Raw genomic sequence first — 144,179 nt, 5'->3', positions numbered from 1 at the left:
CCTCTTGTCATTGTCTAAATTTATATAGGCATAACCCGATAAATGTCAGGGCTCTGCTTGTTATCTCTCCCTGAGGTAACCATGAGATTTGTGGTCATGGTGGGCTGACGACTCACAGATAATGCCATTTTTCGAGTCCATAAAAACAAACGTGTTTGCCCACTCTTTTGTGGGAATGTTGTCATGTTAAAGGGAGGCAGGAGCAAGCTGTGTGTATGTCTCGTGGCATATTGGACATCACTTGCGCTCGTTAATGTTTGATGGTTGAGTGTAATGCAATCTGGAAAGGTAATGGTCTTTGTTGAGGTTCTAATTTTGTCCTAGATACTCATTTATTTGGCCCACATAGATTTGCAATTCGTTTCGATGTGTTTCAGGCCCGCTTTCAATTACTTCTCAGTAGGCAGCTAGTTTCTACTGCAACAAGCACTTATTAATAAAGAATGTGTCAACACAATGTGGTTATGTAAGGATCATCTTGGATTACACATAACAGATATTCACATGTTTCATTCATTTCTCTAACATCTGAAGGGGGCGTGTTGCATCACCAAATGAAAAACCCTGCAAGTGCAACTGTTGCTCCATGTCTAAACGATTTCGATTCATTCTCTCCTTCTCTCTCATACGTATCTCTTCCCAACTGAACTTTCGGCTCCAGCTCCAGCCTACTAAATAGCATTTCCTGCTGCCCTAGGATGTATCCTAAATGGCACTTTATTCTCTTCATGGTGTACTACTTTTGACCAGAGCCTTGTGTGTCAAAAGTAGTGCACTATATAGAAAACAGGGTGTAATTTGGGACACGTCCCTAGTCCGTAGTATACAATATTGTTTATTTAACAGTTACCATACTGTTATAATGAGGTCCATTAATCTCTATGCCTTCCCCTTGCCTTGCGTTGGCCTTGTCGCACTGCCAGTCATTAACGCTTATCACCAGATTTGCACACTCAGTTGACTCTCTGCCCATCATTTAACTGAACTTATTTTCTTGAATTTTGTTTATGTGAAACATTTAAAAGGATAATAATAGCGTTGGTCATGCTGACACATTTGAAAAATGTCTTCAATCCCCCTGTGCCCCATTTTTACACTGGACTAGCTTTTATTTTTGTTTCTATTGATTTTAATTCATCGTTTTTTCCCCCACAACTATTCTATGTGGCTCAGTGTTTGTTAATGTATAGCTGTAGTGATGAAAACCCAGTGAATGTAATACTCCCACTGTTTTAGGCTTCATGGCCTGATATGGTGCTGATTTAAACCAACAAGAAGGTGCATTATGACCTGGCCAAAACTCAATTTCTAGCTACTGTACCTCCTACACCCTTCCACCTCCATCTGATGCTAGGACTGAAACTACCTCATTAATAAGCACAGGGGATCAAGAGAAGTTTCTAAAGCTCAGGAGAGAAAGGGGAAAATGGTCTGTCTGCAATATCCCAATCCATTCAGCTAAAGCCCCTGCTCCCCTCTCCCCTCCTACCCCTCTCCGTACCCCTCTAACACTGCTTCAATCTCTGATTTGGTGGGCCTATCCGCCTAGCTAAAAGTCTGTACTGATTTCACTCTCTGCCTCTCTTCCCAGGGTGTTTCTGGCCGAGCAGTTTGAGTCCCTTCAGTCTCAGTTGGATACTATGATGCCTGCAGCCAAGAAGCCGTTCCTCCAGCAGTTCTACTCACAGGTCAGTCAGTCCACAACTCTATGGATGTATCCCAAATGGCACCCTATTCCCTAAAAGTGCACAGGGGCGTTGCTCATCAAGGTATGAAATTATTGTTATTTTCAAATGCAATCTCTTTTTGCAGTTAATTGTGAACCATTTTTAGTGTACAAATTGTTAGAATTATTACCCGCCCCCCCCCCCGACCATTTGTGCCAACAAATCAAATCAAATCAAATGTATTTATATAGCCCTTCGTACATCAGCTGATATCTCAAAGTGCTGTACAGAAACCCAGCCTAAAACCCCAAACAGCAAGCAATGCAGGTGTAAGAAGCACAGTGGCTAGGAAAAACTCCCTAGAAAGGCCAAAACCTAGGAAGAAACCTAGAGAGGAACCAGGCTATGTGGGGTGGCCAGTCCTCTTCTGGCTGTGCCGGGTGGAGATTATAACAGAACATGGCCAAGATGTTCAAATGTTCATAAATGACCAGCATGGTCGAATAATAATAAGGCAGAACAGTTGAAACTGGAGCAGCAGCACAGTCAGGTGGACTGGGGACAGCTAGGAGTCATCCTGTCAGGTAGTCCTGGGGCATGGTCCTAGGGCTCAGGTCAGTTGAAACTGGACCAGCAGCATGGCCAGGTGGACTGGGGACAGCAAGGAGTCATCATGTCAGGTAGTCCTGGGGCTTGGTCCTAGGGCTCAGGTCCTCCGAGAGAGAGAAAGAAGGAGAGAATTAGAGAACGCACACTTAGATTCACACAGGACACCGAATAGGACAGGAGAGGTACTCCAGATATAACACACTGACCCCAGCCCCCCGACACAAACTACTGCAGCATAAATACTGGAGGCTGAGACAGGAGGGGTCAGGAGACACTGTGGCCCCATCCGAGGACACCCCCGGACAGGGCCAAACAGGAAGGATATAACCCCACCCACTTTGCCAAAGCACAGCCCCCACACCACTAGAGGGATATCTTCAACCACCAACTTACCATCCTGAGACAAGGCTGAGTATAGCCCACAAAGATCTCCGCCACGGCACAACCCAAGGGGGGGGGCGCCAACCCAGACAGGATGACCACAACAGTGAATCAACCCACTCAGGTGACGCACCCCCTCCAGGGACGGCATGAGAGAGCCCCAGTAAGTCAGTGACTCAGCCCCTGTAATAGGGTTAGAGGCAGAGAATCCCAGTGGAAAGAGGGGAACCGGCCAGGCAGAGACAGCAAGGGCGGTTCGTTGCTCCAGAGCCTTTCCGTTCACCTTCCCACTCCTGGGCCAGACTACACTCAATCATATGACCCACTGAAGAGATGAGTCTTCAGTAAAGACTTAAAGGTTGAGACCGAGTTTGCGTCTCTGACATGGGTAGGCAGACCGTTCCATAAAAATGGAGCTCTATAGGAGAAAGCCCTGCCTCCAGCTGTTTGCTTAGACATTCTAGGGACAATTAGGAGGCCTGCGTCTTGTGACTGTAGCGTACGTGTAGGTATGTACGGCAGGACCAAATCAGAGAGATAGGTAGGAGCAAGCCCATGTAATGCTTTGTAGGTTAGCAGTAAAACCTTGAAATCAGCCCTTGCTTTGACAGGAAGCCAGTGTAGAGAGGCTAGCACTGGAGTAATATGATCAAATGTTTTGGTTCTAGTCAGGATTCTAGCAGCCGTATTTAGCACTAACTGAAGTTTATTTAGTGCTTTATCCGGGTAGCTGTAAAATAGAGCATTGCAGTAGTCTAACCTAGAAGTGACAAAAGCATGGATGAATTTTTCTGCATCATTTTTGGACAGAAAGTTTCTGATTTTTGCAATGTTACGTAGATAGAAAAAAGCTGTCCTCGAAATGGTCTTGATATGTTCTTCAAAAGAGAGATCAGGGTCCAGAGTAACGCCGAGGTCCTTCACAGTTTTATTTGAGACGACTGTACAACCATTAAGATTAATTGTCAGATTCAACAGAAGATCTCTTTGTTTCTTGGGACCTAGAACAAGCATCTCTGTTTTGTCCGAGTTTAATAGTAGAAAGTTTGCAGCCATCCACTTCCTTATGTCTGAAACACGTGCTTCTAGCGAGGGCAATTTTGGGGCTTCACCATGTTTCATTGAAATGTACAGCTGTGTGTCATCCGCATAGCAGTGAAAGTTTACATTATGTTTTCGAATAACATCCCCAAGAGGTAAAATATATAGTGAAAACAATAGTGGTCCTAAAACGGAACCTTGAGGAACACCGAATTTTACAGTTGATTTGTCAGAGGACAAACCATTCACAGAGACAAACTGATATCTTTCCGACAGATAAGATCTAAACCAGGCCAGAACATGTCCGTGTAGACCAATCTCTCCAAAAGAATGTGGTGATCGATGGTATCAAAAGCAGCACTAAGGTCTAGGAGCACGAGGACAGATGCAGAGCCTCGGTCTGATGCCATTAAAATGTCATTTACCACCTTCACAAGTGCCGTCTCAGTGCTATGATGGGGTCTAAAACCAGACTGAAGCATTTCGTATACATTGTTTGTCTTCAGGAAGGCAGTGAGTTGCTGCGCAACAAAAATAGACCCGTGGCTGAATCTAGTTGCCTACCCCTGTTATAGGGATTAGGATGCCAAATTACAAATGCACCCTATACTACCGTTCAAAAGTTTGTGGTCACTTAGAAATGTCCTTGTTTTTGAAAGAAATGCAACTTTTTTGTCCATTAAAATAACATCAAATTGATCAGAAATACAGTGTAGACATTGTTGTAATGTTGTAAATGACTATTGTATATGGAAACGGTTGATTTTGTATGGAATATAGGTGTACAGAGGCCCATTATCAGCAACCATCACTCCTGTGTTCCAATGGCACGTTGTGTTAGCTAATCCAAGTTGATCATTTTAAAAGTCTAATTGATCATTAGAAAACACTTTTGCAATGATGTGAGCACAGCTGAAAACAGTTGTTCTGATTAAAGAAGCTATAAAACTGGCCTGATTAAAGGCTCAAAATGGCCAGAAACAAAGACCTTTCTTCTGAAAGTCGTCGGTCTATTCTTGTTCTGAGAAATGAAGGCTATTCCATGCGAGAAATTGCCAAGAAACTGTAGATCTCGTACAACGCTGTGTACTACTCCCATTTTGAGCCTGTAATCGAACCCACAAATGCTGATGCTCCAGATACTCAACTAGTCTAAAGAAGGACAGTTTTATTGCTTCTTTAATCAGAACAACTGTTTTCAGCTGTCATGTTATTAACTAGTTGTCGCGATCTCCTCTGACACACATGACCTTATCAGTGAGAGTGGAAATGACTGTTGACCACAAACTCTTCTCTATCAGCTAGATGTTTTTCAACGTGTGTGTACCATTAGTACCAGTCTTGAGGGTGCGTCAGAGTTTCACATTTTCAAAAAGGGACTCAAAATCAATATCTACCCCAAACGATTTTACACTTTCTAAAGTTCAATGCCTGGAGAAAATAACATTTGAACATTCTCAAATCTTTCTACTGAACGTTTTTCACTTTTTCTGTCCTTACTTACTTTGTACACTGAGTAAAATGTAATGAGTGAGTATTGAATTGACACTGTCCTTGTTTATGGATGCGTCCTAAATGGAACACTATTCCATATACAGTATACTTCACTACTTCTGACCAGGCCCTGATCAAAAGTAGTGCACTATGAAGGGAGTAGGGTGCCATTTTTGACACAACCACTGTCCTTGTTTATACCATTCTCCTTGTCATTCGCTTATACCAGTGAGCTACGTAAACCCATATGCTGGGTCGTGGCGGCCAAGGCTTTAGACTACGAACAGATGCTGCTGCTGATGGCTGCAGTTAAGTCTGACATTAGGGAGATAATGTCGCAGCACAATGTGTACGTGGACGTCCTGTTAAAGGTAATGTGACATGTGTGTTTTAGTATGTGTGAACGTAATGACTAAAATATGGTCGTGTAGGTGTATATTCCTGTAATGGATTACTTCATAAGGTCATGTCCGTTTGTCATGTCATTGCTGTAATAATATAGTGATGGATCAGGGTTCATGGCTGATTTTCCTGTATATATTTTCTGTAATAACCCTAAGAAGCTGTAAACTCCACATATAGAACGCATGCTGGCCTCTGAAACATAGTGGCGGTGTCACACAATCATGTCCAATGAGTTTATGCAGAGCTGACTTGGCTTAACCTGAAAAAGAGGTTTGTCTCTATAACGAAGTAGATAAATATAATAATTCCTTTAAAATGTATTTATTTCTATACAGTACCAGTCAAAAGTTTGGACACACCTACTCATTCAAAACGTTTTTCTTTATTTTAACTATTTTCTACATTGTTAAATAACACATGTGAAATCATGTAGTAACCAAAAAAAGAAACGTCCCTTTTTCAGGACCCTGTCTTTCAAAGATAATTCGTAAAAATCCAAACAACTTCACAGATCTTCATTGTAAAGGGTTTAAACACTGTTTCCCATGCTTATCCAATGAACCAAAACAATAAATGAACATGCATCTGTGGAACGGTCGTTAACCTCTCTGGGTAATGTGGGACGGTAGCATCCCACCTCGCCAAAAGCCAGTGAAAGTGCAGGGGGCCAAATTCAAAACAACAAAAATCTCATAATTAAAATTCCTCAAGCATACAAGTATTTTACACCATTTTAAAGATACAATTCTCGTCCAGCCACAGCGTCTGATTTCAAAAATGCTTTACAGCAAAAGCACCACAAACGATTATGTTAGGTCACCACCAACTCAGAAAAACACAGCCATTTTTCCAGCCAAAGAGAGGACTCACAAAAAGCACAAATAGAGATCAAATTAATCACTAACCTTTGATGATCTTCATCAGATGACACTCATAGGACTTCATGTTACACAATACATGTATGTTTTGTTCGATAAAGTGCATATTTATATTTTAAAAAATCTCATTTTACATTGGCGCATTACGTTCAGTAATTCTAAAACATGCGGGGATTGTGCAGAGAACCACATCAATTCACAGAAATACTCATAAATGTTGATGACAATACAAGTGTTATACATGGAATTAGAGATATACTTCTCCTTAATGCAACCGCTGTGTCAGATTTAAAAAAACTTTACGGAAAAAGTAAACCATGCAAAAATCTGAGTACAGCGTTCAGACAACAAAGCCGCCAAAAAGATATCCGCCATAATGTGTAGTCAACATTAGGTTGAAATAGCATTATAAATATTCACTTACCTTTAATGATCTTCATCAGAATGCACTCCCAGGAATCCCAGTTCCACAATAAATGTTTGATTTGTTCGATAAAGTTCATAATTTATGTCCAAATAGCTTCTTTTGTTAGCGCGTTTGGTAAACAAATCCAAACACACGTTCAGGTCCAGTCGAACGTCGGACGAAAAGTTCAAAAAGTTATATTACAGCCCTTAGAAACTTGTCAAACTAAGTATAGAATCTATCTTTAGGATGTTTTTATCATAAATGTTCAATAATGTTCCAACCGGAGAATTCCTATGTCTGTAGAAAAGCAATGGAACGAGAGCTAACTCTCTCGTGACCGCGCCTCAGAGCCTGTGGCACTCTGCCAGACACCTGGCTCAATCCCCTCTCATCCACCCCCACTTCACAGTAGAAGCTCAAAACAACGTTCTAAAGACTGTTGACATCTAGTGGAAGCCGCAGGAAGTGTAATATGACCCCATTTACACTGTATATTGGAATGGCAAAGAGTTGAAAAACTACAAACTTCAGATTTTCCACTTCCTGGTTGGATTTTTCTCAGGTTTTTGCCTGCCATATGAGTTCTGTTATACTCACAGACATCATTCAAACAGTTTTAGAAACTTCAGAGTGTTTTCTATCCAATACTACTACTAATATGCATATATTAGTATCTGGGACAGAGTAGCAGGCAGTTTACTCTGGGCACCTTATTCATCCAAGCTACTCAATACTGCCTCCCTGTCACCAAGAAGTTAAGACACTAACAGCTTACAGATGGTAGGCAATTAAAGTCACAGTTATGAAAACTTAGGACACTAAAGAGGCCTTTCTACTGACTCTGAAAAACACCAAAAGAAAGATCCCCAGGGTCCCTGCTCATCTGCGTGAACATGCCTTAGGCATGCTACAAGGAGGAATGAGGATTGCAGATGTGGCCAGGGCATTAAATTGCAATGTCCGTACTGTGAGACGCCTAAGACAGTGCTACGGGGAGACAGGATGGACAGCTGATCGTCCTCGCAGTGGCAGACCACGTGTAACAACACCTGCAGAGGATCGGTACATCCGAACATCACACCAGCGGGACAATCCCTCCATCAGTGCTCAGACTGTCCGCAATAGGCTGAGAGAGGCTGGACTGAGGGCTTGTAGACCTGTTGTATGGCAGGTCCTCACCAGACATCACCAGCAACAACGTTGCCTATGGGCACGTTAGGACTGGTAAAAAGTGCTCTTCACTGACGAGTCGCGGTTTTGTCTCACCAGGGGTAAGGGTCGGATTCGCGTTTATCATCGAAGGAGTGAGCATTACACTGAGGCCTGTACTCTGGAGTGGGATAGATTTGTATGTGGAGGGTCCGTCATGGTCTGGGGTGTCACAGTATCATCGGACTGAGGTGGTTGTCATTGCAGGCAATCTCAATGCTGTGCATTACAGGGAAGACATCCTCCTCCCTCATGTGGTACCCTTCCTGCAGGCTCATCCTGACATGACCCTCCAGCATGACAATGCCACCAGCCATACTGCTCGTTCTGTGCGTGATTTCCTGCAAGACAGGAATGTCAGTGTTCTACCATGGCCAGCGAGGAGCCCGGATCTCAATCCCATTGTGCACGTCTGGGACCTGCTGGATCAGAGGGTGAGGGCTAGGGCCATTCCCCCCAGAAATGTTCAGGAACTTGCAGGTCCTTTGGTGGAAGAGTGGGATAACATCTCACAGCAAGAACTGGCAAATCTGGTGCAGTCCATGAGGAGGAGATTTACTGTAGAACTTAATGCAGCTGGTGGCAACACCAAATACTGACTATTACTTTTGATTTTGATTTAATTTCTTTAAAGTAGCCACCCTTTTCCAACAGTCTTGAAGGAAAGTGCTGAGCACTTTTTAGCTGCTTTTCCTTCACTCTGCGGTCAAACTCATTTCAAACCATCTCAATTGGGTTGAGGTCGGGTGATTGTGGAGGCCAGGTCATTTGATGCAGCACTCCATCACTCTCCTTCTTGGTCAACTAGCCCTTACACAGCCTGGAGGTGTGTCGGATCATTGTCCTGTTGTAGGTTCTAATTCTCAGAGTATAAAACTCAATGGACACTATGAAAGCTTAACCAAGTTTATTCTCCCAGAGGGTCAATACAGCTGCATTAGACAAAGACATTGTTCACACAAGCACTGATATTTAACCGTTCCTCAAGGCTGAGTCTCCTACACATCTGTATAAAACATCATTCTTTACTGCTAGGCAGGACACTAAGTGATATTGGCCATAAACTTTTGTTTCACCCTTAACGTGACCTGACCTGATCTCAACCCCCGTCCATAACTAATCCATGGCTCTTTCCCCTTATCAATGCCCTCAACATGTGATCGCTCCCCTACACTCAACACACGGCTATCATGGTGCCTGGTACCAGACTGTGTCTCTTCTCCTCCCAGAGTATCCCTCCCATAGGATCCCTGATAGCTAATAATAACATATTCTGACATAATGTAAATGTTATACATGACCCTCTCTCCCTCAGTGACATGAATAAGTATATTTCATATTCTCAGAACCCAACAGCACAAACCAGATGGGATGGTGTATCGCTGCAGAATGCTGTGGTAGCCATGCTGGTTAAGTGTGCCTTGAATTCTAAATAAATTACAAAGTCACCAGCAAAGCACCATCACACCTCAGCCTCTATGCTTCATGGTGGGAACCACACATGCAGAGATCATCCATTTACCTAATCTGCGTCTCACAAAGACATGGCTGTTGGAACTAAAAATCTCAAATTTGGATTTACCAAACCAAAGGACATATTTCCACTGGTCTAATTGCTCGTGTTTCTTTCTTTGCGGCAATTTGACCATAAAGGCCTGATTCACACAGTCTCCTCTGAACAGTTGATGTTGAGATGTGTCTGTTACTTGAACTCTGTGAAGCATTTATTTGGGCTGCAATTTCTGAGGCTGGTAACTCTAATGAACTTATCCTCTGCAGCAGAGATACCTCTGGGTCTTCCTTTCCTGTGGTGGTCCTCATGAGATACAGTTTCATCACAAAGCTTTATCTTGTGACTGCACTTGAAGGAACTTTCAAATTACTTGAAATTTTCCGAATTGACTGACCTGTCTTGAAGTAATGCTTATTTGAGCTGTTCTTGCCATAATATGAACTTAGCCCTATTTGGTAAAACACCATCTTCTGTATACCATCCCTAACTTGTCACAACACAACTGATTGGCTCAAATGCATTAAGGAAAGAAATTACACAAATTAACTTTTAACAAGGCACACCTGTTAATGCGTTAATGCATTCCAGGTGACTACCTCATGAAGCTGATTAAGAAAATGCCAAGAGTGTGCAAAGCTGTCATCAAGGCAAAGGGTGTCAATTTTGAAGAATTTCAAATATATATTTTGATTTGTTAAACCCTTTTTTGGTTACTACATGATTCCATATGTGTTACTTCATAGTTTTGATGTCTTCACTATTATTCTACAATGTAGAAAGTAGTACAAATAAGGAAAACCCTTGAATGAGTCGGTGTTCAAAACCTTTTGACTGGTACTGTATATATTTTAATAGAATTGATTGTGTGGTGGAGCTGCGGACCCCTGACCATATCAGATCACACAATATACTGTATTGACATGACTTCTTAGCAAAGCATACTGTAACGACCCTAGCCTTTGTAAGCCCATTACCAAAGGAAATAGTAGTCATTCTCCTGGGGTGACCCATGTTCTCACCCCCCTAGGATGGTACTCTCTTCCACTGTTCCCTACTACAATAGCATTAAATGTTATATATAAACCTAAGTAAAGATCTGCCCAAGGCACTAGCAATTACCATAAATATTCTACAGGATTATGCAAGGCGTCCTTTAGTATAGTAGCTCTCACTCTGTTGAAGATTGATGAGTTTACCATAGTAGTTAATGGGCGGAATTTACACGGAGCTTCCCCTGTTCTCAAAGCACTTTACATTGTCTACAGACAACTCAATCACAGATCTAATCTCATCTACACTGCATGGCCAAAAGTATGTGGACACTTGCTCGTTGAACATCCCATTAATATGAGGTTGGTCCCCCCTTTGCTGCTGTAACAGCCTCAACTCTTCTGGGAAGGCTTTCCACTAGATGTAGGAACAATGCTGCAGGGACTTGCTTCCATTCAGAAACGAGCGTTAGTGAGGTTGGACACTGATGTTTGGCGATTAGGCCTGGCTCGCAGTCGGCGTTCCAATTCATCCAAAAGCTGTTTGATGGGGTTGAGGTCAGTGCTCTGTGCAGGCCTGTCATTTTCTTCCACAGCAATCACAATGGACCTTGCTTTGTGCACGGGGGCGTTGTCACGTTGAAACAGGAAAGGGTCTTCCCTAAACTGTTGCCACAAAGTTGGAAGCACAGAATCATCCAGTATGTCATTGTATGCTGTAGAGTTAGGATTTCCCTTTACTGGAACTAAGGGGCCTAGCACAAACCATGAAAAACAGCCCCAGACCATTATTCCTCCTCCACCAAACTTTAAAGTTGGCACTATGCATTCGGGCAGGTTGCATTCTCCTGGCATCCACCAAACCCAGATTTTTTGGACTGCCAAATAGTAAAGCGTGATTTATCACTCCAGAGAAAGTGTTTCCACTGCTCCAGAGTTCAATGAGCTTTACATTATTCCAGCCGACGCTTGGCATTGCACATGGTGATCTTAGGCTTGTGTGCGGCAACTTGGCCATGGAAACCCATTTCATGAAGCTCCCAACGAACAGTTATTGTGCTGACGTTGCTTCCAGAGACAGTTTGGAACTCGATAGTGAGTGTTGCAACCGAGGACAGACGCGCTTCAGCACTCGGCGGTCCCGTTCTGTGAGCTTGTGTGGCCTACCATTTCGCGGCGGAGTCGTTGTTGTGCCTAGACTTTTCCACGTCACAATAACAGCTCTAGCAGGTCAGAGATTTGACGAACTGACTTGTTGGAAAAGTGGCATCCTATGACTGTGCCACGTTGAAAATCACTGAGCTCTTCAGTACGGGCCATTCTATTGCCAGTGTTTGTCTATAGAGATTGCATGGCGGTGAGCTCGATTTTATGAACGGATCAGCAGCAGGTATGACTAAAATAGCCAAATCCTCTAATTTGAATGGGGTGTCCACATACTTTTGTGTATTTTAGTTAAACTAGACCACGTGACTATTTTGTGTTATCTTGAAAAGGGATTGGTACTACTATTTCAATGCATTTGTTTATCTGTTTATAGCAAGTTTATAGCGGTTGCCCAGTTGGACAGCTTTGTATTTGTACCACAGTAGTTCAGGTTAAGTGCTGTTCTTATTGGATCCCACAGTGCAGCACATTTACAGTACCTCAAGGGAAACCAGCTAGGCACCACACATCCCCATCTCTCTCCTATTCTATGAACATTCAATTGCACTGCAGGAAGAAAAACATCACAAATACTTTTTGTAGTTGCAATGGCATTTTTTTTCAGCGAGGCTTCCTGGTTAGGAACTAAAGATGACACCTCTCTTTTGAGACTGTCTATTGGAAATGTATTTGAAATGCAGTGAGATCTTTCAAATATAGATTATTTTTTAAATCAAATTTTCCAGTAATTCCGGAAGCACAAGGTCATCGATAACTTTTAATCTCTTTCAACATGTCGAGATCTTTGTTTAAAGTTTTCTGTTCTCATTCCCGTAACCACTCCGAGAGGTCTTCCGATATCAATTATTTGCCAGTTAGGATTTGAATAATTCATATAACGGAAGAAGTTTGGGGAGTTTAATGCAGATTCAGGAAGCTAAGTTTGAGGTTTGTTAAGGAAAGGTGAGTCTCTTAGGTCCCCTCCTGTAACTATCTCCAGGCTTAAAGTTCTCTTCCCAAATGAGTATCAAATCGTTATTCATTCCTTCCACTTATCCCATCATGCATTTTGCATGGGGACGTGTGGCTCGGCGTAGCGTGATGAGCATGAAGCCGGAGCATACGGAGAGAGGGGGCCCTAGTGTTGAGGAACAGATGGGGGTTTTGCAGTGGTATCGTGACCGTGGGCCTTATTTGCGAGGTGGAAGCTAAGAGAATCCCCCAAATATGCATAAGCATTTCTGTCTGAGCAGCCATAGCTTTAAATCCCGAACCACATCGAGCAAACCACTACACAGCCTCCAATTCTAATGAAAAACTCAGGCTCACCTTTCTGGATCTGTGGATCGGCTGGCTGGAAGACGGCTCTCTGCGAGCATTATTAAGCCGCTCTAAGCCAAACTAATTATGTTTAAGCCAAATAGTCAGAGGAAAAGTGTCTGCCTCACTGACTTGATTTAAACGCATTTGCCATATTGATGATCACAGCGGACCTAAGAGTTTAATTTACACGACAAGATGAGAGCAACGGTCAGGCTGAGATGTATGCTGCTCATCCAATCTTTTTCTGAGGTAGACCAGGTATGGTAGTGGTGTGCGGGTCAGCTGTTTGTTCACCTGCCCGCAATTGCTAATAACCCATCCCCCTACTATATTTAATAACGTGAAAATCGGAGGCCTGCACCCAACCCTCACCCACTAATATAGAATATGTGCTCTAGGCTATAATCACAAAGGGAAAAAGCATTTTTGGAGACAGGGTGCAGGATTTCTTTTTACGGATTTAAATGTTTCTGCTTATAATTTTCGACATTTTAGTAGGCTATTTGTTAGTCAACTTGTCTATAATTAGATACATGCAGCTTCTCGTCTGTCATTATACGTATGTTGCCGCCAAATGTCCTAGAAGACTAAGTAAACCCTTGCTCACCAGAATATCATAAATCGATAGAATAATTACTTCTCTGTGGCTCTGTGAAAGAGCCAAGACATTTAGGGACGTAGGCAGAAACTCAACTCTCCAAAAGACAGAACTTTCAAAATTTCCGAAAGACATCAGTTTGACCGGTTGTAAGGAAATAGAAAGCTGTGAAAACGAACCAACATGTTTCTGATAAGGTTTCAGTTCAGCTTGGATGCATGTTTTATATGGCACTATCAGCTTTTATGATGCTGATAAAGATAGCACCTATACAGACAGTATCTAGCTGCACATTCACATTCTCTCAAGATCTGAAATTAATAAATAATATTTCTACACCAAAGAATGAGCCTACATTTGGGAGGTTATAGACCTACAGTCAGTGTCCAGATTTCAGTTTCCATTTAATCCATCTAAACAGTAGGCTACGGTTCCCTTGACGTGCGATAGGCCTATTTGAAGTCCCTTCTTGTGACTGTCGAATTTGTATAGCGCCTCACAATCATCACACATAACATTGCAGGCACTGCTTTCATTATCTTTTACCACTTCAACAAATCTTTCCCAAACATGACTTTTCTGTCCCTCCCTTCTCTTTATTTTCAACTCTCTATTTCACAGCTTTTCTCTTTTTGAATTAAATTCAGACCTTTTTGCCTCCGTGTATCATGTTATCTTTTTCTGCCCGTTACCAAAAGCATTTGGAGGTTGCGTGTAGGTTATTCGGCTTGCGTACAGTTGGTCCCTAAAGCTTAGGCTAATGCACTAATGCCAGATGGCCTAAAATAATAATATAAAAACCTCAACGTAGCCTATAGATATAAATTACACAATAATTACACTTTTATGGATTTTTTAAAGGTATTGTTTTCTTTTTTTATTCAGCCCGCCCGTCACCCACCCACCCACCCTTCATCCACACAATATTTAATGACCCTAAACCCACCCGCCCCGTGGATATAAGCGCAGGGAACTGCGGGTTATGAGTCAACCCATGCATCACTACAGTATGGTTTATGATTGACAAGTTATTGATACAGGGTTGTATTTTAGAGGAGATTATGTATGTTGTATTCATGAGTTTGTGTTGAATATTAGCATCCAATATTGGCTATATTTGCATTCAGATTGGAAATTGTGTCAGGGGTACTGACGTTGTCTCATGTACAACCAGGCTATTCAAAATGTGAGCGTTTGATGGCACACATTTGTTGTTTGAAAATACATTGAATGCAGTCCTTGGGTACTTTCATGCATCAAAATAATGTGTGAGAAAATCCATTTTTAGGTTTATGACTGTGTGATGATTTTCAGATGCATTTTATTTCTCCTCGTGAATTCTGCCAGTCAGATGCAATAACTTTGTGACGGTTTTCTTCCGCTGAAGGATAGGAGGACCAAGATGCAGCGTGGTTAGTGTTCAACATCTTTAATATCGACGATAAACGAGAACACTACAAAATACAAAACAACATAAGTGAAAACCGAAACAGTCCTATCTGGTGCAATGACACAAAGACCCACAGAATATGGCTGCCTAAATATGGTTCCCAATCAGAGACAACGATAGACAGCTGCCTCTAATTGAGAACCAATCTAGGCAACCATAGACCTACAAACTACCTAGAAAGGAAACCTAGAAGGCCCCATAAACATACAAAAAACCCTAGACCAGGCAAACACATAAATCCCCCATGTCACACCCTGACCTAACCAAAATAATTTAAAAAACAAAGATAACTAAGGCCAGGGCGTGACAAACTTGTACAACCTTTATAGTGAAAAATGTGTCACCTTCAATTCCCTTTCCGCTGTTCTGCAGTTTGCCAACATGAACCACTCCACCCTTCACCATAATTACCTCCTTTCAAATCTAATTGAAAATTGCAGACTGTGTAACAAGCGTACAAGCTTCTGGTAGTGAGTGAGGAAAACATTTCACCTTTTTCTGACACCCCAGTCTGTACTATTGTGGCGTTTGTATCAGCAACAAACAAGGTGTAAGAACACGGTGAAACATGTAGCTTTTGGCATATGGAGAGCGTCAGAGCGATGGGTCTTTGTGTCTAAAAAGCAACATACATTTTTGGGGGTGAAATTGAAGAAAAATGAAAAAGGCCTGACCAGCTGCATCAACACGTCCATGACTGATGTGTCTCTGCTGCTCATGTTGGAATGGAGCGCGGCCAGCAGCCATCTTGTATGGCAAGGGTTGCTAGGACATCTGTGGTGCAGGGGGAGTATGTGAGGGCTGAAAGTTTGGATGGATGTCTGCTCAACTGTGTTAATGAGAACTCATGTCGACTAACATTATTCACCAGCTCAGCTGTAGAACTGGGTGTTAGCTCATCAACACACAAAATACAAAGTACAATCAACAATACTAATGAAAGTATCTCTGCTTTAAAATATAGCCAACTAGTCGTGAAACGCAGCATGATGTCTTTGTAAAATATTTATCAGTTGACAAAAAAAAAACTAACAAAATGTTCTGGTTTTTCTATTCCTCAGGAGTTTGAGGAGTTTAACAAGAGGCTGGGTGATGTGTCCAGACACGTCCGGGTCCCTCTGCCTGTGTCTAACGTCCTGTGGGAACACTGCATCCGTCTGGCCAACAGGACTCTGGTGGAGGGGTAAGTTGTTTACTTGCATATGAAAATACAGTGACTGATTTCTACATAAAATCAGGAATGTTTCATCAGATATCACCAGAGAAGCCAGTAGGCTTCAGAAGAAGGAGGAACAACTCCTGCATCCTTACTTTGATTTACAAAACACTTTAATTGATTTCTAGATAAAACACTTTTTCAGCAGATACAGTATACTGCAGCCTTCATCAAGGGGCTGAGTGGTGCCTGATGAGTCATGTTCATTCCATTTAATAAAACCTTTCCAAAAATAGTAAATAATGTCTCTCTGTACCCACTTACAGTTTATGTGATAGTATATTTCAAAGGTACGAATCAGCGATTTAAAAAAATATGTATATGCTTTAAAAAATATATATATATAATAAATATGTGTATGCTTGCTGCTGACTAGTTGTAATGCCAGCAAATATATTATGATAAGCACAGCAGGAAAAATAATATCTGTGAACACAAACCTACTGCTCATTCAATTCTGGTTTATAGTGAGTTTATTACCACATGCTAATATGTACCTGTGGAATAGCGGGATTTACTGCCAGTGGAGAGGTGTGGACATTTTAGCTGCCTCGTTCATCTCTAATTTTGACGTCTTTTTGGTCGAGGGGCCCTTTCCTTGCTCCCTGGGTACGCTCGTAAATATCAGCTGGGACGCATGTCATAGGCTGAATACCTCAAGTGAGTTATTGAATAAGGCCGTATTGGAGCCCCTGTCGTCTCCCGCAGTAAAGGTACGACCACAAGGTGCTTCGAGCCCGAACATCGTTCAAGAAAAGTTTGATTCTCTGTTCTTTACTCCCCCCCCTATTTTTTTCTTCTCAAGGTTTGAACATCCTCTTGATGGAACATCTGCTTGTCATAAATAATTAAAAAACAAAATGTTAGAGTACCGCAAAGGAACGCGCTGATTGCCTAGATAAGCACTCAAGACATGAGTGCTCCCAGCTTTTCTTCAGCTTTCTCTGACATTCTCCTGAGACAACTCCTCTTCAGTCCTCTTATCCCCTCCATATGGTAGCAACTAGCTAACTTTCTCTGCCTCCTTCTCCCCAACCCCAACACCATCCCAGGACTGTTATACGTTCTGTTATAGAGACCCCACAGGGAACGTGTCTGACACGAGGCTGGCCTGAGTCTCCTCTAAACACTTGACACATCCGAAATGGCTCCTAAAACCACCTGCTCCATTCCCATCTCCATTGCTAGTGAGTCAAAGGTTTGGGGCCTAATGCATTTTCCCTTAAATCAGCACTTGTACCCTTTCTCTGCACAGTGCATTGTTCATGGTGGTGTGTGTGGGTGTATGCGTGCGTGCACTCTTGTCTGAGTGTGCGTGTGTGAAAGCATTTGTGAAATATAAGTACTGGCAGGCAGAGTTTTATACGGCCAGGTGAGACATCCTCTTTATGCCTGAGAGACATGGCATTAATAGGGGGAGGGGGGGTAAAAAGCTTTCATAATGCCCCTGACCATCTTGTGATGAAGTGGGAAAAAGATGAGGCACAAGCACAACATCTATAAGAGTGTTAAATCGTGAAACCAGCAGGGAAGTGGGTACAGTGTTTTTTTTTAGTTCTAAGGACAGGAATAGGGTTAGTTAGGGTTTTAGTTCTAAGGACAGGACTAGGAAGTCGCTCTGGATAAGAGCGTCTGCTAAATGACTTAAATGTTAAATGAGGGACAGGACTAGGGTTAGTTAGGGTTTTAGTTCTAAGGACAGGACTAGGGTTAGTTAGGGTTTTAGTTCTAAGGACAGGACTAGGAAGGACAGGACTAGGGTTAGTTAGGGTTTTAGTTCTAAGGACAGGACTAGGGTTAGTTAGGGTTTTAGTTCTAAGGACAGGACTAGGAAGGACAGGACTAGGGTTAGTTAGGGTTTTAGTTCTAAGGACAGGACTAGGAAGGACAGGACTAGGGTTAGTTAGGGTTTTAGTTCTAAGGACAGGACTAGGAAGGACAGGACTAGGGTTAGTTAGGGTTTTAGTTCTAAGGACAGGACTAGGGTTAGTTAGGGTTTTAGTTCTAAGGACAGGACTAGGGTTAGTTAGGGTTTTAGTTCTAAGGACAGAACTAGGGTTAGTTGGGGTTTTAGTTCTAAGGACAGAACTAGGGTTAGTTAGTGTTTTAGTTCTAAGGACAGGACTAGGGTTAGTTAGGGTTTTAGTTCTAAGGACGGGACTAGGGTTAGTTAGGGTTTTAGTTCTAAGGACAGAACTAGGGTTAGTTAGGGTTTTAGTTCTAAGGACGGGACTAGGGTTAGTTAGGGTTTTAGTTCTAAGGACAGAACTAGGGTTAGTTAGGGTTTTAGTTCTAAGGACAGAACTAGGGTTAGATGGGATTTTAGTTCTAAGGACGGGACTAGGGTTAGTTAGGGTTTGTTCTAAGGACAGGACTAGGGTTAGTTAGGGTTTTAGTTCTAAGGACGGGACTAGGGCTCCGGAGTGGCGCAGCGGTCTAAGGCACTGCATCTCAGTGCTAGAGGCGTCACTACAGACACCATGGTTTGAATCACAACCGGTCGTGATTTGGAGACCCATAGGGCGGCGCACAGTTGACCCAGCATCGCCCGGATTTGGCTGGGTAGGCCGTCAATGTAAATAAGAATTTGTTCTCAACTGACTTGCCTAGTTAAATAAAAGTTAAATAAAAATAATATATAAAAAATATCACAATACAGTAGGTAGGAAAATACACCCAAAAGTGTACAACTAACATGTAATAAACTGTACAGGGTCCTCTTCATTCTCTGCTCGACACATCACCATGGACATGATCTGTGTATCAGTATTAGACCTGTGAAGCTCCTTCACAAGAGTCTGCCTCTCTCAGCTCCCCATCCCAGACTGGGATTAGTCTAGTCTCTGGTGTTCCCTCCCCTCCGTATCCCCAAGGTCCTGGTCTGACTGCCACCCAAATGACTATATAGTCATTCCCTATATAGTGCACTAGTTTGGGCCCTGTGGGCACTGGTCAAAAATAGTGCACTATGAAGGGAATAGGGTGCCATTATAGACAGAGCCTGAGTGTCACGGTACTGTGCCTCCTATCACCTCCATCCCTCCACTATGGTAGAGTAGCCAGGCGTGGTCTGTTTGTCTGTTACAGTATCTTCGCCTCCCACTCCCAACTGGACTCCTCAGAGAGGAGCTAGAGCCGCTTGACAGTCTGACTCACCACTCACCGTCTCACCCCGGGGGACTCTGGAAACCTCAGAGAGAGGAGAAAGGGAGGGAGATATAGATGTAGGGAGGTAAGGAGAGAGAGAAAGAGAGAGGGCAGGAGAAGGATGGAGAGAGAGAAAGCGAGAGAGGAGAGAGATGTAGACTCTGGCCGTATCTATTTTCCCCTGAAAGCAATAACAGCTCTGTCAGGACCAGAAGAAACATGGATGTCAGCAGCCACTGATCTGGTGGACTTGATTCCATTCCATTACACACATACACAAACACAGACATACACAAACACACACACTCACAGACACACACATACACAAACACAGACATACACAAACACACACACTCACAGACACACACATACACAAACACAGACATACACAAACACACACACTCACAGACACACACATACACAAACACACACAGGGGAACAGTCAGATGTGACGGGCACTCCGACTGAGGACCCTCAAATCCAGATCTCCACACGGTGTGAAGAGACAGTTTGTGAAGTTATCAAGTGAACAATGAATATTAAGTATTTACTTGTTGGCCTTTTTACAAAACAAACCCTTGAACTGTCCGAGACAAAAGATGCCTTGAAGAAAACTGTCTGAGCAGAATTAAGAGTTATTCGATTTTTTAACTCTGTCGATTTCAGATTTTCTCCTTTGACATTTTTGTTTTTCATTCTTGTGCCTTGGGCATCAAGATTTCAAATGTCATGTTTTTAGAACGTTGCTCATAAACAACTTTGGATTCTGAAACGTCTCTCAACAAAAACTATTCTGTAACTTATTCTGTATCTTATTCTGTACTGTCTGACAGAAATAATACAAAAGTCAACAAAGTCAACTTGTGTCTCCTGTTCCGTCATGTAGCTATGGTAACGTAAAGAAGTGCAGTACTGAAGGGCGGGCTCTGATGAAGCTGGAGAAGCTGACTGACATGAGGCCCATCCCTGACTGAGAATGACATGGAGCAGTTCATCAAGAACCAGAGGGTGAGGAACGCTCACGGCAGCTTTGGAGTTATCAGAATAATTATTCACTCAGTCTGCTCAATGTGCTTCGATTAATTCTACTTAGGAGGACGGGACTCACCCCGTGCAATAGTTAATCAGTTACTATAGCCAGCTGTGACGAAAGACTAAAGACTATCTGAGACTAAAGGCTATCTGAGATTGTCTGAGACTAAAGACTATCTGAGATTGTCTGAGACTAAAGGCTATCTGAGACTAAAGATTATCTGAGATTGTCTGAGACTAAGGGCTATCTGAGACTAAAGGCTATCTGAGACTAAAGGCTATCTGAGACTAAAGGCTATCTGAGAATAAAGGCTATCTGAGAATAAAGGCTATCTGAGACTAAAGGCTATCTGAGACTAAAGGCTATCTGAGACTAAAGGCTATCTGAGAATAAAGGCTATCTGAGACTAAAGGCTATCTGAGACTAAAGGCTATCTGAGACTAAAGACTATCTGAGACTAAAGACTACCTGAGATTGTCTGAGACTAAGGGCTATCTGAGACTAAAGGCTATCTGAGACTAAAGGCTATCTGAGGCTAAAGGCTATCTGAGACTAAAGGCTATCTGAGATTGTCTGAGACTAAATGCTATCTGAGACTAAATGTTATCTGAGACTAAAGGCTATCTGAGACTAAAGACGGAGACTAATGGCTATCTGAGACTAAATGTTATCTGAGACTAAAGGCTATCTGAGACTAAAGACGGAGACTAATGGCTATCTGAGACTAAAGGCTATCTGAGACTAAAGGCTATCTGAGACTAAATGTTATCTGAGACTAAAGGCTATCTGAGACTAAAGACGGAGACTAATGGCTATCTGAGACTAAATGTTATCTGAGACTAAAGGCTATCTGAGACTAAAGACGGAGACTAATGGCTATCTGAGACTAAAGGCTATCTGAGACTAAAGGCTATCTGAGACTAAAGACTATCTGAGACTAAAGACTCTCTGAGAATGTCCGAGACTAAAGGCTATCTGAGACTAAAGACTATCTGAGATTGTCTGAGACTAAAGGCTATCTGAGACTAAAGACTATCTGAGACTAAAGGCTATCTGAGACTAAAGGCGATCTGAGACTAAAGACTATCTGAGACTAAAGACTATCTGAGAATAAAGGCTATCTGAGAATAAAGGCTATCTGAGACTAAAGGCTATCTGAGACTAAAGACTAGCTGAGACTAAAGACTATCTCAGATTGTCTGAGACTAAGGGCTATCTGAGACTAAAGGCTATCTGAGACTAAAGGCTATCTGAGTCTAAAGGCTATCTGAGGCTAAAGACTATTTGAGACTAAAGGCTATCTGAGACTAAAGGCTATCTGAGACTAAAGACTATTTCAGACTTAAGGCTATCTGAGATTGTCTGAGACTAAATGCTATCTGAGACTAAAGACTATCTGAGATTGTCTGAGACTAAAGGCTATCTGAGGCTAAAGGCTATCTGAGACTAAAGACGGAGACTAAAGGCTATCTGAGACTAAATACTATCTGAGACTAAAGACTCTCTGCGAATGTCTGAGACTAAAGGCTATCTGAGACTAAAGACTATCTGAGGCTAAAGACTATCTGAGATTGTCTGAGACTAAAGGCTATCTGAGACTAAAGACGATCTGAGACTAAAGACGATCTGAGACTAAAGACTATCTGAGACTAAAGGCTATCTGAGAATAAAGGTTATCTGAGACTAAAGACTATCTGAGACTAAAGACTATCTGAGACTAAAGACTATCTGAGATTGTCTGAGACTAAAGGCTATCTGAGAATAAAGGTTATCTGAGAATAAAGGCTATCTGAGACTAAAGGCTATCTGAGACTAAAGACTATCTGAGACTAAAGACTATCTGAGACTAAAGACTATCTGAGATTGTCTGAGACTAAGGGCTATCTGAGACTAAAGGCTATCTGAGATGGTCTGAGACCAAAGACTATCTGAGATTGAAGGCTCTCTGTCCATAATATGTGTACGTCTGTCTGTCTGTCCCACAAGGAGTACTCCATGAAGCAGCTGGCCAACCTGGTGCACGTGTGGGCTCTCACATAAACAAGAAGGCCCGGCATAAACTCCTGGCAGCCATCGACGACATCGACAGACCAAAGCGATAGAGACAGACAGACATGGTTATTGTATTTAAGGTAGCTTCTAAACATGAGGCTCAATTTTAGAATGCCGAGTGTTAAAATCCTCACAAACCCACCAGGAACAGAAAAGAAGCAATGAAACAAGAACTTCTGCTTATAAATACACTCATACAAGCATGTTTCAGTTATCTGACTAACTCAGTACATATAGGCTACAATTCTACATGCCCCTCGTGGACATCCAATATCCACAAACATGCTGCTTACAGTTTCACTGTGTTTTGTAAGTTACCACAGAGATGCTCCGTTCTCCTGTTCATCGTGAATAGACTGTACATGTTTATGAGGAAGGACCTTGGGTTTTTAAGATAAACTACTTGAAATGCTGAATAAATCATGGATACTCCATGACGTTTTATTTTTCTCCTACTGTTTGTCTATAGCATAATGTGCTTCTGTAAACAGCTCAGGAGCAACGTTGACCCGGGGGAAAAATTGAATCGTTGAACATTTTCTTTTTGACTATAATGTGACAGATATGTCTGAGTTGAGAAAACAGACACTTTTCTATTGAAATCCAGATTAAGTGTATTTCTCCAGGTATAACATGCACTCACAAACACAGTTTCTGAAAAAGCATGGTATGTTAATTGAAGTACTTCCCTTTCAGGTTACGCCTATGGAGACATCTGGTCTAGTGCCCTTTAAATGTCCATAAATAATGATGATGATGATGACAGCACTGTTTTTTGTGTTGTTCCAGTGGTGTGGGATGAAGTCACCCCAGACACTGAGCTTCGGTCAGTTTTGTGTTTCCCCCACTAAATCAAATCAAATCAAATCAAATTTATTTATATAGCCCTTCGTACATCAGCTGATATCTCAAAGTGCTGTACAGAAACCCAGCCTAAAACCCCAAACAGCAAGCAATGCAGGTGTAGAAGCACGGTGGCTAGGAAAAACACCCTAGAAAGGCCAAAACCTAGGAAGAAACCTAGAGAGGAACCAGGCTATGTGGGGTGGCCAGTCCTCTTCTGGCTGTGCCGGGTGGAGATTATAACAGAACATGGCCAAGATGTTCAAATGTTCATAAATGACCAGCATGGTCGAATAATAATAAGGCAGAACAGTTTAAACTGGAGCAGCAGCACAGTCAGGTGCACTGGGGACAGCAAGGAGTCATCATGTCAGGTAGTCCTGGGGCACGGTCCTAGGGCTCAGGTCTGGAGCAGCAGCATGGCCAGGTGGACTGGGGACAGCAAGGAGTCATCATGTCAGGTAGTCCTGGGGCATGGTCCTAGGGCTCAGGTCCTCCGAGAGAGAGAAAGAAAGAGAGAAGGAGAGAATTAGAGAACGCACACTTAGATTCACACAGGACACCGAATAGGACAGGAGAAGTACTCCAGATATAACAAACTGACCCCAGCCCCCCGACACATAAACTACTGCAGCATAAATACTGAAGGCTGAGACAGGAGGGGTCAGAAAGGGTCAGGAGACACTGTGGCCCCATCCGAGGACACTAATGGTTAAGGTTAGGATTGGGGGAGCGAAAGCTGATCCTAGATCTGTACCTAAGGGTATCTTCACCCCTGAGCTTGTTCCAGTCCAGGACTATTACTGTACCTGGGCTGTTTGTTATGTCCAAAAATGATTTATCCTGATACACCAAGTTAAAATGATATGTTGTCATCTTGTCTCTAATAAAATGTTCTGTTTTACACTGAGTGCACAAAACATTATGAACACCTGCTCTTTCCATGACATGGACTGACCAGGTGAAAGCTATGATCACTTGTTAAATACACTTCAATCAGTGTAGATGAAGGGGAGGAGACAGGTTAAATAAAACAATTCAGACATGGATTGTGTATGTGTGCCATTCAGAGGGGGAATGGGCAAGACTTTGCTGGGTTTTTCATGCTCAACAGTTTCCTGTGTGTATCAAGAATGGTCCACCACCCAAAAGACTTCCAGCCAACTTGACACAACTGTAGGAAGCATTGGAGTTCAAATGGGCCAGCATCCCTGTGGAACGCTTCAACACCTTGTAGAGTCCATAACCATTCAATATGTTCAAAGTCAACATTATACACAGTGTACAAATCATTAAAGGCACCTTCCTAATGTTGAGTTTGCCTTTTTTAAGGGCCAAAGGGGGTCTGCAACTCTGCAACTCAATATTAGGAAGGTGTCTTTAATGTTTTGTACACTGGGCATAATGTTGATTTTGAACATATTGAATGGTTATAGATGATATACTAGGTCTAACGTGCATCTGCTGAACTGGTTTAGTTCCTAGTCATAACATAAGAAGGAGTTTAATTGTCCAAACACACAACCTCCACCATTGTCTCTGCATCTCTCCTTGTGATAAGATGAGGAAAAATAGCAGCTTTTGACACCGAAACAACGTAACTGATTCAATAGTTTGTTGTTGCATTACGGTTCCAAGATGATAATGTAAATGTGTAAAACATACGTTTTATTTCTGTTGTGTCAGTTTGGATTCCAGACTTTTTATACACGATAAGTACTGGAAGTGTGCTATCTGTTTACTGGCGTAGTGTTTAATTCCAGTCTTGTGCATGTTGTCTGACTTCTCCTTATTCTGCAGACAGACAGACTTTATTCAAACTCAAGGCAAAATGTAATCTCAACCTTTATTCCTTTACCTCGGTCAAGAATACCTCCAATCACCCATCTGTCATATGGCTGTCAACTAATACAATTATATTTTCTAAAACTATAGAATATTTCATTCCAACCACACTCCTCAGCACCAGTGCTTTGCTGGCAGTTTATAATAGTTTTTATTTTCAATCACAATCCTTCTTTTCCCTCTGATTCCTGTTTCTGGTGGAATATGGGAAATGTAAGAAGTAATGAATTCACCTGTAGCGGGGGGTATAATCAATGACCAGTCAGAGAGAGAACAGAGCTGAGCTTCACACGCCTGGCTTTAAAAGGGGAAAGCTAGTAGCTGGCTGGTGGTCTGACTGACCTTGCTCCACTAGACACACTGCCCCTGGTCTGGTCCAAACATTGACAGTGTGGGTGTTAAACCTGGACTAACACTACCCCTGGGGTCCTATCACTACACTAGGAAATGAGAGAGGGAGAACTTTTGGGAAACGAAAAGAGGGCGTATCTCAAGCGGCAAGGGGAATCCTTGAGAAGATTGAAAAGAGTAGGGTAAAGGGACGTGAAGGTGAAATTCTGTTAGATGTCTTATCTAAAACCATTTCAATGGCTTTGCCTGACAATACATTCATCTCTTTAACAGTGTATCTATGGTGCTTTACTGGGCTGCACAGGGAGACATCTTAGCTCAATGAGTGAGTCTCTCCTCCAGCTGTCCTAGGCCCTTAACCTCCCTGTAAAAGATGTACAGTGTAAGGTTGGAGTGGAGGAGGCGGTACGGAGGACTATTGATTTGGGAGGAGTCGTAAGTGGTGGGTTACTTTTCAATGACTTTGTGGAATACGTGCTCATGCACTCTTGCACATTGTTGTGTGTGACTGTACCTCATGTGTTTGTGTGTGTGTGTGTGTGTGTGTGTGTGTGTGTGTGTGTGTGTGTGTGTGTGTGTGTGTGTGTGTGTGTGTGTGTGTGTGTGTGTGTGTGTGTGTGTGTGTGTGTTTGTGTGTGTGTGTGTGTGTGTGTGTGTGTGTGTGTACCTCACTGTGAGCGACAGGTCACATTTAGTTGCCTGTGTCATTGCAGTGTCCACTGGCATTAAGTCCTGCTTTAGTGTCTAAGACAGGACATGCAGACTCATAGATAGGCTACTGTGTACTGGCGTGCATCAGGACTCATAGATAGGCTACTGTGTACTGCTGTGCCTCAGGTAAACTATTTCTATTGTGTTGTGTAAACACTCTCTCTTTTTCCTCTCTGTCTCTAATGCACACACACCGCTTACAACCTGTACAAACACAGATACCAAGAGACACCCAAGCATAACGTAGAACACCTCAGAAACACAAATAGCTGTGTGCTTAGTATCGTTGTCCTGTTGGAAGGTGAACCTTCACCCCAGTCTGAGTTCCTGAGCGCTCTGGAACACGTTTTCATCAAGGATCTCTCTGTACTTTGCTCCATTCATCTTTCTCTCAATCCTGACTTGTCTCCCCGTCCCTGCCACTGAAAAACATCCCCACAACATGATGCTGCCACCATGCTTCACCGAGGGGTTGGTACCAGGTTTCCTCCAGACATGACACTTAGCATTCAGGCCAAAGTATTCAATCTTGGTTTCATCAGCCCAGATAATCTTGTTTGTCATGGTCTGAGAGACTTTAGGTGCGTTTTGGCAAACTCCAAGTGAGATTTCATATGCCTTTTACTGAGGAGTGGCTTCTGTCTGGCCAGTCTACTATAAAGGCCTGATTGGTGGACTGTTGCAGAGATGGTTGTCCTTATGGAAGTTTCTCCCATCTCCACAGGTTCTTGGTCACCTCCCTGACCAAGGCTCTTCTCCCCCGATTGCTCAGTTTGGCCGGGCGGCCAGCTCTAGGAAGAGTCTTGGTGGTTCCAAACTCTACTGTGTTCTTGGGGACCTTCAATGCTGCAGAAATGTGTTGGTAATTCCTTCAACCTCATGGCTTGGTTTTTGCTCTGATATGCACTGTCAACTGTGGGACCTTATATAGACAGCTGTGTGCCTTTCCAAATCAATTGAATTTACCACAGGTGGACTGCAATCAAGTTGTAGAAACATCTCAAGCGTGATCAATGGGAACAGGATGCATCAGAGCACCCAGCGTGCTGGGGCTCTAAGGAGGGTGAAAATACCCAGGAGGCTGGGGCTCTGATGAGGGTGAAAAGACACAGTGGCTTTCTCTACTGGGGTGTACTGGCTCAAAGAGCTACAACGGCAATTCAATTTTTGGCAAAATCCCACGCAAGCTTGGGGGCTCCATGCCTTTGTAGGCCTAACTCCCAAGCCTCTCATCCATTCTATTCATTCCTATGTGGCCGACACAATGCTGTATCCTGGCACTGAATGTATTCTTCCACTAACACAAGGTCAGAGGAAATCTGTACTTAAGTCATTTGTAGCATGATGACAGTGTCTGCTATCAGTGACCTGTCAGGCCCCTGTCTGTCTGGATGTGTGGTACTGTTTTGACAGCAGGACTATGACTGGAAATGGTGATGCAATAGAGGAGGAGGAGAAGCATCCCTGGTCAATCAGAAATGATATAATGGCTCAGTGGTCATAGATCATAGGTAATCCCTCAAATTATATGTGAATCCCTCATATGACCTGGGGATAATGGATACTCTTAGCTCCTAGTTCTCTAGCTTGTATAACAGGCTGGACAGAGAGTAGAGAGGGGTGAGAGCTGTATATCCTATGGTGAACCCGGCCAGCTCAATGACACCATCAGTCACTCACAGTCAGGAGAGGAGTTAGTCAACTTGTCAAGCATCTAAAATATGGACAGACAAGGTGGAGACTAAGGGTTGAGGGGGGCCTTCAGAGGGAGTCTGACAGACATGGTAAAGTTAATTCCTTTATTTTACCAGGGAAGACATATTGAGACTTAGGTCTATTTTTTGTTGTGTTTTTTGGTTGTTTAATTTTACCCCCTTTTTCTCCCCAATTTCATGGTATCCAATTATTAGTAGTTACTATCTTGTCTCATCGCTACAACTCCCGTACGGGCTCTGGAGAGACGAAGGTCGAAAGCCATGCGTCCTCCCAAACACAACCCAACCAAGCAGCACTGCTTCTTAACACAGCGCGCATCCAACCCGGAAGCACCAATGTGTCAGAGGAAACACTGTGCACCTGGCGACCTTGGTTAGCGTGCACTGCGCCCTGGCCCGCCATAGGAGTCGCTAGTGCGCGATGAGACAGAAACTATAGTTATGGCAAGTCGGTTAGGACATCTACTTTGTGCATGACACAGGTAAATGTTCCAACAATTGTTTACAGACAGATGATTTCACTTGTAATTCCAGTGGGTCAGACGTATAATTCACTGTATCACAATTCCAGAGGGTCAGATGTTTAAATACACTAAGTTGACTGTGCCTTTAAACAGCTTGGAAAATTCCAGAAAATTATGTCATGGCTTTAAAAGCGTCTGATGGCTAATTGACATCATTAGAGTAAATTGGAGGTTTATCTGTGGATGTATTTCAAGGCCTATCTTGAAACTCAGTGCCTCTCTGCTTGACATCATGGGAAAATCAAAAGATATCAGCCAAGACCTCAGGAAAAACAATTGTAGACCTCCACAAGTCTGGTTCATCCTTGGGAGCAATTTCCAAACGCCTGAAGCTACCACGTTCATCTGTACAAACAATAGTACACAAGTATAAACACCATGGGACCACGCAGCCATCATACCGCTAAGGAAGGAGACGCGTTCTGTCTCCTAGAGATGAACGTGCTTTGGTGCGAAAAGTGCAAATCAATCCCAGAACAACAGCAAAGGACCTTGTGATGATGCTGGAGGAAACAGGTACAAAAGTATCTACAGTGGGGAGAACAAGTATTTGATACACTGACGATTCTGCAGGTTTTCCTACTTACAAAGCATGTACAGGTCTGTAATTGTTATCATAGGTACACTTCAACTGTGAGAGACAGAATCTAAAACAAAAATCCAGAAAAACACATTGTATGATTTTTAAGTAATTAATTTGCTTAATATTGCATGACATAAGAATTTGAACTGTTGCCGCAATTATTAGAAAATGGAACAAGTTTAAGATGATGGTCAATCACCCTCGGTCTGGGGCTCCATGCAAGATCTCACCTCGTGGGGCATCAATGATCATGAGGAAGGTGAGGGATCAGCCCAGAACTACACGGCAGGAACTGGTCAATGACCTGAAGAGAGCTGGGACCACAGTCTCAAAGAAAACCATTAGTAACACACTACGCCGTCATGGATTAAAATGCTGCAGCGCACGCAAGGTCCCCCTGCTCAAGCCAGCACATGTCCAGGCCCATCTGAAGTTTGCCAATGACCATCTGGATGATCCAGAGGAGGAATGGGAGAAGGTCATGTGGTCTGATGAGACAAAAATATAGCTTTTTGGTCTAAACTCCACTCGCCGTGTTTGGAGAAAGAAGAAAGATGAGTACAACCCCTTGGCCAACAACCTCCTTCCCTCAGTAAGAACATTGAAGATGGGTCGTGGCTGGGTCTTCCAGCATGACAACGACCCTAAACACACAGCCAGGGCAACTAAGAAGTGGCTCCGTAAGAAGCATCGCAAAATCGGCAGTGTATCAAATACTTGTTCTCCCCACTGTATATCCACAGTAAAACTAGTGAATGAGGGAATGTTTTACTTCGATTAAATGTCAGGAATTGTGAAAAAATGAGTTTAAATGTATTTGGCTAAGGTGTATGTAAACTTCCGGCTTCAACTGTATATACTCACACATTACAATTCAAAAACACAGTCATGGGAAGCAAAATATCACAAATCACCCAGAAAATGAATACCTCAAACAATAATCTAAACTACCAGAACATCAAGATTACATGTATTTTTTAATGCAATACGGTACATTAAAACTAAAAGCAGATTTACCTAGCTCAATGGAGACCCTAGGAACCTCAATAGTTAACCAATCATGTGAACGGGTTAGGGAAGTCAGTCACACACACACACACACACACACACACACACACACCAAGGTAAACCATTACCCTTGAGAAAGTGCATTGGTATCCTTAGGCTTTGGGAATGTGGAAATGTTTATAATCAGACCAATGTATTTCCCTTTGGTCATTGGAGAGGGACGTATTGAATGTGTATTTTATGAAAGCAAAGTTATTGATCTATCACAAATCAGACTCTTTCAAGGAAAGGAGAATCTATGGTCGATGCTTTCTCAAACCCATGACAGGAGATGGGGTCCATTAGTGCACCATTTTCAGAGTTCTGTGAGATTTATGGAAATCAAAACTTACAACTTCAGGAAGTCGATGAGGAAATGATATCCAATGAGCTCGGACTCCAAAATTAAAATTACATTTGTTCAATTGTTTAAAGGGGGGTAAGCTACAGTACATTACATTAAATCTGTATAATTATTTATATCAGAACCAACCAGGTGATAACCGACAGCCCAGTGCAGTGTTATTGTGATTACTACAGTTCAGGAGAAATGACAGACTGTTCCATTTGCAAACGAGGACATTTTATTGTTCTGCGTAGATTCATTCTGCAGTTTATAAATAGTAGACTGTCCTGCACTTCGTTAAACTTCCAGACTCGTTTTTCCCTATTACGATTATATATTTATTACATTTATTATTGTGAATAACCCTTGTCCCCTTGACATAATCAGCAATACAATTATTTTACTTTTATGGATAAGCTTGTATTATAGCCCAATTGTTGTCTCGTCTCTATAGTAACAAATCAAATCAAATGTATTTATATAGCCCTTCGTACATCAGCTGATATCTCAAAGTGCTGTACAGAAACCCAGACTAAAACCCCAAACAGCAAGCAATGCAGGTGTAGAAGCACGGTGGCTAGGAAAAACTCCCTAGAAAGGCCAAAACCTAGGAAGAAACCTAGAGAGGAACCAGGCTATGAGGGGTGGCCAGTCTGGAGTGTGTTATTGAATATGACGTTCTGCAGCATCAATTTTCATGGCACTGCTAACTGAATGTCATTACCACAGGTGCTGCTAATTTGGAGCTTCATTAGCTCGGCTACGGTGCCACAAATGGATTCGTTTTGTGTATACCTGTACGGTTTTGGTTTCATATTTGGCAGTAACTTCCGAAAATAAATTTGATGTAATTTTTCCGATGTGTCTGAGACAGCATGAACATTTGAGATTAGGGAACACTTTTTATTTCTAGAAAGTTCATATAATATTCCTCTGTCCCCATTGGTTATCATCCTGTTATCAAATCAAATTGTATTAGTCACATGCGGTGAATACAACAGGTGTGGGCCGTACCGTGAAATGCTTACTTACAAGCCCCTAACCAACAATGCAGTTCAAGAAATTAGAGTTAATCAAATATTTACTAAATAAACTAAAGTTTAAAAAAAATTATCATTAATTATTCAAAACACAAATCAATAAAAAATAAATAAATACTTTTTTAAAAGTATTATTGTTAACCTTATTTAACTAGGCAAGTCAGTTAAGAACAAATTCTTATTTACAATGACGGCCTACCCCGGCCAGACCCGGACTATTCTGGGCCAATTGTGCGCAGCCCTATTGGACTCCCAATATAGTCCACGATCAGCTCCTTTGTCTTGCTCACATTTAGAAAGGTTGTTGTCCTTGCACCACACTGCCAGGTCTCTGACCTCCCTATATGCTGTCTCATCATTGTCGGTAATCAGGTATACCACTGTTGTGTCGTCAGCAAACTTAACGATGGTGTTGGAGTCATGTCCACGCAGTCGTGGGTGAACAGGGAGTACAGGAGGGAACTAAGCACGCACCACTGAGGGGCCCCAGTGCTGAGGATGAGCATGGCAGATGTGTTGTTGTCTACCCTTACCACCTGGGGGCGGCCCGTCAGGAAGTCCAGGATGCAGTTGCAGAGGTCCCAGGGTCCTTAGATTAGTGATGAGCATTGTGGGCACTATGATGTTTTTCGTGTGTTTTTTTCCACCTTTATTTAACCAGGTAGTCTAGTTGAGAACAAGTTCACATTTACAACTGAGACCTGGCCAAGATAAAGTAAAGCAGTTCGATACATACAACAACACAGCGTTACACACGGAATAAGCAAATAATACAGTAGAAGAAAAGTATATATACAGTGTGTGCAAATGAGGTAAGAAAAGAGAGGTAAGACAATAAAATAGGCCATAGTGGCGAGGTAATTACAGTATAACAATTAAACACTGGAGTGAAAGATGTGCAGAAGATGATTGTGCAAGTAGAGATACTGGTGTGCAAAGGAGCAAAATAAATAAATAAATACAGTATTGGGATGAGGTAGTTGGATGGGCTATTTACAGATGGGCTATGTACAGCTGCAATGATCTGTGAGCTGCTCCGACAGCTGGTGCTTGAAGTTAGTGAGAGAGATAAGAATAGTTCGCTTCAGCGATTTTTGCAGTTTGTAGTTCGTTCCAGTCATTGGCAGCAGAGAACTGGAAGGAAAGGCGGCCAAAGCAGGAATTGGCTTTGGAGGTGACCAGTGAAATATACCTGCTGGAGCGTGTGCTACGCGTGGGTGTTGCTATGGTCACCAGTGAGCTGAGAACTGTATGTTTGGCAGCATGAGTGAAGGATGCTTTGTTGCGAAATAGGAAGCAGATTCAATATTTCATTTTGGATTGGAGATGCTTAATGTGAGTCTGGAAGGAGAGTTTACAGTCTAACCAGACACCTAGATATTTGGAGTTGTCCACATAATCTAGGTCAGAACAGTCCAGAGTAGTGATGCTGGACAGGTGAGCAGGTGCGGGCAGGGATCGGTTGAAGAGCATGCATTTAGTTTTACTTGCATTTAAGAGCAGTTGGAGGCCATGGAAGGAGAGTTGTATGGCATTGAAGCTCGTCTGGAGGTTAGTTAGCACAGTGTCCAAAGAAGGGCCAGAAGTATACAGAATGGTGTCGTCTGCGTAGAGGTGGATCAGAGAATCACCAGCAGCAAGAGCGCCATCATTGATGTATACAGAAAAGAGAGTCAGCCCAAGATTTGAACCATGTGGCACCCCCATAGAGACTGCCAGAGGTCCGGACAACAGGCCCTCTGATTTGACACACTGAACTTTATCAGAGAAGTAGTTGGTAAAACAGGCGAGGCAATCATTTGAGAAACCAAGGCTGTTGAGTCTGCCGATAAAATTGTGGTGATTGACAGAGCAGAAAGCCTTGGCCAGGTCGATGAACACGGCTGCACAGTATTGTCTCTTATCATATCGTCTGAGATCCCCAAAGATTGGAAAGCTGCCACGGTCATCCCCCATGGACTTTACAGTGTCCCAAAACTTTTTTGAGTTAGTGCTACAGAATGCACATTTCTGTTTTAAAAGGCTAGTCTTAGCTTTCCTAACTGCTTGTGTATACTGGTTCCTAACTTCCCTGAAAGGTTGCATATCACAGGGGTATTTGATGTTAATGCAGTACGCCACATGATGTTTTTGTGCTGGTCAAGGGCAGTCAGGTCTGGAGTGAACCAAGGGCTATATCTGTTCCTCGTTCTACATTTTTTGAACGGGGCATGCTTATTTAAGATGGGGAGGAAAGCACTTTTAAAGAATAACCAGGCATCCTTTACTGACGGGATGAGGTCAATATCCTTCCAAGCTACACGGGCCAGGTCGATTAGAAAGGCCAGCTCGCTGAAGTGTTTTAGGGAGCGTTTGACAGTGATGAGGGATGGTCGTTTGAGCGCAGACCCATTACGGACGCAGGCAATGAGGCGGTGATCGCTTAGATCTTGGTTGAAGACAGCAGAAGTCTATTCAGAGGGCAAGTTGGCTAGGATGATATCTATGAGGGTTCCCAAGGTTAACGGATTTGGGGTTGTACCTGGTAGGTTCATTAATAATTTGTGTGAGATTGAGGGCATCAATCTTAGATTGTAGGATGGCCGGGGTGTTTAAGCATGTCCCAGCTTAGGTCACCTAGCAGCACGAGCTCTGAAGATAGATGGGGGGCAATAAATTCACATATGGTGTCCAGGGCACAGCTGGGGGCAGAGGGTGGTCTATAGCAAGCGGCAACGGTGAGAGACTTGTTTCTGGAAAGGTTCATTTTTAGAAGTAGAAGCTCGAATTGTCTAGGCACAGACCTGGATAGCATGACAGAACTCTGCAGGCTATCTCTGCAGTAGATTGCCACTCTGCCCCTTTGGCAGTTCTATCTTGTCGGAAAATGTTATAAATAGGGATGGACATTTCAGGGTTTTTGGTGGTCTTCCTAAGCCAGGATTCAGACACGGCTAAGACATCCGGGTTGGCAGAGTGTGCTAAGGCAGTGAATAAAACAAACTTGGGGAGTGTTAACATGCATGAAACCAAGGCTTTTACGGTTACAAAAGTCAACAAATAAGTGCGCCTGGGGAATGGGAGTGGAGCTAGGCACTGCTGGGCTTGGATTGACCTCTACATCACCAGAGGAACAGAGGAGGAGTAGGATAAGGGTACGGCTAAAGGCTATAAGAACTGGTCGTCTAGTACGTTAGGAACAGAGAGCGCTGAACGCTGAATTGTAGACAATGAACAGCATTCTCACATAGGTGTTCCTTTTCTCCAGGTGGGAAAGGTCTGTGTGCAGTGGGATTACTTGTATCGTCTAAGGTAGCCTCATGAAACCAGACTGACGTCATGATAGCCCACATTCCCAAGTGTATGGAAAACGTGAATGCAGCGGTCAGACTGGTTTCACAAGGATGTATAATAGTGTCTCTGAGGTGGAATAGGTGTCAATGCTGAGAGGCAGGGTCTGTACATATGTAAGATCTTAATTTGACCTACATTGTCACAACAAAGTAGTCCTGCAGCAAAAGGATTTGAACGTTTAGTCCATAGGGTTGTTTGATCTGTGGTCCAGCTATTAGCTGGACAAAAGTAGGCTACGTGAAAAGTGCAATACTGTTAATATACTCTAACCATGTGTTAGTGTGAGGTTTTAGTGAATTTATGTCAATCACAAAGCTAATCTGCATTTATAAAAAATTATCAGCAAAAAAAGACTGATCAAATAAAGATCCTATATCTGTAGTCTACAGTGGAGTAATGGTAACAGACAATCCATCACTGTAACCTGTCTCTTCAGACGGATGGAACCATGGGGGGGACATGTTAAAGGTCACCCACTCTTGTCAAATAGAGACCTTGACGGGGAGTACACACACACACACACACACACACACACACACACACACACACACACACACACACACACACACACACACACACACACACACCACTACAGAGTGGGCAGACTAGCGGGCACCTAGTCACGGGCTTCGTAAAGGTTATAGTTTTTTTATCACTCCGGTGCTATTTTCACAAGTACAGAATGTGGTACATTTTCACAACTCTTAAAACAAAACTCAAACTGGTAACTCAGCTAGTCTTTCATGCAAAATCTTTCATTGTTCATTTATTTGGATTGTAAATATTTCTTTCCACACAACCATTGATTCACCATATAAATGTATTGTGAAATGTAATGACAATGTTTGTTTAATCACCAAAACACAGCATAATGATATATTTTCAATTTTGTCATTTTAACTACCAGTTTATCCAATTGCAAACAATGCAAGATATGCGTCACAAATTGTCCATAGAAGTGCTGAAGTGCTGAAAGTAACAATTTCACAACAACTACCTTATACACACAAGTGTAAATGAATAAATAAGAATATGTACATATAAATATATGGATGAGCGATGCCAAACGGCATAGGTAAGATGCAGTAGACGGTATAGAGTACAGTATATACAGTTGAAGTCAGAAATGTACATACACTTAGGTTGGAGTCATTAAAACTCGTTTTTCAACCACTTCACAAATTTCATGTTAACATATAGTTTTAGAAGTCGGTTAGGACTTCTACTTTGTGCATGACAAGTACATTTTCCAACAATTGTTTACAGAAAGATTATTTCACTTATAATTCACTGTATCACAATTCCAGAGGGTCAGATGTTTAAATACACTAAATTGACTGTGCCTTTAAACAGCTTGGAAAATTCCAGAAAATGATATAATGGCTTTAGAAGCTTCTGATAGGCTAATTAGGCTGATAGACATCATTAGTCAAATGGAGGTTTATCTGTGGATGTATTTCTAGGTCAACCTTCAAACTCAGTGTCTCTTTGCTTGACATCATGGGAAAATCAAAAGATATCAGCCAAGACCTGAGGAAAGAAAATGTAGACCTCTACAAGTCTGGTTCATCCTTGGGAGCAATTTCCAAATGCCTGAAGGTACCACGTTCATCTGTACAAACAATAGTATGCAGGTATAAACACCATGGGACCATGCAGCTGTCATACCTCTCAGGAACGAGATGCATTCTGTCTCCTAGAGATGAACATACTTTGGTGCGAAAAGTGCAAGTCAATCCCAGAACAACAACAAAGGACCTTGTGAAGATGCTGGAGGAAACAGGTACAAAAGTATTTATATCCACAGTTAAACGAGTCCTATATCGACATAACCTGAAAGGCCGCTCAGCAAGGAAGAAGCTACTGCTCCAAAACCACCACAGAAAAGCCAGACTACGGTTTGCAACTGCACATGGGGACAAAGATTGTACTTTTTAGAGAAATGTCCTCTGTTCTGATGAAACAAAAATATAAATGTTTGCACATAATTACCATCTTTATGTTTGGAGGAAAAGGGGAGGCTTGTAAGCCGAAGAACACCATCCCAACCGTGAAGCACGGGGGTGGCAGCATCATGTTGTGGGGGTGCTTTGCTGCAGGAGGGACTGGTGCACTTCACAAAATAGATGGCATCATGAGGGAGGAATATTATGTAGATATATTGAAGCAACATCTCAAGACATCAGTCTGGAAGTTGAAGCTTGGTCACAAATGGGTCTTGAAATGGACAATGACCCTAAACATACTTCCAAAATTGTGGCAAAATGTCTTAAGGACAATAAAGTCAAGGTATCGGAGTGGCCATCACAAAGCCCTTACCTCAATCCTATAGAAGGTTTGTGGGCAGAACTGAAAAAGCTTGTGGGAGCAAGGAGGCCAACCCACCTGACTTAGTTACACCAGCTCTGTCAGGAGGAATGGGCCAAAATTCACCCAACTTATTGTGAGAAGCTTGAGGAAGGCTACCCGAAACGTTTGACCCAAGTTAAACAATTTAAAGGCAATGCTACCAAATACTAATTGAGTGTATGTAAACTTCTGACCCACTGGGTATGTGATGAAAGAAATAAAAGCTAAAATAAATCATTCTCTCTACTATTATTCTGACATTTCACATTCTTAAAGTAAAGTGGTGATCCCAACTGACCTAAAACATCACATTTTTACTAGGATTAAATGTCAAATTTATTTTTCTACGGTGTATGTAAACTTAACACATCAACTGGGCATATGGGATGAGTAATGGAGGGTATGTAAACATTATATAAAGTAGCATTGTTTAAAGTGAACTTCTTATGGCTGCAATCCCGTTAACGGGAGCGATATGACAATAGCCAGTCAAAGGGTAGGGTGCCAATATCAAAACATCAAAAATCATAATCTCATAATTAGAATTCCTCAAACATACATGTATCTCATACCATTTTAAAGCTATTCTCATTGTTAATCCCAGCACAGTGTCTGATTTCAAATATGCTTTACAGCAAAAGCACCACAAACGATTATGTTAGATCAACACATAGCCACAGAAAAACACAGCCATTTTTTTCCAGCCAAAGAGAGGAGTTTCAAAAAGCACAAATAGAGATCAAATGAATCACTAACCTTTGATCCTCATCGGATGACACTAATAGGACTTCATGTTATACAATACATGTATGCTTTGTTTGATAAAGTTCATATTTATCAAAATATGAGTTTACATTGGCGCGTTACATTCACTAGTGATTTTGCATAGCCACATCATTCAACAGAAATACTCATCATAAATGTAGATGATAATACAAGTTATACACATGGAATTATAGATATACCTCTCCTTAATGCAACCACTGTGTCTGATTTCAAAAAAACTTTACGGAAAAAGAAACCCATGCAATAATCTGAGACGGCACTCAGAAGTAAAAGAAATCACAATAGCACAATAACCATGGCGTCAACATAAACAAGAAATTACATGATATGTATTTTCCCTTACCTTTGATAATCTACATCAGAAAGCACTCCAGGAATCCCAGGTCCACAATAAATGTTTGTTTTGTTCGATAATATCCGTTATTTATGTCCAAATACCTTCTTTTGTTAGCGCGTTTGGTATACAGTGGGGCAAAAAAGTATTTAGTCAGCCACCAATTGTGCAAGTTCTCCCACTTAAAAAGATCAGAGGCCTGTAATTTTCATCATAGGTACACTTCAACTATGACAGACAAAATGAGAAAAAAAAATCCAGAAAATCACATTGTAGGATTTTTATGAATTTATTAGCAAATTATGGTGGAAAATAAGTATTTGGTCACCTACAAACAAGCAAGATTTCTGGCTCTCACAGACCTGTAACTTCTGCTTTGATTTCAAGGATATTGCCTGCCATATGAGTTCTGTTATACTCACAGACATCATTCAAACAGTTTTAGAAACTTTTGAGTTTTCTATCCAATACAATAATAATATGCATATATTAGCAACTGAGACTGAGGAGCAGGCCGTTTACTTTGGTTAACTTATTCATCCAAGCTACTCAATACTGCCCCAAACCACAAGAAGTTAAAGTGACTAGTGATACATTTATTACATCCAATTTTTTATTATTAAAGTGTCTAGAGATTTGAGTCAGTGTGTTGGCAGCAGCCACTCAATGTTAGTGATGGCTGTTTAACAGTCTGATAGCCTTGAGATAGAAGATGTTTTTCAGTCTCTCTGTCCCTGCTTTGATGCACCTGTACGGGGCGGCAGGGTAGCCTAGTAGCCTAGTGGTTAGAGCGTTGGACTAGCAGCTGAAAGGTTGCAAGTTCAAATCCCCGAACTCTCAAGGTACAAATCTGTCGTTCTGCCCTCAACAGGCAGTTAACCCACTGTTCATAGGCCGTCATTGAAAATAAGAATTTGTTCTTAACTGACTTGCCTAGTTAAATAAAGGTAAAATTAAAAAATTTTAAAAATAAACTGACTAAGCCTTCTGGATGATAGTGGGGTGAACAGGCAGTGGCTCGAGTGGTTGTTGTCCTTGATGATCTTTTTGGTCTTTCTGTGACATCGGGTGGTGTAGGTGTGCTGGAGGGTAGGTAGTTTGCCCCTGGTGATGCATTGTGCATACCTCACTACCTTCTGGAGAGCCTTACGGTTGTGGACGGAGCAGTTGCCGTACCAGGCGGTGACACAGGCCGACAGGATGCTCTCGATTGTGCATCTGTAGAAGATTGTGAGTGTTTTTGGTGACAAGCCAAATTTCTTCAGCCTCCTAAGGGATGTGTACGCGGAGGATCTTAAAGCTTTCCACCTTCTCCACAACTGTCCCATCGATGTGGATAGGGGGGTGCTCCCTCTGATGTTTCCTGAAGTTCATCATCTTCTTTGTTTTGTTGACTGTGAGTGTGAGGTTATTTTCCTGACACCACACTCTGAGAGCCCTCACTTCCTCCCTGTAGGTCGTCTCTTTGTTGTTGGTGTTCAAGCCTACCACTGCAGTGTCGTCCGCAAACTTGATGATTGAGCTGGAGGCGTGCATGGCCACGCAGTCATGGGTGAACAGGGAGTACAGGAGAGGGCTGAGAACGCACCCTTGAGGGGCCCCAGTGTTGAGGATCAACCGGGTGGAGATGTTGTTTCCTACCCTCACCACCTGGGGGTGGCCCGTCAGAAAGTCCAGGACCCAGTTGCACAGGGCGGGGTCGAGACCCAGGGTCTCGAGCTTAATGATGAGTTTGGAGGGTACTATGGTGTTAAATGCTTAGTTATAATCAATGAACAGCCTTCTTACATAGGTATTCCTCCTGTCCAGATGGGTTAGGGCAGTGTGCAGTGTGATTGCAATTGCTTCGTCTGTGAACCTATTGGGGCGGTAAGCAAATTGGAGTGGGTCTAGTGTGTCAGGTGGAATGGAGGTGATATGCTCCTTGACTAGTCTCTCAAAGAACTTCATGATGACGGAAGTGAGTGCTACGGGCGATAGTTGTTTAACTCCGTTACCTTAGCTTTCTTGGGAACAGGAACAATGGTGGCCCTCTTGAAGCATGTTGGAAGAGCAGGGATTGATTGAATATGTCCATAAACACACCAGCCAGCTGGTCTGCGGATGCTCTGAGGCTAGGGATGCCGGCAGCCTTGCGAGGGATAACACATTTAAATGTTTTACTCACATTGGCTGTGGTGAAGGAGAGCCCGCATGTTTTGGAAGCGGGCCGTGTCAGTGGCACTGTGTTTTCCTTAAACCGGGCAAATAAGTTGTTTAGTTTGTCTGGGAGCAAGACGTCGGTGTCCACGATGGGGCTGGTTTTCTTTTTGTAATCCGTGATTGACTGTAGACCCTGCCACATATGTCTCGTATCTGAGCCATTCAATTGTGACTCTACTTTGTCTCTGTACTGACGCTTAGCTTGTTTGATTGCATATCCCAGTCCACGTGATCGAAGCAATCTTGAAGCGTGGAATCAGATTGGTCGGACCAGAGTTGAACAGACCTGAGCACGGGCGTTTCCTGCTTTAGTTAGAGTCTATAGGCTGAGAGCATCAAAGTGGTGTCGTGGTCAGATTTGCCGAAAGGAGGGCGAGGGAGGGCTTTGTATGCGTCACGGAAGTTAGATTATCAATGATTCAGATATGGTTGCGCATTCGATATGCTGATCAAATTTAGGGAGCCTTGTTTTCAGGTTAGCTTTGTTAAAATCCCCAGCTACAGTAAATGCAGCCTCAGGATATGTGGTTTCCAGTTTACATAGTGTCCAATGATGTTCTTTCAGGGCCGTCGAGGTGTCTGCTTGGCGGGTATATACACGACTGTGACTATAATCGAAGAGAATTCTCTTGGTAGATAATGCTGTTGGCATTTGATTGTAAGGAATTCTAGGTCAGGTGAACAAAAGGACTTGAGTTTCTGTATGTTGTTATGATCACAACCACGACTCATTAATCGTTAAGGCATACAGCCCCGCCCTTCTTCTTACCAGAGAGATGTTTGTTTCTTTTGGAACGATGCGTGAAGAAACCAGGTGGCTGTACCTACTCTGATAATGTATCCCGAGTGAGCCATGCTTCCGTGAAACAGAGAATGTTACAAACTCTGATGTCTCTCTGGAAGGCAACCCTTGCCTGAATTTCGTCTACCTTGTTGTCAAGAGACTGGACATTGGCGAGTAGTATACTCGGGAGAGGTGAGTGACGTGCCCGTCTACGGAGCCTGCCCTAAGACCGCTCCGTCTGCCCCTTCTGTGGCGCCGTTGTTTTGGGTTGCCTACTGGGTTCCGATCCATTGTCCTGGGTGGTGGTCCGAACAGAGGATCCACTTCGGGAAAGTTGTATTCCTGGTCGTAATGTTGGTAAGTTGACGTTGCTCTTATATCCAATAGTTCTTCCCGGCTGTATGTAATAAGATTTAAGATTTCCTGGGTAACAGTGTAAGAAATTATACATAAAAAATAAAATACCACATAGTTTCCTAAGAACGCGAAGCGAGGCGACCATCTCTGTCAGCGACATCATTGTCCCACACAATGAAATAGGGGACCCCTTCACCTTGACAGGCCTTCTGAATTTCATTGAGAAACACAATAAGGTGTGCAGCATTGTAGGATCCAAGTAATGGCCTACGTCTTACCACACTATCTTCAGAGATAGCTGCGTACATGGAGCTGTTTCCCCCACGTTGTCCAGGCACTTTGACACCCCTGTTGGCCGATGAGGTTCCTCCCACGGCGCCGAGTTTTGACCAGGTTGAAGCCCCCTTCATAAACAAAGATATACTTGTGATGGTTCACAGCAGCATCCAGCACCATCACCTTCTAAAAATGTATTTTGGTTAGTTATTTTTACAGTATAGTCCCAGCATGATATTGTGAAGTAGCATGTGCATTAATAGTAACAGTAATACAGTATATAGTTCTGTACCTAAACATACTTGGCCCACAGTTGTTTCACTCGGTCGTTGTTTCTCTCAAAAGGCACCAGGTAAATGTGTTTCATAGACACCTCGTGTCTCAGGTGATTGTTGGTAGGTTGATGGATGCCACTTTGGTAAAGGTGTCATCGTTCTCAATGGCCTGCATATTGAGGACAGCCATATGTCATTCCTGGCCCTCACCATTTCCACCGCTGTCCACTGCTGCTGGTCGGTCAGCACACGGCCACCACCATGGGGTCTTCTGTCAATTCTGAGAGTAGAACAGAGTCTACTGTCCATAGATCATACTGGAAGAATACTGGAACATGATTTGTGAATGGACATGCATTACAATATGTTATTTACTGTAAATGTAATGGTAAAGCAGAGTGCATATCCTGCAAACTTACCAGTTTTCTTGGTGAAATGTTCTCATGATCTAATAGATAGTTGATGTTTTCAGATTGGGGTGAATTAACCTAACTAATCAGCCTCTGCCATGGTAAGGCCTCTGTTTACCACATGGTCAACGACGATGGCCCTGGCTTCATTAAACACAACAGATCCCTGCCGTCTGCCTCCCTATCTCTGATGTCCACCTCTTTGACGGGGCCTATGCCAAACTCTTTGACCTCTTTGATGGGACCCATGCTTACCTCTTTGATAGGGCCCTTGCCCACCTCTTTAACCTCTTTGATGGGGCCCATACCTTCTTCTTTGATGGGACCCATGCACACCTCTTTGATGGGGCTCATGCACACCTCTTTGATGGGGCCCATGCACACCTATTTGATGGGGCCCATGCCCACCTTTTTGATGGGGCCCATGCCCACCTTTTTGATCTCTGATGGGGCCCATTCCCACCTCTTTGACCTCTCTGATGGGGCCCATGCCCACCTCTTTGACCTCTTTGACGGGGCCCATGCTCACCTCTTTGACCTCTTTGATGGGGCCCATGCCCACCTCTTTGATGGGGCCCATACCCACCTCTTTGTGGGGCCCATGCCCACCTCTTTGATGCGGCCCATGACCACCTCTTTCACGGGGCCCATGCCCACCTCTTTGATGGGGCCCATGCCCACCTCTTTCATGGGGCCCTTCTCCACCTCTTTGATGGGGCCCATGACCATCTCCTCTTGTCCATGAGATCTTTGATTTCTTCCCCTGTCCATCCTGCTCCATGTTGAAAGAAATTACAGGTGTTCATACTCCCCCTTTTATATGGTGACCAATTGTAGTTACCACTATGTAGAGTCAATTAGCAATAACCAGTAGTCATTATGTATGGTTATCAAGTATCATACATGTCATTTAGATGTTTATACTTTACAAACACACATTCTATTTCTGAAGTTCTCAAAATCCATATATAGTAGACAAACCAGTTTAAAATATATAGGTTAACCAAATGGTTAAGTGATTAACAATTAAGCACAGTTGGATTAAGTGATGGTCAAATCTATTTAAACAATATATGGAAAGTATTGTGAAAGGCAATTACTTTATATGAACGTTATTTCTAGATGAAACACTGATTAGGTTTGGTGAAAAAGTGTGTGATTTTGTGTGTTTTACTTAGTCAATTGAAAATGTGTTTTAAAGTAATTTAAAAAAAATAACAGCCTTTTTGATGATCTGTTATCTGTTCACATACTTGTGAAAATACTACCAAAGCGATAAACAGTAAGAGGGAGAGATGATGACGGAAAAAGGCACAAACCGTTTCACAAGCACCATTGAATCTAAACACATAGTTGTCTAAATGGGTAACATTTTTCTACAGTTTTACTGAATAGGGTATCGATGATATGGTGGATCTATTCTAAGGGATACTATTACCAAGAAACGTGCTAGTCGATTGGTACTCCTGATGGAACCTGTGTGGACCACTCAGAACTGTGGATCTTGACATGTACGTACATAAAAGACACAGTCTGCATTCATTTTTTTTCTTTGCCCTCATCATTTTGTTAATAACATTGCTCAAGTTTACAAAGGAATCAATTGTCTTCCTTGTGAAGTGGATATTGAAGTTATTTTCAGTAAATGACAGGTTATCGTTGGAAATTAAATTGGTCAAATGTAAAAACGTGAAGGCCTTTAGAAGAGGAGCTCCCAGCCTTAATGAGAGAGCTGTGAACACAGAGTCCACCCCAAATGGCACATTACTCACTATATAGTGCACTACTTTTGACCAGAGTCCAATGTGCCCTGGTCAAAGTAATGCACTACATAGGGAATAGAGTGCCATTCGGGATGCAACCACAGGCCAATTTCCTCCCTTCTCAGACCAAGACATTTGTCTAGTTCTCAAGTCAATTTGTTGTCAGTGCTTCAGATCTTGAGGATTAGAACGAAGGAAATTGAAAAACCGGTCAACTATTATTTTATTTTTCTGTTTCATCTGTTTGTTTGTGTCTTTGTCACATTGACCCTGGAAATACATTATATTCTGTTTTTCCCCTATTTGATTCTGTTCTTTAATAGTTGTATAATAGTCTGTATGCTGATTCCCTACTGAGCTACTGTTGTTTGCAGGCACTTAGTTTGTTATTTGTTCTAAATGATAAATAACAGAAAAACAGTGTACAAGTCAAATGAATATTCATGCTACGATAAACAAAACAAAAAACACCCAAATAGATGGTTTTAGATAGATAATTCCATGGTCTCCGGCCTTGCTGCGTTGCCTGTCACAAAGCTACTTAGTAGAGGGATGTATTTTGGCTACTGGGACAACAAAAGTTGTCCCTCTCTTTTGTATTGTATTGAATCCAATTCAAATAGTTTTGTACGTGTTGTCAGCAGGGGTGTTTTTAAATTTATTATTAACACAAATATGCCCTGTCCTGTAGAAGCAATACCATTGATTCAGACTGTAGACCAATAAGATGTGCTCTCTTAATTTGATCATGCTATTGTCGCAGAGGATTTTCCTGCACCGCAGGAATTGCAAACTTGTAGTGTATTGGATTTTTAAACAGGCTTCTACATTTAGTCATTTCCACTTTAAAATGTCATACTTGATTTGCCCGAATTAACAATAAATAAATCCCGACAAAAATGTATATGAATTAAAATCCACATAATAATGAACTGTTGCTGTAGGATTATATTCCTGTTGTGAGAAACGGTTCAAATTAAAGATAGCAGATCTGTGTAATGTATAATTATAGTTAAAATGTAGAATGTATAGAACAGGACAGATAAGGTCAAATAGCCATGAAATATTGGACCATTATATATTCTGTCCTAAAACAAAAGCTGTCAATGTTTTTGTTCTGGTTGATATCTGCTGGTCGCTGTCGATACATTTAGAAACATCACTGTGTTGTTGAAACAATTTGCTTTGTTATTTTGTTAGCTAATGACGGCTGATGAATTCTCCCTTTGATCCATACAGCTACTCTAAGATATCTCTTTGTGTTTTGCAGTAAGCTAGTCTTTTGACTGATTGTAGTCTCGAGTAGAGGAGTCATATCCATTGAAACTGAAAATGGCTCCGTCACCTTTCTCCATTTGCAGGGTAAAAAACATTTTTAGACAGAATTGCTTCAAAATATATTGAATTTGGCTATCCGTACCCTTTTAAGGAATGGCTGTGTCCTGTGTCCTATATACTGTATAAAAGCCAATGTACAGCCTGTTTTCTCTTTAGTCCATTATATGACTAATATAGCTGCAGTCTGCCCTTTTACAGTAACAGACAAATCCAACATGGCAGTTAGATTAGGTTTGCATCGAACAGACAAAAAAGCATTTTGGGGCTTCAGCCGACCTGCCTTACATGTTACCCTTTGAATGGCACACATAACATCCCAGGAATAGAGAGGTATATATCCTATATATATATATATGTGTGTGTGTGTGTGTGTGTGTGTGTGTGTGTGTGTGTGTGTGTGTGTGTGTGTGTGTGTGCGTGCGTGCGTGCGTGCGTGCGTGCGTGCGTGTGCGTGCGTGCGTGCGTGCGTGCGTGCGTGCGTGTGCACAATGCCACATCTGGTAGATGTCACATCCTATCAGAATGCAGTTGGTTTGTTCAAAGAAAAAGAAAGCCAGACAAATACTAAAATTGAATACAATGAAACTTCTTAGCCTGTTGAGTGTAGGGGGCATTATTTTGATGTTTGGATGAAAAACATACCCAAATGAAACTGCCTGTTTCTCGGGCCCAGAATCTATAATATGCATATAATTTTCAGATTCGGATAGAAAACACTCTAAAGTTTCCAACACTGTCAAAATATTGTCTGTGACTATAACAGAACTGATATTGCAGGCGAAAACCTGAGGAAATTCAACCCGGAAGTGCTGTTTTTCCTGAAAGGTTCGATTGCCTGCCTTTGCTCCATTTAAAGGGATATCAAACATATTCCTTTCCCTTTCCCAAGGTGTGAACAGTCTTTAGACATAGTTTCAGGCTTTTATTTTGAAAAATGAGCGAGAAAGATCACTTTGCGTCATTGTATGGCTGGGTGCCAGCAGCGTTTTGCATGCTCAACAGCTTGGAGCATACATTTTCTCTCTCTCTCCTATTGAAGAAGATACAGTCCCAGTTGAAATATTATCGATTATATATTGTAAAAACAACCTGAGGATTGATTATAAAAAACGTTTGACATGTTTCTACGAACTTTACGGATACTATTTGGAATTTTCGTCTGCGTGGTCGTGACCGCTCGAGCCTGTGGATTTCTGAACATAACGCACCAACCAAATGGAGGAATTTTGTATATAAAAATAATCTTCATGGAACAAAATGAACATTTATTGTGTAACTGGGAGCCTTGTGAGTCCAAACATCCGAAGATCATCAAAGGTAAGCGATTCATTTTATTGCTTTTCTGACCTTCGTGACCAATCTATTTGGCTGCTAGCTGTTTGTAAGGTTTTGTCTACTGAGAGAGATTGCATAAACACTTGGTATGCTTTCACCGAAAAGCTTTTTTGCAATCTGACACGCCAGGTGGATTAACAACAAGCTAAGCTGTGTTTTGCTATATTGCACTTGTGATTTCATGAAAATTAAATATTTTTAGTAATTTAATTTGAATTTGGCGCTCTGCAATTCAGTGGATGTTGACGAAAATGATCCCGGTAACGGGATGGGTGCTTCAAGAAGCTAGTACTTACAGCACAGTTGATGTTGACGAAAATGATCCCGGTAACGGGAAGGGTGCTTCAAGAAGCTAGTACTTACAGCACAGTTGATGTTGATTTTAAAAAATGATCCCGGTAACGGGATGGGTGCTTCAAGAAGCTAGTACTTACAGCACAGTTGATGTTGACGAAAATGATCCCGGTAACGGGATGGGTGCTTCAAGAAGCTAGTACTTACAGCACAGTTGATGTTGACGAAAATGATCCCGGTAACGGGATGGGTGCTTCAAGAAGCTAGTACTTACAGCACAGTTGATGTTGACGAAAATGATCCCGGTAACGGGATGGGTGCTTCAAGAAGCTAGTACTTACAGCACAGTTGATGTTGACGAAAATGATCCCGGTAACGGGATGGGTGCTTCAAGAAGCTAGTACTTACAGCACAGTTGATGTTGACGAAAATGATCCCGGTAACGGGATGGGTGCTTCAAGAAGCTAGTACTTACAGCACAGTTGATGTTGACGAAAATGATCCCGGTAACGGGATGGGTGCTTCAAGAAGCTAGTACTTACAGCACAGTTGCCTGGCACTAACTCTATTCCATCTGTGGATTAAAAGACGACAGCAACACAGTTGCAGTGGGCAAGACTATTTGGTTGTAGAGTCCATCATGGACTACTTACTACACAATCTACGGTCTGTCATGGACCACTGAGTGTTGTTTAATGACTTGATCCAATATTGACTTCATTTCTCTGACATTTGTATTCTATCCCATCCATTTCCATCAGTGTGTTGTCTCGTAGCTCAATGCTTATTTCCCGCTTCCCCCTTTTCCCCCTTTCCCCACGGAAAGCCACGGCCTTAAGGTTCACTGAAGTGACTCAACCTAGTCAGAGTGAAGTCAACAGAAAATTAATGTTTAACTGGACCTGAGCAAATCTGAAACCGTGAAAGTGTTTCTTAGAATGGCATTTACACAGGGTTCTGCTTTGAAGCTCTGACACTGTGTGTGTGTGTGTGTGTGTGTGTGTGTGTGTGTGTGTGTGTGTGTGTGTGTGTGTGTGTGTGTGTGTGTGTGTGTGTGTGTGTGTGTGTGTGTGTGTGTGTGTGTTTAATTAACCTTGTGTGGACCAGAATTCCGCAGTAAATCTTTTGGGACCAACTGAAGACATGTTGTTAGTCCCCACAAGGTCAAATGTTATTTCTATTGGGTTTGGGGTGAAGGTTAGAATTAGTGTTACGTTTAGAATTAAGTAAAGGGTTAGGAGCTAGGTTTATGGTTAGAGTTAAGGTTTAAGTTTTGGGGTTAGGGTTAAGGTTAGAGTTAGGATAAGGGTTAACTGTGTGTCCAAGACTATGTGTCTGTGCATATGCATGTTTGTGTGTGTGTGTGTCTATACCACTGCTCTCTAATGCACTGTTTTAAAAGCCCTACAGAGTGCAGGAAATCTCACATTCAGCACTCCTGCCGTCTAGATTAAAAGACTTGAGTGAAAAGCACAACTGAGGGATCCCTGCCAGCAAGGCACAGAAAGAGAAACACATAAATCCTACATCTCTCTCTATGTGTGCAGTTCTCTGGCCCTGGACAGTAGAGGGATATATCTAGTTCTGGCCCTGGACTGTAGAGGGATATATCTAGTTCTGGTCCTGGACAGCAGAGGGATATATCTAGTTCTGGCCCTGGACTGTAGAGGGATATATCTAGTTCTGGTCCTGGACAGTAGAGGGATATATCTAGTTCTGGTCCTGGACTGTAGAGGGATATATCTAGTTCTGGCCCTGGACTGTAGAGGGATATATCTAGTTCTGGTCCTGGACTGTAGAGGGATATATCTAGTTCTGGCCCTGGACTGTAGAGGGATATATCTAGTTCTGGCCCTGGACTGTAGAGTGATATATCTAGTTCTGGTCCTGGACTGTAGAGGAATATATCTAGTTCTGGTCCTGGACTGTAGAGGAATATATCTAGTTCTGGCCCTGGACTGTAGAGGGATATATCTAGTTCTGGTCCTGGACTGTACAGGAATATATCTAGTTCTGGCCCTGGACTGTAGAGGGATATATCTAGTTCTGGTCCTGGACTGTAGAGGGATATATCTAGTTCTGGCCCTGGACTGTAGAGGGATATATCTAGTTCTGGTCCTGGACTGTAGAGGGATATGTCTTGTTCTGATCCTGTTTGTATGGACATCTCTAGAGGTTTCGAGTTTAAAGCTGAATTAAAGCTGAATTCTGCCCATATCAGTTAGGGTACCCGCCTGAATAAACAATGGTCTGTCATGTAACTTTGTGATTTCCAGACTTTTTGAGAAGAGCCACCTGGACTGTAGGTGTCGCTGTCAGTGATAGATGTGTGCTAATTGATGTGGGAAGGGGTGGACCCCTTTCCCCACTTATGCCCTGAAGTACAACTAGTCAGACTCAGAACCACTATATGACTATCAGACATGACTATCAGAATGGGAACCTGACTTGGAGGAACATATTTTCGTAAATGCTCTACTGCTGTCTGTCTGTCTGTCTCTCTCTCTTACCTGTCTCCCTGTCTGTCCCCCAGCCCAGCCGTTTGCATAGTCAAATGTATTTATGTGTCTCCTATCCATGATATTTAAGTGGTGAAATATCAATGGGAGTGTTGCCTTTCGCATCTGGCATGTGTTTGTGCTTGAATTATTCTAAATGTTAAACCAGACAACTCACCTTCAAGTCTGAGCCATTTTAACATGCATTCTCCATTAAATGGTATTGTGTTTCTCCTCCGTACTTTATCTGATCTGTGTATCTAGTATTAGGGAAATGCCGTCTGGCCCAAACACCAACCAGCATATATATACAACAACATGCTCTCACAATCTCAGTGCAGTATCAGATGTCCAGACCTTTGTAAACGTCAAATTTTGAAGGTTAAGTTTAGGTATTCATTCTGAATGGTTAAGTTAAGGGTTAAGGTTTGGGTTAGTTTTAAAACAAAAACAAAAACAAAAAAATTCCAGCACTGGGATTGAGCACGGGAGCCTTGGAGCCGGAGCTCACGGCTTATGCCCATTTTCACCCCCATCCACAATGCCCTAGCAAAACCCAAGCCTACTTGATGCAAATAACGCTCATAGTTGCCCCTAGTGGCCAATTTAGAAGTAATCTCTGGACGTGCTGCTTACTTTGAGGGACGTCTAATTTCATAGTGGATCTTGAGCAACCTGGCTGATATTCCAGGTGGAAACATATGGAAACATGCATTGTTGGTTTTCATCTAATAGGTGTGACTGAATAGACTGACTATTTGTTTTCTCCAAAGATTCATGGGATTGAATGATACCAATGTATCTGTCAGGGCATACAATCTCCTCATCTATTGTTCAATTGTTGTCCAATGTGTTGATTTATGTTTAATGCGAGTGCATGAGTGCATGAGTGCATGAGTGCAGTACATAAAAATGGCCAAAACATTTTATGAATCTATTTATTTCTGCTCGCTCTACACTCCAATTCTGTCGGTCATGTTGTGTTGTTGATGCGTTTCCTTCTACGAAGGCACTGATGATTGTTCTGTTATTACACGTGTATCTCTGCAGACTGACACATCAAACAACTGAAGGGCTTTCCGTTTATTTCAAGCTAGTGTCACTCTACTTAGTCATGTCCTGTAGGTCTAATGTTTGTGCAGTAAGGCTTCAGTTTATCTTCTACTCTTTGCTAAATTATTTATCTTTGAACAAATGATGAGCACTTTTTCTCACAGTAGCCTGGTCCCAGGTCTGTTTGTGCTGTGTTTCAATGACCATGGGAGTTGGCTGTACAGCACAACAAGATCTGGAACCAGGCTACACTCACTGATCCTGATCTTGTCATACTGAAATGGATTCATCCGTCTGACGCACAACCTAAGAAGTCGGACTTCGTTTTCCTTATTTATGCATATGTAATCTTCAGTTCACAGCAGGGTGTCACAGTCACAGCTACCTGACTCAAACTTCACAGTCTATATATTCCTTACACTAGAGTCCCTTCAGGTACACCACAACAGTCCTAAGAATGGATTTTGTTTTCCTATTTATGCAGATCTAATCTTCAGTTCACACGGGTGTCACTGCTGCATTAAAGGACTGAAGCTTCACATGAAGGAAGGGGAGAGTGTGTATAGTACTGCTAGTGGTGTCAGGCATACAGTAGCTTTCATCTACTACAGGAGGGAGAAATGCAAGTCGGGTTTACATTTCTCACCAACAAATCCTCAGATTTACCTCTCTGCCGCCCCCTCTCTCCTCCCTCCTTCCTCCTCCCACTCTCCTCCACTGCCTCACACTCCTGTCATCTCATTCATCATTGGGATTATAATTCGCTACACCTTCAGGGCCTTCGTGTCTTGGAGCAGATTGGCAGCAGATCACACCATCTGAGTGGGATACAATGGAGGAGAAATAAATGATTTCCAACCTGTCTCCTGAGTCCCGAGATACCTTTAAAAACATCTGTGTGTGGGTAAAAGTAAAATTTCCTCTTGAATTTCCATTCTTAGGTTGAAAAATGTTCTCTTTCATCAGTAGCCTATGCCAGGTAGCCTAGTGGTTAGAGCGTTGGGCCAGTAACTGAAAGATTGCTGGATCGAATCCCTGAGCTGACAAGGTAAAACTCTGTTGTTCTGCCCCTGAGCAAGGCAGTTAACCCACTGTTCCCCGGCCACTGACGACATGGATGTTGATTAAGGCAGCCCTCCGTACCTCTCTTGTTGGGTTAAATGTGGAAGACACATTTCAGTTGAATGCATTCAGTTGTACAACTGACTAGGTATCCCCCTTCCCCATTGTCTGTGCTGTACCAGCAGAAAACCCACCAAACTCCATCATCCATAATGAGTGATCCTTAGGATATCTGAGACATTTGGCCTGAAAAAGATGATTACCGAGCCTCCACTCAGGCCTGACAGGGATATAGTGATGTCTTAGATATTGGTGCCCGAGGCAGGCCTGAATGGCTTTCAACAACAACTCCAATCTCTGGGTGCTGAGCAGACCCAAACTGCCCTGGTCTGTAGCCCTCGGAGAAAACACTTCCTTTAGATAAGTAGGAGGCCTTGCCTGCAACCATTAGTCCACACACACACGCATACACACACACACACACACACACACACACACCTACCTACAGTAGCTCTAGCTAATTTCCATCAAAGTTGCTGACTAGCCTCCAGGAACCTTTCAACCTGGTGTTCATTGAAGCTAGCAGATGATGAATTTATACTTGCGGAATATCAAACGGAAACAAGTTATTGCTGCTCCCGCTGTGCCTGGGACACCTCGTAAAGCTGTTGTAGCACCGTGGAGGATGAGGAATGTGGAACTTGGATTGAAATGTCTCAATCTGTACCCTTCTAGAATCTAACCACTGATGTTCAAGGCTCCACGTTCCCCTCAGACCAAGCATTAGCCTTACCTAAACATGTGATCCTATTTCATCATAGTTTACACCCAAATGGCACCCTATTCCCTATATAGTGCACTACTTTACACCCAAATGGCACCCTATTCCCTATATAGTGCACTACATTACACCCAAATGGCACCCTATTCCCTATATAGTGCACTACTTTTGACCAGGACCCATAGTGCTCCCATAGGTCTCTGGTGAAAAGTAGTGAACTATGTAGGGAATAGGGTACTATTTGAAACCTATTTGAAATATGACAGCATTGAGTTAAGTAAAAACCCATCCGTCTCTGATTGAGATGTCTATCCTTGGTTAATAATGGCATGACACTCTGAATTAATGACAAAACAATTGGCTTTGTGAATCTCAGCCATGAGAGCACAGTCAATTCTTTATCCATCTACTGCTGCCTGTCAATCTATTTCACAGTTGTCCTTTGCTGTGAGCATGGGGCGGAATAGATAAACACCAAACCAGGAAGTCATATCTATTTATACAATATCCTGGAGAGCATTGCTACAGTACAAGGCAAAGGGTTTAGGCCCATATAGCTGTTTGCCATTGTAAACTTCAAACAGACTTGAACTTGAGGTTAACTTAACTCTTCCATTTGATTATCATTATATAATATTGTGTGGCCCCTTTAGCCTCACTCCTAACAATTCCAAGTTGATCCGAAATAGTCATCATGATGACATCAGCACGTGTGAATGCATGAATATCTCAACGGTTGGTTATGCAAACATTCTAAAAGACCTCTGCTATTCAGATCACAGGACTATGCAGACAGGGAAAAACTATGACAGGACTATGCAGTTGTCAGAGATAAACATTTACAGTACTCTGTGTGTGTGTGTGTGTGTGTGTGTGTGTGTGTGTGTGTGTGTGTGTGTGTGTGTGTGTGTGTGTGTGTGTGTGTGTGTGTGTGTGTGTGTGTGTGTGTGTGTACTTTAGCTTTGTATCCCCTTTATAACAGAATTACTCTAAACGAATTAACTAATTTGTTAAAAACAATAAACAACATCATGTTTAGTAGCATGTAGTAATCCCAGCTTGTTTAACTAAGTGTTAGGACAATGTAATTATCTGCAAAATGATGTTCCCTTTCCCAGTGGCTTCTTCTAGTAACACTGCAATTAGTGGCACTGTCAAAATTATTTCCTCCACACAAAAACACAGGGATTAAATTGTTCCTGTCATAACAAATTAGCATTAATGAGTCTAATCATCTCATCTCTGGTAGATTGGTGGTTCACTGAGGGCTGGTAAGAGATACTGTAGGAAGGGTCTTTCACAACACACACACACACACACACACACACACACACACACACACACACACACAAAAGGACCAGAAATTATGTGTTCTGAGAAGATACAGATGTAGGATCGTAATTTGAGCCAGTTTGCTACAACAGGAAAATAATCCTGCAGCAACAGGAAATGTAAATTATTATGTAGTTTGTAATTAATTGTAACGGTTTTCTTCTATCTCCTCCTCGGAAGAGGAGGTGTAGCAAGGATCGGACCAAAATGCAGCGTGGCTATTACGATCCATGTTTTAATAAACAAACGAAACACGAATCAAAACACAAACTCTACAAAAACAATAAACGTAATGAAAACCGAAACAGCCTAAACTGGTGCAAACGAACACAGAATCAGGACATTAAGACACTAAGGACAATCACCCACAATACAACCAAAGAATATGGCTGCCTAAATATGGTTCCCAATCAGAGACAACGATAAACACCTGCCTCTGATTGAGAACCACTCCAGACAGCCATAGACTTTCCTAGAACACCCTACTAAGCTACAATCCCACTAACATACACACCAAAACCCCCAGACAAAACACACCACAATAGAAAAACTCCATGCCACACCCTGGCCTGACCCAACACATGAAGAAAAACACAAAATACTTAGACCAGGGCGTGACATTAATGGACATTTTTTAGGTTGATACATTTTCAAAGTGGAAATTACAATCTTTAGAAGCCTTTTTAAGCCTTAAATAGACTCCTGCAACAACAGGATGATCAAATGATGTTCTGTTCTGCTTCTGTACTCACCAGAAAATTAGCTATTTATCTGGCAAAACTGGTAATGGCATAATGCGCCCACAAGTATTATTAGGGAGGTAAGAGGATGGCAGTTATCATGTGGAACATAAGTCTACAATCCACTGCTAGATACACATTCTGAGTTTACTCATGGTAGAGGATCAACAGAGTGGTTCATTTCAACCTATAGTCAACCATCTTATTAGTACTAGAACATTTACCATCTGTAAATATCTCATAGTTTTCTCTGTTCTCTAGTATAGATGAGACTCTAGAGAGACTCTGTGTTTAGACAGCCATGACTTGACTTCAGTTCAGAGCCGGCTCTACGGGGTGGCAAAGCCGGGCATGGACCCTCACGTTAGAATTTGTACACCCCCCCCCCCCCCACACACACATACAGTTTTGTTTCCCCATAAACATAACAAATGGCATATGCATTAAAATGCCCGGTTTTGCCAATGTAGCGTTGTCAGGCCTGCCAGTAGCACAGACCGGGACAGAGGCTGTTTTCTTATTTCTTAACTTTTATTTAACCAGGGAAAATCATATTGAGACCTTATGCAAATGTTCCCTGGGAACAATACAGAAAATTAAATTATACACAATTTAGAACACAAGATTAAATAAATAGCAAATATTCTATGCAGAATAAACAAACCACACCAAACAAACACATTTATTAATATAAAAATCCCTAGCCTTTCTCCTAAATTGACCCAGAGACAACAACATGGTGATATGAGGGAGGGGGGGATATAACAATGCCATATTTAGTAGTTCAAATCTCCAAATGCATTCTGATTAGGCACCTAGCCATGCAATGTCATATGGTACAGCCTTCATTACCTTGTTTAGGAAGCTCATTGAATCCCACCCAGGACGAGGTCAAATTGACCGTTTATTTCTCAGAGGGAAAACAGTTGTTCACTTTTTGGACAGTTAATAATAGACTAGATAGTACAGTCGTAGCCAAAGTTTTGAGAATGACACAAATATTCATTTCCACAAGGTTTGCTGTGTCTTTAGATAATTTTGTCAGATGTTACTATGGAACACTGAAGTATAATTACAAGCATTTCATAAGTGTCAAAGGCTTTTATAGACAATTACATGAAGTTGATGCAAAGAGTCAATATTTGCAGTGTTGGCCCTTCTTTTTCAAGACCTCTGCAATCCCCTCTGGCATGCTGTCAATTAACTTCTGGGCCACATCCTGACTGATGGCAGCCCATTCTCACATAATCAATGCTTGGAGTTTGTCAGAATTTGTGGGTTGTTATTTGTCCACCTGCCTATTGAGGATTGACCACAAGTTCTCAATGGGATTAAGGTCTGGGGAGTTTCCTGGCCATGGACCCAAAATATTGATGCTTTGTTCCTCGAGCCACTTAGTTATCACTTTTGCCTTATGGCAAGGTGCTCCATCATGCTGGAAAAGGCGTTGTTCATCACCAAACTGTTCCTGGATATGGGAGAAGTTGCTCTCGGAGGATGTGTTGGTACCATTCTTTATTCATGGCTGTGTTCTTAGGCAAAATTGTGATTGAATCCACTCCCTTAGCTGGGAAGCAACCCCACACATGAATAGTCTCAGGATGCATTACTGTTGGCATGACACAGGACTGATGGTAGCTCTCACCTTGCCTTCTCCGGACAAGCTTCTTTCCGGATGCCCCAAACAATCGGAAAGGGGATTCATCAGAGAAAACGACTTTACCCCAGTTCTCAGCAGTCCAATCCCTGTACCTTTTGCAGAATATCAGTCTATCCTTGATGATTTTCCTGGAGAGAGGTGGTTCTTTGCTGCTCTTCTTGACACCAGGCCATCCTCCAGAAGTCTTCACCTCACTGTGCATGCAGATGCACTCACACCTGCCTGCTGCCATTCCTGAGCAAGCTCTGTACTGGTGGTGCCCCGATCCCGCAGCTGAATCAACTTTAGGAACATAAGTCTACAATCCACTGCCAGATACACATTCTGAGTTTACTCATGGTAGAGCATCAACAGAGTGGTTTGTTTCAACCTATAGTCAACCATCTTATTACTACTTATTTAATTCTTACTTAGACCTAGGTCTCATTTGCAAATGTTCCCTGGGAACAATAGAGAAAATAAAATCATACACAATTTAGAACACAAAATGAAATAAATAGCAAATATTCTATACACAATAAGCAATCAAACCAAACAAGCACATTTGGACTGGGGTAAAACTTTAGGAGACGGTCCTGGAGCTTGCTGGACTTTCTTGGGCATCCTGAAACCTTCTTCACAACAATTGAACCGCTCTCCTTGAAGTTTTTGATGATCCGATAAATGGTTGATTTTTGGTGCAATTTTACTGGCAGCAATATCCTTGCCTGTGAAGCCATTTTTGTGCAAAGCAATGATGCCGGCACGTGTTTCCTTGCAGGTAACCATGGTTGACAAAGGAAGAACAATGATTCCAAGCACCACCCTCCTTTTGAAGCTTCCAGTCTGTTATTCGAACTCAATCAGCATGACAGAGTGATCTCCGGCCTTGTCCTCATCAACACTCACACCTGTGTTAACGAGAGAATCACTGTCAGGATGTCAGCTGGTCCTTTTGTGGCAAGGCTGAAATGCAGTGGAAATGTTTTTGAGGGATTCAGTTCATTTGCATGGCAAAGAGGGACTTTGCAATTAATTGCAATTCATCTGAATACTCTTCATAACATTCTGGAGTATATGCAAATTGCCATCATACAAACTGAGGCAGCAGATTTTGTGAAAATATATATTTGTGTCATTCTCAAAACTTTTGGCCACGACTGTAGCTACTAGCTTTGTTAAGTTTTGGTAGTGACGAGCTGAATAATTATAGCTGGCTAATAAGCATGGATATCCACCATGTTGAGTGCGATGCCGAGCTCATGTAGCAGCCTGCTGCCCCGACCACCGAGTTTGAGGAGCCTAGCAGAAAATGTAGTACCCACCCATCCCCCACACTGTGTGCTGACCAACAAGATAGAGAAGAGCCATGGCCTAGCACCAACAGCACGAGGGTAACATTACAACAAGCACCTGCACCTCCGTTACCTCAGCAACTAGGATCTGATGACCTGTTGGATATAAACAAACTGAACCAGTGGAAGCAGAGTTTATTGATTCTTGCAAAGTGAAATCGCAACAACAAACGGACACCCCACACCTTTGTCAGCAATGCTGACTGAGCTGTTGGCACTGAAACATGTATTTGGATGAACATTTGGGACATCTACAGCAATGTGTGACACTTCTTTCTCCACTCTGAAGAACACAGACACAGCATGTTACATCAACAAAAAGCCCAGCTTGTCCAGCTGGCATTTGAGAGGGAACTGACAAGTACATTTTGCCACGAAGGAGAATGGAATCAGAAACTTCTCATGAGGTTCAACACAGCATGGAGGAGGCTGCAACTCATCTAAATGGTAAGCTGGCATGGCCCTGGTCGCCATGCCAGAATGATTACTTCATTGGTTTTCCCTCATGTAAGCCTGGTTGTTTGGCAGATTTTTTATGTAATATATAGTTTAAGCCTTTGCTTTTTCTTCAATACATCTTTTAAATGAATTTAATTGCTTGCTTTTGCTGGTCTAATTGCTATTGATAGATATACAGTTTTGTTATTTGACGGGTATAAGGACGATGACCAACGTAGCATATTGTTTGTGCTCTGAGGTGGTGCTGAAATTGGCAGTGCATCTAAAGTTATCCTTTCATTGTGCTGATGGGAGTGTGGTGGCCGTGTGGTGCAAGGACAACAACCTCTCCCTCAACGTGATCAAGACAAAGGAGAGGATTGTGGACTACAGGAAAAGGAGGAGCGGGCAGGCCCTCATGCTCATCAACAGGGTTGCAGTGGAGCAGGTTGAGAGCTTCAAGTTCCTTGGTGTCCACTATCATGGTCCAAACTCACTAAGACAGATGTGAAGAGGGCACGACAAAGCCTATTCCCCTTCAGGAGACTGAAAAGATTTGGCATGGGTCCTCAACTGCTTGGCCTCTGACCGCAAGGCACTACAAAGTGTAGTGCGTATGGCACAGTACATCACTGGGGCCAAGCTTCCTGCCATCCAGGACTTCTATACCAGGCGGTGTCAGAGAAAGTGTCATAAAAATGGTCAAATACTCCACCCACCCCAGTCATGGACTGTTCTCTATGCCACCGCACGGCAAGCGGTACCGGAGCGCCAAGTCTAGGTCCAAAAGGCTTTTTAACAGCTTCTACCCCCAAGCCATAAGACTCCTGAACAGCTAATCAAAGGGCTACCCAGACCCCCCCTTTATGCTGCTGCTACTCTCTGTTTATTTTCATATCACCTCAATTACCTCAACTAACTTTAAAATGTACCTTTATTTAACACAGATTTTTTTTGTTTGTTGATTTTTTCAAATTTAACTAGGCAAGTCAGTTAAGAAGAAACTCTTATTTACAATGATGGCCTACCGGGGAACAGTGGGTTAACTGGTCTAGGAACAGTGGGTTAACTGGTCTAGGAACAGTGGGTTAACTGGTCTAGGAACAGTGGGTTAACTGCCTTGTTCAGGGGAACAGTGGGTTAACTGCCTTGTTCAGGGGCAGAATGACAGATTTTTACCTTGTCAGCTAGGGGATTCGATCCAGCAACCTTTCGGTAACTGGTCCAACACATTGACTCTGTACCGGTACCCCCTGTATATAGACTCGCTATTGTTATTTTACTGCTGACGATTAATTATTTGTTACTTCTATTTTCTATTTTCTACTTATCAATTTTTTACTTACCACTTTTTTTTCTTAACTTCTTAAAGCATTTTTGGTTAAGGGCTTGTAAGTAAGCGTTTTGCTGTAAGGTCTAAACCTGTTGTATTCGGAGCGTTTGACAATATTCATTTGAATTGATTTGATTTGGCAGTAGCCTTCTGTCCATGGTCCTGAATCGATGGTTACAGAGTGTTCTGTTTTAATGAGCACATCTTGAGCTACCAGTCTTCGTGGGGCCTCTCTTCAACACTGTGTGCTTTCTTTCAAAAGGACACTTGTTGTGTATATGGCTGTATTTCCAGTTGTGGAAAAAGTACCCAATTGTCATACTTGAGTAAAAGTAAAGATACCTTAATAGAAAATGACTCAAGTAAAAGTAAAAGTCACCCAGTAAAATACTACTTGAGTAAAATTATAAAAGTTTTTGGTTTTAAATATACTTAAGTATCAAAAGGAAATGTAAATGCTCAAATGTACAAGTACAAGTTAGAATAATTTCTAATTCCTTATATTAAGCAAAGCAGATGGCCACATTTTCTAGTTTGTATTTATTTACCGAGAGCCAAGATGGCCACATTTTCTAGTTTGTATTTATTTACCGATAGCCAAGATGGCCACATTTTCTAGTTTGTATTTATTTACCGATAGCCAAGATGGCCACATTTTCTAGTTTGTATTTATTTACCGATAGCCAAGATGGCCACATTTTCTAGTTTGTATTTATTTACCGAGAGCCAAGATGGCAACATTTTCTAGTTTGTATTTATTTACCGAGAGCCAAGATGGCCACATTTTCTAGTTTATATTTATTTACAGATAGCCTGGGGCACACTCCAACTCTCAAACATAATTTATTAACGGAGCATGTGTTTAGTGAGTCCTCCAGATCAGAGGCAGTAGGGATGACCAGGGATGTTCTCTGTTTAGTGAGTCCTCCAGATCAGAGGCAGTAGGGATGACCAGGGATGTCCTCTTGATAAGTGTGTGAATTAGACCATTTTCCTGTCCTGCTAACATTCAAAATGTAACAAGTACTTTTTGGTGTCAGGGAAAATGTATGGAGTAAAAAGTACATGAAGTAAAAGTAAAAGTAGTCAAAAATGTTAAAGTAAAGATACCTCCAAAAAGTACAGATACCCCCAAAAATGACTTAAGTAGTACTTTAATGTATTTTTGCTTAAGTACTTTATACCACTGTGTATTTCAGATGTTGTATTGTAGGACCAATAGCATGTGTAACCTACTAAAATCAGTAGGCAAACTTTCACTCTGTTATGATTGATTTGTATTACACAATCATTGTGTGATAGGCTACTGTAAAGGTCATGTGAATACTAAGAAAATTACACAGCCTACTGTTTTGCCCCCTCCCTGTGCTCTTGTTGTAGCATGTGTGTGTGTGTGTGTGTTTTCTCTCTGACACATCAGCTATGACATTAGAATATACACTTAGTTTGATTTAGTTTGCTCCTCTGAAACTCCCACACATAACATTTTACCCTCATTGTGTAGTGTCATAAAAATGTAGCCTGTAGTTCTAATGTTTGAAGTTTAATCTGAAGCCTGTAAGAATCTCTGATAAGCTAGTGGTGGTGCTCATCCTGTCAGCTGATCTGTGCGTGTTGATAGGCACAAATGATGTGTAGGCCTACGTAGCCACGGCTGCATTTCAGATACATGTCAAAATGGGCTGTTATTATTCAAAGTGACGCCTGTTGATGTTTTGCTGGACCCCCACAAGGTTGGTTGCAAATTTACATGCGAATGGTAGGCCTATTTGGGCGTTATTTTTGTTAAACATTTCACAAAGCTATACACGGTGTCACAATGACGCCACTTTTAGACTGCTGGCTGGTGGCAATGATGTGAATACATGTTCAGTAATTACAGTTGGAAAGATTGCAGATTGTACCTGAACCTGCATGGCATGAGCCATCCTTGTGCTCTCTCCCAGCTTGGATAGAAAGTTGTTGTGCGTGAAACCAGTCGATTAATGACCAATAATACAGCCAGTCCACCCTCAAAACACTACCTTATTAGGGATTGTTTCATTATTCAGTCTATTATCTATAGCTATATACCGTATTTAACTGCTGTTTAGCTGCTATTTATACATTTTTTTTAAATAAAAATTGCACTTCAAATAGCCTAACAATGAGGGAAAAGTAGTCGGCTTGAGGATAAATTCAGCCACCACTCAGCGGGTTTTGTCTGGCTAATAGCCTACACAAATGGGCTGCAATATTCAAGGTAAATGTAATTCAATCAAATTAAATCCAATTTGAGAGACTCCCCTAGTCTCCTGAAGTCCTCCTTTTTTGCGTCCAAATGTTTCCAGCACGGCCTGTAGGTCCAGGTTGCAGGCCCGACTGTTTTCTGTACTGAGAATTGCCAACAATACTGTCGTTTCTGAGACTGGAGATGGCATAAAGAACTACCTGAGAAGCATCAGGCTCTCGTACTGATATCCTGTATGCTTTTGAATTGAGTAAGCACTGTCGCCGCTGTAGCCTTGACTACGGCAGTTGTTCACTGAAATCCCCTTATATTTTCCTCTTTTTCAAGGCCTGAGGAAATTTTTCAGTCACATTCCTGAAGCCCAAGAAACGAACCCTCCGCTTCCTAGTGCATATGGAAATTAAAAAGGTTTAAGAATTACTTTTGGAAGGTTACTGTCAAAATTATTTATTACATTTAAATAATAGGTGCATTGGCCCCCAGGGCTTGTGCCCCCCCCATTTTTCTTCCTTGCACTGACTGGTCCTGTCTGACTGGGTACATCCTAAATGCACCCTATTCCTATTTCTTATGTAGTGCACTACTGTTGACCAGAGCCTTTTTGGATGTAGACACTCTTCTTGATGCAGCAGGAGAATAATGATGCAGCAGGAGAATAATGATGCAGCAGGAGAATAATGACGCAACAGGAGAATAATGACGCAGCAGGAGAATAACGACGCAGCAGGAAAATAACGACGCAGCAGGAAAATAACGACGCAGGTTGATTATGATTGGCATCAGTAGGTTGGTTATGAATGGCATCAGTAGGTTGGTTATGAATGGCATCAGTAGGTTGGTTATGAATGGCATCAGTAGGTTGGTTATGAATGGCATCAGTAGGTTGGTTATGAATGGCATCAGTAGGTTGGTTATGAATGGCATCAGTAGGTTGGTTATGAATGGCATCAGTAGGTTGATTATGAATGGCATCAGTAGGTTGGTTATGAATGGCATCAGTAGGTTGATTATGAATGGCAACACTAGGTTGATTATGAATGGCAGCACTAGGTTGGTTATGAATGGCAGAAATAGGTTGGTTATGAATAGCAGCACTAGGTTGGTTATGAAAGGTAGCACTAGGTTGGTTATGAATGGCAGCACTAGGTTGGTTATGAATGGCAGAAATAGGTTGGTTATGAATAGGAGCACTAGGTTGGTTATGAATGGCAGCACTATGTTGGTTATGAATGGCAGCACTAGGTTGGTTATGAATGGCAGCACTATGTTGGTTATGAATGGCAGCACTAGGTTGGTTATTAATGGTAGCATTAGGTTGGTTATGAATGACAACACTATGTTGGTTATGAATGGCAGCACTAGGTTGGTTATTAATGGTAGCATTAGGTTGGTTATGAATGGCAGCACTAGGTTGGTTATGAATGGCAGCACTATGTTGGTTATGAATGGCAGCACTAGGTTGGTTATTAATGGTAGCATTAGGTTGGTTATGAATGACAACACTAGGTTGGTTATGAATGGCAGCACTATGTTGGTTATGAATGGCAGCACTAGGTTGGTTATTAATGGTAGCATTAGGTTGGTTATGAATGACAACACTATGTTGGTTATGAATGGCAGCACTATGTTGGTTATGAATGGCAGAAATAGGTTGGTTATGAATAGGAGCACTAGGTTGGTTATGAATGGCAGCACTATGTTGGTTATGAATGGCAGCACTAGGTTGGTTATGAATGGCAGCCCTATGTTGGTTATGAATGGCAGCACTATGTTGGTTATGAATGGCAGCACTATGTTGGTTATGAATGGCAGCACTAGGTTGATTATGAATGACAGCACTATGTTGGTTATGAATGACAACACTAGGTTGATTATGAATGGCAGCACTAGGTTGGTTATGAATGACAACACTAGGTTGATTATGAATGGCAGCACTAGGTTGGTTATGAATGACAATACTAGGTTGATTATGAATAGCAGCACTAGGTTGGTTATGAATGGCAGCACTATGTTGGTTATTAATGGCAGCACTAGGTTGGTTATGAATGGCAGCACTATGTTGGTTATGAATGGCAGCACTATGTTGGTTATGAATGGCAGCACTATGTTGATTATGAATGGCAGCACTAGGTTGGTTATGAATGGCAGCACTAGGTTGGTTATGAATGACAACACTAGGTAGGTTATGAATGGCAGCACTAGGTTGGTTATGAATGGCAGCACTAGGTTGATTATGAATGGCAGCACTATGTTTGTTATGAATGGCATCAGTAGGTTGATTATGAATGACAACACTAGGTTGGTTATGAATGGCAGCATTATGTTGGTTATTAATGGAAGCACTATGTTGGTTATTAACACTATGTTGGTTATTAACACTATGTTGGTTATTAATGGCAACACTATGTTGGTTATTAACACTATGTTGGTTATGAATGGCAGCACTATGTTGGTTATGAATGGCAGCACTAGGTTGGTTATGAATGGCAGCACTATGTTGGTTATGAATGGCAGCACTAGGTTGGTTATGAATGGCAGCACTATGTTGGTTATGAATGGCAGCACTAGGTTGGTTTTTAATGGCAGCACTAGGTTGGTTATGAATGGCAGCACTATGTTGGTTATGAATGACAACACTAGGTTGGTTATGAATGGCAGCACTATGTTGGTTATGAATGGCAGCACTAGGTTGGTTATTAATGGTAGCATTAGGTTGGTTATGAATGACAACACTATGTTGGTTATGAATGGCAGCACTATGTTGGTTATGAATGGCAGCACTCTGTTGGCTATTAATGGCAGCACTAGGTTGGTTATGAATGGCAGCACTATGTTGGTTATGAATGGCAGCACTAGGTTGGTTATTAATGGTAGCATTAGGTTGGTTATGAATGACAACACTATGTTGGTTATGAATGGCAGCACTAGGTTGGTTATTAATGGTAGCATTAGGTTGGTTATGAATGGCAGCACTAGGTTGGTTATGAATGGCAGCACTATGTTGGTTATGAATGGCAGCACTAGGTTGGTTATTAATGGTAGCATTAGGTTGGTTATGAATGACAACACTAGGTTGGTTATGAATGGCAGCACTATGTTGGTTATGAATGGCAGCACTAGGTTGGTTATTAATGGTAGCATTAGGTTGGTTATGAATGACAACACTATGTTGGTTATGAATGGCAGCACTATGTTGGTTATGAATGGCAGCACTCTGTTGGTTATTAATGGCAGCACTAGGTTGGTTATGAATGGCAGCACTATGTTGGTTATGAATGGCAGCACTAGGTTGGTTATTAATGGTAGCATTAGGTTGGTTATGAATGACAACACTATGTTGGTTATTAATGGCAGCACTAGGTTGGTTATGAATGACAATACTAGGTTGATTATGAATGGCAGCACTAGGTTGGTTATGAATGGCAGCACTATGTTGGTTATGAATGGCAGCACTATGTTGGTTATTAATGGCAGCACTATGTTGATTATGAATGGCAGCACTAGGTTGGTTATGAATGGCAGCACTATGTTGGTTATGAATGACAATACTAGGTTGGTTATGAATGGCAGCACTATGTTGGTTATTAATGGTAGCATTAGGTTGGTTATGAATGGCAGCACTAGGTTGGTTATGAATGACAACACTATGTTGGTTATGAATGGCAGCACTATGTTGGTTATTAATGGGAGCATTAGGTTGGTTATGAATGGCAGCACTAGGTTGGTTATTAATGGCAGCACTAGGTTGGTTATGAATGACAACACTATGTTGGTTATGAATGGCAGCACTATGTTGGTTATGAATGGCATCAGTAGGTTGGTTATGAATGGCAGCACTAGGTTGGTTATGAATGACAACACTATGTTGGTTATGAATGGCAGCACTATGTTGGTCATGAATGGCATCAGTAGGTTGGTTATGAATGGCAGCACTATGTTGGTTATGAATGGCAGCACTAGGTTGGTTATGAATGGCAGCACTAGGTTGGTTATGAATGACAACACTAGGTTGGTTATGAATGACAACACTATGTTGGTTATGAATGGCAGCACTATGTTGGTTATGAATGGCAGCACTCTTGTTGGTTATTAATGGCAGCACTAGGTTGGTTATGAATGGCAGTACTATGTTGGTTATGAATGGCAGCACTAGGTTGGTTATTAATGGTAGCATTAGGTTGGTTATGAATGACAACACTATGTTGGTTATGAATGGCAGCACTAGGTTGGTTATTAATGGTAGCATTAGGTTGGTTATGAATGGCAGCACTAGGTTGGTTATTAATGGTAGCATTAGGTTGGTTATGAATGACAACACTATGTTGGTTATGAATGACAGCACTAGGTTGGTTATTAATGGCAGCATTAGGTTGGTTATGAATGACAACACTATGTTGGTTATGAATGGCATCAGTAGGTTGATTATGAATGGCATCAGTAGGTTGATTATGAATGGCATCAGTAGGTTGATTATGAATGGCATCAGTAGGTTGATTATGAATGGCATCAGTAGGTTGGTTATGAATGGCAGCACTAGGTTGGTTATGAATGGCAGCACTATGTTGGTTATGAATGGCAGCACTAGGTTGGTTATGAATGGCAGCACTATGTTGGTTATGAATGGCAACACTATGTTGGTTATTAATGGCAGCACTAGGTTGGTTATTAATGGCAGCACTATGTTGGTTATGAATGGCAGCACTATGTTGGTTATTAATGGCAGCACTATGTTGGTTATGAATGGCAGCACTAGGTTGGTTATTAATGGCAGCACTATGTTGGTTATGAATGGCAGCACTAGGTTGGTTATTAATGGCAGCACTAGGTTGGTTATTAATGGCAGCACTAGGTTGGTTATTAATGGCAGCACTATGTTGGTTATGAATGGCAGCACTATGTTGGTTATGAATGGCAGCACTAGGTTTGGTTATTAATGGCAGCACTAGGTTGGTTATTAATGGCAGCACTATGTTGGTTATGAATGGCAGCACTATGTTGGTTATGAATGGCAGCACTAGGTTGGTTATTAATGGCAGCACTAGGTTGGTTATGAATGGCAGCACTAGGTTGGTTATGAATGGCAGCACTAGGTTGGTTATTAATGGCAGCATTAGGTTGGTTATGAATGGCAGCACTAGGTTGGTATGAATGGCAGCACTATGTTGGTTATTAATGGCAGCACTATGTTGGTTATGAATGGCAGCACTAGGTTGGTTATTAATGGCAGCACTAGGTTGGTTATGAATGGCAGCACTAGGTTGGTTATGAATGGCAGCACTATGTTGGTTATGAATGGCAGCACTATGTTGGTTATGAATGGCAGCACTATGTTGGTTATGAATGGCAGCACTATGTTGGTTATTAATGGCAGCACTATGTTGGTTATGAATGGCAGCACTAGGTTGGTTATTAATGGCAGCACTAGGTTGGTTATTAATGGCAGCACTATGTTGGTTATGAATGGCAGCACTATGTTGGTTATGAATGGCAGCACTAGGTTGGTTATTAATGGCAGCACTAGGTTGGTTATGAATGGCAGCACTAGGTTGGTTATGAATGGCAGCACTAGGTTGGTTATTAATGGCAGCATTAGGTTGGTTATGAATGGCAGCACTAGGTTGGTATGAATGGCAGCACTATGTTGGTTATGAATGGCAGCAGTAGCTTGCGATTAATGACAACATGCAGGCTTTCAGCCCAGTCTCTGATGTTCGTTAGTCTATTGTCCCATCCCCTGCTTTACAAATATACATCCTCACTAAAAAAGATGCTAATATAAATTGAAAGTAAATGTTACATTAATGGATTAAGGGGTGCTCCTCGGGACATTATTTAGTTATTTCTACTTAAAGGGCTACTTCAAGATTTTGGCAATGAGGCCCTTTATCTGCATCCAGTATGATGAATTTAGAGGTAGTTTCGTGACCAATGCTAACTAGTGTTAGCGCAATGACAGGAAGTTTATGGTATCTACTACAATGCTAGCAGTTACCATAGACGTCCAGGCATTGTGCTAATGCTAGTTAGCAACTTCCTTCAAACTGCACTTCAAACTGCACGCAGAGACAAGACATTTCCAAAATCCTGAAGTATCCTTTAAATAGCAAAGGATTTTCATCATAATACCCAATAAAGATAATCACACTGTGTTTATTGTAGCTACTGTAACACTCCCTAAAATCAAAGGATTTATGCTACTAAACCCAATGTTGATGATTAGACCGTGTGCGTCGTATTGTAATCCTTAAGGAGGGAGTTATTTCATGTGATGATCACCACTGTTCAAGGTCTCAGAAGACATCTGAGGGATGCTAATTTGACAGAGAGACACACACAATCAAGTACCATTTCAAATTCAATAACAGTGTTATTGTTGTGTGTTTTGTTAATAATTCGACCGGCTCTTCAAAATGTGGGAGGATGGGATCAGAAGCAAGCCCAGAGACAAGACAAAGCTCTGATGCCAGAGAGGAGTGTGCTTCACTTTACCAAATGGCAATGTGTTTTTATGGCCTGTGTGCATCTTCTGTTGTCATTGAAATTGTGTAAAATAACACAATAGATGAATTAGACAACAGGAAGTGCCTGTAGTGTCAAACGTCTGTAAGCTAAGTAGGTGGTTGTCCTACTGTGTATGATGACGTCATATCGCTGAGTCTGCCAGCATCCCAAATTGCACTCTATTCCCTACATAGTGCACTACTTTTTTACACATAGTGCACTACTTTTGATGAAAGCCCTACGGGCTCTAGTCAAAAGTAATGCACTATATAGGAAATAGGGTGCAATTTGGGACGCAAACTGTCTTTCAGGGTGAAAGTCAAGATTTGTAATTTCTGGTCAGAAAAGCATAATTTCTAGCATCACCAGATAGTGGCGACCAGATTGACCACATCTTTGTGGTGTCTTTGGCAGGAGATCCGCTATCTCAGCAGGGAGCTAACAACACCAGGATATGGAGGAAAACCAAAATTGCTCCATAAACAAATCTGGAGAAGGTCTGTAAATCCATTAAATGAGCCTTAGGAAATTGGAAGGGAAAAAGGAAGGAAGGAAGAGGGAACGAGAGGAGACGTGGCTGGGTCTGGCGTCTCAGCTTGGGGGAACGAGAGGAGACGTGGCTGGGTCTGGCGTCTCAGCTTGGGAGGGAACGAGAGGAGAGGTGGCTGGGTCTGGCGTCTCAGCTTGGGAGGGAACGAGAGGAGACGTGCCAGGGTCTGGCGTCTCAGCTTGGGGGGAACGAGAGGAGACGTGCCAGGGTCTGGCGTCTCAGTGTGGGAGACTAGAGGAGACACGGTGGGGTCTGACGTCTCAGCGTGGGAAATCTGGGGGGGACACGGTGGGGTCTGTCGTCTCAGCGTGGGAGACTAGAGGAGACACGGTGGGGTCTGACATCTCAACGTGGGAGACTAGAGGAGACACGGTGGGGTCTGGCATTTCAGCGTGGGAGACTAGAGGAGACACGGTGGGGTCTGGCGTCTCAGCGTGGGACACTAGAGGAGACACGGTGGGGTCTGGCGTCTCAGCGTGGGAGACTAGAGGAAACACGGTGGGGTCTGACGTCTCAGTGTGGGAGACTAGAGGACACAGAGATACCCAACCAAGAGGAAGAGAACAAAATGCTCTCCAACAACAACAAGGGATTTGGAGTCCCTTTCTCGCATGGTAAATTCCCCACCTGATTATTCCAAGGTAGGATACGAAGAGAAAATAATATCTGAATTCATTATGGAAATAGATGCACCCCAAATGGCACCCTTTTCTCTATACAGTGCACTACTTTTGATCAGGTCCCATAGGACTCTAGTCAAAGTTAGTGCACTATTTTGGGAATAAGGTGCCATTTAGGGTGCATCCTATTTCCATGTTGGAATTCAGATATGATTTTCTCTTTTTATCCTGCCTTGGAATAATCAAGTGGGGAATTTACCATGTCTGGTGATGTCAGCGTATGCTCTACTGGTGTTGAAGTCAGGTGTAGGAGAGCAGAGAGTTGTGATCTACTGGTGTTGAAATCAGGTGCAGGAGAGCAGAGAGTTGTGCTCTACTGGTGTTGAAGTCAGGTGTAGGAGAGCAGAGAGTTGTGCTCTACTGGTGTTGAAGTCAGGTGCAGGAGAGCAGAGAGTTGTGCTCTACTGGTGTTGAAGTCAGGTGTAGGAGAGCAGAGAGTTGTGCTCTACTGGTGTTGAAGTCAGGTGCAGGAGAGCAGAGAGTTGTGCTCTACTGGTGTTGAGGAGTGGTGTTGAAGTCAGGTGCAGGAGAGCAGAGAGTTGTGCTCTACTGGTGTTGAAGTCAGGTGCAGGAGAGCAGAGAGTTGTGCTCTACTGGTGTTGAAGTCAGGTGCAGGAGAGCAGAGAGTTGTGCTCTACTGGTGTTGAAGTCAGGTGCAGGAGAGCAGAGTGTTGTGCTCTACTGGTGTTGAAGTCAGGTGCAGGAGAGCAGAGAGTTGTGCTCTACTGGTGTTGAAGTCAGGTGCAGGAGAGCAGAGGTGTGCTCTACTGGTGTTGAAGTCAGGTGCAGGAGAGCAGAGAGTTGTGCTCTACTGGTGTTGAAGTCAGGTGCAGGAGAGCAGAGAGTTGTGCTCTACTGGTGTTGAAGTCAGGTGTAGGAGAGCAGAGAGTTGTGCTCTACTGGTGTTGAAGTCAGGTGCAGGAGAGCAGAGAGTTGTGCTCTACTGGTGTTGAAGTCAGGTGCAGGAGAGCAGAGAGTTGTGCTCTACTGGTGTTGAAGTCAGGTGCAGGAGAGCAGAGAGTTGTGCTCTACTGGTGTTGAAGTCAGGTGTAGGAGAGCAGAGAGTTGTGCTCTACTGGTGTTGAAGTCAGGTGCAGGAGAGCAGAGTGTTGTGCTCTACTGGTGTTGAAGTCAGGTGCAGGAGAGGCGATAGTTGTGCTCTACTGGTGTTGAAGTCAGGTGCAGGAGAGCAGAGAGTTGTGCTCTACTGGTGTTGAAGTCAGGTGCAGGAGAGCAGAGAGTTGTGCTCTACTGGTGTTGAAGTCAGGTGCAGGAGAGCAGAGGTGTGCTCTACTGGTGTTGAAGTCAGGTGCAGGAGAGCAGAGAGTTGTGCTCTACTGGTGTTGAAGTCAGGTGCAGGAGAGCAGAGTGTTGTGCTCTACTGGTGTTGAAGTCAGGTGCAGGAGAGGAGATAGTTGTGCTCTACTGGTGTTGAAGTCAGGTGCAGGAGAGCAGAGAGTTGTGCTCTACTGGTGTTGAAGTCAGGTGCAGGAGAGCAGAGAGTTGTGCTCTACTGGTGTTGAAGTCAGGTGTAGGAGAGCAGAGAGGTGTGATCAGGCGCACATTTTATTCAGCAGAAGAAACAACAGACGAACGCAACAGTGTCCAACAAACCTCCAGCCAAAGGCAAAAGTGCAAAGCGCGACAAAGTCACAAATAAGCAAAAATGTTAATTAAACATACTCCTGGTTGAAACATAGTACCCGGGGGAAAAACCAGCTAGGCGTGTCAATACAAAACACGTAACAAAACAATCCCACACAAAGACATGGGGGGAACAGAGGAATATATATATGCAGTTGATTAGGGAATGTAAACCAGGTGTGCGGGGAACAAGACAAAACAAACGGAACAATGAAAAATGGAGCGGCGATGGCTAGAAGGCCGGTGATGTCGACCGCCGAACGCCGCCTAAACAAGGAGGGGAGCCGACTTCGGCGGAAGTCGTGACAGGTGATCCCTCAATAAGATCTGCTGTGTGGGGTTGTGCATCAATACAATCCTTATGACTGAGTAAATGGGTTTCAATAAACAGGTTAAACGGTACGTTCCTGCAAGAGTAAAGTTTGATTATTTCCCCCCATTGTGTATTAATAAATACAGAGACAAATGAATATGAACCTGCTCCATCTTGAGCAGGAGTCTCTTTGCATACTGCTTCATTTTCCTCTCCACTTTCAAGTTGAACACTATCATTTAATGATTCAGTTTCATGGGTTGGGGCTTTCCTATATACGATGTTGTAAAACAGCTATTTGAAATCCAACATCATTGTTACTGACTTACTATGGTATAGCGGTGCTATAAAGAACCAACAGACCTTGAAATTGTCCTTTAGTGTAATAGACGCTGCATAGTTGCGGAGGCTCTTAGAAAAGCAAAAGCTTGGCCTATCAGGATGATAACAACCAGATTCTACTGATGAGAAGAACTGTCCTTTTCAGAGGACAACTGGGATCTGATGTGCCCAGACATTAACTGTATCTCCAATGGCACCCTATTCCCTTCATAGTGCACTACTTTTGACCAAAGCCCTATTGGCCCTGGTCGAAAGTAGTGCACTATATATGGAATATACAGCCTTTGTGTTGTATAATGGGTGTCAGAAGCATTACTGTATGACGGTTGATGAATGAGAGAGCAGGAATATACATGAAGTCAATCTCACGATACATCGTTTCCATCACATACTCACAATGCAAATCCTCTGAAACTTGAAATGTGTATTTTTTCCGGACAGACGACTAGATTTTAAAGTATGCCTAAACCATTTAGGGGGGTAATTTGGGTACAAAATAATACAGTGGGGATTGTGATGTTGAGGTATTTTAAAACTTTTAAATCCAGTTTCTTCTGCTCCCTTTAAAACACACACACACACACACACACACACACACACACACACACACACACACACACACACACACACACACACACACACACACACACAGACACACACGCACACACACACACACACACACACACACACACACACACACACACACACACACACACACACACACACACACACACACACACACACACACACACACACACACAGAGACAGGAAGGAAAGAAAGAACAGACACAACAGGGAATCTTTTAGGAATATATTTCTGATTGAAATAGCTTTTAAACAAACAGCTGGTCACTTTGTGCATTTTACAAAACACTGTTTTTGTTTTCTTTGAAATAACGCCACACAAAGCACTTCAGAGGTCGAGAGCCAAACACAAGCGGAACAAAATAACCAAAAACTGCGGTTGAAACATTTCACATCTATTACACACACAAACTCTGCTGTCATGTTGACATGGGCACAGGACAACATGACCATGAGCATACTAAATATACAGAAATGATAATATTCCTCCAAATTAAAATAAAAACCTTTAACATGTTATTCATATCCAGAACAAATAAACCTCAAAAAAAGAACCTTTTTTAAATCCACTTCACAGTGGTTAAATCCTTCTCTGGAATCAAACAGACGCAATTATCTGTTAGAGACCTCATCAAATGGCCTTCTTCTAACTTTTCAAACTGATTGTCACCGTGTCAAATCTTCCATGCTGGCCCGACATCAGCAAAGACATTGGAAGCAGTATTAACATTGGCGTAAGTGTAAAGATTTACTTTATCTTGGCCTAATAGAATTTGAAGATGTCAAATAAATTAGATTGGCACAATTAACTGTATTGTCCCCAAAAGAAAATGTGTCTTCGGCATTCAGGTCCAGACTAGTCTGCAATGAGTCTGGGCACTTGGGGCCTCTGTATGCACTGTATGCACAATTTAGGATTACATCTGTGCGTACAAATCTTTATATAAATGAGGCCCCTGGTTGTCATCGGTACTGAAGTACCTGTACCTGTCTACAGTAACATACTGCTACGTTATATCCAGATCAGGGCTGCTCCAGAGCCGCTCTTCCTTTCTGAGAGCCACTGGACTTAAATCATAGCAGATGTCTATCTTTAAAAAGCATGTGAAGATGGGATTAATCTGGACATCAGAAGGCCCCAAGGCTCATGGATAACTATCTGCATTTTACACACTGATAAACACACACACACACGCACACACACGCACGCGCGCACATGCACGAGCGCACACACGCACACACATATCTCTTTTAACTCAATACAAAGCAGTGTGCTGAGCCATTTCGTTCAATTTCAATGGTTTTCAGTGTCCATTCTGGAAATCAATTTTGGTTGTGCAATTTACAAAGGAACACATTTGAAGGTTAAAATGTACATTTCTATGAAACAGAAGGGGCTTGTTGAGGAGACCACCTGCAAGCAGTGACGGTAAACAAGAGATTGCGTTTCTATTCCTGACTCCTAAAGACAGCCTTTGTGACACAAAACCAAAATCACACTCCTAGAAATTAGCCTGCGCTACCAGATTAGCTAAGAGCAAAGGATTCTACATGCCACTTTCTGAAATGCCTCAAAGACTTTAATTCAGGATCCAAGAGCATTATAATTTAAGGCCATGATATATTACAGATGTAGGATCTTAATTGGATTTTTAACTTTCCTGGGGTTTAAAATGAAATCAAATTGCATTTGTCACAATGCTTCTGAAGTTTGTAATTTCAACTTCGAAATTTCAGACTTGATTTATCCTTGCAAAAAATGTATCAACCCTGACAAAAAAAATTATTTTCATTATAATCTATGTAAACATTTACATTTCCTGTTGCTGCAGGATTATTTTCCTGTTGTAGCAAACTGGCTCAAATTAAGATCCTACATCTGTAGGTGAATGAAAATACATATTCTGTAGTATTCACCACAAGAGAGTTGTTTGAAATAGCCCTCAGTTAGAACGATTTAACAGATTCTGTACAATGGAAGGAAAATGCTTCTTCGAGGTAATCATGTTTTCAATTTAGATAATTGTATTGAAAATTATAATTGTTGATATAGCAACACTGTGCAGGTAGCCTTAATGTATTTACTAATTTTCTCTCCTTATTCCCTATATTTCGATTCATAAACGATTTGAAAAAGAAAATAAATTTGAACATTCAAATGGCCTTAATTTAAGCACAAAACATAACGATTCTTCGGTAGCCATACAAGCTTCACTTTAGACCTTTTGGCAAATGGACACGGTAAACAACAGACTATTTCACTGAAATAGTCTCCCCTCTAGAGCCATGTGGTACTCAAAATGGCTTCTAAATGCGTTACCTATGTCATTCCATATCTTGCTTTTTATTTTAAGTTAATCAATCCTTTTTACTCTCTCTTTTGAGTCCATATCAAGGCGTTCTGTATCTTCTGCACTCTTTAAATCCAGGCCTTGTGACAGAAACACCACAAGAACAGTCAGCAGCTGTACGAACAGCAAAGCAGTCTGGCGGAGCTAACTAGCTTCACAGGACAGATAGCAGGTATTTATAGAGCAAGTCGTTGACAAGAACAAAAACATTTAGTCCGAAAAATAGAATCTTCTAAAACACCCTTTGACACTTTTAAAGTGAAACTGGTGAAACAAATATGTACAGGATTCCAGAGCTTAGGTACAGGGAGCCGTTGTCAACCTTTGAGCTCATGTGTCATGGACACTGTCGGTCGCTTCAGTGTTGGATTCAGTTCACGCAGTGCATGCCTATGGCAGCCGAACCCACACATCCTTTGGTATAGATGAAGCAACAATACAGTTTCATCATCATCAACATCATCCTCAACGTCCCCATGATGTGTAGGAAGAGCTCCACAAATAGCAGCCACAAATAGCAGCTTTAGGACGTGCCACATTTCAAACTCGACTCCCGTTTCATGTATATCTTACAATGTTTTTAAAATCAGCCACAGCAGCAGCAATGTCATGTAAAGAAGCATCAGCCATCGTTGGCCAAGTCATGGGAGAGATACTGTATCACTGTATCACTGTCCAGACACACACGGTCTTCTCCTTCACAGTCTAGGGCTTACCCCCTCGTTCTGTCTCTGAGATGTGGAAACGCGGCGGGACCGCTGGGTTGTTTCGTGTTAGATAGTAGAGAAACGTCTCCATCTTGATTCCTCTACTAACTCTTTTCTCCTCCCACACTCAGACTGCCTCCCGCTTGTCAGGCGTACATCTCCCCTGTCTTAAGAGCCACCAGCTCAGAGTCCTCAGAGGTGTGTCTGCCATTTAAGTGTTCGCTGTTGCAGTCGTGGTGGTACATGAAGGCGGGCACCTCAGTGATTGATGTGGCGGTGTAGGAGGTAGAGCGCATGGAGCAGTGGTCCCTCCGTCGCTGACCCCACTGGGCCTTGTACTGAATCCATTGTCGCTTCAGAGCCGCCTGCACCTGAGAAAAAGGAATATTCATATTATAAACTGTATTCTCTAATGGGTGAGTACACACACCAACGGATAAACACACACAGAGTGAGAGTGAGAGAGAGTGAGAGAGTGAGAGAGAGTGAGAGAGAGTGAGAGAGAGAGTGAGAGAGAGTGAGAGTGAGTGAGAGAGTGAGAGAACAACCATATTAAGCCACTCTTGGAGGACAATGGATGTACATAAAACTTCTTTATTATTACAATCGCTGCATTTCAGCTGTTGCCTTCATCAGGGTTTTACAGACACACAGAGAGACTCATTAGGCACGGACAGGTGAACAGCAAAAAGACACATGGTCTGTTTATACCTCACTGTCACCTCACAGCAATTTAGTCCCTCAATGTCATCTCACAGCATTTTAGTGCACAGCCACACATTTTCATCAATATGCATGATCATTAAATCAATGTAATGTGACTAAGCTCAGGAAATGTGGATTCATATGATAAATGTTAATGGCAGTTTTTAGACATGAAGAAACAGAATTGAATCACAATTTCCTGTGATTAATTGAAGGACGATAGCTTCTCCTTACTGAGTTTAGTGCAGGTAGAGTAGATTGATGAATTTACACTCGCTTATCTGCTGTTCCTCTTTTGAAAATCACCAAGTTAGTAAATTATACATTATGAGAGTATGAAATTATTCAGCACAGCACAAATCTGATTAAGAAAAAAATGAAAACCAGAGAATTATCTTGTCTGATAACTTTATACTACATGAATGAGCGTGCACTCTAAAAATGGAAAGCAAAGCAGTGTTTGACATAGTTCTCTCAGAAGAATGGCCTGAGCCAGCACAGGGAACATCTAATTCCTGAACAATGCCACACTAATTATTGAGTGAAAATGAGGACAGGACACACTGCACTCTCCCATGATCTAATGATGCAGAGCATGTCAACAACTAGCATTGAAAATCGAGTAAAAATGACATTCGCCTGTCTTTTTTTCAGTCTGACGTTTTTAATCATACTTTTGAATACTAGTTGTTCCTGCCAAAATCAGCACCAGGACCTAGAGACACACTGCTGTGCACAGGATTTCACTTTTCTTTTTAAAAACGACTTGTACTCTGGTCCAAAGTAGTGCACTAAATAGGGAATAGGGTGCAATTTCAGACGCAACCTAGAAAACATAACAATAAGTACTACTTTTTTCCTCATTGGCGTAACTTGACAAAGAGTTATTCAACAGACTGTGTAGCTAGTGCCGAGTCCCAAATGACACAGCTATTCCCTTTATATTGCACTACTTTTGACCATGACCCTTAGGGGAAAAGGTGCCCATAGAGAATGTATGGAATATGGTGTCAATTGGGACACAGCCTAGGTCTAGGCAGTTTGGCCCCAGAATCAAATTGTGCAATGAACTCATTTCCAAAAATGAATGGCCCAAATTAGGAGACAGTAAAAGCCATTATGCTGCAAAGCAAACAAACATTCCCTTACTGTGTCAATGCATCTTTTATCCCCCCCGACACAGCTGAATCGGTTCTTCGGACACGTCAAACTTTGTTTACGAGAGCCGATGGAGATGCTGATGGGGCCTGGTTGCTCACGCATGAGCTAATAATTGACCTGTTTTCCCGGCCCAGAAATCTTTTCCTACGTATAAAATATTACTAAACACTGCGCCTGATGGTGAACGAACACTATGTTAATTCGCTGTGTTTATGTCAATGCCAGATTCGACCTCATGCTGTGTATTCAAATAAGGTCTCTGTTTTTCTGGGTGTGTGCATTGTTTTTCTTTCTACTTTCTCAAGCGAAGAAAATGCTCAGTCACTCTTTCTCCTGGTCTGGGCTCAGACTGGCCAAGCAGTACCTGATGCATCTCCTGACCTGTTAAATGTATTCTCTCAATGTATTTTATTAACTGACTGGGTGGGTGGGCCTATGTTAAAACCTCTGGCCGTTCTGGATCACAGCATCTACAATATGACCTAAAAACAAATCTGAATGGTCTCTTTAAAAAAAAAAAACAGTAATGTCCTTAAAAATTTAAAAGTTCAAGTTTGTGTTGGTGACTCTAGATTATGGACATCCGCTGCCCCTGAACAAGGCCCACTGTTTCCCAGTAGGCTGTCATTGTGAATAATAATTTGTTCTTAACTGACTTGACTAGTCAAATAAAAACTTTAAAAAACAAAAATCTATGTTGTCATCAGGTGCACAAGATGGCTGTCTGTTGACCTGGAAATGGTGTGCATGACGGGACAGCTGAAATGGTGTGCATGACGGGACAGCTGAAATGGTGTGCATGACGGAACAGCTGAAATGGTGTGCATGACGGGACAGACGAGTCCTGACAGCTGAAATGGTGTGCATGACGGGACAGCTGAAATGGTGTGCATGACGGGACAGCTGAAATGGTGTGCATGACGGAACAGCTGAAATGGTGTGCATGACGGGACAGACGAGTCCTGACAGCTGAAATGGTGTGCATGACGGGACAGCTGAAATGGTGTGCATGACGGGACAGCTGAAATGGTGTGCATGACGGAACAGCTGAAATGGTGTGCATGACGGGACAGACGAGTCCTGACAGCTGAAATGGTGTGCATGACGGGACAGCTGAAATGGTGTGCATGACGGGACAGCTGAAATGGTGTGCATGACGGAACAGCTGAAATGGTGTGCATGACGGGACAGACGAGTCCTGACAGCTGAAATGGTGTGCATGACGGGACAGCTGAAATGGTGTGCATGACGGGACAGCTGAAATGGTGTTCATGACGGGACAGCTGAAATGGTGTGCATGACGGGACAGACGAGTCCTGACAGCTGAAATGGTGTGCATGAGGGGACAGATGAGTCCTGACAGCTGAAATGGTGTGCATGATGGGACAGACGAGTCCTGACAGCTGAAATGCCACCAGGCAGCAATGAGCTGTTTCATTGGGGTCTGACTCATCATTCCCTCAACATGGTCAATTAAAACTATACTTTGCCAGAGATTCAATTAAAGCTGTACTTTACCAAAAGGTAAGGGTTCTTCAGAGGTTCAATTAAAGCTGTACTTTAAAGAGATAAGAGATTCTATTAAAACTGTACTTTACCAAAGGGTTCTTTTAGAGATTCTATTAAAACTGTACTTTACCAAAAGGTTCTTTTAAAGATTCTATTAAAACTGTACTTTACCAAAAGGTAAGGGTTCTTCAGAATTTCAATTAAAACTGTACTATACCAAAAAACAATGTACCAAAGTATAAGGGTTCTTCAGAGGTTCAATTAAAACTGTAATATACAAAAAAAAACGTTACTTTACCAAAGGGTAAGGGTTCTTCAAAGGTTCAGTTAAAACGGTACCATACCAATAGTAAGGGTTCTTCAAAGGTTCAGTTAAAACGGTACCATACCAAAGGGTAAGGGTTCTTCAGAGGTTCAGTTAAAACGGTACCATACCTAAGGGTAAGGGTTCTTCAGAGGTTCAGCTAAAACGGTACCATACCTAAGGGTAAGGGTTCTTCAAAGGTTCAGTTAAAACGGTACCATACCTAAGGGTAAGGGTTCTTCAGAGGTTCAGTTAAAACGGTACCATACCAAAGGGTAAGGGTTCTTCAGAGGTTCAGTTAAAACGGTACCATACCTAAGGGTAAGGGTTCTTCAGAGGTTCAGTTAAAACGGTACCATACCAAAGGGTAAGGGTTCTTCAGAGGTTCAGTTAAAACGGTACCATACCTAAGGGTAAGGGTTCTTCAGAGGTTCAGTTAAAACGGTACCATACCAATAGTAAGGGTTCTTCAAAGGTTCAGTTAAAACGGTACCGTACCTAAGGGTAAGGGTTCTTCAGAGGTTCAGTTAAAACGGTACCATACCAAAGGGTAAGGGTTCTTCAAAGGTTCAGTTAAAACGGTACCATACCTAAGGGTAAGGGTTCTTCAGAGGTTCAGTTAAAACGGTACCATACCTAAGGGTAAGGGTTCTTCAGAGGTTCAGTTAAAACGGTACCATACCTAAGGGTAAGGGTTCTTCAGAGGTTCAGTTAAACGGTACCATACCAAAGGGTAAGGTTCTTCAAAGGTTCAGTTAAACGGTACCATACCAAAGGGTAAGGGTTCTTCAGAGGTTCAGTTAAAACGGTACCATACCTAAGGGTAAGGGTTCTTCAGAGGTTCAGTTAAAACGGTACCATACCAAAGGGTAAGGGTTCTTCAGAGGTTCAGTTAAAACGGTACCATACCTAAGGGTAAGGGTTCTTCAGAGGTTCAGTTAAAACGGTACCATACCAATAGTAAGGGTTCTTCAAAGGTTCAGTTAAAACGGTACCGTACCTAAGGGTAAGGGTTCTTCAGAGGTTCAGTTAAAACGGTACCATACCAAAGGGTAAGGGTTCTTCAAAGGTTCAGTTAAAACGGTACCATACCTAAGGGTAAGGGTTCTTCAGAGGTTCAGTTAAAACGGTACCATACCTAAGGGTAAGGGTTCTTCAGAGGTTCAGTTAAAACGGTACCATACCTAAGGGTAAGGGTTCTTCAGAGGTTCAGTTAAAACGGTACCATACCAAAGGGTAAGGGTTCTTCAAAGGTTCAGTTAAAACGGTACCATACCAAAGGGTAAGGGTTCTTCAAAGGTTCAGTTAAAACGGTACCATACCTAAGGGTAAGGGTTCTTCAGAGGTTCAGTTAAAACGGTACCACACCAAAGGGTATGGGTTCTTCAGAGGTTCAGTTAAAATGGTACCATACCAATAGTAAGGGTTCTTCAAAGGTTCAGTTAAAACGGTACCATACCAATAGTAAGGGTTCTTCAGAGGTTCAGTTAAAACGGTACCATACCAATAGTAAGGGTTCTTCAAAGGTTCAGTTAAAACGGTACCATACCAAAGGGTAAGGGTTCTTCAGAGGTTCAGTTAAAACGGTACCATACCTAAGGGTAAGGGTTCTTCAGAGGTTCAGTTAAAACGGTACCATACCAATAGTAAGGGTTCTTCAGAGGTTCAGTTAAAACGGTACCATACCAATAGTAAGGGTTCTTCAGAGGTTCAGTTAAAACGGTACCATACCAAAGGGTAAGGGTTCTTCAGAGGTTCAGTTAAAACGGTACCATACCAATAGTAAGGGTTCTTCAAAGGTTCAGTTAAAACGGTACCATACCAAAGGGTATGGGTTCTTCAGAGGTTCAGTTAAAACGGTACCATACCTAAGGGTAAGGATTCTTCAAAGGTTCAGTTAAAACGGTACCATACCTAAGGGTATGTGTTCTCCAGAGGTTCAGTTTTAACGGTACCATACCTAAGGGTAAGGGTTCTTCAGAGGTTCAGTTAAAACGGTACCATACCAAAGAGTATGGGTTCTTCAGAGGTTCAGTTAAAATGGTACCATACCAAAGGGTAAGGGTTCTTCAAAGGTTCAGTTAAAACGGTACCATACCAATAGTAAGGGTTCTTCAGAGGTTCAAGCTTAAACTGTTACTGTATACTGTCTACTGTACCTCAACAAACAAATGATATAAGAGTACAACTGAATGGGAAGTTGCTGGTTTCCACAGAGTGAAGAAAGATATTCTGTGTGTTGTGTGTTGTGTTAGTACAGTAAGACTTACCTCGCCATTGAAAAAGCAGAATATCGTTGCCACTAGTAATCCCTGGAGGGAAAACAAAACAATCACACACTCTTAGAAAAGAAAGTTGCTATCTAGAGCCTAAAAGGGTTCTTCGGCTGTCCCCATAAAATAACCTTTTTTGGTTCTATGTAGAACCCTGTAAAGAGAGTTCTACCTGGAACCAAAAATGATTTGACCTGGAACCAAAAAGGGTTATTTTATGGGGACAGCCGAAGAACCCTTTTGGAACACTTTTTTCTAAGAGTATACCTTATGTCAGATCAGAACTTTGGTAAAGACTGTTCTGCTAGCATACAATCAATTGCCTTACATACCTGGTAATGCATTAATATATGCATGACGTAGTCATTACCTTGTAAAGCATTAATAAAGGCATTACCTGGTAATGCATTAATACAATCATTATCTGGTAATATATTAATATAAATATGACCTGGTAATGCATTAATATATGCATGATGTAGTCATTACCTGCTAATGCATTAATAATGTCAATATCTGGTGATACAGTAATATAGATTTGACCTGGTAATGCATTAATATATGCATGATGTAGTCATGACCTGGTAATGCATTAATACAGTCATTACCTTGTAATGCATTAATAAAGTAATGTTCTGATAATACATTAATATAGATATAAGCTAGTAATGCATTAATATATGCATGATGTAGTCATTATCTGGTAATACATTAATATAGATATTACCTGGTAATGCATTAATATAAGCATGATGTAGTCATAGTGATTACCTGGTAATGCATTAATATAAGCATGATGTAGTTGTAGTGATCAGTTTCATTACCTGGTAATGCATTAGTATATGCATGATGTAGTCATAGCTATTACCTGGTAATGCATTAGTATATGCATGATGTAGTCATAGCGATTAACTGGTAATGCATTAGTATATGCATGATGTAGTCATAGCGATTACCTGGTAATGCATTAGTATATGCATGATATAGTCATAGCGATTACCTGGTAATGCATTAGTATATGCATGATGTAGTCATAGCGATTACCTGGTAATGCATTAGTATATGCATGATGTAGTCATAGCGATTACCTGGTAATGCATTAGTATATGCATGATGTAGTCATAGCGATTACCTGGTAATGCATTAGTATATGCATGATGTAGTCATAGCGATTACCTGGTAATGCATTAGTATATGCATGATGTAGTCATAGCGATTACCTGGTAATGCATTAGTGTATGCATGATGTAGTCATAGCGATTACCTGGTAATGCATTAGTATGTGCATGATGTAGTCATAGCGATTACCTGGTAATGCATTAGTATATGCATGATGTAGTCATAGCGATTACCTGGTAATGCATTAGTATATGCATGGTGTAGTCATAGCGATTACCTGGTAATGCATTAGTATATGCATGATGTAGTCATAGCGATTACCTGGTAATGCATTATTATATGCATGATGTAGTCATAGCGATTACCTGGTAATGCATTAGTATATGCATGATGTAGTCATAGCGATTACCTGGTAATGCATTAGTATATGCATGATGTAGTCATAGCGATTACCTGGTAATGCATTAGTATATGCATGATGTAGTCATAGCGATTACCTGGTAATGCATTAGTATATGCATGAAGTAGTCATAGCGATTACCTGGTAATGCATTAGTATATGCATGATGTAGTCGTAGACCTCCCCCGCCAGACGGTTCTCTGGCCTCCAGGGGAAGATGACAAACTGGATGCCCAGGAGAGGGACCAGGATCAGGGTAGCTCTCACTGCCTTCATGTACATGTTAGACTCTGCCCGGTGGGTGTCCCTCAGCTTAGTAACCAGCACCCTCACGATGTTCAGCAAGAAGAACAGATTCACCTGGGAAAGAAAGAAGGGATTTTATAAACGTCTGAACATGGTTGCTGTGTCTGAAAGGGTTGCAACCTAATCTGATTATAATGATTTTGTCTAAACAATGGAAGTCTAAACACCAGCATAGGACACAATTAGCTTTGATTGATGTGTTGCACATTCAACAGTATAACAATACATGATTTTTGGTCCAATGATGGCTACCTACGTATTAAGTTTTGATCTAGAAGAACATCCAAGTACCATTATGTTCTACCTGGAACCAAAAGGGTTCTACCTGCCACCAAAAAGAGTTCTTCAAAGGATTCTGCTATGGGGACAGCCAAATAACTTTCTAAGGTTCTAGAGTGTAGGATGTAGCTTACGAGCAGTGCTGCCATGATGGGCCCGTGGACCACGTAGAGCAGGTGGGTCTCGACACTCATCCAGCAGCTACAGGAAGGAGAAACATTCTCCGTCACACAAGTCTACAAACAGACAATGAATTCTTCTTCTTCTCCTTCTAGATCTGTTCACTGCAGCCCACCACACAGCTGCTCTGTTTATTTACAATACTAGTGCAGAGGACCATCACTCACTTGTCATCAAAATACTTCTTCCTTGCCACGGCATGAATGGATGCAGGCACTAAGGGAAACCCTGGAAACCAGAAGAAAGACTCTGTAAGGACATCTGCAAAATGTCAATTAATCAATTCATGAATCAATGAATGAATGATGTTATGTGTATTATGACAGAAACATCTACAATGTGGTTATTACAGTAATTAGCATGTAATTCCTCAGTTATAAGAGTAACTTCTTGTATATCTTCTGTATTTTCGATAGAAGAGGATAAAGGGGAAGTTCACTGAAAATACAACTGAACATGAACACAGACAAGGTAAGTGGAGAAATCATGTTAATTTGTATTTTGAGTCAACTATCCCTTTAAGGCTGTTAAGCATAATTTAAGGTGAAGATACCTGGCAGAGCAGACAGCCAATGGAAGCCCTTCCTAAATTCAAAACAAGCTTATACTATCCTACAGGTGTAGGATCTTAATTTGACCTATATTGTCACAACAAAAATCATCCTGGAGCAACAGGATTTGAACGTTTAGTCCATAATGTTGCTTGATCGGTGGTTAGGCTATTAGCTGGCCAACAGTAGGAGACATGAAAAGTACAATACTGTTACAGTAATATAACCATGTGTTAGTGTGGGTTTTCAGTGAATTTATGTAAATCACGAAGCTCATCTGCAATACCTGTGGTGTAAGAAATTTGTTGGCAATAAATGTGATCAAATTAAGATCATCCTCATCATGCTGTCCGCTACAAGCTGAACAAGAATAAACCCACACTGAGCAATTTCCTCTAATAATCCAGTCTTGTTAAATCCTTCTCCATTAACAACACAACCATACCAGTGTTTATTGGGGGTTTCATTTTAGCTGGGCCATAAACAGATGAAACAGATGAATCCGAGCTGCGGGTCCGTTTAGAAGTGATTTATCAAAGCTCTACGGCCATATTGGCTACAGATGGACTAGCTGGATGTCCTCCATCCATTCCTCGGGGTGGCTGTGTGAAAGACACTGTAGCTTCTGCCCCAAGGTTATATCACGGCATCTTTAATAATGGCCGACCATTCACAGTTATCGTATCACTTATCGGACAGGCAGGGCTCATACACATCCCTCCTCCATTAAAGAGGGGGGAGAACAGAACAGACAGCACGTTAACAGCAGCTATCCAATAGGAAGAGCTACTAAAGCTGTCAATCTGATACAGGGTTTGGTGGGGTTGACACACAGGGAGTGTCGCAGTTAACAGTGACCTCAGGGTTGTCTCTGATCCTGTGTCCCGACACAGATTGTGTCCCATTGTGTTGTGTGACACACAAGCTGATCTATGTGTGATTCACCGATGGCGGGAGCTGTTTACAATGTTATTTTATTTCTACAGTGAGTACAGGGTGATGAAATATGAAGATCGGCTATGAATCATGATATAGGAGCGCAGAGGCCTCCGAGGCGAGGTGAGTTTGTGGTTTTGAACACACTATAACATGCAACAGGTTGCTATGAAGACTTATTGCTGTATCATGTTACCTCAGACGTCATTAGAATAGATAGAATAGATAGTGAAATACATGACCCAAAAACAGATGGGCAAGTTGACAAGGATATGAGTTCAATTCCAGCAAGGACAACATGAAACCATTTTAGCTAAACAACTGCAGAATACACATAATGTAACGTGTTCAACTGCAGAATACACATAATGTAACATGTTCAACTGCAGAATACACATAATGTAACATGTTCAACTGCAGAATACACATAATGTAACATGTTCAAACGTAAAATAAAGCGCTAACAAAGGGGAATAATTATCACTGACTATCATGACTGACCATCAAGTGAATCATTTAATTACTGTCTGAGAATGCTGTTTTGGTGACTTGTTTTCATAAAAGCAGATGGGGAGAAGAGGAAGTATGTACACTACCGGTCAAAAGTCCAGGTGACTACCTCATGAAGCTGGTTGAGAGAATGCCAAGAGTGTGCAAAGCTGTCATCAAGTGGCTATTTGACGAATCTCAAATATAAAATAGATTTTAGTAGCGCTTCCCTTCCTCTTCTTTCTAAGATACACAATAGTACATTTTGGTAGACAGAAGGTGCTCTTTGGTAAAAGGGGTGAATTGGTCATCAAAAAGATAAAAGAAAAAAGAAAGGAGGACCAAGGCACTCTTAATGTAATTAATTAAAATGCCTTTATTTGTATGGCATGTTCAATAGAAACAAGGTTTTAAAAATCTGACGCGTTTCGGCTGCATGGCCTTCGTCAGGGAGTACAAAGAAATAATACAATGTCCTCTTTTGAACAGCTTTTCCAATCAGCCCTAATTTGAAGAGGGAGTGGTTACAAAATTGACCATGATAGTTTGTTGGTGATGTGGACACCAAGGAACATGAAGCTCTCAACCTGCTCCACTACAGCCCTGTCGATGAGAATGTGGACATGCTTGGCACTGTAGTCCACTGTAGTCCCTGTAGTCCACGATCATCTCCTTTGTCTCCTAATTTGGGTAAATAAAAAACCCTATTACCTATTCCTGCGCATGTCTCCCGGTCCCTTTATACTAATGTGACACATGGGCTTTGAGCACACTATTATATTGAACGCTGAGTTGTAGTCAATGAACAGCATTCTCACGTAGGTGTTCCTTTTGTCCAGGTGGGAAAGGGCAGTGTTGAGTGCAATAGAGATTGCGTCATCTGTGGGTCTGTTGGGGTAGTATGCAAATTGGAGTGGGTCTAGGGTTTCCGTGACGATAGTGTTGATGTGAGCCATGACCAGCCTTTCAAAGCACTTCATGGCTATAGATGTAGTCATTTAGGTAGGTTACCTTGGTGTTCTTCGGCACAGGGACTATGGTTGTCTGCTTGAAACATGTTGGTATTACAGACTGGGTCAGGGACAGGTTGAAGATGTCAGTGAAGACACTTTCCAGTTGGTCAGCGCATGCTCGGAGTACATGCCCTGGTAATCCATCTGGCCCTGCGGCCTTATGAATGTTGACCTGTTTAAAGGTCTTGCTCACATCGGCTATGGTGAGCGTGATCACACAGTTGTCCGGAACAGCCCTTATGCATGCTTCATGTGTTTCTTGCCTCGAAGTGCACATAGAAGTCGTTTAGCTCGTCCGGTAGGCTTGTGTCACTGGGCAGCTTGCGGCTGGGCTTCCCGTTGTAGTCCGTAATAGTTTGTAAGCCCTGCCACATCCGACGATTGTCGGAGCCGATGTAGTAGGATTCAATCTTAGTCCTGTATTTTATGCTTTGCCTGTTTGATGGTTCGTCTGATGGCATAGCGGGATTTCTTATTAGCGTCTGGGTTAGAGTCCTGCTCTTTGAAAGCGACAGATCTCACCTTTAGCTCAGTGTGGATGTTGCCTGTAATCCATGGCTTCTGGTTGGAGTATGTATGCACGGTTACTGTGGGGACAACGTCATTGATGCACTTATTGATGAAGCTGGTGACTGAGGTAGTATACTCCTAAATGCCATCGGATACGTCCCTGAACATATTCCAGTCTGTGCTAGCAAAAGAGTCCTGTAGCTTAGCATCTGACCACTTCCAAATTGAGCGAGTCACTGGTACTCCCTGCTTTAGTTTTTGCTTGTGTGCAGGAATCAGGAGGGTAGAATTATGGTCAGTTTTGTACCTGCCTCTGTGTGTGGAGTAAAGTTGGTCTAGAGTTATATTTTTCTCTCTGTGGTTGCACATGTAATTTGCTGGTAGAAATTAGGTCAAATGGTTTTAAGTTTCTCTGCACTAAAGTCCCCGGCCACTAGGAGCGCCGATTTTGATGGGAGTGGACCCTCTCACTTCTACTATTCCACTCTGTAATTAACCTTTTGCATTGCTTTCAATTGCTGGCTATAACTAATACAGCCTTATTGCATACAATTTAGGTTTTTGGTTTTTAGTTTAAAGGGAGTCAGATGAACTTGCGGATACCATTTTTATGTCTCTGCGTCCAGTATGAAGGGAGTTAGAGGTCATTTCGTGAGCCAACGCTAACTATCGTTAGTGCAACGATTATAAGTCTACCGGAACAGCTAGCATAAGTAGAAAAATAACTTAATTGCCCAAATCTCACACTATCTCTTTAAGCTAATGGGATCCCTGTGGTTAAGGCGGGTAGTAAGACTCACCCCAGCCTAGGAGGTAGTACCAGTGTAGGTGCTGCTCCTCGGCGAACACAGCCACCACAATGAGCGTGTGCAGATAGATCCCCTCACACAGCATCCAGAAGTAGTTACAGCCCAGCATGTACATGTGGAAGAAGTGCAACACCTTACAGCCAACCTGCAGGGGATTAGGATCACAGAGAGTCACACAGAGACAATAACAACACCAAATAACAATAACAACAACACAAAGCCCAATGCTCAACCAGCCCTGACACAAAATTGTTAGTGGGGGTATTATGATTTTGCAATAGGAGGACGTTCATCCTTTTACCCCCCTACTGCCGGAGCGTATCCCTTGTTCCACCTTTCTCTAGGTTATTATAACTGCAGCACATTGTATTTCTTTTACAAGAAAAATGTACTGCAAAGTAGCCTAAATCCTGTTCAATAATATCCACACATTTTTGTCAGTCAACACTATGCTATCATGTCTCTTTCTGTCAAATAGCACACTATTGCCTACATATGGGCCCTGGTCAAAAGTGGTGCACTATATACAGTAGATGGGTTAGCTGACAATGTCATGAAAACGATACGCACGCTTCAATGTGGCAGATATCTGTGTGTTGTTGTGAGTCTGGATGACCAGATAGTTACCAACAATGACAAGAAACTGCCATGTGGGGAATTGTAAGTGACTCGTTTCATCTTGATCTTGATAAAATGTCTTGTTTTGAGGTGTTTTGACTGATCAATGCTAATATGGCTCAAATTCACTAGCTAGCTAACCCAACAACTGTAACGATGTATTTGAGACAACAAGATGAAAAAATATATAGTTTACATGTTGTCAACAATCTAAGCCAACCAGTCTGTTTTGCCCCATAGTTGCACACGCATCGGATTTGTTGCTAAATAATCAACCCGTCTATAGGGAATATGGTTCCATTTGGGACGGGCCCATGGAGATTCATTGACTCCTCTAGGTGTTGAGATTTGTTGTTCTCAGCACTCTGTCTCGGAACATGTGTGCTGATCTGATTAGACGATTCTGGAATTGGTAGCAGCTACATTACATTTACATACAAGTACAGCACCAGTTAAAAGTTTGGACACACCTCCTCATTCAAGGGTTTTTCTTTATTCGTTCTATTTTCTACATTGTAGAATAATAGTAAAGACATCAAAACTTTGAAATAACACATATGGTATGTAGTAACCAAAAAAGTGTTAAAACAAACCAAAATCTATTTTAGATTCTTCAAACTAGCCACCCTTTGCCTTGATGACAGCTTTGCACACTCTTGGCATTCTCTCAACCAGCTTCACCTGGAATGTTTTTCCAACAGTCTTGAAAGAGTTCCCACGTATGCTGAGCACTTGTTGGTTGCTTTTCCTTCACTCTGCGGCGAACTCATCCCAAACCATCTCAATTTGGGTTGAGGTCAGGTGATTGTGGAGGCCAGGTCATCTGATACAGCACTCCATCACACTCCTTCTTGGTCAAATAGCCCTTAAATAACCTGGAGGTGTGTTGGGTCATTGTACTGTTAAAAAACAAATGATAGTCCCACCAGGTGGGATGGCGTATCGTTGCAGAATGTTGTGGTAGCCATGCTGGTTAAGTGTGCCTTCAATTCTAAATAAATCACTGACAGTGTCAGCAGCAAAGCACCTCCACACCATCACACCTCCTCCTCCATTCTTCACGGTGGGAACTACACATGCGGAGATCATCCGTTCACCTACTCTGCGTCTCACAAAGACATGGCGGTTGGAACCAAAGATATCAAACTTGGACTCATCAGACCAAAGGACAGATTTCCACCAGTGTAATGTCTAATGTCCATTGCTTGTGTTTCTTGGCCCAAGCAAGTCTCTTACTCTTATTAGGAAGGCCTGATTGACACAGTCTCCTCTGAACAGTTGATGTTGAGATGTGTCTGTTACTTGGACTCTTTGAAGCATTTATTTGGGCTGCAATTTATGAGGCTGGTAACTCTGCGTCCTCATGAGAGACAGTTTCATCACAGCTTAACCCATGGTTTTCGCGACTGCACTTGAAGAAACTTTCAAAGTTCTTGAAATGTTCCGGATTAATTGACCTTCTTGTCTTAAAGTAATAATGGACTGTTGTTTCTCTTTGCTTATTTGAGCTGTTCTTGCTATAATATGGACTTGGTCTTTCACCAAATAGGGCTATCTTCTGTATACCAGCCCTACCTTGTCACAACACAACTGATTGGCTCAAACGCATTAATAAGGAAAGAAATTCCACAAATGAACTTTTAACAAGGCACACCTGTTAATTGGAATGCATTCCAGGTGACTACCTCATGAAGCTTGTTGAGAGAGTCTGCAAAGCTGTCATCAGGGCAAAGGGTGGCTACTTCAAAAAATCAAATATAAAATATATTTTGATTTGTTTGACACTTCTTTGGTTACTACGATTCCATCTGTGTTATTTCATTGTTTTGATGTCTTCACTATTATTCTACAATGTAGAAAATAGTCAAAATAAAGAAAAACCCTGGAATGAGTAGGTGTGTCCAAACTTTTGACTGGTACTGTATGTCTTCTCGACTCTTGTCCCCGAGGTCCGTATACGCAGCCTTCAGAACCTCTTAGCCATACAGTGGCCACTGTTTTCTTCAGGGCCTTCAATGTTGCAGAAATTCTTTGCTCCAGAGCACTCAGGACATCAGACTGGGGTGAAGGTTCAGCTTCCAACATAACAATGACCCTAAGCACATAGCCAAGACAATGCAGGAGTGGCTTTGGGACAAGTCTCTGAATGTCCTTGAGTGGCCCAGCCAGAGCCCGGACTTGGACCCAATCAAACATCTCTGGAGAGATCTGAAAATAGCTTTACAGTGAAGCTCCACATCCAACCTGACAGAGCTTGAGAGGATCTGCAGAGAAGAATGGGAGAAACTCCCCAAATACAGGTGTGCCAAGCTTGAAGTATCATACCCAAGAAGCCTCAAGGTTGTAATCCAATGGTGCTTCAACAAAGTACTGAGTAAATGGTCTGAATACTTAAGTAAATAAAATACTCTTTAAAACCTGTTTTCACTTTGCCATTATGTGGTTTTGTGTGTAGATTGATGAGGACACATTTTTATTTCATACACTTTATATATATAATAACGCTGTAACGTAACAATGTAGAAAAAGTGAAGGGGTCTGAAAACTTTCCCAATGCACTGTATGTCTCCTCCTCCTCTACGTCTTTTACCCTCCTCCTCCTCTACCCTGATCTACCCTCCTCCTTCTTTACCCTCCTCCTCCTCTACCCTCAGCTACCCTCCTCCTCTACCCTGTATGTGTACTCTCATGCCCAGAGAGAGAGGCCTGTTCCCGGATAGGGAGTTAGGGCCTAACTGCCTGTATATGTACTCTCATGCCCTGAGAGAGAGGCCTGTTCCCGGATAGGGAGTTAGGGCCTAACTGCTTGTATGTGTACTCTCATGCCCTGAGAGAGAGGCCTGTTCCTGGATAGGGAGTGAAGGCCTTTAGGCTCATCTACCCTCCTCCTTCTTTACCCTCATCTACCCTCCTTCTTCTTTACCCTCCTGCTTTACCCTCCTCCTTCTCTACCCTCATCTACCCTCCTCCTACTTTACCCTCCTCCTCTACGTCTTTTACCCTCCTCCTCCTCTACCCTCATCTACCTTCCTCCTCTACCCTCATCTACCCTCCTCCTTCTTTACCCTCATCCTCTACCCTCATCTACCCTCCTCCTCTACCCTCATCTACCCTCCTTCTTTACCCTCATCTACCCTCCTCCTTCTTTACCCTCCTCCTCCTCTACCCTCATCTACCCTCCTCCTCTACTACCCTCCTCATTCTTTACCCTCCTCCTCTAACCCCCTCCTCTACCCTCATCTACCCTCCTCCTTCTTTACCCTCCTCCTCTACCCTCATCTACCCTCCTCCTTATTTACCCTCATCTACCCTCCTCCTTCTTTACCCTCCTCCTCCTCTACCCTCATCTACCCTCCTCCTCCTCTACCCTCATCTACCCTCCGTCTTTACCCTCCTCCTCCTCTACCCTCATCTACCCTCCTCCTCTACCCCCTCTACCCTCCTTCTTTACCCTCCTCCTCCTCTACCCTCCTCCTCTACCCTCCTCTACCCATCTCCTCTACGCTCATCTACCCTCCTCTACCCTCCTTCTTTACCCTCCTTCTTTACCCTCCTCCTCTACCCTCATCTACCCTCCTCCTTCTTTACCCTCCTCCTCTACGTCTTTTACCCTCCTCCTCTACCCTCATCTACCCTCCTCCTCTATTCTCATCTACCCTCCTCCTCTACCCTCATCTACCCTTCTCCTTCTTTACCCTCCTCCTCTACCCTCATCTACCCTCCTCCTCCTTTACCCTCTTCTTCCACCCTCATCTACCCTCCTCCTCTACCCTCATCTAACCTCCTCATTCTTTACCCTCCTCCTCTAAACTCTTCCTCTACCCTCATCTACCCTCCTCCTCCTCTACCCTCCTCTTCCACCCTCATCTACCCTCCTCCTCTACCCTCATCTACCCCCTCCTCCTCTACCCTCCTCTTCCACCCTCATCTACCCTCCTCCTCTACCCTCATCTACCCTCCTCCTCCTCTACCCTCATCTACCCTCCTCCTTCTTTACCCTCCTCCTCTACCCTCATCTACCCTCCTCCTCCTCTACCCTCATCTACCCTCCTCCTTCTTTACCCTCCTCCTCCTCTACCCTCATCTACCCTCCTCCTCCTCTACCCTCATCTACCCTCCTTCTTTACCCTCATCTACCCTCATCCACCCTCCTTCTTTACCCTCCTCCTCCTCTACCCTCCTCCTCTACCCTCATCTATCCTCCTCCTCTACCCTCATCTAACCTCCTCATTCTTTACCCTCCTCCTCTAACCTCCTCCTCTACCCTCATCTACCCTTCTCCTTCTTTACCCTCCTCCTCTACCCTCATCTACCCTCCTCCTCTACCCTCATCTACCCTCCTCCTCTACCCTCATCTACCCTTCTCCTTCTTTACCCTCCTCTTCCACCCTCATCTACCCTCCTCTTCTACCCTCATATACCCTCCTCCTTCTTTACCCTCATCCTCTATCCTCATCTACCCTCCTCCTCTACCCTCATCTACCCTCCTTCTTTACCCTCATCTACCCTCCTCCTTCTTTACCATCCTCCTCCTCTACCCTCATCTACCCTCCTCCTCTACCCTCATCTACCCTCCTCCTTCTTTACCCTCCTCCTCTACCCTCATCTACCCTCCTCCTCCTCTACCCTCATCTACCCTCCTCCTTCTTTACCCTCCTCCTCTAACCTCATCTACCCTCCTCCTTCTTTACCCTCATCCTCCTCTACCCTCATATACCCTCCTCCTCCTCTACCCTCATCTACCCTCCTTCTTTACCCTCCTCCTCCTCTACCCTCATCTACCCTCCTCCTTTACCCTCCTCCTCCTCTACCCCCTCTATCCTCCTTCTTTACCCTCCTTCCTCCTCTACCCTCCTCCTCTACCCTCATCTAACCTCCTCATTCTTTACCCTCCTCCTCTAACCTCCTCCTCTACCCTCATCTACCCTTCCCCTTCTTTACCCTCCTCCTCTACCCTCATCTACCCTCCTCCTCCTCTACCCTCCTCTTCCACCCTCATCTATCCTCCTCCTCTACCCTCATCTAACCTCCTTCTTTTCCTTCTTCACCTCCCTCCCCCCATCCCTCCATCCCTTCATGTCTCCTGGCCCTTACATGGAATCCAGATGTGCCATTACAAGTATGCTGAAATACAGTTCACTCATCACTAAGGTCTGTTGGTGTGATCTAAACACTTCATTTTTCCCACCAATTCATAACCACATTTACCTCAACTTGAATGCCCAACTGAGGCGTCCAGCCTAATGTAACGGGACAGTCGGTGTGTTTAAGTTACTAATGTCTGACAAAGTGTGTGTCTCATGTCTTGGGCCTAGTCCTTCGTTTGGCCTGAGCACTAGAGACTCACTCCTCCCGCTTCTGGCAGACTTGGAGTCTCTACTGTGATCCGCCAGAGAGAAAGAACGCTTGTTCCTTTTTGTTCAGAGAGCACCTAGTCTATTCTCCCAACAGAGTACCACATCCCTAAATCACACCGACCCAGTCTAAATTTGGCGCTCCAGAATTTCAACATGTGCAGTATGTGCAACCAACTGTGATGGGATTTTTTTTGTTGTTCCACCCCTCGATATCAAGACCATGTTGTCTGAGGTGTGAAAGACAAACTGCAATTTAGTTCTCCCGCTTCTCAAAGCAAGCAGATTATAATAGATTTAGGACAGATTTGGAAAGATGGTTCTGAGCCAATGCTGCTAGAACATAGCTATTCATATTGTAAGGTCGGGTTAAATAATGATAATTCATGGACACTGCGACTTCAGATATGACTCAAGGTTTAATCAGAGCAACCAAACATCTTCAGTGGACAAATAAAAGGAGAAATCATATGAACAGAGAGCTGGCACCTGCTATGGCACCAGACCCTAAACTGAGGAGATATCCCAGCAACACCTGCTCTATAAACCAGAGCCCCAGCATTCGGTATCAAATTAAGCGTTTTCCAATTACATTCCCACAATATTTATTGTGAAAGCTGTCATTCCTTCCTCCCTGTCAGTTGGATCACCAGGGTCAGCTGGTATATCTGAGGAAACAAAAAAACCTTCCACTGTGAATATGCCAGATGGATTAGGCTTGAAGTCTGTTTTTCCAGTGAGAACATGATGGTACGGGGAGAAGAGAAGAAGAGAGGCTAGAAATCAAACCCAGACGGGAGTTATTTTCTTTGACTGGATAAACTGAAGGACATCTCTAAAGTGATGATCCAATCGAGAGCATGATAACAGGACCTTACTGTGTACGTTCAACCAGGAGTTTTTACTAACCATGTGACCTAACCAGGAAAAAACAAATGTATCTACTCAAAGGTTACCCAAGTGTATCCATTTCTCTGGATCAAGATCTCTGACATTTTCTAGCTTGTTTTTGAATGACTATTAACACTTTTTGGGGGAACAGACTCAGCAACTCTGTCTTGCACAATACCATAATCAAATAATTTCCTCAAAAGGTGGACAATAAAAATGACTCATAAAATACAATACTTAAAGCACCAGAAAGGGATGATCCCAGATACAGAAACGTTACATTCCATAGAGGCAGATTTACCATGTTCACCTTAACAGGCCTCAGGATTCAAAGAATTCAGCTCCGACTTAAACTCAACAAGTGGCAACTGTTCAAAAGTCTGACAGAGGACAGAAGTATTTGAGTGCTAATAGAAGGATAACTCTGGGCTGTTTGTGCACACAACAAGATATGCAAAAAATACTCATATCCTAACGAAAACTCTTAAAAAACCCATCTGCACTCAGGTTGATTGAAACTGATAGTAAACTCATTTGAATGAAGTAAAACCGAGCTCGAGGGCTGTGTTATGTTTTAAGAATTAAAAAATATATATATTTTGAAAATATCAAGCAGTGAAACCCTGAGACCTATCTATCCTCTTCCCCTTAAATTGTTTTCATTTTATAGATGAAATGTGTGAGACTCACTGGAACTTATAGATAATGTGTGAGACTTACTGGATTTTATAGATGAAATGTGTGAGACTTACTGGAATTTATAGATAATGTGTGAGACTTACTGGAATTTATAGATGAAATGTGTGAGACTTACTGGAATTTATAGATGAAATGTGTGAGACTTACTGGAATTTATAGATGAAATGTGTGAGACTTACTGGAATTTATAGATAATGTGTGAGACTTACTGGAATTTATAGATGAAATATGTGAGACTTACTGGATTTTATAGATGAAATGTGTGAGACTTACTGGAATTTATAGATGAAATGTGTGAGACTTACTGGAATTTATAGATGAAATGTGTGAGACTTACTGGAATTTATAGATGAAATGTGTGAGACTTACTGGAATTTATAGATGAAATGTGTGAGACTTACTGGAATTTATAGATAATGTGTGAGACTTACTGGAATTTATAGATGAAATATGTGAGACTTACTGGATTTTATAGATGAAATGTGTGAGACTTACTGGAATTTATAGATGAAATGTGTGAGACTTACTGGAATATATAGATGAAATGTGTGAGACTTACTGGAATTTATAGATAATGTGTGAGACTTACTGGAATTTATAGATGAAATGTGTGAGATTTACTGGAATTTATAGATGAAATGTGTGAGATTTACTGGAATTTATAGATGAAATGTGTGAGACTTACTGGAATATATAGATGAAATGTGTGAGACTTACTGGAATTTATAGATAATGTGTGAGACTTACTGGAATTTATAGATGAAATGTGTGAGACTTACTGGAATTTATAGATAATGTGTGAGACTTACTGGAATTTATAGATAATGTGTGAGACTTACTGGAATTTATAGATAATGTGTGAGACTTACTGGATTTTATAGATGAAATGTGTGAGACTTACTGGAATTTATAGATGAAATGTGTGAGACTTACTGGATTTCTCTCCACTACATCTGTGTTGTTGACCACTGCTATGAGGTAGATGAGGGTAAGGGCGGAGTTGAGGACATAGGAAACGAAGAGGTTCTTATGAAGCGTGATCCTTTGGCAGCTCAGGTTCCTGAGTGAAGACAAACATACAGCATAAATAATCATGTTAACATATGATATGTGTCTGGCTGTGGTTACCCAAGCAGACATTCACAGAGAGGACTACAATAAACATTTACACAATTATTGTTATTTATTTTATTAGGATACCTATTAGCTTTTGCAAAAGCAGCAGCGACTCTTCCTGGGGTCCACACAGAACATAAAACATGGCATAATACAGAACAATAATAGACAAGAAAAGCTCAAGGACAGAACTACAGTCGAAGTTGGAAGTTTACATACACTTAGGTTGGAGTCATTTAAACTTGTTTTTAAACCACTCCCCAAATTTCTTGTTAACACACTATAGTTTTGGCAAGTCAGTTAGGACATCCACTTTGTGCATGACACAAGTAATTTTTCCAACAACTGTTTACAGACAGATTATTTCACTTATAATTCACTGTATCACAATTCCAGTGGGTCTGAAGTTTACATACACTAAGGTGACTGTGCCTTTAAACTTATGTCATGGCTTTAGAAGCTTCTGATAGGCTAATTCACATAATTTGCGTCAGTTGGAGGTGTACCTGTGGATGTATTTCAAAAACTCAGTGCCTCTGCTTGACATCATGGGAAAATCATAAGAAATCAGCCAAGACCTCAATAATTGTAGACCTCCATAAGTCTGGTTCATCAATTTCCAAATGCCTGAAGGTACCATGTTCATCTGTACAAACAATAGTGCGCAAGTATAAACGCCATGGGACCACGCAGCCGTCATACCGCTCAGGAAGGAGATGCATTCTGTCTCCTAGAGATGAACGTACTTTGGTGCGAAAAGTGCTAATCAATCCCAGAACATCAGCAAAGGATCTTGTGAAGATGCTGGAGGAAACAGGTACAAAAGTATCTATATCCACAGTTAAATGAGTCCTGTATCGACATAACCTGAAAGGCCCCTCAGCAAGGAAGAAGCTACTGCTCCAAAACCGCCACAGAAAAGCCAGACTACGGTTTGCAACTGCACATGGGGACAAAGATCGTACTTTTTGGAGAAATGTTCTCTGTTCTGATGAAACAAAAACAGAACGGTTTGGTCATCATGACCATCGTTATGTTTGGAGGAAAAGGAGGAGGCTTGTAAGCCGAAGAACACCATCCCAACTGTGAAGCAAGGGGGTGGCAGCATCATGTTGTGGGGGTGCTTTGCTGCAGGAGGGATTGGTGCAATTCACAAAATAGATGGCATCATGAGGTAGGAAAATTATGTGGTTATATTGAAGCAACATCTCAAGACATCAGTCAGGAAGTTAAAGCTTGGTCATAAATGGGTCTTCCAAATGGACAATGATCCCAAGTATACTTCCAAAGTTGTGTCAAAATGGCTTAAGGACAACAAAGTCAAGGTGTTGGAGTGGCCATCACAAAGCCCTGACCTCAATCCTGTAGAAAATTTGTGGGCAGAACTGAAAAAGCGTGTGCGAGCAAGGAGGCCTAGAAACCTGACTCAGTTACACCAGCTCTTTCAGGAGGAATGGGCCAAAATTCACCCAATTTATTGTGGGAAGCTTGTGGAAGGCAACCCGAAAAGTTTGAACCAAGTTAAACAATTAATAACAAATAATAATAATTGAGTGTATGTAAACTTCTGACCCACGGGGAATGTGATGAAAGAAATAAAAGCTGAAATAAATAATTCTCTCTTCTATTATTCTGACATTTCACATTCTTAAAATAAAGTGGTGATCCTAACTGACCAAAGACAGGGATTTTTTTTGCTTTACTCGGATTAAATGTCAGGAATTGTGAAAAACTGAGTTTAAATGTATTTGTCTAAGGTGTATGTAAACTTCCAACTTCAACTGTATATACACTTACAATAAGAGCATCAAAATGAAAAAGGTCCTGTAGTGAAACAACACTAAGAAAACATACAGAACCATAATATAGGCATTGAAGCCAAAAGATGAAACTGGTTATCATATTTTCTAGTGTGAAAATATTAATGGAAAATACACTGCGGAGTACATAGGCTAAATCATTTTGATAGTGTACAAAACATTAAGAACACCTTCCTAATATTGATTTGCACCCTCTTTTGCCCTCAGAACAGCCTCAATTCATTGGGGCATGGACTCTACAAATGTCAAGCGTTCCATCGGGATGCTGGCCCATGTTGACTCTAATCCTTCCCACAGTTGGCTGGATGTCCTTTGGGTGATGGACTATTCTTGATACACACAGGAAACTGTTGAGCATGGAAAAAGCCAGCAACAGTTCTTAACACAAACTGGTGCGCCTGGCACTTACAACCATATTTTGTTCAAAGGCACTCTTTTGTATTTCACATTCTCCGCATGTCTCAATTGTCTCAAGGCTTGCAAATCTGTCTTTAACCAGTCTCCTCCCCTTCAGCTACACAGGGACTTTAGCTTTCACCTGGTCGGTCAGTCTATGTCATGGAAAGAGCAGGTGTTCCTAATGTTTTGTGCACTCATTATAAATCGTTAGTATATGAAATATGAAAAATCCGTTCACAGTTGATATTTACAGATTACAGTATCTTCTACAAAGCTGGAGGTCTATTATTATTACAATTAGCCATAATAAAACGTGTTTTCATCCATTCTGCATGTTCCCATAAAAACTGTAAAATGAACATATTTCATCCTAACAAAAATATTCCGACCTTTGATGTAGTAAACAGGACAATAAATAACATAAACCATTGGAACAACTAACTCTGGCCCATAATGACTTAGTCAGATGTTGCAGTCGTCTGTGAAATAGGTTCAAACAGAGAGTCATTAGAATGAAATGTCTGAACCAAGGAACCTCATATACTAAATCAAGATTGCCATTGTAGTCAGAGCATGCTGTAAACTGATATAACAATGGACAACAATTCATAACTTTCTCTCAAGCAACACAAAAGGGGCTGAAATCATTTGCTTTGGTTCACCCATGTTAAATACTAGCACACACGACTTCCAACAACAAGTGGAATCACACCCTATTGAGAATCACACCCTTTTGAGAATCACACCCTGTTGAGAATCACACCCTATTGAGAATCACACCCTATTGAGAATCACACCCTTTTGAGAATCACACCCTATTGAGAATCACACCCTGTTGGGAATCACACCCTATTGAGAATCACACCCTATTGAGAATCACACCCTGTTGGGAATCACACCCTGTTGGGAATCACACCCTATTGAGAATCACACCCTATTGAGAATCACACCCTATTGAGAATCACACCCTATTGAGAATCACACCCTATTGAGAATCACACCCTATTGGGAATCACACCCTTTTGAGAATCACACCCTATTGAGAATCACACCCTATTGAGAATCACACCCTATTGAGAATCACACCCTGTTGAGAATCACACCCTATTGAGAATCACACCCTATTGAGAATCACACCCTATTGAGAATCACACCCTATTGAGAATCACACCCTATTGAGAATCACACCCTTTTGAGAATCACACCCTGTTGAGAATCACACCCTATTGAGAATCACACCCTATTGAGAATCACACCCTTTTGAGAATCACACCCTGTTGAGAATCACACCCTATTGAGAATCACACCCTATTGAGAATCACACCCTATTGAGAATCACACCCTTTTGAGAATCACACCCTGTTGAGAATCACACCCTATTGAGAATCACACCCTATTGAGAATCACACCCTTTTGAGAATCACACCCTATTGAGAATCACACCCTTTTGAGAATCACACCCTATTGAGAATCACACCCTATTGGGAATCACACCCTAAACAGATTATTAACAACTCTATTTGAGGCCCCTGTGGAGCTTCCTGATCATCACGGATCAGCAGTCATCAAAGCCTCAAAACATCAAGCCTCAAAACATCAAATTATTCTCTTTTCTATCAAAGGTTAGGAAAGTAATGTTTCCAATGTTTCATCAACCAGGCTTTCTAAAACAAGCAATTGATAACATTTGACTGCAGTGGGCTAAATCAGGGTCACACAGTCTTTCTTGGTAGTCTTAAACAAATCTACTTGAAACAAAAGTATTCACCTCACACATGGTTATGGGCTTAAAAAATAAGACACCTGTACCAAGTCAGATTTAGAGTTGAAATGTATTCCAGTCTGCATCCCAATATTACACTTTATATACATCAGAGAAGACTGAAATATAACAAAACTGTTTGACATAGAAACACTGGATTTTTTGGCAGTTTTTTTGTAATTATGTTTATTAATTATGAAATTATGAAAAATATTTACATTCCACCCATGAGGTCACTAGAGGGCGTTTTGGTCATTTGACTGCAGGAAATGGTGTTTACTGGAGTGAAATAGTGAAAACACTTTGTGTCTAACGTGTGTACACTTCAGCAACAATGTCCTGTTATCTGTCTCCAGTCATTAGCTAATGTTGCAGTCTTAATGTGTTGTTTCTAGAAGAAGGAGAAGGAGATCTCAGTATGGCAGCATTAGTAAGGGTTCTGGGTCAGTAGTGTGTTGGAGAACAAGGCTACCATTAAATGACCTGTTATCTGTCTCCAGTCATTAGCTAATGTTGCAGTCTTAATGTGTTGTTTCTAGAAGAAGGAGAAGGAGATCTCAGTATGGCAGCATTAGTAAGGGTTCTGGGTCAGTAGTGTGTTGGAGAACAAGGCTACCATTAAATGACCCAATACAAGGAAAAAGACAAAGGAAGTGTTTTAACAGAATATCTTCAAACTAGGATGAGTAGAAAATAGGACAGAATCACTTTCTTTACCCCAAGGTGTTATATTGGTGTATATGGATGTTCTCTGGCCACACCTAAACAAGCAACAACATTTAACTTCCTGCCATTTAACTTCCTGGCATGAGGAAAACAGGTTTTTAGGCTAAAATGTCCTGGTACTCTGTAAAGTTCATGATTGTCAGATGACATGAAACTAGAGGTCTTTGACCATGCACACCAATGGCAGTTTTGTCCTTCACAAGAACAATGCATATGCAGAAAATACCTCAGCCCTACTGTACAATATGGTGGTGCATCTTAGATGCTATGCAGCTATTTTTCTTTCACTGGACCTGGGGCTCTTGTTGTGGTCAACGCAACGACATCATGAACTCTGTCAAGTACCAGGTCATGTTTGCAAAAAAAATGGTTTTCTCTGCCAGGAGACTAAAACGTGTCCGCAAGTGACTGTTTCAGGAAGACAATAACCCGAAACACACATCAAATTCCACAAACAAATGGTTAATTGACCAAAAAATCAACATCTTGAACCCCATTGAAAACCTGTGGTTTGAATTGAAGAGGGCCGTCCATAAGCACAAACTAAGGATATCAAGGATCTGGAAAGATTCTGTATGGAGGAATGGTTTAAGATCCCTCCCAATGTGTTCTCCAACTCATTAAACATTTCAGAAAAAGTCTCTGTGCCATTATCCTCACAGGGGAAGGGTGCTTGAGTATTGAAAACAGGGGATCCAATCAATTTGATCCATATCTTTGTTTTTGTATTACTTTAAAAAAAATCATGATTAGTATTAGTATAAAATAATATTATTTATTTTAAAAAATGAGCATTGAATAGCTCAGTATTTGTATGATTTATTTTATACAGGCTTTTTTATTAATCTTTATCTAGGGATCGAATAATTCTGGACAAAACACACAACCATTTTTGACAACTGCATCATGTAGGACAGGCTCAGATAACCAAGTGATGCAGTATTTTTAAAGCTAACCCAACTGTATTTTTCCACGGCTAGTCAGAGTATTTTTATTGGCGAGCCCTGGCAGTGCTGAAGTGGAGGCCATAAATAAGAAGACCGTGCAGCTGTACCGCATCAAATACCACTGTAAACTGCACATCTGGAAAGTCTAATGCAACATTAGGACTTTAACGTTGAAAGAGAACAGCCTTTAATAAACACATTGCCATGCTTATAAAAGTGATGCTCCCTTAAAATCAATGCTTTGCTTACTACCTATAAAACTTCATAGAGATAATAATTAGCTGATCGTGTTGGTCTTCCGTTAGAGCTTTACAATGCCAAGAAAGGATGTATTCTATTCTCTTCTTGTCAAGACACAGATACAGAGTAGTTTGATCGTTTTACATTTTGCTATTACAATGTGCACCTGCACTCTGTCTTACAGGGTTGGTGTCAATTCGGAACTTCTACATTTAGCCCAGTTCAATTAAACCCATGAATTGAAATTTGAATTGGCCATACCAAACAGGAAGCAGAATTTCAATTGAATTAAAGGAAGCAGAATGTCATTTAAACCAATTCAAAGAAATTCAACTGAGACATTAAACATATTTTGTCTCCTTCCTTTGACAAATATTTAGCTAAAATCTTCTGCATCTTCTTACTAAAGAATACAGATACCATTTCAAATATGATTTGAATTATAACTCAAATATGTACAGTACTTTGTTTGTAATTTGGTTATGAGATGTTAGGTTGTACTTTCCATCCTAGAGTGAAAGTGGATTATGAATTGTTAACCTACAAAATGATCCTAGAATATTTCCAGACCACTGTAATTATTTCAAACATTTTTTCTGAGGTTGAGTTTTAGAAATGCAATGTGTCAAGGACATGTTAAACATAGTGTTGGCAACCATACATGATGTCAAAATAAATTCAAATTCTGCTTTTTCTGGGGGGTGGCCAATTCATGAATTGAATTGGAATGAATTGGCAATACTACTCGTTACATTTGGAATGCTCAGGCAGGACAGCAACATGGTCCGATTCAGACACCTACCAATATAATGTGTTGACACCACTACTGCCTCTGATCTGACCAACCCACTAAACACAAATACTGTGTTTGTAAATGATATCTGGGTGTTGGAGTGTGCCCCTAGCTGTCTGTATTTGATATGTTTTTAAGAACAAATGCCGGCTGGTTGGCTTAATATCAGGAATTTTATGTATAGCTTTTACTTTTACTCAAGTATGACAATTAAGCACTTTTTCCACCACTGACTGAGCCAACTTTTCCAAGTCAGTAGTAGCCAATGTAATGCATAAATGTTGTTTTGGTTCCTGCAGTTATATCCCCCATAAGGTGTCTTTAAGGATAATGGCCTGAATTAGAAAAGCATGTCAAAAAAATGTGATGGTCATACTGCAGGATCATTGCTACGGCGAAAGATTGGGCTATAGGGACATATTCATACATATGGAACGTTCCTTCACAATCTGCTTTGGATCATTTGATTGTCATACAGCAGTGTTTCTCTTCTTCTTTTTCTGAGTATTGACATACTGTTGACTTCTCAAACTTTTCTTTACAATCTGTTTTTGAAGAACTGATTTTTTTTAATGACTAATCAGCATTTGACATTATCATGGTAGAGTCAATTGCTTGCACATATCTATTGCTCTGAGGTGATTTCAGACCTTCTCAGTCATCATAACTCTCTCCTTAGGTTTGATTTAACCACCTTTACTGACCCCTACTCCATTAAAATTCACCAGGAGTTTTCCTTAATATGCAGTTCTTCCGTAAGTGTGTACTCGCAACCTATATTTAGTAAGATACATCAGTAGGGATTACCATTAAGGTTGCCCTACACTTAAATAAGAGCACAGCCAACTCATTATTTAAACTGTCCTGAATTCATGCTTCTTTGGTCATGAACTCTTAAATGTACAGGAAATGAATCTGCTTTAAGTAGTTACACAGAAATAAGCCAGCATGAAATTAAAAGGACATGAGTATCAGAATGAGTAAAACATTCAGAGACACTATGAGTTTCACTAGGGTAGCGTGGAGGTCAAGGTCCATAATCCAATGCAGCTACAGTAACAAACCAAGCTTATTTGCGGACGTTCATCTTCTAAAAATCTTAACTTGAAATGGTGTATGATAATCATAATGTCAAATATTCTAAGGCAGAAAACTCATTACAAGATGTAAATAATTTAATCATTTTAAAATAGTCACTGTGAAATGTAATTGTTGTAACATTTTCCATCACTATTGAAAAATATGTGATCTATCCATTTACAATATAATAGGAAATCCCGAAGAGGGGAAAAATTATATTATCCAATCAAAATGTCTTCCCTTTAAATGCTACCCAACTCAATCACAGAAAATGACAAATTGGAAACCAGAGTGTTGTGTGGAAATGACAAACACAATCTGTTGAATAGATTTCCCTAAATGTGTGGAAAACGCATTTAGGCTTAATGTGAAGATGACAATTTCACAGGTCTGCACTGCCAGTGTTATCTCAGAGGAAACACACAGCCATCTTTACAATTCAGTTATCTCAGAGGAAACACACAGCCATCTTTACAATTCAGTTATCTCAGAGGAAACACACAGCCATCTTTACAGTTCAGTTATCTCAGAGGAAACACACAGCCATCTGTACAGTTCAGTTATCTCAGAGGAAACACTCAGCCATCTGTACAGTTCAGTTATCTCAGAGGAAACACACAGCCATCTTTACAATTCAGTTATCTCAGAGGAAGCACACAGCCATTTTTACAATTCAGTTATCTCAGAGGAAACACACAGCCATCTTTACAGTTCAGTTATCTCAGAGGAAACACACAGCCATCTGTACAGTTCAGTTATCTCAGAGGAAACACTCAGCCATCTGTACAGTTCAGTTATCTCAGAGGAAACACACAGCCATCTTTACAATTCAGTTATCTCAGAGGAAGCACACAGCCATCTTTACAATTCAGTTATCTCAGAGGAAACACACAGCCATCTTTACAGTTCAGTTATCTCAGAGGAAACACACAGCCATCTGTACAGTTCAGTTATCTCAGAGGAAACACTCAGCCATCTGTACAGTTCAGTTATCTCAGAGGAAACACACAGCCATCTTTACAATTCAGTTATCTCAGAGGAAACACTCAGCCATCTGTACAGTTCAGTTATCTCAGAGGAAACACACAGCCATCTGTACAGTTCAGTTATCTCAGAGGAAGCACACAGCCATCTGTACAGTTCAGTTATCTCAGAGGAAGCACACAGCAATCTTTACAATTCAGTTATCTCAGAGGAAACACACAGCCATCTGTACAGTTCAGTTATCTCAGAGGAAACACACGGCCATCTGTACAGGTCAGTTATCTCAGAGGAAACACACGGCCATCTGTACAGTTCAGTTATCTCAGAGGAAGCACACAGCCATCTTTACAATTCAGTTATCTCAGAGGAAACACACAGCCATCTTTACAATTCAGTTATCTCAGAGGAAACACACAGCCATCTTTACAATTCAGTTATCTCAGAGGAAACACACAGCCATCTTTACAATTCAGTTATCTCAGAGGAAACACACAGCCATCTGTACAGTTCAGTTATCTCAGAGGAAACACACAGCCATCTGTACAGTTCAGTTATCTCAGAGGAAACACACAGCCATCTGTACAGTTCAGTTATCTCAGAGGAAACACACAGCCATCTTTACAATTCAGTTATCTCAGAGGAAACACACAGCCATCTTTACAATTCAGTTATCTCAGAGGAAACACACAGCCATCTGTACAGTTCAGTTATCTCAGAGGAAACACACGGCCATCTTTACAATTCAGTTATCTCAGAGGAAACACACAGCCATCTTTACAATTCAGTTATCTCAGAGGAAACACACAGCCATCTTTACAATTCAGTTATCTCAGAGGAAACACATGGCCATCTTTACAATTCAGTTATCTCAGAGGAAACACACAGCCATCTTTACAATTCAGTTATCTCAGAGGAAACACACAGCCATCTGTACAGTTCAGTTATCTCAGAGGAAACACACAGCCATCTTTACAATTCAGTTATCTCAGAGGAAACACACAGCCATCTGTACAGTTCAGTTATCTCAGAGGAAACACACGGCCATCTTTACAATTCAGTTATCTCAGAGGAAACACATGGCCATCTTTACAGTTCAGTTATCTCAAAGGAAACACACAGCAATCTTTACAATTCAGTCATCTCAGAGGAAACACACAGCCTTCTGTACAGTTCAGTTATCTCAAAGGAAACACAAAGCCATCTTTACAATTCAGTTATCTCAGAGGAAACACACAGCCATCTGTACAGTTCAGTTATCTCAGAGGAAACACAAAGCCATCTTTACAATTCAGTTATCTCAGAGGAAACACACAGCCATCTTTACAATTCAGTTATCTCAGAGGAAACACACAGCCATCTGTACAGTTCAGTTATCTCAGAGGAAACACACGTCCATCTTTACAATTCAGTTATCTCAGAGGAAACACACAGCCATCTTTACAATTCAGTTATCTCAGAGGAAACACACAGCCATCTTTACAATTCAGTTATCTCAGAGGAAACACATGGCCATCTTTACAATTCAGTTATCTCAGAGGAAACACACAGCCATCTTTACAATTCAGTTATCTCAGAGGAAACACACAGCCATCTGTACAGTTCAGTTATCTCAGAGGAAACACACAGCCATCTTTACAATTCAGTTATCTCAGAGGAAACACACAGCCATCTGTACAGTTCAGTTATCTCAGAGGAAACACATGGCCATCTTTACAATTCAGTTATCTCAGAGGAAACACACAGCCATCTTTACAATTCAGTTATCTCAGAGGAAACACACAGCCATCTTTACAATTCAGTTATCTTAGAGGAAACACTCAGCCATCTGTACAGTTCAGTTATCTCAGAGGAAACACACAGCCATCTTTACAGTTCAGTTATCTCAGAGGAAACACAAAGCCATCTGTACAATTCGGTTATCTCAAAGGAAACACAAGGCCATCTTTACAATTCAGTTATCTCAGAGGAAACACACAGCCATCTGTACAGTTCAGTTATCTCAAAGGAAACACAAAGCCATCTTTACAATTCAGTTATCTCAGAGGAAACACACAGCCATCTTTACAATTCGGTTATCTTAGAGGAAACACTCAGCCATCTGTACAGTTCAGTTATCTCAGAGGAAACACACAGCCATCTGTACAGTTCAGTTATCTCAGAGGAAACACAAAGCCATCTTTACAATTCAGTTATCTCAGAGGAAACACACAGCCATCTTTACAATTCAGGTATCTCAGAGGAAACACACAGCCATCTGTACAGTTCAGTTATCTCAGAGGAAACACACAGCCATCTGTACAATTCAGTTATCTCAGAGGAAACACACAGCCATCTTTACAATTCGGTTATCTCAGAGGAAACACACAGCCATCTGTACAATTCAGTTATCTCAGAGGAAACACACAACCAAGGAGAAATATATAATGCCGTCTGAACTGTAGCAACCACAGTCATCACCGCCATCGTTTTCATCATATTTATCACCACTATCATCATCCTAATTTTCCTCAGGATTAGGTGCGTCATCATCTTCTTCATCATCGTCGTCGTCACCATTATCATCTTCATCACTTGTTCAAGTGGCAAAAAAGTGTTAAGTGTCCCAAGACAGACTACTCTCCCTAATCAAACCAGTAGTTTATTTCATAAAGAAAGCAACCCAAGACAGATTACGCTCCCTGATCAAACCAGTAGTTTGTTTCATAAAGAAAGCAACAGCAGCATCTATATTTACCTGAAGTAGAAGAATATAGCCAGAGAGATCAGGAGGGAGGCTATGGATAAGGCATGACCCACAATCGCCATGTAGTACAGGATATAGGCCATCTGGAAAATACAGATACACCCTATATTCAAACAAATAAGACTATACAGTAGTGCATCAAGGACATTCATGAACCGTTAACCCTGACTTCTTTGCTACCTTGATGTAAACAAAATATGAAAGAGGGGAGACTAGGACATGGCTTTAAGGTCTGCAGCACAGATGGTTTTAATCCATCGTCTAATCAAGGTGCGTCTGAGCCACGCTTGAATAACGAATAGTCATAGCATTCTTTGTGTCTTCACAAAGGTCTTTTTAAGAAACCGGCGCTAGATGCAACGATCAGTGTTCTTTATTGGTCTGTTCCAATAAAGAGGAACACATATTTATCTGTCTGTGTCACATTGATAGAGTCAGACATTTTAGTATGCATTACTAGAGTCAGATGTTTTACTATGCATTGATAGAGTCAGACGTTTTACTATGCATTGATAGAGTCAGACGTTTTACTATGCATTGATAGAGTCAGACGTTTTACTATGCATTACTAGAGTCAGACGTTTTACTATGCATTGATAGAGTCAGACGTTTTACTATGCATTGATAGAGTCAGACGTTTTACTATGCATTACTAGAGTCAGATGTTTTACTATGCATTGATAGAGTCAGATGTTTTACTATGCATTGATAGAGTCAGACGTTTTACTATGCATTGATAGAGTCAGACGTTGTACTATGTATTGATAGAGTCAGACGTTTTACTATGCATTGATAGAGTCAGACGTTTTTTTCTATGCATTACTAGAGTCAGATGTTTTACTATGCATTGATAGAGTCAGACGTTTTACTATGCATTACTAGAGTCAGACGTTTTACTATGCATTGATAGAGTCAGATGTTTTACTATGCATTACTAGAGTCAGATGTTTTACTATGCATTGATAGAGTCAGATGTTTTACTATGCATTGATAGAGCCAGATGTTTTACTATGCATTACTAGAGTCAGACGTTTTACTATGCATTGATAGGGTCAGACGTTTTACTATGCATTGATAGAGTCAGATGTTTTACTATGCATTACTAGAGTCAGATGTTTTACTATGCATTGATAGGGTCAGACGTTTTACTATGCATTACTAGAGTCAGACGTTTTACTATGCATTGATAGGGTCAGACGTTTTACTATGCATTACTAGAGTCAGACGTTTTACTATGCATTGATAGAGTCAGACGTTTTACTATGCATTGATAGAGTCAGACGTTTTACTATGCATTGATAGAGTCAGACGTTTTACTATGCATTACTAGAGTCAGACGTTTTACTATGCATTGATAGAGTCAGACGTTTTACTATGCATTGATAGAGTCAGACGTTTTACTATGCATTGATAGAGTCAGATGTTTTACTATGCATTGATAGAGTCAGATGTTTTACTATGCATTGATAGAGTCAGACGTTTTACTATGCATTGATAGAGTCAGCATTGATAGAGTCAGACGTTTTACTATGCATTGATAGAGTCAGATGTTTTACTATGCATTGATAGAGTCAGATGTTTTACTATGCATTGATAGAGTCAGACGTTTTACTATGCATTGATAGAGTCAGACGTTTTACTATGCATTGATAGAGTCAGACGTTTTACTATGCATTGATAGAGTCAGACGTTTTACTATGCATTACTAGAGTCAGATGTTTTACTATGCATTGATAGAGTCAGATGTTTTACTATGCATTGATAGAGTCAGACGTTTTACTATGCATTGATAGAGTCAGACGTTTTACTATGCATTGATAGAGTCAGACGTTGTACTATGTATTGATAGAGTCAGACGTTTTACTATGCATTGATAGAGTCAGACGTTTTTTTCTATGCATTACTAGAGTCAGATGTTTTACTATGCATTGATAGAGTCAGACGTTTTACTATGCATTGAGAGAGTCAGACGTTTTACTATGCATTGATAGAGTCAGACGTTTTACTATGCATTGATAGAGTCAGACGTTTTACTATGCATTGATAGAGTCAGACGTTTTACTATGCATTGAGAGAGTCAGACGTTTTACTATGCATTGATAGAGTCAGACGTTTTACTATGCATTACAAGAGTCAGACGTTTTATTATGCATTACTAGAGTCAGACGTTTTACTATGCATTACTAGAGTCAGACGTTTTACTATGCATTGATAGAGTCAGACGTTTTACTATGCATTGATAGAGTCAGACGTTTTACTATGCATTACTAGAGTCAGATGTTTTACTATGCATTGATAGAGTCAGATGTTTTACTATGCATTGATAGAGTCAGACGTTTTACTATGCATTGATAGAGTCAGACGTTTTACTATGCATTGATAGAGTCAGACGTTTTACTATGCATTGATAGATAGAGTCAGAGTCGTTTTACTATGCATTGATAGAGTCAGATGTTTTACTATGCATTGATAGAGTCAGATGTTTTACTATGCATTGATAGAGTCAGACGTTTTACTATGCATTGATAGAGTCAGACGTTTTACTATGCATTGATAGAGTCAGACGTTTTACTATGCATTGATAGAGTCAGACGTTGTACTATGTATTGATAGAGTCAGACGTTTTACTATGCATTGATAGAGTCAGACGTTTTTTTCTATGCATTTTTACTATGAGATAGAGTCAGATGTTTTACTATGCATTGATAGAGTCAGACGTTTTACTATGCATTGAGAGAGTCAGACGTTTTACTATGCATTGATAGAGTCAGATGTTTTACTATGCATTGATAGAGTCAGACGTTTTACTATGCATTGATAGAGTCAGACGTTTTACTATGCATTGATAGAGTCAGACGTTTTACTATGCATTGATAGAGTCAGACGTTTTACTATGCATTACTAGAGTCAGACGTTTTACTATGCATTGATAGAGTCAGACGTTTTACTATGCATTGATAGAGTCAGATGTTTTACTATGCATTACTAGAGTCAGATGTTTTACTATGCATTGATAGAGTCAGATGTTTTACTATGCATTGATAGAGTCAGACGTTTTACTATGCATTGATAGAGTCAGATGTTTTACTATGCATTGATAGAGTCAGACGTTTTACTATGCATTGATAGAGTCAGACGTTTTACTATGCATTGATAGAGTCAGATGTTTTACTATGCATTACTAGAGTCAGATGTTTTACTATGCATTGATAGAGTCAGATGTTTTACTATGCATTGATAGAGTCAGACGTTTTACTATGCATTGATAGAGTCAGACGTTTTACTATGCATTGATAGAGTCAGACGTTGTACTATGTATTGATAGAGTCAGACGTTTTACTATGCATTGATAGAGTCAGACGTTTTTTTCTATGCATTACTAGAGTCAGATGTTTTACTATGCATTGATAGAGTCAGACGTTTTACTATGCATTGAGAGAGTCAGACGTTTTACTATGCATTGATAGAGTCAGACGTTTTACTATGCATTGAGAGAGTCAGACGTTTTACTATGCATTGATAGAGTCAGACGTTTTACTATGCATTACTAGAGTCAGACGTTTTATTATGCATTACTAGAGTCAGACGTTTTACTATGCATTACAAGAGTTTTACAGCATTGATAGAGTCAGACGTTTTATTATGCATTACTAGAGTCAGACGTTTTACTATGCATTACTAGAGTCAGACGTTTTACTATGCATTGATAGAGTCAGACGTTTTACTATGCATTGATAGAGTCAGACGTTTTACTATGCATTACTAGAGTCAGATGTTTTACTATGCATTGATAGAGTCAGATGTTTTACTATGCATTGATAGAGTCAGGCGTTTTACTATGCATTGATAGAGTCAGACGTTTTACTATGCATTGATAGAGTCAGACGTTTTACTATGCATTGATAGAGTCAGACGTTTTACTATGCATTACTAGAGTCAGATGTTTTACTATGCATTGATAGAGTCAGATGTTTTACTATGCATTGATAGAGTCAGACGTTTTACTATGCATTGATAGAGTCAGACGTTTTACTATGCATTGATAGAGTCAGACGTTGTACTATGTATTGATAGAGTCAGACGTTTTACTATGCATTGATAGAGTCAGACGTTTTACTATGCATTACTAGAGTCAGATGTTTTACTATGCATTGATAGAGTCAGACGTTTTACTATGCATTGAGAGAGTCAGACGTTTTACTATGCATTGATAGAGTCAGACGTTTTACTATGCATTGAGAGAGTCAGACGTTTTACTATGCATTGATAGAGTCAGACGTTTTACTATGCATTACTAGAGTCAGACGTTTTATTATGCATTACTAGAGTCAGACGTTTTACTATGCATTACTAGAGTCAGACGTTTTACTATGCATTGATAGATAGAGTCAGACGTTTTACTATGCATTGATAGAGTCAGACGTTTTACTATGCATTATAGAGTCAGATGTTTTACTATGCATTGATAGAGTCAGATGTTTTACTATGCATTGATAGAGTCAGATGTTTTACTATGCATTGATAGAGTCAGATAGAGTCAGACGTTTTACTATGCATTGATAGAGTCAGACGTTTTACTATGCATTGATAGAGTCAGACGTTTTACTATGCATTACTAGAGTCAGATGTTTTACTATGCATTGATAGAGTCAGATGTTTTACTATGCATTGATAGAGTCAGACGTTTTACTATGCATTGATAGAGTCAGATGTTTTACTATGCATTGATAGAGTCAGACGTTTTACTATGCATTGATAGAGTCAGACGTTTTACTATGCATTGATAGAGTCAGACGTTTTTTTCTATGCATTACTAGAGTCAGATGTTTTACTATGCATTGATAGAGTCAGACGTTTTACTATGCATTGAGAGAGTCAGACGTTTTACTATGCATTGATAGAGTCAGATGTTTTACTATGCATTGATAGAGTCAGACGTTTTACTATGCATTGATAGAGTCAGACGTTTTACTATGCATTGATAGAGTCAGACGTTTTACTATGCATTGATAGAGTCAGATGTTTTACTATGCATTGATAGAGTCAGATGTTTTACTATGCATTACTAGAGTCAGACGTTTTACTATGCATTGATAGGGTCAGACGTTTTACTATTGATAGAGTCAGACGTTTTACTATGCATTGATAGAGTCAGACGTTTTACTATGCATTGATAGAGTCAGACGTTTTACTATGCATTGATAGAGTCAGACGTTTTACTATGCATTGATAGAGTCAGACGTTTTACTATGCATTGATAGAGTCAGACGTTTTACTATGCATTGATAGAGTCAGACTATGCATTGTTCAGACGTTTTACTATGCATTACTAGAGTCAGATGTTTTACTATGCATTGATAGAGTCAGATGTTTTACTATGCATTGATAGAGTCAGACGTTTTACTATGCATTGATAGAGTCAGATGTTTTACTATGCATTCAGATGAGTCAGACGTTTTTACTATGCATTGATAGAGTCAGACGTTTTACTATGCATTACTAGAGTCAGATGTTTTACTATGCATTGATAGATGCATTGACTATGCATTGATAGAGTCAGACGTTTTACTATGCATTGATAGAGTCAGACGTTTTACTATGCATTGATAGAGTCAGATGTTTTACTATGCATTGATAGAGTCAGACGTTTTATTATAGAGTCATTTTACTATGCATTGATAGAGTCAGAGTCAGACGTTTTACTATGCATTGATAGAGTCAGATGTTTTACTATGCATTGATAGAGTCAGACGTTTTACTATGCATTGATAGAGTCAGACGTTTTACTATGCATTGACTAGAGTCAGATGTTTTACTATGCATTGATAGAGTCAGATGTTTTACTATGCATTGATAGAGTCAGATTTTACTATGCATTGACTAGAGTCAGATGTTTTACTATGCATTACTAGAGTCAGACGTTTTACTATGCATTGATAGAGTCAGATTGATAGAGTCGTTTTACTATGCATTGATAGAGTCAGACGTTTTACTATGCATTACTAGAGTCAGATGTTTTACTATGCATTGATAGAGTCAGATGTTTTACTATGCATTGATAGAGTCAGGCGTTTTACTATGCATTGATAGAGTCAGACGTTTTACTGCATTGATAGAGTCAGACGTTTTACTATGCATTGATAGAGTCAGACGTTTTACTATGCATTGACTAGAGTCAGATGTTTTACTATGCATTGATAGAGTCAGATGTTTTACTATGCATTGATAGAGTCAGATGTTTTACTATGCATTGATAGAGTCAGACGTTTTACTATGCATTGATAGAGTCAGACGTTTTACTATGCATTGATAGAGTCAGACGTTTTACTATGCATTGATAGAGTCAGACGTTTTACTATGCATTGACTAGAGTCAGATGTTTTTTACTATGCATTGATAGAGTCAGACGTTTTACTATGCATTGAGAGAGTCAGACGTTTTACTATGCATTGATAGAGTCAGACGTTTTACTATGCATTGATAGAGTCAGACGTTTTACTATGCATTGATAGAGTCAGACGTTTTACTATGCATTACTAGAGTCAGACGTTTTACTATGCATTACTAGAGTCAGATGTTTTACTATGCATTGATAGAGTCAGACGTTTTACTATGCATTGATAGAGTCAGACGTTTTACTATGCATTACTAGAGTCAGACGTTTTACTATGCATTGATAGAGTCAGACGTTTTACTATGCATTGATAGAGTCAGACGTTTTACTATGCATTACTAGAGTCAGATGTTTTACTATGCATTGATAGAGTCAGATGTTTTACTATGCATTGATAGAGTCAGACTATGCGTTTTTTACTATGCATTGATAGAGTCAGTCAGACGTTTTACTATGCATTGATAGAGTCAGACGTTTTACTATGCATTGATAGAGTCAGACGTTTTTGATATGCATTTTTACTAGAGTCAGATGTTTTACTATGCATTGATAGAGTCAGATGTTTTACTATGCATTGATAGAGTCAGACGTTTTACTATGCATTGATAGAGTCAGACGTTTTACTATGCATTGATAGAGTCAGATGTTTTACTATGCATTGATAGAGTCAGATGTTTTACTATGCATTGATAGAGTCAGACGTTTTTTCTATGCATTAGAGTCAGATGTTTTACTATGCATTGATAGAGTCAGACGTTTTACTATGCATTGACTAGAGTCAGACGTTTTACTATGCATTGATAGAGTCAGACGTTTTACTATGCATTGAGAGAGTCAGACGTTTTACTATGCATTGATAGAGTCAGATTGATAGAGTTTTACTATGCATTACTAGAGTCAGACGTTTTACTATGCATTATAGAGAGTCAGACGTTTTACTATGCATTACTAGAGTCAGACGTTTTACTATGCATTGATAGAGTCAGACGTTTTACTATGCATTGATAGAGTCAGACGTTTTACTATGCATTACTATGCATAGAGTCAGATGTTTTACTATGCATTGATGTTTTACTATGCATTGATAGAGTCAGATGTTTTACTATGCATTGATAGAGTCAGACGTTTTACTATGCATTGATAGAGTCAGACGTTTTACTATGCATTGATAGAGTCAGACGTTTTACTATGCATTGATAGAGTCAGATGTTTTACTATGCATTGATAGAGTCAGATGTTTTACTATGCATTGATAGAGTCAGATGTTTTACTATGCATTGATAGAGTCAGATGTTTTACTATGCATTGATAGAGTCAGACGTTTTACTATGCATTGATAGAGTCAGACGTTTTACTATGCATTGATAGAGTCAGACGTTTTACTATGCATTGATAGAGTCAGACGTTTTACTATGCATTGATAGAGTCAGACGTTTTACTATGCATTGATAGAGTCAGACGTTTTACTATGCATTGATAGAGTCAGATGTTTTACTATGCATTACTAGAGTCAGATGTTTTACTATGCATTGATAGAGTCAGATGTTTTACTATGCATTACTAGAGTCAGATGTTTTACTATGCATTGATAGAGTCAGATGTTTTACTATGCATTGATAGAGTCAGATGTTTTACTATGCATTGATAGAGTCAGACGTTTTACTATGCATTGATAGAGTCAGACGTTTTTTTCTATGCATTACTAGAGTCAGATGTTTTACTATGCATTGATAGAGTCAGACGTTTTACTATGCATTGAGAGAGTCAGACGTTTTACTATGCATTGATAGAGTCAGACGTTTTACTATGCATTGATAGAGTCAGACGTTTTACTATGCATTGAGAGAGTCAGACGTTTTACTATGCATTGATAGAGTCAGACGTTTTACTATGCATTACTAGAGTCAGACGTTTTACTATGCATTGATAGAGTCAGATGTTTTACTATGCATTACAAGAGTCAGATTACTAGTTTTACTATGCATTACTAGAGTCAGACGTTTTACTATGCATTACTAGAGTCAGACGTTTTACTATGCATTGATAGAGTCAGATGTTTTACTATGCATTGATAGAGTCAGACGTTTTACTATGCATTACTAGAGTCAGATGTTTTACTATGCATTGATAGAGTCAGATGTTTTACTATGCATTGATAGAGTCAGACGTTTTACTATGCATTGATAGAGTCAGACGTTTTACTATGCATTGATAGAGTCAGATAGAGTCAGTTTTTACTATGCATTGATAGAGTCAGACGTTTTACTATGCATTGACTAGAGTCAGATGTTTTACTATGCATTGATAGAGTCAGATGTTTTACTATGCATTGATAGAGTCAGATGTTTTACTATGCATTGATAGAGTCAGACGTTTTACTATGCATTGATAGAGTCAGACGTTTTATGCTTGATAGTCATTTTACTATGATAGAGTCAGACGTTTTACTATGCATTGATAGAGTCAGGCGTTTTTGACTATATGCATTACTAGAGTCAGATGTTTTACTATGCATTGATAGAGTCAGCATTGATAGAGTCGTTTTACTATGCATTGAGAGAGTCAGACGTTTTACTATGCATTGATAGAGTCAGACGTTTTACTATGCTATGCATTGAGAGTCAGACGTTTTACTATGCATTGATAGAGTCAGACGTTTTACTATGCATTACTAGAGTCAGACGTTTTACTATGCATTGATAGAGTCAGACGTTTTACTATGCATTACTAGAGTCAGACGTTTTACTATGCATTGATAGAGTCAGACGTTTTACTATGCATTGATAGAGTCAGACGTTTTACTATGCATTACTAGAGTCAGATGTTTTACTATGCATTGATAGAGTCAGATGTTTTACTATGCATTGATAGAGTCAGACGTTTTACTATGCATTGATAGAGTCAGACGTTTTACTATGCATTGATAGAGTCAGACGTTTTACTATGCATTGATAGAGTCAGACGTTTTACTATGCATTACTAGAGTCAGATGTTTTACTATGCATTGATAGAGTCAGATGTTTTACTATGCATTGATAGAGTCAGACGTTTTACTATGCATTGATAGAGTCAGACGTTTTACTATGCATTGATAGAGTCAGACCTTTTACTTATGCATTGATTTACTATGCATTGATAGAGTCAGACGTTTTACTATGCATTGATAGAGTCAGACGTTTTACTATGCATTGATAGAGTCAGACGTTTTACTATGCATTGATAGAGTCAGACGTTTTACTATGCATTGATAGAGTTACAGATGTTTTACTATGCATTGATAGAGTCAGATTTTACTATTTTACTATGCATTACTAGAGTCAGATGTTTTACTATGCATTGACTAGAGTCAGATGTTTTACTATGCATTGATAGAGTCAGATGTTTTACTATGCATTGATAGAGTCAGATGTTTTACTATGCATTGATAGAGTCAGACGTTTTACTATGCATTGATAGAGTCAGACGTTTTACTATGCATTGATAGAGTCAGACGTTTTACTATGCATTGATAGAGTCAGACGTTTTACTATGCATTGATAGAGTCAGACGTTTTACAGGCGTTTTACTATGCATTGATAGAGTCAGACGTTTTACTATGCATTGATAGAGTCAGACTATGTTTAGAGTCAGACTATATGCATTGATAGAGTCAGACGTTTTACTATGCATTACTAGAGTCAGACGTTTTACTATGCATTGATAGAGTCAGACGTTTTACTATGCATTACTAGAGTCAGACGTTTTACTATGCATTACTAGAGTCAGACGTTTTACTATGCATTACTAGAGTCAGACGTTTTACTATGCATTGATAGAGTCAGACGTTTTACTATGCATTACTAGAGTCAGACGTTTTACTATGCATTGATAGAGTCAGACGTTTTACTATGCATTACTAGAGTCAGACGTTTTACTATGCATTGATAGAGTCAGACGTTTTACTATGCATTACTAGAGTCAGACGTTTTACTATGCATTACTAGAGTCAGACGTTTTACTATGCATTGATAGAGTCAGAGGTTTTACTATGCATTGATAGAGTCAGACGTTTTACTATGCATTGATAGAGTCAGACGTTTTACTATGCATTGATAGAGTCAGACGTTTTACTATGCATTGATAGAGTCAGACGTTTTACTATGCATTGATAGAGTCAGACGTTTTACTATGCATTGATAGAGTCATACGTTTTACTATGCATTGCTCAGAAATAGAAACCTGTTCCTCTATGACTTCCTACATATCATGATTGTGTGTAAGCATATTTCCCATATCTAGCTCAATTTGACCAATTGTTCCCCCCTTGGTCTCCTCTGCATTGAATATAACTGTATTATCGCCTTTTGAAAATGTCCCCTTATTGTGATTTGTAAAATAGGATAGAGTGTATGCTATAAATAGCACATGTATGGGATTGATGGATCACTCAGTGACAAACCTTACCTTCAGCTTGCCAGTAGTGTGGAAGTTACACAGCGTGTAGTTGGACCACGTCCTATTGGAATCTGGGTGGCGGAACCACTGTCCTGATTCGCTACAGGTCTTTGTAGCTTTTTCTGATGAAACAATCAAGTAGGATTAATAATACACACTTTGAATATGTTTAACACTTAGCCACTTAAACAGAAACACTTAAACTGTACATGGCCATAAAGCTTTGCAACCACTTGACACCATGAATAATGAATTAAACGCTATGAATACTTCAAGTTCCACAGCGATGCATTTATCACAAAGAGTTAACAAGTCAGCATGGGAGAATCAGACATACCAGGACTTTATTGATTCTTGCTTGCAGTTTAACAAACGCCTCTTATAGCCAGGCCTTACCTGTGGAGTCGAAGTCACGGAAATAGTTTGGGCAGTTCTGCCAGGTGACTGTCCCAGCAGGTGTATCATCCCAGCACAGCCAGCCATCCCAGGTCCGGTTACAGTACAGCCCTGCGCCGCCAGCAACACACAACCAGACACAACACACTAATGAAGACTCATTGTAAATACACTATGTTGCTGGGTGAAAACAACTGTACATGAACCATTTGGCCATACTGTCGTCTGTCTACTGGTATAGTATGTTTATATCCGAATTCTGAACAGTGTCATTGTTTGTCTCTGTGACTTGTGATCATACCTGTCTTTATGGGTTCTTCTAATTGTGTGCTGTAACCCTGAAATGACTGAAAGTATTTTATTATATTCAAATTATATTTAAGCAATAAGGCCAGAGGATGTGTGGTATATGGCCAATATACCACGACTAAGGGCTGTTCTTATCTCCACAAAATAACTCTGGAGCTCTGTCAGTGACCATTGTGTTCTTTGTCACCTCCCTGACCAAGGCCCTTCTCCCCCGATTGCTCAGTTTGGCTGGGCGGCCAGCTCTAGGAAGAGTCTTGGTGGTTCCAAACCTTTTTTATTTAATAATGCTGGATGCCACTGTGTTCTTGGGTAACTTTAATTCTGCAGAAATCTTTTGGTACCCTTCCCCTGATCTGTGCCTCAACACAATCCTGTCTTTGAGCTCTACATACAATACCTTTGACCTCATGGTTTTGTGTTTGCTCTGACATGCATTGTCAACTGTGAGACCTTATATAGACAGATGTTTGCCTTTTCAAGTAATGTCCAATCAATTAAATTTACCATAGGTGGACTCCAATCAAGTTGTAGAAACATCTCAAGAATGATCAATGAAAGCAGGGTGCACCTGAGCTTTTTTTAAAAGAAACTGTTTTCGCTTTGCCATTATGGGTTGTTGTGTGTAAATTGATGGGAAAAAAATATTGAATCCATTTTAGAAAAAGGCTGTTTCGTAACCAAATGTGGAAAAGGTCAAGTGGTCTGAATATTTTCCAAATGCACTCTATCACAAACCCCCAAGGAGCCTGATTGCTATTATAAACTGGTTAACAACATAATTAGAGCAGTAAAAATAAATGTTTTGTCATATCCGTGGTATACGGCCTGATATACCATGACTTTCAGCCAATCAGCATTCAGGGCTCAATCCACCCAGTTTATAATCTGGAATAATCCCACACACTGAGTATTAAAGTAGTGCACATCATCACTACCTGATTTGTTATACGGCTGGTCTCTGTTCATCTTCTCAAAGCATTTGTATTGACCGTCGATGATCTTCTTCCTCTCCTCCTCCTCCTGACTGACCCTGGGGCTGACTGGAGTCTCCACAGTGGGCTCCACAGACCCTGGCTCTAGCAGACCATGGGGAGTCACATTCTGGCTGAATGGAGTCTCCACAGTGGGCTCCACAGACCCTGGCTCTAGCAGACCGTGGAGAGTCACATTCTGGCTGAATGGAGTCTCCACAGTGGGCTCCACAGACCCTGGCTCTAGCAGACCATGGAGAGTCATCTTCTGTCTGACTGGAGTCTCCACAGTGGGCTCCACAGACCCTGGCTCTAGCAGACCATGGAGAGTCACATTCTGGGGAAGAACAACATGTAACGGGACAGACACCATAAAGAAACACACAGAATACAGCTTGAGGATTTCTATTTGTCAACAGGGAACAGTATCAGTGACTATATAAACAAAGATGGGTAGAATACAGTGTGAGGATCAGTGACTATATAAACAAAGACAGTTTTTTTATTTTTTTATACATTTGCAAAAAATTCTAAAAACCTGTTTTCACTTTGCCATTATGGGTTATTGTGTGAAGATTGATGAGAAAACATAATTATTTAATCCATTTTAGAATAAGGCTCTGTGGCAGTGACTAGAATACAGCGTGAGGATTTCTATTTGTCAACAGCGAACAGTATCAGTGACTATAAAACTTAGATAAATAAGTAATGGAAGAAAAACAAGCAAAACACAATACAGACAAGATACAGAATAGGTAGGTGGGCCCAGAGTTGTTCCGGATCTAGAGACTAAACAAGGAAAAACTCCTGGCTCTAATTATGGCGTTAAACTATCAAAGGAATAATAACAGGGAAACACAACAGACAACACAAGAACAGTCCTGCCTGCACACCCAGACTGCGTTCCAAATGTCACCCTATTCATTAAATAGTGCACTACTTTTGACCAGGGCCCATAGGGTTCTGGTCCAAAGTAGTGCACGTCATAGGGAATAGGGTGCCATATGGGACTTATTCCCAGTCCCAGACAGACCTGTACTTTTTGGACCATTAATCAACAGAGAACGAATCAATCTCCAATTACCTTTAATTTGTCCTTGGAGAGCGTCAGACATTTGGACCAGGTCCTATTAATGGAGGGACTTTGGACCCAATTACCAGATTCATCACAATATTTTGACACTTTTCCTGCAAAAAAAATGTAATGGTAATTGTTAGCGGTGTAATTTGAGCTATGAGTAATGGTAACTGTTAGCGGTGTAATTTGAGCTATGAGTAATGGTAATTGTTAGCGGTGTAATTTGAGCTATGAGTAATGGTAATTGTTAGCGGTGTAATTTGAGCTATGAGTAATGGTAACTGTTAGCGGTGTAATTTGAGCTATGAGTAATGGTAACTGTTAGCGGTGTAATTTGAGCTATGAGTAATGGTAATTGTTAGCGGTGTAATTTGAGCTATGAGTAATGGTAACTGTTAGCGGTGTAATTTGAGCTATGAGTAATGGTAATTGTTAGCGGTGTAATTTGAGCTATGAGTAATGGTAATTGTTAGCGGTGTAATTTGAGCTATGAGTAATGGTAATTGTTAGCGGTGTAATTTGAGCTATGAGTAATGGTAACTGTTAGCGGTGTAATTTGAGCTATGAGTAATGGTAACTTGGCAGCGGTGTAATTTGAGCTATGAGTAATGGTAATTGTTAGCGGTGTAATTTGAGCTATGAGTAATGGTAATTGTTAGCGGTGTAATTTGAGCTATGAGTAATGGTAACTGTTAGCGGTGTAATTTGAGCTATGAGTAATGGTAACTTGGCAGCGGTGTAATTTGAGCTATGAGTAATGGTAATTGTTAGCGGTGTAATTTGAGCTATGAGTAATGGTAATTGTTAGCGGTGTAATTTGAGCTATGAGTAATGGTAACTGTTAGCGGTGTAATTTGAGCTATGAGTAATGGTAACTTGGCAGCGGTGTAATTTGAGCTATGAGTAATGGTAACTGTTAGCGGTGTAATTTGAGCTATGAGTAATGGTAACTTGGCAGCGGTGTAATTTGAGCTATGAGTAATGGTAATTATTAGCGGTGTAATTTGAGCTATGAGTAATGGTAACTGTTAGCGGTGTAATTTGAGCTATGAGTAATGGTAACTTGGCAGCGGTGTAATTTGAGCTATCAGTAATGGTAACTGTTAGCGGTGTAATTTGAGCTATGAGTAATGGTAACTTGGCAGCGGTGTAATTTGAGCTATGAGTAATGGTAATTGTTAGCGGTGTAATTTGAGCTATGAGTAATGGTAACTTGGCAGCGGTGTAATTTGAGCTATGAGTAATGGTAACTGTTAGCGGTGTAATTTGAGCTATGAGTAATGGTAACTGTTAGCGGTGTAATTTGAGCTATGAGTAATGGTAACTGTTAGCGGTGTAATTTGAGCTATGAGTAATGGTAACTTGGCAGCGGTGTAATTTGAGCTATGAGTAATGGTAACTTGGCAGCTGCTGAATCCATCAGTGTGATAGGGGCAAGACATGAAGCCGCTGCTATAGCTCTGCTGACTGGACTGTAATATCAACTGTCGAGTCAATAGTTAGGCTTTTAGTGTTATCTCATTTTGCTGTCAGAAACCTTTTATTTATTTATTTAGAAATACAATACCGTTCAAAAGTTTGGGGTCACTTAGAAATGTCCTTATTTTTTAAAGAAAAGCAAAACAATTGTTCATTAAAATAACATCAAATTGATCAGAAATACAGTGTAGACATTGTTAATGTTGTAATGACTATTGTAGCTGGAAACGGCAAACGGCAGATTTTTTATGGAATATCTACATAGGCGTACAGAGGCCCATTATCAGCAACCATCACTCCTGTGTTCCAAGTTTATCATGTTAAAGGCTAAGTGATCATTAGAAACCCCTTTTGCAATTATGTTAGCACAGCTGAAAACTGTTGTTCTAATTAAAGAAGCAATAAAACTGGCCTATAGACTAGTTGAGTATCTGGAGCATCAGCATTTGCGGGTTCGATTACAGGCTCAAAATGGCCAGAAACAAATAATTTTCTTCTGAAGCTCGTCAGTCTATTCTTGTTCTGGGAAATGAAGGCTATTCCATGTGAGAAATTGCCAAGAACCTGAAGATCTTGTACAACGCTGTGTAATAATCCCTTCACAGAACAGAGCAAACTGGCACTAACCAGAATAGAAAGAGGAGAGGGAAGCCCCGGTGCACAAATGAGCAAGAGGACAAGTACATTAGAGTGGAAAGGAAAGAAATTTCACAAATTAACTTTTAACAAGGCACACCTATTAATTGAAATGCCTTCCAGGTGACTATCTCATGAAGCTGGTTGAGAGAATGCCAAGTCTGTCCAAAGCTGTCATCAAGGCAAAGGGTGGCTACATTGAAGAATCTCAAAAACAACACTTTTTCGGTTTAGTACAGGATTCCATATGTGTTATTTCATTGTTTTGATGTCTTCACTATTATTCTACAATGTAGAAAATAGTATGAGTAGGTGTGTCCAAACTTTTCACTGGTACTGTATGGTAGACCGCTGCACCACTCTGGAGGCCCATATGTTGTCATTTCACTAACATATATGCTTTCATATTGTAGTATCATATCAAATGTTTGGTTTACCAAAACAGTGGTGGGGTGGCGGCTTTGCTGTTGTTTGCACTGCAGATTGCCCTTTTAAATGTTATTTTGTTTCCCCTCACTACTCAATTGAGCATCACTGCATTCCATAACACTGAGAGCCAGCTCCTAGCCATTCCATAACACTGAGAGCCAGCTCCTAGCCATTCCATAACACTGAGAGCCAGCTCCTAGCCATTCCATAACACTGAGAGCCAGCTCCTAGCCATTCCATAACACTGAGAGCCAGCTCCTAGCCATTCCATAACACCGAGAGCCAGCTCCTAGCCATTCCATAACACTGAGAGCCAGCTACTTGCCATTCCATAACACTGAGAGCCAGCTCCTTGCCATTCCATAACACTGAGAGCCAACTCCTAGCCATTCCATAACACTGAGAGCCAGCTCCTTGCCATTCCATATCACTGAGAGCCAACTCCTAGCCATTCCATAACACTGAGAGCCAGCTCCTTGCCATTCCATATCACTGAGAGCCAACTCCTAGCCATTCCATAACACTAAGAGCCAGCTCCTAGCCATTCCATAACACTAAGAGCCAGCTCCTTGCCATTCCATAACACTGAGAGCCAGCTCCTAGCCATTCCATAACACTAAGAGCCAGCTCCTTGCCATTCCATAACATTGAGAGCCAGCTCCTTGCCATTCCATAACACTGAGAGCCAGCTCCTTGCCATTCCATAACCCTGAGAGCCAACTCCTAGCCATTCCATAACACTAAGAGCCAGCTCCTTGCCATTCCATAACACTGACAGCCAGCTCCTTGCCATTCCATAACACTGAGAGCCAACTCCTAGCCATTCCATAACACTAAGAGCCAACTCCTAGCCATTCCATAACACTAAGAGCCAGCTCCTTGCCATTCCATTACACTGAGAGCCAGCTCCTTGCCATTCCATAACCCTGAGAGCCAACTCCTAGCCATTCCATAACACTGAGAGCCAGCTCCTTGCCATTCCATAACACTGACAGCCAGCTCCTTGCCATTCCATAACACTGAGAGCCAACTCCTAGCCATTCCATAACACTAAGAGCCAACTCCTAGCCATTCCATAACACTAAGAGCCAGCTCCTTGCCATTCCATAACACTGAGAGCCAGTGGTGCCAGTGGTACTTAAGTAAAAGTACTTTTTGGGTATTTGTACTACGTTACTATTTCAATTTATGGCAACTTTTACATTTACTTCACTACATTCCTAAAGAAAGTAATGTACTTTTTACTCCATACATTTCTCCTGACACCCAAAAGTATTTGTTACATTTTGACAGGAAAATGGTCCAATTAACACACTTATCAAGAGAACATCCCTGGTCATCCCTACGGCCTCTGATCTGGCGGACTCACTAAACAATCATTCTTAATTTGTCAATTATTTCTGAGTGTTGTCGCGTGCCCCAGGCTATCTGAAAAAAAATTACATTGTCATGTCTGGTTTGCTTAATATAAGGAAGTTAAAATGATTTAGACTTGTACTTTCGATACTTAAGTACATTTTAGCAATTACATGTACTTTTGATACCAAATACTTTTAGACTTTTACTCAAGTAGTATTTTACTGGGTGACTTTCACTTTTACTTCAGTCATTTTCCATTAAGATATCTTAACTTTTACTCAAGTATGACAATTGAGTACTTTTTCCACCAGTGCTGAGAGCCAGCTCCTTGTCATTCAACAAATTCACCACCAAAGCTAAAAACACTTCAGATTTAAGTCATGGGCATCACATACGTTTTTATTATACCAGACTTATTAAGGGGAACTCTTTTCTGCTGTAATCCTTAAAGTGTGAGTTGAATCTCCTGTTGATTAATGCCAAAGATCACGATGTTCCCTCTCTGGGAGTACGCTAACCCAACAACCTGTCCTACCCCAGCAGCTAATCAACGGTTACATAAAACCCAGCAGAGCTTTCACAGACATCTGGCTTCAACCGAGCCGATGAAGGATGACCTCATTAAGAAGCTTGCTGCATCACCAGCCATAATAATCTAATTGCAGTTGTAAAGTGTCACTGGTCAGATCAGGGCCCATTTGCAAAAAAAACATCTCAGAGTAGGAGTACTGATCTACGATTAGTTTTGCCTTTTAGATCACACTGATTTAAATGACATGCACATAAATGACAAAACCTGATCCTAGATTGATGTGTTTGATACATACGGCCACTGGGCTGCAGATCTAGAACCAGGTCCCCCCTGTCCAGATGTTCATATTCATTATGATCTAAAAGGTCAAATTGATCCAAGATCAAAACTCAGGTGAACCCAGGTGCAGAGAGGATAAGGGAAAGGGAAAGTAAAGGGGGATACCTAGTCAGTTGCACAACTGAATGGCTTCAAACGCATTTAACCCAACCCATCATTCCGTATCATCTCCATAATCTGGTCTCTAGGCCTCTAGATATAGTCTCTAGACACCCTTATCATATTTATAATATAGTCTCTAGCTAGACACCCTTATCATCTCTATAATATAGTCTCTAGACACCCTTATCATATCTATAATATAGTCTCTAGACACCCTTATCATCTCTATAATATAGTCTCTAGACACCCTTATCATCTCTATAATCTAGTCTCTAGTCACCCCTATCATCTCTATAATCTAGTCTCTAGTCACCCCATCATCTCTATAATATAGTCTCTAGACACCCTTATCATCTCTATAATCTAGTCTCTAGACACCCTTATCATCTCTATAATCTAGTCTCTAGACACCCTTATCATCTCTATAATATAGTCTTTAGATACCCATATCATCTCTATAATATAGTCTCTAGACACCCTTATCATCTCTATAAACTAGTCTCTAGACACCCTTATCATCTCTATAATCTAGTCTCTAGACACCCTTATCATCTCTATAATCTAGTCTCTAGTCACCCCTATCATCTCTATAATCTAGTCTCTAGTCACCCCATCATCTCTATAATATAATCTATAGTTACCCTTATCATCTCTATAATATAATCTATAGTTACCCTTATCATCTCTATAATCTAGTCTCTAGTCACCCCTACCATCTCTATAATCTAGTCTCTAGTCACCCCATCATCTCTATAATATAATCTATAGTCACCCCATCATCTCTATAATCTAGTCTCTAGTCACCCTATCATCTCTATAATCTAGTCTCTGGTCACCCCATCATCTCTATAATCTAGTCTCTGGTCACCCCATCATCTCTATAATATAATCTATAGTCACCCCATCATCTCTATAATCTAGTCACCCCATCATCTCTATAATCTAGTCTCTGGTCACCCCATCATCTCTATAATATAATCTATTGTCACCCCATCATCTCTATAATCTAGTCACCCCATCATCTCTATAATCTAGTCTCTGGTCACCCCATCATCTCTATAATATAATCTATAGTCACCCCATCATCTCTATAATCTAGTCTCTAGTCACCCCTACCATCTCTATAATCTAGTCTCTGGTCACCCCTACCATCTCTATAATCTAGTCTCTAGTCACCCCTACCATCTCTATAATCTAGTCTCTGGTCACCCCATCATCTCTATAATCTAGTCTCTGGTCACCCCATCATCTCTATAATATAATCTATAGTCACCCCATCATCTCTATAATCTAGTCTCTGGTCACCCCTACCATCTCTATAATCTAGTCTCTAGTCACCCCTACCATCTCTATAATCTAGTCTCTAGTCACCCTATCATCTCTATAATCTAGTCTCTGGTCACCCCATCATCTCTATAATCTAGTCTCTAGTCACCCCATCATCTCTATAATCTAGTCTCTGGTCACCCCATCATCTCTATAATATAATCTATAGTCACCCCATCATCTCTATAATCTAGTCTCTAGTCACCCCTACCATCTCTATAATCTAGTCTCTGGTCACCCCATCATCTCTATAATATAATCTATAGTCACCCCATCATCTCTATAATCTAGTCTCTGGTCACCCCATCATCTCTATAATATAATCTATAGTCACCCCATCATCTCTATAATATAATCTATAGTCACCCCATCATCTCTATAATATAATCTATAGTCACCCCATCATCTCTATAATCTAGTCTCTGGTCACCCCATCATCTCTATAATATAATCTATAGTCACCCCATCATCTCTATAATCTAGTCACCCCATCATCTCTATAATCTAGTCTCTGGTCACCCCATCATCTCTATAATATAATCTATAGTCACCCCATCATCTCTATAATCTAGTCTCTAGTCACCCCTACCATCTCTATAATCTAGTCTCTGGTCACCCCTACCATCTCTATAATCTAGTCTTTAGTCACCCCTACCATCTCTATAATCTAGTCTCTGGTCACCCCTACCATCTCTATAATCTAGTCTCTAGTCACCCCTACCATCTCTATAATCTAGTCTCTAGTCACCCCTACCATCTCTATAATCTAGTCTCTGGTCACCCCTACCATCTCTATAATCTAGTCTCTAGTCACCCCTACCATCTCTATAATCTAGTCTCTGGTCACCCCATCATCTCTATAATCTAGTCTCTGGTCACCCCATCATCTCTATAATATAATCTATAGTCACCCCATCATCTCTATAATCTAGTCACCCTGTGAAGCAGAAACCGAGGCGGCGGATCAGACAGTGAGGAGACAGACAGGATGTTCTGGTGCTCACTTCTCTTAGAACTTTTATTGACAATAGGTGCAGGACGAATTGACCAATAAACTTTGTACAGAAGGTAACAAAAAGGACGTTGACAAAGACTTGAATAAATCAAAGATATTCTCAGTTTAAACTATTCAGGCAACAACTCTTTGCTTATAACCAAACTCAGGTATAACTCTACTCTAGCCAACATGTTGCCTGCCCAGCCTGCCGTCCACCAGGCAAAGGTCAACTGAGGACCTAGGAACTTTTTACAGGAACTCCCTTCCGCTAGGAATGTTCCATCACACATTTCTACCATGAATGTGTCATTTCCCATGGACATACAGTATATCATAAACAACAGTTTTACATAAACACACACAACAATAACTTCTTCTTTAAGTCTGACAATACACATTCATGAAGTAATTCACCCCCGGGATAATTCATCACTTTGTTTATTCCCACCAACCAATAAATGTTACTTGATGACTCGTAGACTAATTTGCGCTTTGTGTAATGCACACCGGTACTTCAACAAGGAAACAAACACATCAGGTAGGAGACATACGATTAGTCTCTACCAACAATTGGATTGTTATTCCTCTAATATATTTCACATTGCTAGAGCATGTACATTTTAAATTGGAAGCTTTATACACTGTAGAAACACAGTTCACAAGTTCTATTGCTTTAGTAACTGGCGTGCATAACAAACACTCGACTTACGTCAAAGTATTGTTGGGAAACGGAATGCGGTACTCTATCCAACATATTCTATTTTGTTTCAGGATTCTTGGCTAAACCTTGAAGAGATACAATAACGAGTCTTTCTCCAACCAATCATTTGTTTCATTTTCTATAAATCACGGACATGCGCTCCATGACACACCCCTATCATCTCTATAATCTAGTCTCGAATCACCCCTATCATCTCTATAATCTAGTCTCGAATCACCCCTATCATCTCTATAATCTAGTCTCGAATCACCCCTATCATCTCTATAATCTAGTCTCGAATCACCCCTATCATCTCTATCATCTAGTCTCGAATCAGCCCTATCATCTCTATAATCTAGTCTCTAGTCACCCCTATCATCTCTATCATCTAGTCTCGAATCAGCCCTATCATCTCTATAATCTAGTCTCGAATCACCCCTATCATCTCTATAATCTAGTCTCTAGTCACCCCTATCATCTCTATAATCTAGTCTCGAATCACCCCATCATCTCTATCATCTAGTCTCTAGTCACCCCTATCATCTCTATAATCTAGTCTCAAATCACCACTGGCATCTATGTAATTTAACCTCAAGTCACCCCTAACATCTCTGTAATCTTGTCACACCTATCATCTCTATAATATAGTCTCTAGTCACGCCTATCATCTCTATAATATAGTCTCTATACACCCTTATCATCTCTATAATATAGTCTCTAGTCACCCCTATCATATCTATAATCTAGTCTCTAGTCACTCCTATCATCTCTATAATCTAGTCTCTAGTCACCCGTATCATCTCTATAATCTAGTCTCTCGTCACCCCTATCATCTCTATAATCTAGTCTCTAGTCACTCCTATCATCTCTATAATATAGTCTCTAGTCACCCCTATCATCTCTATAATCTAGTCTCTAGTCACGCCTATCATCTCTATAATCTAGTCTCTAACGTCTAGTCACCCCATCATCTCTATAATCTAGTCGATAGTTACCCCTATCATCTCTATAATCAAGTCTATAATCACCTCTATCATCTCTATAAACTACCCTATCACCTGTGGCCTGGCCAATTCCCTCTGCAGAGATTGTATCATTTATCAGTGTTTAGTCTTACCAGAGATGTCCAGGCCAGGGTAGTCTGGGCAGTTCTGTGTGGCGTAGGTCCCCACCGGAGTCTGATCCCAACACAGCAAGCCATCCCACATACGGCTACAGAACACACCTGCATAAGTGAGAATGACTTTAATGTCTATGCCTATATATTTACAAAACTTTAGGCTACCTCCCTATTGCTAAACCATGCGTTAACAATTCATGTCGAAACCTTTTATTTACATTTGAGTCATTCAGCTCATTTAGCTCAGTGCCTCTAACACTTTCCATACGCCTAATAGCTGAGGTGCATATGCATTTAGCATTTAGCATTTGCTATGGTACTTTTACAGTCCTATATCACTGCACTTGGGTCCTGGTAACAACATCTCTATCTCTACCTATAGCATCAATGAAGCACTGATTACACATCCATCCACTAAGCATTACGCAATCAAGGTCATAGCATCAACACAAGTGCTTTCTCAAAGAGCCCTAGTAATCAGATCCCAGTCTCCTAGTAACTATTGTGATTAGATTAAAGGGGTAATCTGGTATTGGTACATCCGTTTTTGGACTTTGAAATGATTGATTTGTGCTTTACCTGTTCTGTTGTGCTGCTGATCTCGGCTGAACAGTTCAAGACATTTGTATTGACCCTCGGTCATGGTCTGCCTCTCGTCCTCCATTATGGTCAGGACAGGCCTGAGAGATGTGTCTGGGCTAGCAGGCTCAGAGCTGGTCTCCCTGGCAAAGGTTCCGCTCTGCAAAGACATAACAACCACTTCATCTTACCAGAATAGAGCTATCGAACACCAAAGTGACTGGCAAGTGATGTACTGTACGTGTAGGTTGCACTTAGGCTGTGCTGCCCTGAAACGAATTGCCCTGAGCTTAATCAAGTTGTGTTGTGACTATTGGCATGCTTGTCTTTAAACAGGCAATGTGTAAGGGTCTGGTACTAGAATGAGTAATTCTATTGCTATGGTTTAGTATTGGTATTGTGAGAGTGATTTATTGACAGTATACTCCCACATGCGTTGCTGATTCATGCTAAAAGCAATAGACAAATAGTCTCATCTTGTGCTTTTCTCAAGTGAGTGTCACAATGCTGTACTTGAAATGTGTGTTGGCGTGGTTACAGATGACTAGCATACAAGAACCCTTATATGAATAGAATGAGAGCCTCTCTCTGATCCTGTCTGTTCTCCTATTGTGTGGTTTGGAAAAGAGGCTTGAAAACCATGGGAGCTCATCTCGTCTCCAAAGCTGATATACTGTAGATAACGCTTCTCTGCACAAAGACGAGAAGGAAATCAAGATTCAAATAGCAGCTGTGTCCAACAACGTGTCGTTGGGAGTGTGACTCATCTCTCCTAATATTTTGACAAAGAATAAATCCACTCAAAGTGCCAGGGTTTGTCCTCTCTCTCTCTCTCTCTCTCTCTCATTTTCACCATTTTTTCCTCTCTCTTTCTATGATCAGTGAGCAGAAGATGTGTACATGAACGGGTATTACTCCTTCATATAAATTAACTAAGCCATCATGAAATCCAGCCATGTGCTATACTCATTTTGAGTATATTGTATGTTCATTTGGGCCTTTGGAAATATGTTTCTCTCTCTCTTTCTCTCTCTCTCTCTCTCTCTCTGTTTCTCTCTTTCTCTTTCTTTCTTGCTCTCTCTCTCTGTGTTTCTCTCTTTCTCTTTCTTTCTTGCTCTCTCTCTCTCTGTTTCTCTCTTTCTCTTTCTTTCTTGCTCTCTCTCTCTCTGTTTCTCTCTTTCTCTTTCTTTCTTGCTCTCTCTCTCTCTCTGTTTCTCTCTTTCTCTTTCTTTCTTGCTCTCTCTCTCTGTGTTTCTCTCTCTCTCTTTCTTGCTCTCTCTCTCTGTGTTTCTCTTTCTTTCTCTTTCTTCTCTTGTTTTCTCTCTCTCTCTCTGTTTCTCTCTCTTCTCTTGTTTCTCTCTCTCTTTCTCTCTCTTCTCTGTTTCTCTCTTTCTTTCTCTCTCTCTCTGTTTCTCTTTCTCTTTCTTTATTGCTCTCTCTCTCTTCTGTTTCTCTTTTCTCTTTCTTTCTTGCTCTCTCTCTCTCTCTTTCTCTTTCTTTCTTGCTCTCTTCTCTCTTTTTCTCTCTTCTCTTTCTTTCTTGCTCTCTCTCTCTCTGTTTTCTCTCTTTCTCTTTCTTTCTTGCTCTCTCTCTCTCTGTTTCTCTCTTTCTCTTTCTTTCTTGCTCTCTCTCTCTCTCTGTTTCTCTCTTTCTCTTTCTTTCTTGCTCTTGCTCTCTCTCTGTTTCTCTCTTTCTCTTTCTTTCTTGCTCTCTCTCTCTCTGTTTCTCTCTTTCTCTTTCTTTCTTGCTCTCTCTCTCTCTCTGTTTCTCTCTTTCTCTTTCTTTCTTGCTCTCTCTCTCTCTGTTTCTCTCTTTCTCTTTCTTTCTTGCTCTCTCTCTCTCTCTGTTTCTCTCTTTCTCTTTCTTTCTTGCTCTCTCTCTCTCTCTGTTTCTCTCTTTCTCTTTCTTTCTTGCTCTCTCTCTCTCTGTTTCTCTTTCTTTATTGCTCTCTCTCTCTCTCTGTTTCTCTCTTTCTCTTTCTTTATTGCTCTCTCTCTCTCTCTGTTTCTCTCTTTCTCTTTCTTTCTTGCTCTCTCTCTCTCTGTTTCTCTTTTCTCTTTCTTTCTTGCTCTTCTCTCTCTCTGTTTCTCTCTTTCTCTTTCTTTCTCTGCTCTCTCTCTCTGTTTCTCTCTTTCTCTTTCTTTCTTGCTCTCTCTCTCTCTGTTTCTCTCTTTCTCTTTCTTTCTTGCTCTCTCTCTCTCTCTGTTTCTCTCTTTCTCTTTCTTTCTTGCTCTCTCTCTCTCTGTTTCTCTCTTTCTCTTTCTTTCTTGCTCTCTCTCTCTCTGTTTCTCTCTTTCTCTTTCTTTCTTGCTCTCTCTCTCTGTTTCTCTCTTTCTCTTTCTTTATTGCTCTCTCTCTCTCTCTGTTTCTCTCTTTCTCTTTCTTTCTTGCTCTCTCTCTCTCTCTGTTTCTCTCTTTCTCTTTCTTTCTTGCTCTCTCTCTCTCTGTTTCTCTCTTTCTCTTTCTTTCTTGCTCTCTCTCTCTCTGTTTCTCTCTTTCTCTTTCTTTCTTGCTCTCTCTCTCTCTCTGTTTCTCTCTTTCTCTTTCTTTCTTGCTCTCTCTCTCTCTGTTTCTCTCTTTCTCTTTCTTTCTTGCTCTCTCTCTCTCTCTGTGTCTCTCTCTTTCTCTTTCTTTCTTGCTCTCTCTCTCTCTGTTTCTCTCTTTCTTTTCTTTCTTGCTTTCTCTCTCTCTGTGTTTCTTCTTTCTCTTTCTTTCTTGCTCTCTCTCTCTCTGTTTCTCTCTTTCTCTTTCTTTCTTGCTCTCTCTCTCTCTCTGTTTCTCTCTTTCTCTTTCTTTCTTGCTCTCTGTTTCTCTCTCTTTCTTTCTTGCTTCTCTCTGTGTTTCTCTCTTTCTTTTCTTTATTGCTCTCTCTCTCTCTCTGTTTTCTCTCTTTGCTCTTTCTTTCTTGCTCTCTCTCTCTCTCTCTTTTCTCTCTTTCTCTTTCTTTCTTGCTCTCTCTCTCTCTCTCTGTTTTCTCTCTTTCTCTTTCTTTCTTGCTCTCTCTCTCTCTCTGTGTTTCTCTCTTTCTCTTTCTTTCTTGCTCTCTCTCTCTCTGTTTCTCTCTTTCTCTTTCTTTCTTGCTCTCTCTCTCTCTCTTGTTTTCTCTCTTTCTCTTTCTTTTCTTGCTTGCTCTCTCTCTCTCTGTTTCTCTCTTTCTCTTTCTTTCTTGCTCTCTCTCTCTCTGTTTCTCTCTTTCTCTTTCTTTCTTGCTCTCTCTCTGTTTCTCTCTTTCTCTTTCTTTCTTGCTCTCTCTCTCTCTGTTTCTCTCTTTCTCTTTCTTTCTTGCTCTCTCTCTCTGTGTTTCTCTCTCTTTCTTTCTTGCTCTCTCTCTCTCTCTGTTTCTCTCTTTCTCTTTCTTTCTTGCTCTCTCTCTCTCTGTGTTTCTCTCTTTCTCTTTCTTTCTTGCTCTCTCTCTCTCTCTGTTTCTCTCTTTCTCTTTCTTTATTGCTCTCTCTCTCTCTGTTTCTCTCTTTCTCTTTCTTTCTTGCTCTCTCTCTCTCTGTTTCTCTCTTTCTCTTTCTTTCTTGCTTCTCTTTCTCTGTTTCTCTCTTTCTCTTTCTTTGCTTGTTTCTCTCTCTGTTTCTCTCTTTCTTTTTCTTGCTCTCTCTCTCTCTCTGTTTCTCTCTTTCTCTTTCTTTATTGCTCTCTCTCTCTCTCTGTGTTTCTCTCTTCTCTTTCTTTCTTGCTCTCTCTCTTCTGTTTCTCTCTTTCTCTTTCTTTCTCTCTCTCTCTCTCTCTCTCTGTTTCTCTCTTTCTCTTTCTTTCTTTTCTCTCTCTCTCTCTGTTTCTCTCTTTCTCTTTCTTTCTTGCTCTCTCTCTCTCTCTGTTTCTCTCTTTCTCTTTCTTTCTTGCTCTCTCTCTCTCTCTTTCTTTCTTGTTTCTCTCTTTCTCTTTCTTTCTTGCTCTCTCTCTCTCTGTGTTTCTCTCTTTCTCTTTCTTTCTTGCTCTCTCTCTCTCTCTGTGTTTCTCTCTTTCTCTTTCTTTATTGCTCTCTCTCTTCTCTGTTTCTCTCTTTCTCTTTCTTTATTGCTCTCTCTCTCTGTGTTTCTCTCTTTCTCTTTCTTTCTTGCTCTCTCTCTCTCTCTGTTTCTCTCTTTCTCTTTCTTTCTTGCTCTCTCTCTCTCTCTGTTTCTCTCTTCTCTTTCTTTCTTGCTCTCTCTCTCTCTGTTTCTCTCTTTCTCTTTCTTTCTTGCTCTCTCTCTCTCTCTCTCTGTTTCTCTCTTTCTCTTTCTTTCTTGCTCTCTCTCTCTCTGTTTCTCTCTTTCTCTTTCTTTCTGTGCTCTCTCTCTCTCTGTTTCTCTCTTTCTCTTTCTTTCTTGCTCTCTCTCTCTCTCTGTTTCTCTCTTTCTCTTTCTTTCTTGCTCTCTCTCTCTCTGTTTCTCTCTTTCTCTTTCTTTCTTGCTCTCTCTCTCTCTCTGTTTCTCTCTTTCTCTTTCTTTCTTGCTCTCTCTCTCTCTCTGTTTCTCTCTTTCTCTTTCTTTCTTGCTCTCTCTCTCTCTGTGTTTCTCTCTTTCTTTCTTTCTTGCTCTCTCTCTCTCTCTGTTTCTCTCTTTCTCTTTCTTTATTGCTCTCTCTCTCTCTGTTTCTCTCTTTCTCTTTCTTTTTGCTCTCTCTCTCTCTCTGTTTCTTTCTCTTTCTTTCTTTCTTTCTCTCTCTCTGTTTCTCTCTTTCTCTTTCTTTCTTGCTCTTCTCTCTCTTTCTCTTTCTTTCTTGCTCTCTCTCTCTCTGTTTCTCTCTTTCTCTTTCTTTCTTGCTCTCTCTCTCTCTCTGTGTTTCTCTCTTTCTCTTTCTTTCTTGCTCTCTCTCTCTCTCTGTTTCTCTCTTTCTCTTTCTTTCTTGCTCTCTCTCTCTCTGTTTCTCTCTTTCTCTTTCTTTCTTGCTCTCTCTCTCTCTGTTTCTCTCTTTCTCTTTCTTTCTTGCTCTCTCTCTCTCTGTGTTTCTCTCTTTCTCTTTCTTTCTTGCTCTCTCTCTCTCTGTTTCTCTCTTTCTCTTTCTTTCTTGCTCTCTCTCTCTCTGTTTCTCTCTTTCTCTTTCTTTCTTGCTCTCTCTCTCTCTGTGTTTCTCTTTCTCTTTCTGTTTCTCTCTCTCTGTTTCTCTCTTTCTCTTTCTTTCTTGCTCTCTCTCTCTCTGTTTTCTCTCTTTCTCTTTCTTTCTTGCTCTCTCTCTCTCTGTTTCTCTCTTTCTCTTTCTTTCTTGCTCTCTCTCTCTCTTTTCTCTCTTTCTCTTTCTTTCTTGCTCTTCTCTCTCTGTTTCTCTTTCTCTTTCTTTCTTGCTCTCTCTCTCTCTCTGTTTCTCTCTCTCTTTCTTTCTTGCTCTCTTTCTTCTCTGTTTCTCTCTCTCTTTCTTTCTTGCTCTCTCTCTCTCTGTGTTTCTCTCTTTCTCTTCTCTTTGCTTGCTCTCTCTCTCTCTGTTTCTCTCTTTCTCTTTCTTTCTTGCTCTCTCTCTCTCTCTGTTTCTCTCTTTCTCTTTCTTTCTTGCTCTCTCTCTCTCTCTCTGTTTCTCTCTTTCTCTTTCTTTCTTGCTCTCTCTCTCTCTCTGTTTCTCTCTTTCTCTTTCTTTCTTGCTCTCTCTCTCTCTGTGTTTCTCTCTTTCTCTTTCTTTTTGCTCTCTCTCTCTCTCTGTTTCTCTCTTTCTCTTTCTTTCTTGCTCTCTCTCTCTCTGTTTTCTCTCTTTCTCTTTCTTTCTTGCTCTCTCTCTCTCTCTGTTTCTCTCTTTCTCTTTCTTTCTCTCTCTCTCTCTCTGTTTCTCTCTTTCTCTTTCTTTCTTGCTCTCTCTCTCTCTGTTTCTCTCTTTCTCTTTCTTTATTGCTCTCTCTCTCTCTGTGTTTCTCTCTTTCTCTTTCTTTCTTGCTCTCTCTCTCTCTCTGTTTCTCTTTCTCTTTTCTTTCTTTCTTGCTCTCTCTCTCTCTCTGTTTCTCTCTTTCTCTTTCTTTCTTGCTCTCTCTCTCTCTGTTTCTCTCTTTCTCTTTCTTCTTTATTGCTCTCTCTCTGTTTCTCTCTTTCTTTCTTTCTTCTCTCTGCTCTCTTTCTTTCTTGCTCTCTCTCTCTGTTTCTCTCTTTCTCTTTCTTTATTGCTCTCTCTCTCTCTCTGTTTCTCTCTTTCTCTTTCTTTATTTGCTCTCTCTCTCTCTGTTTCTCTCTTTCTCTTTCTTTCTTGCTCTCTCTCTCTCTGTTTCTCTCTTTCTCTTTCTTTCTTGCTCTCTCTCTCTCTGTTTCTCTCTTTCTCTTTCTTTCTTGCTCTCTCTCTCTCTGTTTTCTCTTTCTCTTTCTTTATTGCTCTCTCTCTCTCTCTCTCTCTGTTTCTTGCTCTCTTTCTCTTTCTTTTCTTTCTCTCTCTCTCTGTGTTTCTGTTTCTCTTTCTTTCTCTTCTTTCTTGTTTCTCTCTTTCTCTTTCTTGTTTCTCTCTTTCTCTTTTCTTTTCTTGCTCTCTCTCTCTCTCTGTTTCTCTCTTTCTCTTTCTTTCTTGCTCTCTCTCTCTCTCTGTTTCTCTCTTTCTCTTTCTTTCTTGCTCTCTCTCTCTCTCTCTCTCTTTCTCTTTCTTTCTTGCTCTCTCTCTCTCTGTTTTCTCTTTTCTCTTTCTTTCTTGCTCTCTCTCTCTCTCTCTGTGTTTCTCTCTTTTTCTCTTTCTTTTCTTTCTTCTCTCTCTCTCTGTTTCTCTCTTTCTCTTTCTCTTTCTTTCTTGCTCTCTCTCTCTCTGTTTCTCTCTTTCTCTTTCTTTCTTGCTCTCTCTCTCTCTCTGTTTCTCTTTTCTTTTCTTTCTTGCTCTCTCTCTCTCTGTTTCTCTCTTTCTCTTTCTTTCTTGCTCTCTCTCTCTCTGTGTTTCTCTCTTTCTCTTTCTTTCTTGCTCTCTCTCTCTCTCTGTGTTTCTCTCTTTCTCTTTCTTTCTTGCTCTCTCTCTCTCTCTGTGTTTCTCTCTTTCTCTTTCTTTCTTGCTCTCTCTCTCTCTGTTTCTCTCTTTCTCTTTCTTTATTGCTCTCTCTCTCTCTGTGTTTCTCTCTTTCTCTTTCTTTCTTGCTCTCTCTCTCTCTGTGTTTCTCTCTTTCTCTTTCTTTCTTGCTCTCTCTCTCTCTGTTTCTCTCTTTCTCTTTCTTTATTGCTCTCTCTCTCTGTGTTTCTCTCTCTTTCTTTCTTGCTCTCTCGCATACTTTAATTAATTTACATGAATATTAACACAATAGCTTGGAAAGACTCGCTCGCAAACAGCTCCCACCCGCCCCACCCTCCTCCCTCCTCCTCCATCTCTCCTTTCTCTTTGTTATTACTTTCATCTCTTCTCGTTTAACTTTCAGAGCGTTCTTTTCCTTTTCCAGGAAAATGTACATCAGTCTTACCTGACAATTCAAAGCATACTGAGCTACAGACACTAAAACAAAATGGAGGATGGGGAGATTTAGATTTTCGTCTGAGAGTTTTCGGAATATTGATGATGTCCCATGTAGCAGTTTAGCAGCCGTACATATGATGTCACTCCAAACATTGAAGTAAATGACGTCATACATACGACCACCAGGCCACCACCAATGTCAGCTTTAAAGCTAAAAAAAAATCAAAAATCCCTTTCAGACAGTGAGTAAACCTCACTTGTCCGTAAAGGTCATTCCTCTTTCATTTCTTCCACGTATCCTGCTGAAATAAGAGAGTTACTGAAATAAGAGTGTTACTGAAATAGAGCTTTACTGAAATAGAGCTTTACTGAAATAGAGCTTTACTGAAAAAGAGTGTTACTGAAATAGAGCTTTACTGAAATAGAGCTTTACTGAAAAAGAGTGTTACTAAAATAGAGCTTTACTGAAATAGAGCTTTACTGAAATAGAGCTTTACTGAAAAAGAGTGTTACTGAAATAGAGCTTTACTGAAATAGAGTGTTACTGAGAGCTTTTCTGGAAACAAAGAAAACAAACACAAGTGCATGAACATCTGAGAGATTAAAGAGATCCGTATGAATTTACCTTCTTACACTCAGCCAGACAGACACATTTAATTTAATATAATTACATGGTACGAACACTTATCGACAGCCAATTTATCATAATTTACAGATGAATAGAAGACTAAAGGTACAAAGGTATTATTATCAGTAAAAAGGTTTCTAGTTGATCCAACCTGTTGCTGTACCGATCAAGAAGTTTGCCAATACAAGTAAAGGCGAACATGTGAAACAAAACATCTAGAACCCAATTTGTTGACATATAAAACTCATTTCTACATGCCTTACCTGGGCATGTTCAATAACAGACTGTAACTACATGAACGCTCTAATAAATTACCATCACCATCATATCACTTTGCATCTCATTAATATTTAATTAAGCTGATATCTTCTGACTTGATAACAGTGAGTTTCAATGTCATAAAGAAACAAACAACAAAGACCCGGGCATTTGTGCTGAAGGTCATTTGTTTTCTGTCTATGGCAGCTGACCATTATGGGTTGAAATAAAGTATGATGAGGGTCGGTACACACGTGGGGAAGCATCCACACACACACACACACGCACACACACACACGCACACACGCACACACACACACACGCACACGCACACACGCACACACACACGCACACACGCACACACGCACACACACACACACGCACGCACACACGCACACACCCACACACACACACACACACACACACACGCACACGCACACGCACACACACACAAACCAGCCTCTGCCATTCATAGACAGTACATGCAGAGATTTAGCATCATGGCTGAAAGACCTCCAGGCTTTTAGGTCATCCATCCCACTGGGCACAAACTGGTTGAATCAACGTTGTTTCAATGTAATTTGTCAACGTATTGTGACCTCGAATCTGCGGGGAAAATACATTGGATTTGCAAAAAGTCATAAACGTAAACTTTTGTTTTGAGTGTGAAATTTCAACAATAGGATTATGACATCATGGGAACCAATTTCCAACATAGACAAACTTGCATAAACCTTGCATAAAATATGTTGAATTTTAACTTTTGAAACAATGTCAGATCTTCAACGTTATACAGTATCTACTACCAGAAAAACAATAGGCCGGGTAGCACCTCTTACTGGAGAGTTGATCTGTCTACAGCTGTCCTTTGGTTTCCCATCCAGGGTTTTAAAGGTGCTACACATAGGATTTCTTGTTGTTGAATTTTTGCATTGTAAATTGCGAAGATGTCCATAATATATCTGGAGTAATAGTGGAATGATAGTGTTTCACAATATTACCCACCTGCCAGTGTTGTTATTGGCTGTGATATTCACCTATTGATTTCGCCCGCCAGAGCAAAATCGCTTGTCAAAATGGGAACGCTGTGTTGACTTTACGGCTGTGTTACATTAGCTAGTGGAAATCGGGCCATCAGGCCAATCGGGCCAAGCGCCAATGACGCTCTATAATTTCCTTATTGTTAAAATTCTACACTCTTTGCTCAATTTCAGTTTGTGACAAAACAGGCAATTAATAGCGTAGGGAATCATTGCACTACCATCTAAATCGCTGTGAAATATATTTTCAATAACAAAAAGAGAATGTTTTACAGATGGTGGCCCAAAACCGAAAGTAAAAGGCTCAAGTGCAAGTTTCCACCATGTTAGGGGGACATTGGATGAGGGGGAGGGGAGATTTGTTTTGAATGCAGCCTAGTGCTGTCGCTTCCACATCGGGGAGAAGTTCAGAGAGATTGTAGGTAGGTGTAGTATCTTTAACCAAGCCCTGACTACTACCACTGTGCTGTCGCTTCCACATCGGGGAGAAGTTCAGAGAGATTGTAGGTAGGTGTAGTATCTTTAAAAAGCCCTGACTACTACCACTGTGCTGTCGTGAGAATGATTTACTGAGAGATCTACACTTAATAACTAAATATATTCACTGTTACAATCAAACTCATTCCAAAGAGTAGGTTTAACTGAGCAAAGGGAATGTAACAATACTTTATAAGTCATATCATGAATGATAAATTTAGGCCTATATATACTGTAGCATTTGCCAAGTCATCAACAGCTATTGTTTCAATTCAACCCAGAGTTCAACTAAAAATCAACAATATATAGAGGCCTAGTGTTTCAAGATTTGGTTGATTTCAAATTGAATCTACAAATTACTAATGAATATGTTGGATTCACATCTCTATCTCAGCCAAATATCTAAGTTAAATAATAGGCCTAAATCAAACTTTATTTGAAGATTATTCCAAGTTTGATTTGATGTAGTCCTGTTCTTTAACTTTTTAAACATTGAATCCAACATATTATTAATTTGTGTAACAAACTGGATATTGAATTGTGTTTGGTTGTCAACACAACCAAATATCAACATTTGAAGGAGATAGTCCCATCTGTGCCACTACCTTAGTCTGGCTATGATTCCAGTTTGTGTTCAGGAAGCATGCAAAGGTTGCAGGTCCGTGGAGATCTTCACAATTGCTTTAATAATCTTTGCAGAATCTCGAACAGCATTGATTACTTGGACCATGTATGGTATTTTTATCTTGACTGCACACAGTTCATTTGGTTGTGTTATGAAATAAAGAACAGTAATAACACATTAAGTTGTTGTATTTAACCTGTATTTAACTAGGCAAGTCAGTTAAGAACTAATTCTTATTTTCAATGATGGGTTAACTGCCTTGATCAGAGATTCGATTTTGCAACCTTTTCGGTTACTAGTCCAATGCTCTAACCACTAGGCTACCTGCCGCCCCAGCACGTAGCCTTGTGGTTTTGTATAAATACAAATGATCTGATATTGTATTCTCATTTGAACTTTGTTGTGCTTTTAAATTTGAAAGCACAGTGATAAAACATTTAGATGACAACTAAACCAAAAATCTGATGTTATTTTTTTCATTGGAATTTGGTTGTGCTTTTAGATGGTTAAAAGACAAGACACATTGAGAATTCAACACATTCTGTCTGTTTCTTTGAGTGGGTGAATAAAGGTTGAAATCTCAATGATCAACGTCTCAACAATCAACGTCTCAGCCAGAAATTACCCACATTTCCACGTTGAAATTCTGTAATGTGCCTAGTGAGATGCTCCTAGTTGCCAAACTGAACCAATTAGTGATTGACTTGATGTAGTTCACTAATCTGTTAATCTATCTGATTTTCTCTATTTGTTAAAAACCAGTCGAGTAAAACGTATTGCAGTTTATCTTGGACATTTACCACACAAATCATGTACAATTTGGTTTAAAAAAATGACAGTAATATATAAACTGCATTACAGTAGTGAACACTGCACAAAAGTAATCTACCAACAATTATTTGTGTTAATGAGAAGCTGAAGATGGACTCACCATCAAGAAAGATGTCACAAGCCAGTAGGATCTTTTTAACCCCATACTGTCTGGTCCCAGTCAAGTCTGTGGAGACAGAGAGGAGAATATACTGTTGTTTAAAATGATGTCAACTCAAAAATTGGGTAAACATATGAACAGAACCGGGTCGTTGTTTTGAAATACGATAAGGTCGCCTTGAGTTTGGACTGCAGAACAACATTCATTATGCCTGAATGCAAATATACTGCAACAGTGGTTCCCATAAGTTTTCCTGTGCCGGGTTGCATTCATGGGGAGGGAGGGAGGGAGGGAGAGAGAAAATGATTATACTGTCAACAGCATACTGCAGAGGTGCTTCTTTCTCAAGTTGAGTGGATGGACTGTCATGCCTGGGAGTAATATTTATTCTATTTTAATAGTTTATTTATTTTGTACCTTTATTTAACTTGGCAAGTCAGTTAAGAGCAATTTCTTATTTACAATGACAGTCTACCCCAGGCCAAACTAGGACAACTGTGCACCACCCTATGAGAGTCCCAATCACAGTCAGATGTGTTGCAGCCTGGATTTGAACCAGGGACTGCAGTGAAACCTCTTGAGCTGATATGCAGTGTCTTAGACCACTGCTCCACTGTGCTAATCTAGTCCATGAAAGTTAGATTAGAATTCCCCTCAGGTCTCTACTTTGGACCTGCAGATCCCCATTGTAAGCCCATTATCTGCTGTGTTATGCCAATCAGTGTGTAGCTGTTAGATTTTCACACCTCACTGGGGCTCCACAGCAGGTTCTGCATCAGTGAGCATGTCATTGTGACTGACTTTGGAGGTTGGACTGGGACTGGGGGAGTGTGAGGTCAGTCTAGGTAGGATAACGGTCTAGAGAGGTATAACGTTTCTTTGATTAAGCACTTCATTATTTGAATGTGTTACTTGAAAAACTATAATCCCTTTATGAACATTATTGATGTGCCATCATAAGCAGTGGCTTGCTCTGGTGCCTAAGGAGCAGTGGCTTGCTCTGGTGCCTAAGGAGCAGTGGCTTGCTCTGGTGCCTAATGAGCAGTGGCTTGCTCTGGTGCCTAAGGAGCAGTGGCTTGCTCTGGTGCCTAATGAGCAGTGGCTTGCTCTGGTGCCTAAGGAGCAGTGGCTTGCTCTGGTGCCTAAGGAGCAGTGGCTTGCTCTGGTGCCTAAGGAGCAGTGGCTTGCTCTGGTGCCTAATGAGCAGTGGCTTGCTCTGGTGCCTAAGGAGCAGTGGCTTGCTCTGGTGCCTAAGGAGCAGTGGCTTGCTCTGGTGCCTAAGGAGCAGTGGCTTGCTCTGGGGCCTAATGAGCAGTGGCTTGCTCTGGTGCCTAAGGAGCAGTGGCTTGCTCTGGTGCCTAATGAGCAGTGGCTTGCTCTGGTGCCTAAGGAGCAGTGGCTTGCTCTGGTGCCTAATGAGCAGTGGCTTGGTCTGGTGCCTAAGGAGCAGTGGCTTGCTCTGGTGC

At 41.1% G+C, this 144,179-nt stretch overlaps 1 protein-coding gene across 1 annotated transcript; it reads right to left on the bottom strand.

The window, feature by feature from the left end:
* Positions 1 to 72,704: 72,704 nt before the first annotated feature.
* On the bottom strand, positions 72,705 to 132,631 carry calcr (calcitonin receptor). The gene is made up of 14 exons (XM_065017980.1): positions 131,432 to 132,631; positions 130,850 to 130,957; positions 121,840 to 121,943; positions 120,720 to 121,092; positions 119,476 to 119,586; positions 119,089 to 119,201; positions 108,243 to 108,334; positions 96,575 to 96,701; positions 88,071 to 88,224; positions 83,939 to 83,999; positions 83,726 to 83,792; positions 83,148 to 83,366; positions 81,485 to 81,526; positions 72,705 to 75,906 (listed from the first exon to the last, which is right to left on the bottom strand). The coding sequence occupies exons 1-14, from the start codon at positions 131,601 to 131,603 to the stop codon at positions 75,682 to 75,684; spliced, it is 1,968 nt and encodes a 655-aa protein (XP_064874052.1). The 5' UTR covers positions 131,604 to 132,631; the 3' UTR covers positions 72,705 to 75,681.
* Positions 132,632 to 144,179: the final 11,548 nt, after the last annotated feature.

The sequence above is a fragment of the Oncorhynchus nerka genome, linkage group LG4 (assembly GCF_034236695.1).
Source record: "Oncorhynchus nerka isolate Pitt River linkage group LG4, Oner_Uvic_2.0, whole genome shotgun sequence".
Taxonomy (NCBI): Eukaryota; Metazoa; Chordata; class Actinopteri; order Salmoniformes; family Salmonidae; genus Oncorhynchus; species Oncorhynchus nerka.
The sequence above is the reverse complement of the archived record's forward strand: the minus strand, read 5'-3'. Positions and strand labels throughout refer to the sequence as shown.

Bases quoted from the DNA above. Each gene is read 5' to 3' on its own strand.
- calcr (XM_065017980.1), bottom strand. From the start codon at position 131,603: ATGTCTTTGCAGAGCGGAACCTTTGCCAGGGAGACCAGCTCTGAGCCT. The intron at 81,527-83,147 runs GTAATCGCTATG...TTTTCCCTCCAG, and splicing joins ATATACTAATGCATTACCAG to GGATTACTAGTGGCAACGAT. The intron at 75,907-81,484 runs GTAAGTCTTACT...CCTTTTTCTCAG, and splicing joins TCTGCTTTTTCAATGGCGAG to GTGCAGGCGGCTCTGAAGCG.